Source organism: Terrapene carolina, unplaced genomic scaffold (genome assembly GCF_002925995.2).
Source record: "Terrapene carolina triunguis isolate 2854851 unplaced genomic scaffold, T_m_triunguis-2.0 Scaffold69, whole genome shotgun sequence".
In the NCBI taxonomy this organism is placed as follows: domain Eukaryota; kingdom Metazoa; phylum Chordata; order Testudines; family Emydidae; genus Terrapene; species Terrapene triunguis.
Genome location: NW_020664420.1, coordinates 63985457 through 64129635, shown reverse-complemented (window position 1 = coordinate 64129635; position 144179 = coordinate 63985457). Strand labels below are relative to the sequence as shown.

General features: G+C 42.3%; 2 protein-coding genes across 4 annotated transcripts; both read left to right on the top strand.

Annotated features, from left to right (window-relative positions):
- Positions 1 to 61408: 61408 nt before the first annotated feature.
- CCDC112 (coiled-coil domain containing 112) lies at positions 61409 to 73102 on the top strand. Of its 2 annotated transcripts, XM_029910934.1 has the most exons (8): positions 61409 to 62078; positions 63239 to 63328; positions 66740 to 66815; positions 67766 to 68156; positions 69090 to 69506; positions 70329 to 70424; positions 72565 to 72683; positions 72761 to 73102. In XM_029910934.1, exons 1-8 carry the CDS (start codon positions 62054 to 62056, stop codon positions 72789 to 72791), a joined length of 1245 nt encoding a protein of 414 aa, XP_029766794.1. In that variant the 5' UTR covers positions 61409 to 62053; the 3' UTR covers positions 72792 to 73102. The 2 variants fall into 2 exon arrangements, with proteins under 2 accessions (XP_029766794.1, XP_029766795.1); XM_029910935.1 differs by lacking the exons at positions 61409 to 62078; positions 66740 to 66815 and having other exon boundaries at positions 63249 to 63328.
- Positions 73103 to 75728: 2626 nt separating this feature from the next.
- Positions 75729 to 128050, top strand: PGGT1B (protein geranylgeranyltransferase type I subunit beta). Of its 2 annotated transcripts, none has more exons than XM_024205118.3 (9): positions 75729 to 75867; positions 84933 to 85051; positions 102494 to 102561; positions 108487 to 108638; positions 113935 to 114067; positions 120961 to 121006; positions 123506 to 123690; positions 123976 to 124084; positions 126980 to 128050. In XM_024205118.3, the coding sequence occupies exons 1-9, from the start codon at positions 75734 to 75736 to the stop codon at positions 127159 to 127161; spliced, it is 1128 nt and encodes a 375-aa protein (XP_024060886.1). In that variant the 5' UTR covers positions 75729 to 75733; the 3' UTR covers positions 127162 to 128050. The 2 variants fall into 2 exon arrangements, with proteins under 2 accessions (XP_024060886.1, XP_024060887.1); XM_024205119.3 differs by lacking the exon at positions 75729 to 75867 and adding an exon at positions 76228 to 76332.
- Positions 128051 to 144179: the final 16129 nt, after the last annotated feature.

Sequence of the window (144179 nt, the reverse complement as noted above, 5' to 3'; positions counted from 1 at the left end):
AGGAAGGAAATTTTCCATCAGGTTCTCTCTGCCCTGACTCTGGCTTATTAGACTGGCTTTTTGTCTGCAGGTGGCATTTGCTGTTCTCCGCAGACATTGTACACCCATTTATTTGTGGCAGTTTGTGTTTGTTTGCTTGTTCTGCCCCTAGGTGTAGAGTCTTCAGAAGGGAGCAGCTAAATCAAATGATCTGCACTCCCTTAGTGAATGTTTACTGGACAGGGCCTAAAGCTGCTAGCATACTGGGATAAGGCATTTACATTTACAAAGGATGACTATGCAAAGGTCCCATATACCAGTTTGACCCCCTTGGCTACGGGCACTGGCACCAAGCCCATGGGTGGGACTCACCGACAGTGCCAGCCCTGGTGCATCAGTATCTCTAACGTGTCTAACACCATGGTACATGCTGGCTACTAAAGAGCGACATTATATACTCATACACTCATTTTAAGCCAATATGTTACATTATCTACCTTTCATGCCAGTGCACACAGTTCTTCCAAGGGATTAGGCTTCCAGTACACACTGGCCTAGCTCAGCCTTCCTGCTGAAATTTAGGTTGCTGAGTTCAGTACAATTGGTTATCAACAAAAGCAGTGCCCAGTTTGCGTCCTGGCCTTATCTGGGGCCTGACACTAGATCATAACACATTGCTGTGCAAATAAATACTCCTGAGATTTAAAACCAAACCCCGTATTCTGCTTTCTCTAGTCATTAAAAGGAAAAGAGTGGAAGTATTGTAGCTTCCTAATACATTCCAGGACATTCATTCTCTCTCTCTCTTTTTTAAATGCTATTTTAACCTGCCTACATTTATGTCTGTTATTGCTTTACATAAAAGAAGTAAAATTAGCATATGAAAAAGAGGTTTACATGGTAAATTATTGCTTGATGGAATTTTGGTCTATCTATAAAAAAGAAAAGATAATACAGTAATTTATATCTAGTATTTTGCATAATAGTAATAACTTAATATAATCCTAGTAATGCTATTAATAGTACTGAGTGAGACTAATTGGATATGTAAAAAATAACTTTTCTCTTCTCTGGAATAGATTGAGACCCCTAAAATACCTCCTTTATTTAAGATATTGAATTTCAGTACTGAACACCTGAGGCAGAATGTTGCAGGTGAGAGGATCAGGTTGTCTGTGAGGCGTGGATAAGTTTTGTACAATTGAAGATATGAGAAGGAGGTATTTTACAACTTGTGTCTCTTCTTTTATTATTCTTATTGAACATTGTAATTTACTATTTGCCTGTACAGTGCCTAGGACAATGGGCCCCCACCTGCTTGTGACCTTTAAGTGCTACCATAATGTGAATGTTTAATACTACTTTATTTCGTACCTACAGCCCAACCTCTGTGGGGCCCTGTTGTGCTAGGTGCTGTACAAATATATTCAAAATGAAAATCCCTGTCACAAAGAACTTACAATCTACAAATTTGCTTTTACATCTCTCTATTTCCAGAGTCTTATAGAGCAGACATGAAAGGCTCTGGTCTGTTCCCACTTACATGCTGCATAGGAGGGCTTTTTGGACTAGTTAAATGAGAGAGTCAAGTTAGAGAGAGACTCAGTGGGTGTAAATTGAAATCACACCATTGATTTCAATGAAGCTGCCCCAATTTGCACCAGCTAAAGATCTGGTCCATTGTCTCATCTGGCATGGCAGTCGTCATTGTACAATGTTGTTGAGAGGTCTGACAATTGAAATGCAAAGTTTGTCTATTTTAGAGAGTGCTTGTGTGCTCCAGAAAGTGATATCAGAAAAAAGAAAAAATCATGTTTTGAAATTACTTTGCTTTTTTTTCAATGACTTTTACTGACAGCTTGTTTTTGGTGGGGGTTTTTTAACTGGCAATAAATTTACTGATAGATGGCAACCCAGCACCATAAAAGGTAATTGGTGTGCTCTGGAATACGTGAAAATGGTGACAAAATTATAGTACAGAGCATAATTGTAGAATGTAACAGAGCAAGTTTTCATGACACTTTAATAGCTGAGGGAACAGTTTGCTCCTTCCCCTGCAATCCCCTACTTATTGTGTCTCCTGTAATTTTTGGGGTGCTTCAGAATCCTTTCACACTCCTGTCAGAGATGTGCTCATTATGCTGCCTTCATCTCATTTCACTCAAAATAAAAAATTAAAAGCCTTGCTCAAATGTATGATAAGAGAGGTTGCTTTTCCAGTGGAACCTGTCGGTAATTATTAATGAATTAAACCAACTCAGCACTTTGGATAAGCTGAGTAGAGGGTATTGATTTCTCTGCCTAGCTGCAGTAGGTATGACCTCTTCTCTACTGACTGCAGAGAGTTGGCTAGTATACACAGCAGAGTACATCACATGCTGCAGAATAGTGAAAAATTAATGAGGTGGTCTTTCTCTATTGAAATTTTTTTTAACTGCAGGTTAAAGTAATCCCCTGCCCACCCACTTTGTGTTGCCATTGGCTGGGTTCCCTGAGACTGTTGGTAGGATCTACTGGAAGGTTTGCTAATATTTTAACTTGATTTGGGGGAGGGGTATCATGTCAAAGGCACTGAGAGTAATAAATAGAAGCCTTTTTTGTGTATATTCAAAGAAATTTAAATAAGTAGTTTTTCATCCCAACACAAAAGGATGTTTTACTGAAAGAATAAAGAATATCTAAATTACAACTTGATCTGCCAATCTGCGTAAGGTCTGTTCATGTTGGGAATCCGATTCACTTCAGTACGATTACTTGCATGACTAAAGATTGCTCAGTTCAGTAAGGTTCTGCAGAATTGAGTCTTGAGGTTGCGATTTCTTTAGCTATTAGTTGCTTTCCCCCCAAAGCACACAAAGCTTTTGAATGTTTGAATCACAAGTTGTAAAGCTAACAGCTAATCATTTAATCTCTCTGAGCACGTACACCGTCCTACCTTTCTTGTGTCTCTGTGCACCGTAGTGTGGGTTGCCGGTGGGGGTTTTTTCACTGGTGTGCTGTAGAAATGAAGAACAGCTGCACGGTTTGCGAAGGTGGACCTCTTCACATCTGATGTGGGGATCACCATGGAATAAATAGCTTTGGGTTTTATGTGATTCTTTTCTTTAATATTTTAAGGCACTTTACAATGTGATAATGGGTGAAGTAAGCTTAGTGCAAGGACTGCAAAGGCAAAACCCAAGAAGTCCATGACAATTGAATGTGTGCTGCCTAGGACAATGTGAACTGCTTTGCTGAGTGGTGGAATGGCAGGTGGGAGGCTATGTCCTGTTTTAGCAGAATCAGTAACTATTCCTCATCTTCAAGTTGGCCTCTGCATCTTCTCACTTGTGGGCTTGTTCCTCTAAGGCAACTGAGTTTTGGGAACCTTCTAGAAGAGCAGTGCGTGTTGGGACCACAAGGGTCAGCCCCATGTTTACAGACAAGTTTATAAAAGACTAGGTGGTCCCCAGCTCCTTCAGTTCCTTCCTTCTCACAGCTAATTGTGTGGACAGGGGCCTCCATTCCATGACCAAAGACGAGTGAGTTTGTTGTTGACACAAATCACCTGATATCTTGTAGCGGCATTGTATTTTTACACAGAATAGATTATTTACACAGGCTTTGGGTAATTTTAGGTCATTTCTGTGCCATTACAGTTTAAAGTCCTGGCTCTTCCTGTGATTCTGGGCTCCTCCTATCTGAACTGGACCCCAAAGATTAAGAGAAAAAGACCAGGTTTAAGCTGTGTTTTGTGCCCTTCTGTCCTCCTGAAGTTGGACACACATTCCCACTGATTGATGTGGCTTAGAGAGGGCCTTTTTCTGGATCATTGTTCTTTGTCCCACGCCTTTACACCTTGATCTTGAAAGGACAGGCACTCTTGCCTTATGGCTTCCCCAAAGACAGAGTCTTTATGTGCCAGACCCATCCTTGGGTCAGGGCCCCATTGCCCTGCTAGAAAAGAGTAGGTCTTTGTCTGGTTTCAAATCCCCTAAAAGTAGGGAAACAGAAAACTTTGGCAGGACTGGCATCCTCCTGCAGCTCTAAGCCAGCAGAACACAGTCTGTTTCTGGGGCTTCCCTCAAGGAAACTAAATCCATTGCCTGAATCTATTAGTGCTGGGGTATCCTCAGTGCCAAGGGCTCTGAAAATCCTTGGTTCTAAGGCTGGAACTGGCTAGTGCAATTCCCTCTGTGCCAGAGATCATCTCAGTGCTGGGGAAACCTCTGGCTTAGCATGCTTTTGTCAGTGCTGAGCCTCCCTCAGATCCAAGGTGTCAGTCAGACCTGCTTGCAGGAGACTCGGTTCTACTCTCCTCTGCCCACAAGAGCCTCAGCACCAGGGGATATGGTGCTGTCACATGGGAGAATGTAGAAACACCACCATCCAGGGGTGCATGGGTGGATTAGATATCTCAGTTCCAGCTTCCTGGATTCTGAAAATGTCTCTGGCTGTTCCAGTAAGGCCAATTCTTAGGGCATCCTCAACATCCCCTCCTTTAGGAGCAGTGCAGTCCTTCAGTGCCAATGCACTTTCCCGGGGTGTCCATTCTTAACTGGAGAAATTCACGAGTAGTACCTGAGTCTCCAGATGCAGGATCTTTCTGTTCTATAGTTTTTGAAGAATTCTATAGAATTCTATTGCAGGGATACTATGTCCTGCTCAATTCTACAGAATGGCTGAAAAGCCTAGAGAAATGGCTTTTATTGGATTCTATAGGACTCTCCTATAAGGGTAACTTTCAGAGCAACTGACATGTCTCCATTTGGTCCCCAAACTTGGTGAGCATTAGAATGATATATAATACAGTGGACTATGCCAGCAGCTTTATTTTTGGTGGTTGTGATCAATCACTGCTGCTCTAAATGTGTTGAGCAACCTATGCACTTAGGTCACGCTATAAACAAGTATTGGTCTCTTAGTGCTGGGATACTTTTACCTCATTACACACCCTCACTTGGTGTCTTCAATTACAGTGATGCTTCCCTGGCAAAGGTCAGCAAATAACTGCCCAGCTCAGGATGTTCACATGCTATAATTCTCCTTCAGATCCCTCCTTCCCTCCCTGTACCATAAACTGCTCAGCTCTGGATATGGGCACGTTCTAATTCTCCCCCATCTCCTCTTTTCTGCCCTTCCCAAACCAGGACTAAACATCCTCACTGTTCTTTAGTTGAGTCTGACTCCTTTGCTGCTCTATTTAAGTCCCTGCTGTAAAGGATCAGAGTGCTAGACCTTCTCAATGACATGGGTGTAATATTGTTTTAATATAGGGAAAGCAATGTGTTTTGCCCTAATCTCATCCTGAGAAATGGCAGGACTCTTTGTGCTGCAACTTTCAAAAAAAATATCAGCTTCCTTCGACCTAACTCTGTAGTGTAGACCAGGCCTTAGACATGGTGTGGGGACAGCATTGTGAAAAACAACAGAGAGGTGACAGCAGCAATGAGGTTCCACATGACCCCATGAAATCACTAAGCATTGGGCTAAGTGGTGAAACCTCAGAAAACAGCATTGTAGCTAAAGGCAATGGTTGTCAGAGGTGGCAGTACAGTGACTGGGGTGAGCGATGACAGAGGTGGAGGTATCACCCAGCTACCCCCTGGTTCATTTTCCAAATTTTCTGGATTGGGGCTCAAGCTGGTTCTGTTCTGTAATATTAAGAGGGACCCCTAGATATTAAACCTGGCCCTTGTTGCTGGTGCCCCACCTGGCAGGATTACAGAGCTTTTTCTTTTGGTCTTTCTTCCTTAGCTTCCTTCATCTACAATAGGTCATCTAGACTGACAGTCAGATCCTGAGCCCCCGTTTGGCCCCTTTTCATCATGCCCAAGGGCTTGTCTACACTTGGAAACTTACTGGAATAGCTATTCCAGAGTAATTACTCTAGAATAGTTATTTTAGTGTAAGCCTCCATGTGGACACTCCGATTCCAGAATAAGTGTGTTCACACAGGGGTTACACTGAAATAACGATTCTGGAGTAATTACTATTTCAAAGTGTAGACAAGCCCTAAATGAGTAGCTCAGGAATTCTCCACCATGGGGGGGGGGGATCCCTGGCTCTATGCCTCTCACTCCCGGAATAAGGGGACTTCGTAAGGGAAGAGAAATGGGCAGAATGCTGATGCACCACAGCAATCCCCAGCTGACATAATTGCTCCCTGGGGGTTACCACTAGCCAACGTAACATGTTCCAAGGGCCAAACAGGCCCCCAGCAGCCCTGGAGACTGGAAAAGCATAAGGTTTGTGTACAGCCACTATTCCCACCCTTTTACACTTTGTATGTGGAAGAACAGCAAGAAAATACATATTTGCATTTCCTTGCTTGTTTATATATAAAACAAGCAACAAAGCTAAGAGCATAACAAAGGTTTTACTCTGCTATGCAAAGCAGAGCAAAAGACAAAATTATCCTTGCTGCCTTCCTGAAAGGGAGTAAACAATTTCCTCTTCTCTCTCTCTCTCTCTCTCACACACACACACACACACACACACACACAAAATATTGGCATGAGAAATTCCAGATCTCAGCATCTTCTTTTGCCAACAGCTGGAAAGTCTCATAGATTTGTGTTTCTGCAATGCAAACAGGAATAGGCCTGAGTATAAGGGTTTCTTTTATTGTTTTTGAGGTTGTTGGATAGTGCTTTAATATTTTCCCTACAATATCATTCATCTCCTGACTAACAACCCAAATACAATTTCCTTCTGATTATTGATGGGCTTGAAGTAACCCTCCAGTTTAAAATACAGTAACTCCTCACTTAACGTTGCAGTTATGTTCCTGAAAAATGTGACTTTAAGCGAAACGATGTTAAGCGAATCCAATTTCCCCATAAGAGTTAATGTAAATGGGGGGGTTAAGTTCCAGGGAAATTGTTTTTTGCCAGACAAAAGGCATTGTATACATTTTAAACAAGCAATTTAATACAGGTATTAAACAGCCTGGCAGCCCCCTATCAGCTCCCCTACGCCCCCCCCATGCCTCCTGCCCGCTAGCGGACCCCACGGATCAGCACCTTCCCCCTGCTCCCCCCGCCTCCTGCCTGTGGCAATCAGCTGTCTTGCGGTGTTCAGGAGGCTGGGGGGAGGAGTGAGGACCCGGCACGAAGCCTCCCCCCTCCCTCCCCTGCCTCCTGCCTGCAGCAACCTGCTGTCTTGTGGCATTCAGGAGGCTGTGGGGAGGAGCAAGGACGCAGCGTGCAGCCTTCCCCCTCCCTCCCCAGCCTCCTTAATGCCGCAAACCAGCTGATTGCCATGGGCAGGAGGCAGGGGAGGGAGGGGGGAAGGCGTTGATCGGCGGGTTCTGCTGGTGGGCAGGAGGCGCTGGGGGAGGGGGGGGGCGTAGGGGAGCTGATAGGGGGGCTTCCAGCCATGGACAAAGCTGGCAGCCAAACGACATTATAGCGCAGCATTGCACAACTTTAAACGAGCATGTTCTGTAATGGAGCAGGGATGTAACATCGAAACAATGTTAAGCGAGAGGACGTTAAGTGGGGAGTTACTGTATAAGCAGACTTTTCAGGTGTTTGGAATCCAAATGTAGCTCTAGATGTGAGCCTGAGAGGAGATCAACTCTTGCTAGGATCATACTCAAGGTTTGCAAATTGTCTCAGTCTATAATGGACCAAACAACACCCCCAGGTCTAACACCCCTGTAAATTTTAGGGGGGGTTGAAATTGGGTTCTGAATTTTTCATCTTGGGTCCATCTTGACTTTTGATTTTGTGTGTGTGTGTGTTTGTATTTTTAGACCTGTTCACTGCAACAACAGAATAGGCACTTTGGATAGTAAAATGATACAGGATAATTGGTTTAGCTTTTTACAACCCAAGTTGTCTTTGTTCTCTGTTTCCTTGGATACTGGAGAGTCCATATCATAGTGTATTTATGGCTGAACTAACTATCTATTCCATTATAATTACTGGTACACGAATGAAAAATTTTCCAGCAATTGAATAGCATTTTGCTTTGTTAATAGTCTGATTTGAGGAAGGTTCAAGAATGCATTTGATGTAATCTCAAACTGAAATCTCCTAGGAAGGATCAGATCAGAGTTGAGGGACCAGCTGAAGGACTTAGCAGGATCATGACCTAAGTACACAAATGTATGCATGTTCTTCCTTTACTCCTGCAGAGTTCTGAAAAATCTGTCCCAGTGTTCCTAGACTCTCTTTAGTTAGTTATTATGAATATTCTCCCAAAATAGAGAGAGTACTGAAGAGTCACACATTTTTGGTAATGAGCTGAAGAGGACTGGTTTATCCACAGTCTCTCCAGAAACCATTGGATAAGCTTCAGATGGTTTTGTTTTCATCTGAGTAAAAGTGATAGGACTGGTCTAGAAAAATCTGGTAAGTACTTTTCATGCTTTCCAATAGAGTTCTTTAGTCTTTCAGAATTTTCCCACAGGTCTCTACATTTCATATCCTTTCCCTCCATCATAATCTCATGAGAATAAAGTAAGAGCAATTAATAACTTCTTACACTTATGTAACATCTGTCATCTGAAAGGATCACAAAGTGCTTTAGGAATTAAATATGGGCTTCACTTACTACCAAAAACAGGTATGAGGGGGACATAGGGGGAGGCAGCAGCTATTTAACAGTGCACCGCAAAATTTAGGATGAGAAATGAAAACTATCACGCTGAAAGCCACCAAAACACACATTCTGAAAAGTCAGTATCAGATCGCACCATTGTTAACTGAGAAGATGTTTGAGCTGGAGGAAAAACAACATAGGATGAATGAGAATGGCTTGGAGACTGAAGAACATAGGAGAGAGTATAAAGAACTGAGCAGACAGATCCAAAGGCAGACTAGATGAGACAAGAGTGAATACAGCGGGGCAAATTGTGCAGAACTTGAGAATTACAAAGAGAAAAATAATACAAAAGGTATGTTCACAGTGGCCAAACTTCTTACCAAAAAGTTTTCCCTGTGATCGAACATAATAAAAGATTATGATGGCAGAGTCCTCACTGAAAGTGATGATATCAAATGCTGGTGGAGAATTATTGTGCCAATCTGTATGCCTCATCTGAAGAGCCATTCACAATACACAAAAACAGAAAGGAGAGTATGGAGCTGGAGCTATCAAACCTGCCAGAGGAACTGATGCAGGCTATGATGAAAATGAAGCCTGGGAAAGCACCAGAGTAGATAATGTAACTGTAGAATTGCTAAAAGTGATTGTTGACTGTGGTATTGATCTCATGTGGAAAACATGCAACGATGTATGAATGACTAGAAATTGGCCAGACAACTGGCTGAAAGGAAACTTTCTACCCTTACCAAAGAAGGGAGACGTAACAGTGTAAACAACCATAAGATCTCCTTGATATCACATGTGAATGAAGTGCTGCACTACATAGTCCATGATCACATAAAGTGATTGATAGAAGTGGAACTACCACCACAACAAGCTGGTCTCAGAGAGGGATGAGGCACACATGGGGATTCCAAAACATCTTATTGAACACATTGCAAGTGTCTATTATCCACAACAGACAAGAGTGAGAACAAACCACTCACTGTCACCTGCTGGGAAGGGTGTGAGACAAGGCTGTATTCTGTCCCCAAATCTTTTCAACATGAACACAGAATTTATTATGAGACAAGCCCTGGAAGGTTTTGATAAAGTGGAAGGAGCTGGGATTTCCATTGGTGGACAACTCTTAACTGACCTCAGATATGCTGATGCCACCACACTCTTTACTACAATCTCTGATGCAATGAAGCCAATGCTAGTCTGTAAAAACCATTAGTGAGGAATATGGACAATCCCTGAATGTGGTGAAAACAAAATGCATGCTCACTGATGTGATTATCAAACAGGATGCAAGCAGACATCATTAACAACAGTCAATCTATAGAGGCAGTAGATGAGTTGAATTATCTGGGATCAATCATATCCAACCAAGGAGTCTGTGCCAAAGAAATTGGAAGAAGACTAGGGATGGCTTGCTCAGCCTTGGCCTCCTTTCTGAACGTTTGGAAAAACAGAGGCGTCTTGAATTGTACAACACTTCAGCTTGTGAAGCTTAATTTTTTCTATAGCGAACTATGGATGTGAATCGTAGGAAATTAATGCTGCGGTTAAGAAAATTTAAACCTTTGAGATGTGGTGCTGGTGAAGACTCTTGTGTATGTCCTGGATGGAAAAGAAGATGAATGCTTATGTTAGAAATATTGGAGAGAAGCAGACCCTGCTGTGGGAAATCAACAGGCACAGAGTTGGACATAACCTTGAGAAAGTTACCAGACAAAGAATGGTGATAGGTCATCGTAGTAGGGGATACCCAGTGAGGAGATGGATAGATGGTATGTAGCAGATCACTGGAAGGTCAACTGCTGAGTGCTCAGTCAGCAATGGATTGAGAAGGCTTCCAAAAATTCTGCTTTGATGTCCTCAATATTTCAGACATGAATAAATGGATTTTATTTACTTACTATTCAAATTCCAGCAGCCAGGAATAGGCAGAGAACAGTAGATTTGCATCCATGGCCCTTCTTCCCCCAAGAATGCACCAACATTGTCATTTTTGTCATGTGGGGATCCAGTTACACTAGGAAGAAGTTCCCTAGTGAATCAGTTATGATAACCTTATAGCCCCTTTACACTGGCAGAGTGTGAGTAAAGGGGCCATGGGAAACCCTCTGAGCACTGACTTCAAAGCTAACCAGCCAGATTTTCTGAAGCCCTCTTTATTGAAAGATGTCAAGTGTTTGTATGGGGTTGCACTGTCCTAGAATACAGATTACTGTAAAAAAGAGCATGGCCACTTCAGTGGAAAGAGTATTTTTTATTATCTTTTTTGCAGAATGCCCCAGAAGCTGTAACAACTATCAGGACCCTGTTGTGCTAGATGCTGTACAAATGTATAGTAAGAGACTGTCCCTGCACCCAGAAGTTTGCTTAAGGAGGATGATTACTAATCAGAGAATAGATCCAGTGTAATTCCTTTGAAGGGCTTATTTCATAACTAAATGTAGGCTATTTAAATGGCACATCTGATGTTTTCTGCAAAGCAATTCCATTTTTTTAGGAGTTAATTGGTGTTTGCTAGCATAAGTTTCCCACTGTGTGGACCTTTGTTCACTTCAGACCACTTCTTTGTTCTGTTTATTGTATTTAAACTAGTCAATTTTACTACATTTTAAAATGTTTTAATGCTTCATGCTATTTACTAATGAAACAGAAGTGACTATTTCCCCACACAGAGTATTCTATGAGTTCTTATAATTGGGCTGATCACTAAATTGGCATGCTTCTCGTTCCACTCTGGTGTTGCTAATCTGGCGATTCTGCACTGCTTATGAGCATTTTCAGTTCCAGACTGGAACAGGACTTTGCTACGCAGTGTATGCTTCACATGAGCTGTGGACTCTGTGCAAAACAACTGAAACCTTAACATTGTGCCAGAACTGAAACTCAATATGGTTTTCGACTGCTTGGCAATGTCACACTTGGAACAATGACATTTGTACAAGTAGCCTTTACATAAATATGCTTGGTCCAGAGGCATGTGTGCGCACACACACACACGTGCGCACGTGTACACACACACACCACCACACACACACAGATCAGCCATGCCTTGGAATATTTACAAGCTAGAGCATTGTATTTATTCATGAAAGCCCAACTCTCACTTTTCTGAAAAAGTCACAGAAATATTCCTGGCCAGAAACTAACAAATCCAGGTTGCAGAACAAACCTAAAGAAACCAGCATGGTTCTTTTGTGCAAAGACAGTGTTTAAGTTGACTCCTCAACAATGAAATAAAATATAGATAGGGATTCTATCCATGATTTCAGCATTAAAACTATATTGGAATGTAGCAGTAGCCTTTCAGGGAACTTCAAGAGAAGTCTGAGAAGGAGCAAATTACACTAATTTAGCCTGCTGACAGTGGAAATGATCCGTATGTGTTCACATCTAAGAGGAAATGCCAGACTTTCCAAATAACTCAGATGATCACCAGAGTGATAAAATGTGCTCCTCTGCTGAGAGCATAATCTGGCATGTGTGTGTGCCCCCAAAATGCCTGGTTTGCCTAGTCAGCAGCAGACTTGCCCCTGAATAATGTGGGTACAGTGTCCATTTTTGAGCTCCTCAAAGTTTTCGCTGACACTTGAGCTTAACATCAGTATTCTCTAGGCTGAGAACAGTCCATTACCCAGAGACTGTTCTCAGTGGTAGCAGATGACGGAACAAGGAGTAATGGTCTCAAGTAGCAGTGGGGGAGGTTTAGGTTGGATATTAGGAAAAACTTTTTTACTAGGAGGGTGGTGAAGCACTGAAATGGGTTACCTAGGGAGGTGGTGGAATCTCCTTCCTTAGAGGTTTTTAAGGTCAGGCTTGACAAAGCCCTGGCTGGGATGATTTAGTTGGGGATTGGTCCTGCTTTGAGCAGGGGGTTGGACTAGATGACCTCCTGAGGTCCCTTCCAACCCTGATATTCTATGATACTATGAAATTGGTCCAATGACAGCATAATCTTTGTCACTGGCCACGAGGGAGAGTAAGCTGTGTTAAGCAAACTCCTGATGTGCTCCACTTCCTTCTTCCTTCTGTCTTGTCTCTCCACACAGTTATGCAGTGTGCTGTGGACTCACTTTGTGTTTGGCTGCTACTCTGCATCCCAGAAGTGGCTTATTTCAGTGGAGCTCTGTGGATATAGTTATGGTGGAAGTTGCTGAGGGGATGAACTAAATCAGCACAAGCCCAGCTGTTCAGGCCATGCTTCTTGCCAAGACAGTGGCATCCACTTTTTGGGTTGTACCAGGTCCCATGAGTCCCTCCCACAGGGTAGGAGAGGTTGCAGCCATCTGCAGTATTCCCCTGCCCTGTAGACATTTCACCCCATGGGACCTTCACTTGTTTGTTCTAGTGTAAAGGTGAATTTAGATTACTTTGTTTCTTCTGCAGCATTAACATAGCTACATTGCTCCTCTTACATATCTTGTAAAGAAGTTAAATAATCTAAATACTTATTCATTAAGATTTACATTTTAAATGCAAACCCACTGATTCACAAAGAGTTTTTTTCAATAGAGGGAAGCAGCTGGGCTGTCAGGATGGGGGGGAGGGGAAGAAAAGGTATAGGCATTTATATGAGTAAGAATAGCTTGAAGTCACATAGGAACAATTATTAAACTTTCAAGGAAAATCTAATATGTATGCTTTAAATTTGAGAGCATGAACTGATCACTGTCTGGTGTCAGGAAGAAATTTCCGCATGACGTAGTAGTATTGCACATTCTGTGACTTACGTGGGTTTTTCACCCTCCTCTGGAGTATCCAGCAATAACCACTGTTGGAGATAGGATACTGGACAAAATTGACCATCCTTCTGTTCTGCTATTGCAGTTCTTACACTGTGTGTTCCTTTGAAACCCAAATAATACTACATCATTGACATTTGGGCTCAGAAACAGTTTCATATTCAGTACTTATGCAAATTTATGTATGTCCTTGCAAGGTAATAGCTGAAACTAGGAAGTATTATGGTCCTTTTAGTACAGTGGCTCTACTGTGTATGATCTGAAAAGTACACAGTGCTAAATACCCTTCTGCAGAGATCTTGGCATTGAACCCTTAGACACGTTATAAGACTCCAGTCCCAATGGAGTTACCCTCCTTATAATTGCAAATTACTTGACAGATATTTTTAGAATCATTATACAATATATCCCCTGTAGGAACAAAAGGGTAGAACAGTATGTTGTTTTGTGTTTAAGCTCAGATATCGACAGAAAAATTTCATTTTCTTTTATTTTTTCTTCTGGTTTCCTAATAAGTGGGATTTCTGCTGATTTTGTGAAAAAGAAAGTAAAGTCTTCTGAATGAATAGTAAAAATACAAAACCAGGAAAGAAATTACCATAACGATAATCATTTAACGTTATGAAGGGATCTTTCATTCTAAATTGCTTTACAAACACAGGACCCAATTCTGAGACCTTTACTCTTGTTGCGTAGTAATTAGATGCATATTCCCATTGAGGCAAATGGGACTACCCACATGAGAAAGTACTATCCAACTTGCACAGGGCAGCAGCATCATGCCCACAAGAACCTCTTCACCCACCACTAAAATACAGCCATTTCTGAGGTAGTTTAAAAATACCCAGCAAAATAATATTTCACAAAAATTTTCCAACCAACTATAGTGTTTAAAGGTCTGATCCAACTCACATTAGACTACCATTGAATCAGGCCCTAAAAGCATACAGCAACACTACCTAACAGTTTGAGACATGAAATGAATAATACTGGGCTTGATTTTGATCTCACTGACAAGTGTATAAATTAGGACAAACTCTTTTGCAGTCAATGGAGTTACACCAATGTAAAACTGGTCTAGGTTAGTTCAGAATTAGGCCCCTTGTGTATAGTTGATACCCCACAGGAGACTTAGGCAGAGAGAATGGAATGTGATAATTACAATACTGAAGTAAAAATATAAAATCTATTCAATGGAATTGTGCCTACATATGCCAGATAGTGAAATTGACCTGACCTGCATTATTTTACACCTGTTTATTCCCAGTTTTTAATAACAACTATCTGTGTTAATCTAACCTCTCCCTACTCTGAGCCACAGCAAGTCATAAATTTTACTTTAGTTAGAAACATTTTTTGGTTTGCCCTAAGGAAAGGTTCAAGGTGTCCTGCTCTATAACGATTCAGATACTCAGACTTGTAGAGACAGCTTGAGCTGCTCCCCTTTAAAAGTAAACTAGAACAAGCTTCTGGTAAAGTTCCCTTGGATATAGAAAAATACCTTTGCATGCCCTTTTTCTCTTGTAAATGGAATTGTTTCCTTGATTAAATACCTTCCTCTTCATTCTGAAAAACTAGGCAGGAAACTTGCCACCTCCCACCCCTTTTTTTCCAGCTGTTTGAAAGAGCTCAGAAGTTGTTACAGTTTCAGGCTTTTATGTTTCCTTTGGAAATACTGAACATTGTGTAGGAGCAAAAAAAATGAGGATTCTAGTTACTTCCATTAGAACTCTTTCTGAAATGCAGCAATTCTTTTGTTCTCAGAACAGATAAACACATCATTTGTTACAGAGGTGCTGACTTTCTAATTTCCCCAGGGGAACTCAATCCTCACTCCACCCCAGGCCCTGGCCCCACTCCATCCCTTCTCCCAAGGGCCCCACCCCCACCCCACCTCTTCCTGCCCCATTCTGCCCTCTCCTCCCAGCGCCTTCTGCATGCCGCTGAACAGCTGATCTGCAGCAGGCGGGAGGCTCTGGGAGGGTTGGGGAGGAGCTGATCAGCTGGGTCCACTGGTACGTGGGAGGCGCTGGGCGGGGGGGATGAGCTGGTCAGTGGGGTCACCACTATTTTTTCCCCCGTGTGTGCTCCAGCCCCATAGCACCCACGGAGTTGGCGCTTGTGATTTGTTAGCAAGCTAGTTAAGTCCTGACAAAAAACAAGGGTGAAAAATCTGTAGTGGTTCAGAACAGAGTTTAAAAAGAGGAACATTCACTTCAAAGTCTCCTCCCGCAGAAGTGCTTGTGAAAGCAATGTTCTTCAAAGAGTAAAGGTTTTACTTTTAGGAAGATTTGCTCTGCTTAGAATTTCAGAGCCCAAATGCCCCTTAGAGAAATAGTCATTTTTACACAGAAATTTGGGTTCTTTGACAGAGGGCCTATATTCTTTATCTGTGGGCCCGAGTCAGCTCCCGTTGAAGTCTAGGGTTTTGCTAGAGAGTTCGGTGTAAGCAGGATCAAGCCCCAGATCAGAATTTCCCATTGCTAGTCATGACTCATAGGGATTCCATCCAGTGCTTTTGATCAGATCTTTTGAATCTCAGTGCCCAGGGTGAAATCAAGTGATAATTGTATGTATTTGATTGTCTCCCTCTCCTTCACCCTCTAATGTTGATTTTCTGCCTTGGCCCCTGTAATTGTCTGCATGGGCAGACCTCCTGCTCCTTTACAGAGCCCTCTTGTCTGCATAGAAGCAGGGAGCTGCACATATGCAACAAGTTAGATTGTAAGTTCCTAAGGGCAGTGAGTGGGTCTTCCTTTGAATAGTGCAGAGGTGGGCAAACTACGGGCCACGGGCCACGATCCGGCCTGCGGGACCCTCCTGCCCGGCCCCTGAGCTCCTGCCCCGGAAGGCTAGCCCCCGGTCCCTCTCCTGCTGTCCCCCTCCCCCACAGCCTCAGCTCGCTCCGCCGCCGGCGCAATGCTCTGGGTGGCGGGGCTGTGAGCTCCTGGGGCAGCGCAGCTGCAGAGCCCAGCCTGACCCAGTGCTCTGTGTTGTGCAGTGGCATGGCTGGCTCCAGCCGGGCGGCGCGGCTCCCTGTCCTGGTGCTCTGGGCGGTGCGGCTGTAGCGCTGCCGGCCACCAGTGCTCCAGGCAGTTTGGTAAGGGGGCACAGAGCACGGGGGTTGGAGAGAGGGCAAAGGAGTTCGGGGTGGTGGTCAGGGGCCGGGGGTATGGATAGCGGTCGGGGCGGTCAGAGGGCGGGGACCACAGGGGTTGAATGGGGGCAGAGGTCCCGGGAGGGGGGCAGTCAGGAATGTGAGGTGGGTTGGATGGGGCAGCGGGGGGCAGTCAGGGGCAGGGGTTCTGGGGGCACTCAGGAGACAGGGAGCAGGGGGGTGGATGGGGCAGGGGTCCCGGGGGGGCCGTCAGGGGGTGAGAAGCAAGGGGGGGTCAGATAGGGGTCAGGGGCTGGGCCACACCTGGCTGTTTGGGGAGGCACAGCCCCCCTAACCGGCCCTCCATACAATTTCTGAAACCTGAGGCAGCCCTCAGGCTGAAAAGTTTGCCCACCCCTGGAATAGTGCCTAACATAATGGGGCCCTGATCCTGATTAGGGTCTGTAGTCACTATTGCAATGCAGATTATCACAATAATAAGAGTGCCAGTGAGTCCATTGCCTCATGAGTATGAAGGTCCAAGTGTTGACATTCACCTATGCCTTTATATTTTACAAATTATTCCACTCCAAGAAGTATTGAGACCACTTGATAAGGAAAAAGGCTCTGAATAGTCAAGGGTGATTTTAAATAAGGGCTAATTTAAAGAATATCTGTTAAAAGTATAAATTGGACCATACTGCTTTGTGCCGCAAAGTGAAAGCTGCTTAGAAGTATAATGAGGCAGCTGTTTATCAAGAAAGGAATAAACCTTACTGGGCTCCAGATGGTAAAATAGAAACTGAATCTCTTTCTGTTAAAGACATATATGTGTTAAATAACTAAATACCATTCACAACACACATTACAGGACAATGGAGCCCTCTTTTATGAACATCTGTTAAAAGAATAGACCTGTAAGAATATATCTGTCAAGTTTATGTTCTTAGCACATTTCCACTCTATTTTTCAGTTTTGACAACTATTTCAGGCCATTTGTTGGCCAGAGTCATGTGTCTCTGGGCAGTCATTGTACTAGTTACAGATTCCAACAGCAACCCAAAGGATTCTACTCTTGAATTGCTTAGCTTATACAATCCAATTTTTGATTCTTTTATTCCCTAGGCAGTTGAAAATAACAAGATGACTTTAACTGGATTTGTTCCTACCTTTAGGGCTAGTCTACACTTACCGGTTAGTTCGACGGCTGCGGATCGAAGTTCCGAGTTCGATTTATCGCGTCTGGTCTGGACGCGATAAATCGAACCAGGAAGTGATCCCCGTCGACTGCGGTACTCCAGCTCAGCGAGAGGAGTACCGCGAAGTCGACGGGGAGCCTGCCTGCCGCGTGTGGACCGCGTCTGAACCGCGGTAAGGTCGAAGTAAGGTATGTCGAATTCAGCTACGTTATTCACGTAGCTGAATTTGCGTACCTTACTTCGATTTGGGGGGTAAGTGTAGACCAGCCCTTAGTGTCTTTCTGATCAACATAAGAACCTGATCCTGAAAATCCTCCCTCCTATAAACTCTCCATTTGAAATCAATGGAACTACTCATGTGTGTGTTTGCAGGCTCTGGCCCTAGCACTTGCTGGCAACAATGCCTCTACATTGTGGTAGGTTATCATTTTTCATGGGGGCAGTTTCTTACCACTAGCCTTTGCCTTCCTTTTCTCCCTTTGGAAACCCTTCAGAAGTCTCATGCATTACCATTAATGGATTTTCCACACAGTATCCAGAAGTGCTTATATTTTCACTGTGGTGGGAGCCCTTACCTTGTCTGTCCCATAAACTGTCTCATATGACCTTAATACCAGGGATAAACTAGTTTTTTTGAGCCAGAAGTTAACATGTATTTTAAAGCTGTAACAGTATAAAAAATAAAATAGAAGTTAGAGCAATAGTTTCCGCTGCTTTCTGGTACCGCTATAGTTCATGGGTAGGAATCATTACATTGATTTTTGTTTTGAAATCATGGTTTAATGGGTAAGCTCTGATCTTATTATCCTTCCACGAAAGTTTCAAAAAGACTTTTAATATGTGGACTTGAAACAAAGCCAAGAAAATTAAAACATTCAGGCCTAACAAAACAGGCAAGGTGGACAACAACACTGAACTTGCCTAGTCATAATACATTGACTATTCATACAACTGTTATATACTTAGTCCCATATTCAGAGTGTATGATATCCTTGGAGAGGTGTGCACATAAACTGGAGAACATTGTCTCCTATACCATATTAGGATGTTATATAATAATTAATAATAAACCCCACCTTGCTATTGGAGATGTGTAACAGGATCCCCGGGGTACAATCTGGAACTCGGGTACTGCTGTGCCCCCTTAACTCTCCAGCCTGGGCTGTCTCTCTCAATGCTTTACTAGTGACAAGCAGCAAACCCCTCCAGGCACTGTCACTTAGCCCAACAGCCTGTAGAGCCCCACACTCATCTAAATTGCATGAATGCTCCCTGAGCCACTCACAAATCACACAGAGAAAAGCATCAGCAAATCTCCCTAGCCCCCTGCCTTGCACCCTAGAACTGTACCGTCTTGCCCTGGTCAGAAGCCTGACCAGTATACGTTTATTACCCAGTCATCCCTTCCCTCGATGTGGAGAGGACACACGCTAGCCTTTGTAGACTGAGATGAGATTTACCTAGCATTTCAACCAGAACACACTGTTTTAGATAAAATATAGAACAGATTTATTAACTACAGAAAAATAGATTTTAAGTGATTATAAGAGGTATGCACAAAAGTTCAGAGATAGTTACCAAAGAAAATAAAAGGTAAGCACACAGTCTAAATCTTAAACCTTATTAGACTGGACAGTATTTGGATCAAGCAGTTTTCTCACCTTAGTAGATGTTATAGTTCTTAATACATGAACTTCCCCGTTGACCTGAGGAGACTGGTCCCAGGCTTAAGTCTTTGTCTTCCCAGCATTCTTGTTGCTTCCAGCATAGGTGGGTAGGAGAAAGGAGACAGTGGCATCATGTTTTGACTATTTTATATCCTCCTATCCTATATTTGATATGACCTCCTTTTATATCCTGGAAAACACTAAGCCAGATATGTCCTGGTGGGCTTTGCTGAGTCACAGAGTTGAGCAATCCCTCACTGTGTGATGCTTGCACAACTCTCTTACAGAATTTTAGATCCCTAGTTTACAACTTCCCTTCTGATTAATGGTTGTTTAACACCTGCCTGGTTGTGGATCACCTCCTGTGTTGTTACTGGAGAAGGAGCAGTGGGAGACTCTCAAACTTACAACATATTTCAATAGCAACCATACCGCAAAATCTCATAACTTCATACACACAAATAATTATATGACGGGGTGGATATGGAGCTGCTTATGCAGAGTGTATGATATCCTCAGAGAGGTGAGCACATAAACTGGGGAACACTGTCTCCTATACCAGGAGTTCTCAACCTTTTTCCTTCTGAGCCTAGCCTCCGCCCAACATGCTATAAAAATTCCACGGCCCACCTGTGCCACAACAACTGTTTTTCAGTAGATTAAAAGCCGGGGCTGGCATTAGGGGGTATCAAGCGGAGCAGTTGCCCGGGGCCCCACACCACAGGGGCTAAGTTGCTCGGACTTTAGCTTCAGCCTGGGGAGGAAGGGCTTGAGCTTCGGCTTCAGGCCCAAGGAGCACGGCTTGGGATTTGGCTTTCGGCCCTGGGCCCCAGTGAGTCCAACGCTGACCCTGCTCGCTGGTTTATTTTGGTGGACCCTCTGAAACCTGCTTGCGGCCCCCAGATCCCTAGTTGAGAACCACTGCTCTATACAATATTAGGATGTTATTAATTAATAATATACCTTACCTGTTTGCTATTGAAGATCCAAGGACTTATTTTGCAACTTTAAATTGTTTATTTTGGTCTTTATAAAGACTTGCATTTTAAGAGACAAAATCTATTATGGATTTTATTTTGTTAATATGCCATGGGCAATTATGAAGGTAATGGGAGGTAAGCCTCCTAATTCAGTATGTACCAAAGTGCTTGCAGACTAGCTTAAATATACTTAGGGTAGCCTGCATATGGCATGAACATGTTTCTTGTCTGCATAATTTTTTGAGTAGTTCTGCTGAAAACGTATAAAAATCTGTAATACTGCTATTGCTGTGTCACTATCATTTGGACATTTCAGAGGAGATGCTTCAAAGGAAAATGCATGTTTAACTGCTTCACACTGACAGTTTTGGTGAGTCCACTACTAATTCTGGTCTTCATGCTAGTGGAATGTATTATTGTACAGGGACTAGTGCCCACTAGAGCTTGGCCTATGTAAGATATAAGCTCTACTACTACTGCTAATAGTCAAGGGGAAATCTTTTATAGTTCAAATGGTAGAGCCTTTGGTTTTGGAACAAAACAGCCTAAGTTGATTCTACCTTCCATGGTGCAGGCTTGTGCAATAGGTGACAACTATGATGCAGCCACAGATTTGTTGCAATGGGAAAATTGAGCAGCTGGTATGCAAGAATTAAAATATCCATTAAGGACTCTTTTGCTCATGATAATATCTATTAACATCTAAGTCCCACCCCCCAAAAAACCTGCCATTTCTGAGTCTGACTAAGATTTAAAATAGTAAAGAAAATGCCTTACTTTTATTCCAATATAATCCTCAATAACTCTTGGCACTGCATAGCTGACATTCAGTGGACAATATATCTGTTACACATGTATAACAGCTGCTTCTCTTTGAGGCAACATCCAAAATTTTATTCCTCACAAGATCAGAATCTATATAATAAAAGTTATCTGGATTTAATCATTTGGTATATCATAATCACTGTCTTTCTTTGAACTCCATGGCTGCTCTGTAAAATAATCTTTCTCCTCTGTACTTTAATCTTCATTTTTTGTCTCTTCTTGTATTCCCCTTTCCACTCCAGTAATGCACTGATATACAAGTGAAATAAATCATGTGCAGTTTTGTGAAGTTCCTTGTTATATCTATTATGCACTCAGGTGCTCAGCTACAACGATAGCGCCAAAACCTTGATAATGACTCAAATCTCAATCCAAACCTTATCCAAAAAGGACCATCTTAAGAGCCTGCATATTTTGTTCTTTGAATAGCTTACTCCTACTTTTTTAATATAGGAAGTGAAATATATTTGAAGAGTCACATGATCTGTCATTTAAGGGCCAAACTTTCAAGCTGCTGAGTTGGTGTTCCCCAAAGCCTGCCGAGTATTGACCTCCGCCCCCCAGAGACTATGTGTGTGTAATTTAGATGAGTTCAGCAAAATCTGATAGATGTGTAGGATCCAGCAATTGCCATAAAAACCAGGCAGCACACAGCAGAAAGGAACAATTAGACCTGCTGTGTGTTGCACTGGCTGTTAATAACACAAGCAGTTCCTACTTTTTCTACCTGTACCCCGTACACAGGTTGCAGGAAGAAGCAGGTGGTGTAGGAGCTAAGGATGGCCAGAAAACAAGAATTGTGTTTCGTTAAATGTTTTGAGTTTTCAAAATGTTTTTGTTCTGCGTTAGAACAAAACCAAGACCTTTTGAAAAATGTTGAGAGAGAGAGAGAGAGGTGGTGGGATGGTAGTCTCTCTTTATATATATCCTGGGCCTAAGAAACCATTCTATCCAATTTTTTTTTTACTAGCTCTAATAGGAGCTGCTATTCCAGCTCAACCACACTGAAAGAACCCCTATTGGAGTGATTGTCCCAGGTCCAGGTATGCACACTTTAGGGGTACTTTGTGTTAGCTGTGTTGTGGAAAGCAGGCACAGCACAGACCAGGATCTCACCCATTTAGTACAATTTCATTTCACCTTTATTGGGAAGACTACCCTCAATTATGCAAACATTTTTTCTGTCCGTTGGGTGGTTGCTTAAGGTGGATTTACTGTAGTGAGAAATATAGCCTGATTTGAAATCACTACAGAACACCTTCTGACCAAACCCTAGCTGTTACTAATCTGCCACAACATCAGCTAGGCAAGTGGAAAGGATGTGAAAAAGCTTGATGTTTGTGTATTTTGGTTGGCAATAATTCTTCTGTATTAATTCTCAGGAGCTGCACTGAGGAGACACAGACAATCAGCGTAGATTCCCTTGCTGCTGATTTCCCCTAATTGCCGATCATGACCCCAGCAGATGGCTTTGTTTTTCTTCAGAAATACCTCTGGGATATTTATAAAGATCTCAGTCATTCTTTCAGGGGACAGTAAAACTGAAGTTGAAATAAGATAAAATACCTTTCTTGAATTTTTATTCATTTTTCACATCTTCAAACGATAGCTGAATGCTACCCTCTGTAAAAATACAGATTAAAAATTTAAACTATCCCCTCCACAGGGCTTGTAAGGTACAGCAACAGACCAGATGGATTAGAACAAGAGGGTGGGCAGACAGTAATTGATTTGGATTTTAGTAAGGTACATTACTACAGAGGAAGCTCATAGGGACATAACCTTGTTGTATAACATCCAGGTAAGAAAATAAAGGGATGATAGATAAGCTTATTATCAATGGTATTAAATCAGAATGGTCAGATGTACCCAAGAGGGGTCCCTTAAGGATTTCTATTGGGACTGGTGTTATGCAACGTACTCATTAATAACTTGGGGCACAACCTTGCAAATATTTATTGCATGTGCATAACTTTACTTATGTTAGTGATGGGGACTACTCAAGTGAATAAAGTTACCTGCGTGTGTAAGTGGTTGCAGGATCCAGCCTTTGGTGTAGACTATAAATTTGACAAAGATTAAATTTGTAGATATAAAGCCTGGCAGCATAGGGAAAAAAAGATGGCTCTGCATAGTTTGAAAATTTGTCAGACTAATTTGTGAGAGGATATTTGGGGTGTGCTATTTGGGGACACACAATTCCATGCAGTTTTGCTCATGCAGTAATGTGTAAATGCAGCTGGTGGGGAAGAAACAGAGTGCACAGGAATAACCTGGTCGTTAGAAGTCTAAATTATAATGCATTGTGCTCACAAAGAGGATAGATTGAGACTAGGGTGGAAAGGAGTTCCCCAAACCCTGAGCTGCAGGTGAGCTGTGCTCTTCCTGGGGATGTCCAGCCGTCAGGCTGCTTCCCATCATATAGTAGATCAACTTCAGGACTGTTCTATTTTGCACCAGCTGCTTATATCCCTAACCCAACCCTTTGGCAGTCAGTGCATAGGGATGCCCCAGACAAGCTAGCTTTTCCCCAGCCACAGCCTCTGCATCATCAGCCAGGGAAGAAGGAACTCATAGGAGCCACTATGGTAGCTCTGGGCCACCTGAGGATCCCCCAACATAGGGTAAATCCTCCAGGGCCTGTTCAAGTGGCTTTAAGGCATGACACAAAGCAGCCTTACTTACAGGAAGATCTGACTCCAGGTCTTTAATGTAAAGATGTGTAAGATAATGGGACAGATTCACTACCACACTCTGTTCCTTTTGTGCCAGTTGGGTGATGCAAAAAGAGTGGAAACCACCCATATTCCCCCAGCTGGGGACTCTCCAAGCATAGGAGATCCTCAGTGGGTTCAGAGCCATCATAGTCTACAAGCACCTACATATTTAATAATGGGCTGTTCAGTCTAGTAGAGAAGTATATAACGCAATCCAATGGCTGGAAGGTGAAGCTAAAGAAATTTATACTGGAAATAATGCAAACATTTTTAACCAGTGGGGGATTCTCCATCACTGACCATTTTAAAATCAAGATTGGATGTTTTTCTAAAAGATCTGCACTAAGAATTATTTTAGGGAGTTCTGTGGCCAGACGAGATAATCACAATAGTCTCTTCTGGCCTTGGAATCCATGAATCTGAAGCCTGCAGGCGGCTCTAAACTAAACTGGGGATGGGGCAGAGAATCAGGATCCTCTAAGCGTAAAGAACAATACAGAGCATAAGTATAAATGAAGGATCCAATCATACAACCATTTGAGACGTCTCCAGGACCTAGCAAATGGCTGTTTCACGTGATAAACTTTTTAGAAATTCTCCATGTATTGGTGTTGCAGAACCAAAACAAACAATCTTACAATGCAAAAGGTAAAGTTCAAAGAAGGGCAACACAAATGCTAAATGGTCTTGAGACTCTGACTTACAGGGAGAGACTGAAGGATCTGTATTTGCTTCTCCTAGGAAAACTATATTTAATGGGACTGGACATGATAACTCTTCTTAACTAACTGAAAGGAGATGGTATAGAAGAGGGGAGAGCATTATTCATAGTGGAATGGATTGATAAAACAAGGAGCCAAGTTGGAAAAAAATAAGAATTTAGCTTGGATATTAGGAAAAGCTTTCTGTTGAGAAGATAAGGCAGATTAGAACAGTTTGCCTAATGGTGAGGATGTTGCAGCACAATCACTAAAGGTTTCTGAGGAAAATGTTGATAGGGTAGGTCCTTTTCTGCTTGAGTTAGATTATCTGAAAGATGCTTTCCAAATCTAGGATACATTACCAAATGAAATACTGCAGTCCTCTGCCATCAGTTTAATACCCTTTTTAACATAGGCTTTAATAATGCAAGTTGTCAGTCTGAATGGTGTTTTGTTTCAGTAAGTTGTTTTATTTATACAGCATCGAGAAGGGTCTAGGTGCTCTACAACTGTGTGCCTTTGGAAAGGAAAGCAGGCCTAGAAGTCTAGCAGCTGGTTCAGTAGTATGTGGATACCAAGAGCTGAAGTGAACAACTCAGATAACTATTTCGGGGTGGAAGGTAGGATTGGGGCAAAGGTAATTTTAATTTCTTTGTACTTCTCATGCCCCCAGGACTGCTCGGGGAGTAGTTTAGCCCTGGATGTAACTTGGAGCAGCCTGAAGGCGACTCCAAATGATGACAACTTGTGCTGGACCCCAAGGGCAGAGCACTGAAGCTATACCCCCTTTCACCACTGGCATGTCCTCACCACACCTATTATTCTAGGGAAAATGATATTGAGGGGGATAGTGCCAGCATGAGACAGTCCTCAGTTATCCACGTAGAAGAACATTAAAGCCCCTTTGTGCTGCCAAAACAGCACAAAGAGGTTCATAGTGTGAGCCTGGACCAAATCTGCAGGACCTGGTTCTTCTCTCACACAAGTGCAAAATAAAATCACTCCTGATTTGAAATTGATATAAGTGAGAGAAGAATCAGACCCATAATACCTGCCACTAGAAACATCCATAGTATTAATGGGGTGAGGACTTTAGTGTTTAATATGAATGGGAAATGTGAAAAACGGACACCTGTACACACCAACAAGCAGTTTCACAGACATCACCACAGACCGATTTAGCAGCTGGCTCCGTGAGTATATTGCTTTACCCTGCATTTAAACTACTAGCCTTCTGGTCTCAGTCTTTAGATTCCAGTCCACACTTGTATTCAGCTCACTACAATTAATTACTTTTATCCGCTGCAGTTCTGCTGACCCATTATCCTTGTGATTCCCTATTAACTGTCTCACCTGATTAACAGGTCCTAAAGCTGTACGGTATAGTGCTCAACACATTTTGGCTAAAGCTATCAGTGAGCTATGCAACAGATGGCATGGTTGCTCATACCCCCTCCCCACTCATTTCCCAAGATATGTTTCATAGCCAGATAGCATCTCCTCTTACTTATGCCAGTGTAACCAGGAGTTATTCCTGATCAGGCTTAGAGTCCCTCATCTTTCCCCACTATTTGAGCAATTTTGCAGAATACCTGGTGGCTGAAAATATAATTCAGTTTGCTACAACATTCTGTCAGTGCTGTGACGGGGGCAAATGAGCATACTTCACAGTCACTGCCATGTCCTACAATGGCTTTTCAGTCACAACAAGTTTCTGCAGGTTATATAACTAACTGCTGTTGTTTCACAGAGGGTTTATGATACATGCTACTTACAATGGAGAGGCTACTGTCCACAGACTGCATGTTTGTCTGGTCCAATGTATCTTCTGCACAATGTGTTTCAGATTTGTGGCTGACAAGTAATATAGAGATATTAATCAGATAATGCAATGTCACTAAAGTGAGAGGGAAACTGCCAGCGATATTCAAAATGATTTGGTGTATTTGTATTTCAATCCACATAATCAAATAAAGTTGAGTCTCTTATTTTAATGAGAACGACATAAATATGTAACAATAATAATGCTTGGTAATTACATAACATTTTCCATCCATAGCTTTCACAGTACTTCACAAAGAAAGGTATTTCCCTCATGGTAAAGATGGGGAGGGGTGCACACAAAGATTGTGATTTGTGCCAGATCACACAGCAATTCAATAGCAGAGTTGGAGTAGCAGTCATATTTCCTATTCACTGTATTATGCTGCCTCTGCTCTATTCTAGCTACCTACAGTTCCTTATGTATTGGATATCATATTATGCATATCAAGGAAAGATGCTCCTCCAATGTAGGCTGAGGTATTTGGTACATCTTGATGCTCTCTTCATTTCCACTGAAAACATCAGCTTGACACACAACTCTTTTTGCGACGTTCGGGGGCTAGCCAAAAGTGCTTTGTTGGCCTGTGTTCATTTTCTGCTTTGAAAGGGACACATCTCTGACATAAGAAAAAAATAGTGAGAACATAGTCTTGTTATTGGAGTTGATTTGGCTCAAGAATACTCGTTGAATGTGGCATTAATTCACCCAAACAATTCGTAAGATAGACCCTCAAGGACTATACATTGGCAAAGGTCCACTAAGGACAATGGAGTGACACAGATTGACACCCATAGAGAATCTGGCCCACTATTTTTCATCCCTGTCTACGCTGGAGAAAATTGGTGTTTCCAGTTCCGATTCAGATACCTGAAATGCTTGTCGGACACTTACAGGATGTCTACACTGCAATCAGAGATGTTATTGCATCTTTGGTAGGCATACCAGGGCTAGTTTTAATCTAGCTAGTGTGGCTATAAATAGCAGTGAAGACATGGTGGCACAGACCCCAGACCAAGCTAGCAATGCAAGTATGTACCTAGGATTCTGGGTGGGCTTGTACAGCCTGCACTGCTACACATTCATTGCTATTTTTAGCCTCTCTAGCTAGATTAAAGCTAGCATGTGTATGCTTACCTGAGCTGCAATCACACCTCTGATGGCAGTGTAGACATACCCTTAGTTTCCATATACAAAAGCGCTGCTAATGTTTTACGTGCTCTCAGTACCAACATGAGCCACTATCTCTGACCAAAATTTTGGGATACCTCTGTCCTCCTCCAGTTCAGCTCAGACCATTTTGGTGCTGTTGTGGGCAGGAATCAGGGGTGTGGCAGCAGTACTGGTCCAGTTGGTCCTCCCACTACAATCCCATAGTGCTATCGGCCACCTTGCAATGACTACAACTGACAAGAATCCCTTATCACTTTGTATGGTTTTGGGGGCACTTATATAGGTAAAGGACTTCCTGTAAATATTGTCAGCATACATTATTGCAAATAATATGCTGCCATCGTATTTTGCAAGTTCTCTCCCATGAGCCCCTGCTTCAGGAAGCTATACTGGGAACTGTGGAATAGGCACTGTGGATAACCAAAATGCATAGATACAGCAATGGTTAGAAAGAGTGCTGTTGAGGAGCACAATGGGAAACTGAAAAGCCTGTGCTGTTCCTCTTGCTTGACCTGTTTCTTCTCATAATATTCTCTCACCTGTTTTTTTCCCCCCTGCTCTATGTATTTTTAAATTAGGAGAATGGTGGAGCTCAAAAATTCTGCACCCTTCCTGCACTCTGTTTTCTCCTTGTTCGGTTAATCACTGGCTATGGAGTCTGCTCCGGTGACACTTCTTGCAGAGGTAGCACCAAAACTCCCGAGGTCTGGAGGCAGTGCTGAGGACCTGAAAAAATCTTCCCACAATCTAATTCTTTGGTCAAAAACTTGAGATTAGGCGCAGAGAGTGGGTATGCCAACAAGTTTACACAAACCAAGTTGTCAAACCTCCCATTGACTTCCTTGGGGCCATGATTTTACTCACAGAATCATTGCAGGAATTAAGTGTGTTAGGAGTGCTTAGCTGAAACATTTAACCTTGAGACAGTGTAGTCCTACAGTATAGATTTGATATCGATAAAACAATGGAGGAAGTGGATTATGTCCCCAGAGAAAACCTGTACAGTTGTATTAAGAACATATCTTGCACCACAAATTGACACTAGATTCTCTGACCAAACACTCAACCTATATTAGGGCTGATGTGGGTCTAACATACCAGGGGTACAATTCAGATTGGGGGGACTGGGCCAACCCTGCCCTGCAACCTTGGGTATTTTACAATGTCATGCTGTAATAGCTCCCAGCTGAATCACTCACAAACAGCCTGAGTGTCTGCAGCCTACCAGCTATACCCTGGCTCTCAGCAGCCTTGGTTTACTGTAGGGTGATCTCAATACACACAAGAGTCCCAGATCTTCCCCCCCAGAAATGTACTGCCCAGCCCTCTCCTGGATAGTACAAATATATTAAGCCCATTATTCCTTTAAGGGAATAAGATGCCAGTTTATTACCTTAAACAGTTACCCAAAAACTTCAACTTAAACATGGGGGGGAGATAGCTCAGTGGTTTGAGCATTGGCATGCTAAACCCAGGGTTGTGAGTTTAATCCTTAAGGGGGGCCATTTGGGGATTGGTCCTGCTTTGAGCAGGGGGTTGGACTAGATGACCTCCTGAGGTCCTCTCCAACCCAGATATTCTATACTGAATTAGATAAAAGAATAAAACAAGTTTATTAACTATAAAGAGAGAGATTTTAAGTGAGTACAAGTAATGAGGCATAAAAGTCAGAAATGGTAACAAGAAAAATAAAGATATAAAATGCTCACTGGTATCTACTTAAGAAATTAACTTAGTTGCAAAGCAAACTTTCTCACCACATGTTTCCAGCAAGGTTACTGACCAAACTCTTCAGGTCCAGACCCCAAAGGCAGTTTCCTTTTGCCATCTCAGGTGCAGAGAATGTGATGGGCGGGGGAGAAAAGGGGGCACCTTATGGATGTTTGTCCCTCCTTTCTATAGTTTCAGTCCCCCTGTTGAAAAACATTTCCAGCTGAGACCCAGGAAACAGTATCTATGTGGAAGGATGTTGCCTGATGGGTTTTTTTCCACCTGTTTGAACTTCCTTTGTTTTCTCTCTCTGCTTCATGACTCTGTTTACTGCTTAAATGAAATTAAGGCAAGCATACATTCTGTCCTTTCTTTGTTTAGGACAGACCTGACTTCTGCCTGGTCTGGCTGTAGGGTTTGAACATGTGTTAATAACATCATACAAGGAAATCTTATGACTTCACATGCAATGTTATCACACATATTTTATCAGGAGAGTACTGACCAGCAAATTATTAGTTTTCAAATGATACCTTACAAGGCATACCTTGTACAAATATTATTACAGTAGTGCATAGGGTATGCATACAGGGATGTATTCTGTCACAATGGGATGCTGGGAACTTTTTTGCACAGACACTGGTCATGTTTTAAGATGCATTGTTTCTGGGGCATGGTGTAATATTACAGGTAATATATCATTTGACCTAAAAGCTATTCTGTTTGATAAATGAATTATTGAACAAAATATTAGTGATAAGAAATTGCTAGCCAAACTGGGGAGTTGAGAGCTGTGGAACCTCAATATCAAAATGAATATAAATTAAATCTGGAAAATCTGTGAATTTATGATTGCCATTTACAGCCCTGATCATTAGTAATTGCTGTTGCTATTTAAAGGTCAATCTTGGACCTGGATTTGGATAGTATGAATATTTCCTTACTATTGCTAAAAGCAGACTTTTAATTTATAGTGTCTTCTTTTGAGTTGCAAAGATTTGTCTCGGTGAAGAATATTTTAAATGAAATTCACATGACTTGGGTCTTTTAGACATCTTCAGAATGCATGCACAAAAACAGTTTGCTCACAATTTGCGGGTGTGGTTGCTGTGATGGTTTGCAGTCACTAACTGTGCACATCACCGATCAGTACGTTGCCTAAGTGGTTATTTGCATGCAGATTTACTGTGACTGTAATGGAAATTATGGACACAGCAAATATGAAAAATTGGCTCCTCAGTTCCAGTCTCTACTAATTTAATCACTTTGTTATGCTCATTATGAAGCATTCTAGGAAATAGAGGAGAGAAAAATTAAAAGCATGTGATTAAAAACTTAGGACCTTATTCTGACCCCAGTGAAGTCAATGGCAAAACTCCCACTGACTTTACTGGGGGTAGGATCAGGTACTAAATCTGTGACAGAGCCAGATGAATCTTTCTTTGCAGTCTGTGATATAACATTCCTAAACAGCCACATTTTCTTTGCTCTTCTTGTTAAGGTCAGCTGTTGCCTGTAAGCCATTTTCTTCACAAATTTGGGAGTAATTCTTTCTGCAGAGCACACTTCTCTAATAAATCTTTATGATGTTGCTGAGGAATTATTTTATCTATCTCTGACTTCTTGTTTATTATGTTTAGAGTTTTGCTCACAGTGATTTGAGGTGGTGTGGTATCTTGCCCTTTAAATAAAAGAAAGAAGAAAGGATTCCAGACAGCCAAAACCTTTCAATTGAGAAGGCACCTCTCCTGTGAGGGTGCTTTAAAAGGAAGTCTTCTAAAGAGAAGGCACAAAGTGCACCAAGTTTGACTACTTTAGTCAGGAATGAAGACACACAGTTTTTAGAGAGTCATAGGAGCTGATAGGAGTGATGGTGAAGAAGACCTGAAGGAAACAACTGCTGAGGAAGGTGTTAAGGGTCCAACAGGACTGAGGGTCTAAGATGTGACCTATCAGATGTGCCAGTTTTAACTCCTGCAGCAGCTCAGGTTGCTGATTGAAAGAGTGTATACAAATGTGTGTGAGGGAGTGCCTCTGCTTTATTGCTTTGTTGAGACTTGGCTAAGCCTAAAGCTCTGTGTAGTTTTACTGCAGCACTGTTTTATCCTTGGTTGCCATGCTGTTGTTAGCTCTAACATGAATCACTGTTGTTATGCAGCTCTCCTTGTCCATTGGACTTTGAAGCATTGCATTGCTTTTGGCACATTGAAAACAATTTATTTACAACTTGGAGATTTAATTTATGCTAGTTACGAAGTACTTCTCATGTTTTATTGTATACATAATACTCCATTGTTTTTCTCCTTCAGATATATTTGTAATAACTTTCTTGTTCTTTTTCTGGAGGAAGAGGAGTGAGGGGAGAGAGAGGAGCTAGAATAGTCCTGGGATTGCTTGCAAGTGAGGAGATGTAAGGAAATCTTAGAGAATGGAAAAGGGCCAAAAAAAAAAAAAAAAAAGGGGGGGGGGGGAAGGGAAGGATCAGGATGAACGAATGAAAGGCCTGATTCTGGTGTCAGTTACATGGCTGTAAACCAGGAGTAAGTGAGGCTTCAATTCAGCATTCCTTTATTCATTTGAGATCCTAGAAAGAATTTATTTATTCTGTAATTCACTTCACTTTTGATCTTCCACTTCACTTTTACTGTGAAATCCAACTTTCACTTTGGGTAAGCATAAAGCAGTTTTTTCCTGATAGAAAGACACTTCCTTTTGTGTTTAAAAATAAATAATTTTAAAAAATGAGAATAGACAGGTTGACAAAGGTCTGAAAATGGTGGCCTAATTTAGTGGATATTCCTGAGGATAGTAGATGGCAGATTTATCTTATCTACCATCTAATTTCTCTAGGAATACTTGCTGAAACTAGGCCACTGTCTCCAGGCCCCTATTCGTTTTATCTGTTCTTATAATACTTGGGCTTTTTGCAGAATGACTTTTAAGCAAAACTGTACAAAAATGTTTCATACAAAAAGCCAACCCTGTGAAGTTTGCCATTACACAGGTAGCTGAACACATTCCCTTTTTACTAGTAGGAACCATTTCCCTAACTTGGCTTTATGTGAACATTTTCTGGAGCCAGTGGGATGGAGTGTGTTGATCTGGAGAAAGTCAAGGAGTGCGTGCAGTATAATCACTGACTAGTCTAGGGCTAATTGGAGTATGGGATTGTTTAGACACTGGCAGGACAGGACATACTCTGGGTTATGACACTGAGATGAAGGTGCAGCGCAGGGAAGGCCACCTTTGTGTCTCTAGTCATAGGGCGGTAGTTTGGTCTGCCTGAACTAATTGGAACATTAGAATGAGCAGACTAAGGCTCAGTCTCACAAGGTACTGAGTAACCACTGTAAAATGCTGAGCATCCTCAGCTCCCCTGGATTTCAATCACGCTGTGTTGCAGGATCTGTACTGTACATATATGCGGGACATGAAACAAATTGGTCTGTGATGGATAACACTGTTATCAGGGGTGGCAGGTTTGTATAATTTTTGGTGGTGCACACACCCGCACACACACACGTGCACACACCCGCACACACACCTGCCTTGTAAGCCGATATATATATTTTAAAATAATGTAAAATGTGAGGGCTCTGGGGTGGGGCTGGGGATGAGGGGCTCTGGGGTGTGGGAGGGGTTAGAATCATAGAATATCAGGGTTGGAAGGGACCTCAGGAGGTCGTCTAGTCCAACCCCCTGCTCAAAGCAGGACCAATTCCCAACTAAATCATCCCAGCTAGGGCTTTGTCAAGCCGGGCCTTAAAAACCTCCAAGGAAGGAGACTCCACCACCTCCCTAGGTAACGCATTCCAGTGCTTCACCACCCTCCTAGTGAAATAGTGTTTCCTAATATCCAACCTAGACCTCCCCCCACTGCAACTTGAGACCATTGCTCCTTGTTCTGTCATCTGCCACCACTGAGAACAGCTGAGCTCCATCCTCTCTGGAACCCCCCCCCTCAGGTAGTTGAAAGCAGCTATCAAATCCCCCCTCATTCTTCTCTTCTGGAGACTAAACAATCCCAGTTCCCTCAGCCTCTCCTCATAAGTCATGTGCTCCAGACCCCTAATCATTTTTGTTGCCCTCCGCTGGACTCTTTCCAATTTTTCCACATCCTTCTTGTAGTGTGGGGCCCAAAACTGGACACAGTACTCCAGATGAGGCCTCACCAATGTTGAATAAAGGGGAACGATCACGTTCCTCAATCTGCTGGCAATGCCCCTACTTATACAGCCCAAAATACCGTTAGCCTTCTTGGCAACAAGAGCACACTGTTGACTCATATCCAGCTTCTCGTCCACTGTGACCCCTAGGTCCTTTTCTGCAGAACTGCTACCTAGCCATTCGGTCCCTAGTCTGTAGCAGTGCATGGGATTCTTCCGTCCTAAGTGCAGGACTCTGAACCCCCCTTGTTGAACCTCATCAGGTTTTTTTTGGCCCAATCCTCTAATTTGTCTAGGTCCCTCTGTATCCGATCCCTACCCTTTAGTGTATCTACCACGCCTCCCAGTTTAGTGTCATCTGCAAACTTGCTGAGAGTGCAGTCCACACCATCCTCCAGATCATTAATAAAGATATTAAACAAAACCGGCCCCAGGACCGACCCTTGGGGCACTCCGCTTGAAACCGGCTGCCAACTAGACATGGAGCCATTGATCACTACCCGTTGAGCCCGACGATCTAGCCAGCTTTCTATCCACCTTACAGTCCATTCATCCAGCCCATACTTCTTTAACTTGGCGGCAAGAATACTGTGGGAGACCGTATCAAAAGCTTTGCTAAAGTCAAGGAATAACACATCCACTGCTTTCCCCTCATCCACAGAGCCAGTTATCTCATCATAGAAGGCAATTAGGTTAGTCAGGCACGACTTCCCCTTGGTGAATCCATGCTGACTGTTCCTGATGACTTTCCTCTCCTCTAAGTGTTTCATAATTGATTCCTTGAGGACCTGCTCCATGATTTTTCCAGGGACTGAGGTGAGGCTGACTGGCCTGTAGTTCCCTGGATCCTCCTTCTTCCCTTTTTTAAAGGTTCTGGCAAAGGGTTGGGGTGAGGGCTGTGGGGTGGGGCTGGAGATGAGGGGTTCACAGTGCAGGAGGGGGCTGGGGGAGAGGGTTGGGGTGTGGGCCCTGGGGTGGGGTGGGACCAGGGATGAGGAGTTTGGGGTGCAGGCAGGCTGCTCCTGGCTGGAGCCAGAGAGGAGGACTCCCCCCCACCCTACCCCCGATAGCAGCAGCGAGCTCTGGGGGAGGGGCCTCCTCTCCCCCCACCCCCCGGTAGCACACTCACCTCGCACCACTGTCACTGCACATGCTCCTAGGGCCCCTCTCAGGTCCAGGAAGCCCCCTTGCCTTCCCTGTGGTGGGGGGTGGGAGGCTGCCATCACATCTGCGCCTCTTCCCCCGCTGCTGCCCCTCACTGTAGCCTCACTGGGGGTGGGGGGTGGGGCTGCCTCTTGCCCAGCATGGGGCAGGAGCAGTGACTGTGGCAGGGGGGCCGCGTGTGCTGGTGGAGAATCCTGCTGGAAAAGGGAAGTGTCCGTCCGTCTTAGGCGGAAGGGCAGGGGCAGGATCAGGGTCAGCCTGCCCTGGCACTAGTGGTTGGGAGGCACTAGGACCCTGCGGCGGCAGTTGATGCTGGGAGCTGGCAGAGCGGAGTGCAGTGCAGAGCGGCAGGGCAGCCGCCCGCTGCCCAGGGCACAGGCAGGGATGCTCAGGGGAGGCGCATGGGAGCAGCAGGCAGGGCCGGGGGAGAGACTTGGCCCCAAACATTGGTGGAGCCGGGCCCCCATGCCCTGAATATTGCTGGAGCATGGGCATCACGGACCCATATAACTTGCTGCCCATGACTGTTATCCAGGTCTTAGGGCTATATGTATTGCATGATCTAGCTGTCTTAGGGAAGGATCTACAGCCTTTATTAGTACAAATAGTAATTTTAGACTGGCTCCAGTGTGGAAGTGTAGTGTGTTAATATGGCATGTGAGACAGCCTAACGAGTTTCAGGAATCCTGTATAAAAAACACTATTAGTGGACGAATGCCCTTTGTTATAGTGTCTGCTGCTGTACATTTGAAGGGGCTATTCTGGACAAAACAAGCAAACAATTAGTAATCAGTGTGACATTTCACGTCTTTCTCTTTCAACTATCATTTTGGAAATATGTCAAGGTCCTTCGTCATTTACAATCAACTGGCTATTTCTGTTACCATCAAAGCACCTCATGTTGATTTTCCTCTGGCATTATGCCTTGCAGTAATGTTCCAGTTCTTAGTTTGCTGTTTATTACAGAAAAGCAACTTGCAACTTTTTCCCCATAGTTTCCAGAAGACCCCACAAAACCATTGCTTTGATTCCTATGAAGAAGTACTGGGAAAATGGAGTTTCCTTTGAAATACCATGGGAACCAGTTGAAAGACTTCTGGGGTACACTGGAGTGGTTGCATGTGGTACCAAATTACCAAGGGTTAGTTGCACACTTATATTCAGACTCTTGTCCATTTTAAGTATTTATAAGGCATCTGATGGTGCTGGGGCATGTAGTGGTGAGGTGGGAGGGAGAAGAAAGGGAAGGAGGTTAGGGACAAGGTTTAGAACCTCTTTGTGTATTGCATATCAAGGAAACTTTAAACTCCCTCCTAGCAAACTTCCATTCAGAAATTTTCTATCCCATTTGGTTTTACATATCAGTATTTTATTATGTATATCGGAGACTGTAAAATATGTGCTGTTTGTTTCTATAAAGAAAAATTATCAGGAAATTCCATGCTGTTACAAGTGATTAGGTGTTTTTCAGATGACATCTGGTGGGCAAACCAGAGAGACAGTTGGAATAGTAACTCCAGGAGATGTAAATCTCTTCTTCCCTTAACTCAGTATGACAGTGACCAGCTCTTAAACCTCATCTACAGTAAAGAATTGTACCGTTATCAGTACTAGTTGTAACAGTGCAGTGCATCCACACTAGCAATCCTATTTTAGGTATACTTGGTGCTCAGCATACATGCACAGTCTTCCTTGCTAGTGTTACAGGGCCTGTGGATTGTTGCCATAATTCCTGGCACAGCTCCTTGGAGCAAATGCTTATCATCTATGAATCTATAATGTATATTTGCCCCTGTTCACATTTTTGTTATCCCAATGGATTCGTTGAATGGGTTTGTCCTGCCCAAGGGGCCATAAGGATTAGGGGTTATGCCCTGCTGTGACTTCACAATTGTAGATGGTAGAGGGTCACCAGACTCCCTGGATGCTTAGGCACTCTTACAGTGAGTGCTGCCATCTCTTGGAGGTAAGGAGCTTGACTTCATTCATTAATCATAGAAGATTAGGGTTGGAAGAGACCTCAGGAAGTCATCTAGTCCAATCCCCTGCTCAAAGCAGGACCAACACCAACTAAATCATCCCAGCCAGGGCTTTGTCAATCCGGGCCTTAAAAACCTCTAAGGAAGGAGATTCCACCACCTCCCTAGGTAACTCATTCCAGTGCTTCACAAACCTCCTAGTGAAATAGTGTTTCCTAATATCGAACTTAGACCTCTCCCACTGCAACTTGAGACCATTGCTTCTTGTTCTGTCATCTGCTACCACTGAGAACAGCCTAGCTCCAGCCTCTTTGGAACCCCCCTTCAGATAGTTGAAGGCTGCTATCAAATCCCCCCTTACTCTTTTCTTCTGCAGACTAAATAAGCCCCGTTCCCTCTTTTTTTTTTTTTTTTTTTTTTAGTAACTTTCTGTCTTTAATTTGGGTTGACTTTTCTGGTCCTTGTTTTGTAGCTACTCTAATGTCTCACTCTTTGATCCAGAGATAGGAGTGGGTCTGGGCACTAGGTCCCCTGAGGAAGGACACCCTCTCAGTCCTTTAAGCCAGCCCAGAGAGTTCCTTCCTCTCCTCCTCTCCTGCCTAATGCACTGGGGCTGCCAGGGGTTGTATCCCTCATTGGGTGCAGTGGGGCAGTGAGTGGGTGCTGGGGCAGCATGTTGAGATAAATTCATTTTCTTGGGGATATGGTGGATGGGTACATTGCTATATAATCCCTTTTCTTTGTTCTGGTTTTAGAATATCAGATGCTGCTGAAGCAATCTTGTGACAGCTCTGCCATCCCAACATAGTAAGTATATTGTGGGGTAGCTGCTACCAAATCTTTGATTTTTTTCCCCTTTGTGTTTCCAGCTTAATATTTTTTTCAAAATGCATCTTGTATTTTTATATGCTTGTAATGGGATCCCTAGGGTGCAGCCTGGGACCCTGGGACCGCTGTACCCCCTTAACTCTCTCCAGCCTGGGCTGTCTCTCACAATGCCTTGCTAGTGACCAGCAGCAAACCCCTCCAGGTGCTGTTATCACTCAGCACAATTGCATATGGAGCCCCACACCCAGCTAGATTGCATGAATGCTCCCAGAGCCACTCAAGAATCACACAGAGAAAGGCACCAGAGCCAAATCCCTCCAGCTCCCAGCACTGTACCTCAGGAATATATACCCTCTTGCACTGCTCAAGACGAGCAGTGCAAATTTATTAATTGGTTCACCACTTCATCAATGGAAAGTGGATATACACCATCCTTTGCAAACCTGAGCAGTTTTGCCACACACTTCATACAAACTCACTGGTAAAGATAAACAGTAAAACAAATTTATTGACTACAAAAGATAGATTTTAAGTGATTATAAGTGATAGGCAAAAAGTCAGAGTTAATTACCAAAATAAAATATAAGCACGCAGTCTAAACTCTCAACCCAATTAGACTGTGCAGTTTTTCTCACTCCACTGGATATTACAGTCCTTAATACACAGGATTTGTCCATTTAAACCTGGGCCAGTCTCCTCTGCTGGAGTGTTCAGTCTTCTCTGAGTGTTTTTGGCTTGTCTACACTGGAACTTTACAGCGCTGCAACTTTCTTGCTCAGGGGTGTGAAAAAACACCCCCCTGAGCACTGCAAGTTTCAGCGCTGTAACGTGCCAGTATAGACAGTGCACCGGCGCTGGGAGCCATGCCCTTCGTGGAGGTGGGTTTTTTTAGAGTGCTGTGCCCACGCTTTAACATTGCCAGTGTAGACAAGCCCTTTGTTGCTGGCAGCATAGGTGTGGCAGGAGAAAGGCCAAGCGTGGGGCCCCTATGTTCTGTTTTATACTCTCAGTCCTATGTGCTTGGGGAACACAAGTCCAGGAATGTCTAGGGGGCATTGCTGAGTCTCCCTGCAATGTTGAGCAATTCCCCTGGTGTGGCCTCATGCAGGTGAGTCATAGAATTGTAGTTCCCTTGCTGGACAGTGGCTGTTGATGGTTTATTTGACACCCTGCCTGGGCGTTGGTTACTTTCCTTGCTGTTGCATCTGGGAAGCTAATATCTGACTGATTCCCCAACTTCCAGCATGTTTTAGTGAAAACCATACAACACAATTCTCATAACTGCATATAGAGAAATGACTTTCAGCAGACCATAACCTTTCCCCTGATACCAGTAGCGTAGCTGGGAGGGGAGCAGGGACAGCGGCTGCTCCCCCACTGAGCACAAGTGGCACCTTTTTAATTTTTTGGTGCCTTTTTAATTTTTACTCTGAACGGGGGGACGGACATAAAAAAAGGCGCCACCCGCTGCGGCGCTTGTACTCACCAGGCAGCGCTCCGGGTGTTTGGCGGCACTTCAGCGTCGGGTCCTTCACTCGCTCCGGGTCTTCGGCGGCATTTTGGAGGCGGGTCCTTCAGTGCCAAAGTGCCGCCGAAGACCCGGAGCGAGTGAAGGACCCGCCACCGAAGTGCCACTGAACACCCGGAGCGCCGCCCACTGAGTACATTTTTTTATGTCCGCCCCCTTGTTCGCTCCACCTGGCTACGCCACTGCCTGATACTTTACAAGGCAAGCTTTATATGTAAGATCACGATTATATAAAAATGAAGAATATGGGGGTTACAGTATGCTCCCCCAAGGTACAGAATGTCACAACGTTAAAAAAATATTTTTTTCATTGTGTTTTTGTGTCCTCCTTTACTACACTGAGGTCTGTTCTTGAGGATGGGAGGGGCAAAGCTGCGACCAGTTGAACATCACCTCAGATGCTCGCAAGCCCACGTGCAGCCAATAGCTGAGTGGGTTGACAAGTGAGAGCTATTAATGTCAAATCTGTCACTGAAGGGAGGACTAATTGCACAATTGCAGCTGCAAAGTTTGCACTTCTTGCCCACACAGGCACTGTAACACAGGGACCCATTAACTGTGGGGTAGAATGGAGTTTGGACTTGCTCAGAGCAAGTGTCCCTATATTTATCTTAAGTACTTAAATGGCCTCCATCACCCTCGTGTCTGAGCATCTTACAGTCTCGTAATGTATATATCCTCACAACACCCCTTTGAGGGAGGGAACTACGTGATCCTCATTTTAGAGATGGGAAACTGAGTCGCAGAGCAACTACCTGACATTCCCCAGGAATCTTGGGTTTCCAAAGTCCTAGGCTAGCACCTTATCCACAACCATCCTTCTTCACCGCTTGTGCACCACAGTAAACATTTTAATATGTGGACAGAAGGTGTGTTACAGGCATTTGAAGGGAGGTCAAAATGGTACAAGCAATGCCAAAAAGCTTTATTATTGATGGGACATTGTAAAGCCAAATCCTGAAGTACTTACTTAGTTTTCCATAGGAGTTTGCCTCAGTAAGGACTGAGTAAATGAACCTCAGGATCTGGCCCATTCTTCAGAAATTTGAACTACTCTAAGGCTGTCTATACTGAATTTCTTGTTTTTTAACTTCCTGCTCAGAGAAGGTCCAAATGGCAATGTTAAAAATGCTGGCAGCTGAGGGAGCCTTGTCTCCTCGTCTGCACTAGCACTTCCCCATTGCTACCACTTCTGGACCTGCATCAATGCTAGCAATAGTGTGTATGTTTTGTCACAAAATGGCAAAGTACAAAGCCTCATCGAAGAGGATTAAAATTCCTTTTGTCTGTTTTCTAAGCTGAATATAATGCATGTCAGGGCAGAGTGCATATCGTGAGTCACAGAAAACAAAGCAAGCCTGTTTTGATTAGACTCTGCCTACGTTACAATAGAAATCATGCTAGCAACAACTAAATATGGTTGTTGCTAGCATGGTTTCCATGACTATTCTAAACAAGGGCCTTTTCCAGTTACCCACATAATAAAACAATGTTAATATTTGGGTCCCCAGCTAGGGAAACCTTTACCTCCTGATAAGAAGTCATTTTAAAACAGAGTTTTCGGTACTGGTTTCTGCTACTGTGGCTGTGCTGGGTGGTGTGCCTGGAGCACAGGTTTGTTTAAACTGCTTTAAAAAAAAAAAGTCTCTAGACTAGATCATTACTTCATTTACAAACCTACTTTTTTATTAAAATTCTGTTCCAGTCACACTGGCCAGCACAACTGAATTAGCAGAAGCCATTATTAACCCCGCCCCCGGACCAGATCCTGATGTCTGGCTGAATTGCGCACAGCACTGATTTGAAGGTGTGGGGGCGCAAACGTGGTGTAATGCTCACCTTTGGATTCCCCCAGGCCTGGAGCTGTGTGCCCTACCACAAGTAAGACCAGTCTTAGACCTGATTTTCAGAGGTGCTGAGCACCCACATCTCCTGTTGACTTGAACTGGAGTTACAAATACTCAGTGCTTCTGGAAGTCAGGCACAAGGTATCTCAGGCTGGGCATCCAAAAACAGAGGCACCCCAAATCAGTAGCCACTTCTGAAAAGTTTGGCCTAAATATCCTCTAACTGGCAAATCCCTTTCTTCCCCCCAAACTGCCCATTCTTAAAGAATGTAAACTAACTGCAGTAGCATCGTGTGTCATGAATGCAATGTCATGCACTATACATATAAAGTAAACAGAGGGGTAGCGAATAAGATATTATCACATTCTCAGCAAGTGCATATCTTTCCTTCGTTACCACTGAAGGCCAATTCAAGCAGTCAATGGGAGTTTGCCTGAGTAAGGTTTAACTAAGAGCTAAATCCTGACATCCTTACTCTTTTCTATGTGTTTAGCTGGTTAGTACTGGTTAACTAGAAGCAGTTACTGCACACAAAATAAATGGCACAAATTAGAACTGTATCCCACCTCCAATGACTATTCAACCTTGTGATCCCCATTGGAACTGGGTCAGTAGTTCTCAACCTGTGCATAGTGACCACCCAAGAGGAGCACCAGCAAATGTCTCAAGGACTATGGAGACGGGCTGAGATGCCAGAAATACCTATGAACCACTAAGTTTACCATGGCACCTCCAACTAAGTGCAGTGAGAAATAGTGCAAAGGATTCTGGGGCATATGGGGAATATATTGTGAATTGTTGTATATGGCTTTGCCATTTGGAAATGGGTGAGAAATCATAGTATGATTGAGAGACCCCCAATAAACTGGCTTGCTGAAGCCTGATGTGTTGCACAGCTCAAGGCCTGAACTGCTCTCAATTGTTAACTCCACTAAAGGAGACCTCAGAGTGGTTGATAAGCCAGTGGTGGATGAAGCAAAGAAATACAAACAAGTACTACAGGATACATCTTGTCTCTCTGATATCAGAGTAATGCAAGATACAGACAAAGAAAATTAGGAAACACTGTAATGGAAAGAATAAAGATATTTTTCAGACCACTGCAGGTAGCAGTCTGTAAGAACAATCCTCAATTTACACAGATGACTATGTTCAGGTTTTGAAACATTTCCAATTCCTTGCTAATTTCTATTCAGAAGTTGCTACATAAAAATCACCAACACAAAGAAATCAAATGTAATTGCAATCATAAAAAACAGAAAGGAAAAATACAGCAGGAAAATGCTCTTAAAAACATCAATTAGGCAATAAAATGTCTTCAGCATAGGCCATTTAGTTAGCATCTGTGAATGCTTTTGTGTTCTGCAGCTGGGAACAGCATCAGTTCCTGAAATCTCTTTAGCTAGCAAAGCCACAATTTGAACAGATTATTTCCAGTGTGCAGAAAAATTCAGTTGACAGCTATTTAAAAGTTTAACCGGAATAAAGGGTGTGAGCAAAAAAATAAGATCATGAGAGTTTCACAAAATTTACTGAGTACATTTAAAACATTTTCTTCATCTTTGCAGCATAATAAAGGACATGCTCTGGTCTTCCTGGATCAATAAATCAATATGAAAACTTTTAAATCCACAAATAAATAGAGCTTGAGCTAGTAACAAACAAACATCTCCCAGCTCCTTCGGTCATGAGATAATATGTATATATCAGCCATTTGTCTCTGGGTCCCCCTCAAAAATCTACCGGGTCTTACCCTGACTAACATCAGCCACAGACCAGTCATGAGGGGTTGAGGTTATGGGGGAGAAGAAAGTACAGGTAGTAGCATAACTTGCTGTTCTTACATTTCAGGGTTTTCTACTTATAGGGACCTCATTGCAGATTACATGGCTTTTGTACAAGTTACAAAGGAGATCTTGTACATGATGGCTGCAACAGTGCAAGTCCAATAAACTACTTGAGAACCAAGTTTTCTAAAGTTTAAGGGGTAAAAAATTGAGGCTTCCTTGTATTTTCCATTTAATGTTGCCTGGTTTAATTCCTGGTTGGAGAAATTTATCTCCCCTGGATTCTTTCAGAGACTTTCAATTAGGGTTTAAGCTGCTAGTGTTACTCTGAAAGTCATCTGAGTGCAGTCACCTGATCTGTCTCCTTCTTGATATTATCTGATTTTTTTCTTGTTTTAAGTTCCATGATTGTGAGGCTTTCAAGGCCCAATCCTACAAGGGAATGAGAAGAGGGCTCTCAACACCGTGCAGGATTGGGAAATCAGTGTCCAGGAGAAGGTTTTGTCCAAGAGAAATCTCTTTTAATCATTTGGAGAATCCTCTGTATCACTGCATTTATTTTGCCATTGAAATCTCCTACTTCTCAGGCTTGGCCATCTAGCTACTGTCCTCCCATTCAAGAAGTAGTGAAGTTTATCAATAAACTTCTATTCCGCAATGAGCTGGAGAGGATGTTGCTGTACCAGATAATCCTTTATTACACTGTGCTATATTTTCCCAGCTGCTGGAGAAACGCACTAGAAAGTTGACCATTCTGGAGAAGTACTGAAACTACACAAGGCAGACTGTCCAATTAAGTCAAGGGGAGTCTTCCCACAGATTTCAATAGGCATTGGATCAGGCCTCTAAAGTACTAATTGTAATGGAGTTGGCAGCAGGAATTAAGTGGTTTGACATCCTTGGAGCAATGGCAATTCAAGCAGCCTCAACTAGCCCTACCTGAACCAGCCACTGGTTTGACATTCCAAATAACTGGTATCAGAAATGAAAACATGTATAACGCAATCTCCATAGCCTTGTGTTAAACAAGTGCTGCAAAATATTCCTCCTTTGTATGATACAACACAATGATAGGTGACAGGAGAAATATAGGGCCTTAAGTATATGGGTATCCATTACCTACTGGGGTAAGTAGAGTAAGGTAGCATTCAATCAACAACACAACACCACTGCCCTTAGTCAGCAAGGGGCTGTAGTGCTGAATGTCCATGGCCACATTGCATACCTTTATTCCAAGGGTCTAAAAGCTCCACAGGGTTATTACTGATCTGGTGCAGCCAAGTTAATCACAGATGACGCTATGGCCACTGCCAATAGCCTTCAATCAATAGCAGTTGAATTACAGATGGAAAAATATAACAGGCATTGTAATCTGCAGAGAGGTTCATACAAAGATACATTTTTTCCTTCCACATCATGAGCACTAACAGCAACAGCATATTCTGACTGCAACTCTGACTCAGATGGTTCTGTAGTTCTGTAGGAACATTTCTCTATTGTTAATCATTGCAAAGGCACAAAAAAACTGTACAAACAACTAAGCTGTAGTTGAACTCAAAAATAGATTCAATCTTTTTTTGAACTACAGCTGACCTGTGAAATACGGAAGATGTGTCAACTGGAAAAATAGTATACTGCATATATTTTTTCAAAAAAACTAAATCGTTATTGCAAAATCCTTTCTGTAGAAACCCCTTGGCTAAAATTAGCTATACAACATTAATTTAAAGGATTACATTTTCCAAATTTGTAAATTTAACACACAATGTTAATGTAGTTTTTTGCCAGTAAAGATCTGATCGCTGGTTCTTACTCATGGGATGAAGGTACCTGGTGGTTAACACCAGATAAATAATCGGCTCAATTAGATTACACTCACGCTGAAGCTCTTGCATAAATTCTGCAAGACTAGTACTAAAAATGCGATCGCACCGATTGGATAAAAAGCATCTAAAAGCGCAGACAACCGGGTGGTATAATTTGACTCTTCTTAAGCAGTCCCCTAAACAGCCTGCGCTGTGCTTGTAACGGGTCAAAACGTGCCACACCCCAGACAACTGTCAACGCTGGCGTCGTGTGAGCACAGCACACGTTTGATGGGAGCCGCAGACCCCGGGCGCTGGCTATGTCCGAGTAAATGGGACTTGGGGGAGAACCAGACGCACCAGGAGGGCAATGGTTGGAAGGCTGCGCCCCGGCTTCCGGCTGGCTCCACATGTGAGACTCAGTCACTTGGCACGTGCCTGTCTCAGGTTATGGAACGCTGACTCCCCGTGTGGGATGGGCGGAGCTTAGCCGCTCACGCCACCCCCGCTAGGAGCGCGCCGCACGCGCACCAGAGCAAAGCCCCGCCCCCAGAACTGCGACCCTGCCCCCGCGCGTGGCCTCGCCCTGTGAAGCCCCGCCCCTAGCCCGTGTTCCTGCGACCCCGACGGCCCGCGCGTAACCCCCCATCCCCGAAGAAGGGAGTAGCGCTGGCCTCCAAGATGGCGGCCATAGCAACGGCGTCCGGGCAGCAGCAGGTAAAGGCCCGGCCGGCCGGCAGCGCCGTTCCCGCCGTGCGGTGATGAGAACGGGCCCCGGGGCAGTGACTCCGCTGCGGCTCATCCTTGTCGAGGGGATTCTGGGCTGTTCCCTCCTTCCCCCGGCGGGGAGAGAGCCCAGGCAGGGAGGCCGGCCCCGCTAACGGGGGAGGCTCCGGCCGGGTCCTGTGTCTGCCAGAGAAACAGAAAAGCTGCTGCGGCCCAAAGCGTGTCCCGCCGGCCCGGTGCCGCCGTAGCTGGGGCGCGTGCAGCCCTGGGGGTGAAGGGAGCCGCCGCGGTCACAGCAGTACCGGACGTTCTGTGACGTCAGGGAGCTCCTCGTGTCTTCTCGGCCACTGCCCAGCTCGCGGCCACCCCGCGGCGGGGGCCCCAGAGAGCGGCCGGCCCGTGGCAAAAATCGTGAGATGATTAAACATAATAATCCAGCCTGTCCCAGGTTTTGTCCTGGAACCGGGGCTGTGCCAGAGCCCCTCCCCCCATCAGTGCTGCACCCCAAATCACTCCGCGAGCACCTCTGCGCTTTCCCTACTAAGTGCCCGGGCCAGTTGAGGGCCTAACGAAGAGCTCTGTGGGGCACTCGAAAGCTTGTCTCTCTCCCCAACAAAAGTCGGTCTGATAAACGCTATTACCTCACCCACCCTGTCTCTCTAATATGCTGGGACCCACATGGCTACAGCAACACTGCATATAGCTAGTGCAGTCTGCTCGGGAACATTTCTGCCATGTTACCTGATTGTCCCGTTGTTCATCACACTGCTATTACATGCCCCAGTGATAGGCTGTTTAGAAGTACCTAAGTCAGTGGTCCCCAAACTTTTCACGGTTGTACCACCCCTTACTGCTGTTTCCCCCCCCCTCCCCGCCCGTTCCCAGGAGCTGAGGCCAGGCAGGAGCAGAGCTGCAGGGGAGGGGGGGCAGACAGGAGCAAGGGGACTAGCTGGGAGCGGGGCTGGGGCCAGGAAAGGAGCCACAGCAAGGGCAGAGGCTGGGGGTATGGTTGGGAGCTGAGTTGGGGGCAGGGAGGGGCTAAGGCGGGGGGGGGGGGGGGCGCGGAGGCTGGGAGCCAGGTCTGGAGCAGAGCTGGGGCTGGGTGGCCCTGCTACCCTGAATGTTCCTCAGTGCCCCCCTAGGGAGGCGGGATCCACACTGATCTAAGTTGTATTCAGTGTTGTAGCAGTATTACTCCCAGGATATTAGAAAGACAACGTGACAATATCTTTTATTGAACCAACTTCTGTATTTGGCCCAATAGAAGATATTACTTCACCCACCTCATCTCGAAGTACCTAAAATATTTGATTCAAGGTTAGTTCTTGGTTTCATCTTGCATTCTGCAGGGTTTTCCCATTATGATGTCCTGTTTTGTTGGCTTCCTATTGATAATCCTAACTCTGTATCTCCACTCCAGCATTTGGATAATATAATTCAGGGGTTCTTAAACTGTGGGTCGTGACCCCTCAGGGGGTCATGAAATTATTACATGGGGGGGTCACAAGCTCAGCCTCCACCCCAAACCCCGCTTCGCCTCCAGCATTTATAATGGTGTTAAATATATAAAAACGTGTTTTTAATTTATAAGGGGGGTCAAACTCAGAGGCTTTCTGTGTGAAAGCCAGTACAAAAGTTTGAGAACCCCTAGTATAGTGTAACTCACAGAACTGTAGGATTCCCACAGGTGTCACGTAGGTTTTTAACTCTACAGAGCCCAGAATCTCAGTGGTTGCTGATTATCAGAGGGGTAGCCGTGTTAGTCTGAATCTGTAAAAAGCAACAGAGGGTCCTGTGGCACCTTTAAGACTAACAGAAGTATTGGGAGCATAAGCTTTCGTGGGTAAGAACCTCACTTCTTCAGATGCAAGTAATGGAAATTTCCAGAGGCAGGTATGGAGATAACGTGGTTGCTGAGTGACTAAATGTGGCATGTTGAATAAAAGTCAAGCTGGGTTCTTCTAGTGCATTATAACAGTAATAAAGGTACTGCTGACTAAATTATGCTGTCTGTGACTCCCATACCATCTCATGGTCTTCCAAACTGAGCAAATTTGATATGCAATCATGGAGACATAATAAATATGATATTACATGATGTCATTTTTATAGTTTCTGAAGAGTGGCCTCTTTAAACATATCATGGACATGGCCAAACTACATTTTAAAGTGGTTAAAAAACAAAGCTGCAGTCTAAATAGACATAGAAAATGCTTTGCTTAAAAATCCTATTATGACATAGTTTGGCATAGTACGTGCTGGCTGGCCAAACCCTATTATAATCCACTTTGATTACAGAGTGTAAACTTTTTGCTTGAGCATGGATGCTTTAAATAAACATGGTTAGATAGTGGTCAAGGAGCTGAATTAATTTTAACTTTGTTTGTTTTCAGCTTATGATGATGCATTAGCATTCCATGCAGATGTTTCATATTAGCATGTCATGTTTGTTATTGATATTTATTTTTATAGTACCAACAATGCATTAAGCACTTTACAGATCGATATAAGGATAGCATTCCTGCTCCAAGGCACACTCTAAATAGAGAAAATACTGGTGAAGGAAATGGGGGTTGAAAGATTGCAAGCAGAACAAAGCCAGTAAGCAGTCTGTTTAGTACACATCTTATTATTTCCATTTTTCCACAGTTTGCATTTGTCCAATAGGAAAAAAAGTGGCAACCCTAATAGACAGAATGAGGGGCATTTCTACCAATGTGATGCTAGTTCAGATGCTCCAATAAATACTCTTTAGCTGGAGTAGTCAGATTAATTCGACTGTGCAGCAGAGGAGACATGTATTCTCTATATTGCTTAATAAGCCCCCAGCCAAATAATCTGTTTTCTTCCAGTTGCAGTGGTCATGGGGGTTTGAGTCTCCTCACCCTCCCATTGAGAAGTCATTGACTTTTAAGGATGATTTTTCCTATAGAGAACTCCTAATGCTTGTTAACCAGCTATCTTGTGCTGATTTTAGGTAGATTTAGTCTAAGGGGGCAAAATGCTTATTCAATCACTGATCTTGGAATACTACTGAACCTGCCTATGGTAAGAGCTAAGGGCCCTTATCTCTACAACCATTACTCTAATTTAGTATCACTTAGTCAAGTTGTCTATTAACTTAAATGGGATTACTCACATCAGTGTTTCTCAGTGTTCTTATTTATTAGTATTGCAATAGCACCTACGAGCCCCAGTCACAGACCAAGACCCTATTGTGCTAGGTGCTGTACAAACACAGAGCAAAGATAGTCCCCTCCCCAAAGTGTTTACAATCTAAGTGTAAAACAAGAGACAACAAGTGAAACAGATGGGAAGGGGACACCAAGAAACAATGAGACAATGCTGGCCAGCATGATAGACAGTGGTCTTAGCACATCAGCAGCCTAACTGTTGTCAACCTTATAGTAGGCTGAGAGTGAGGATTGCAAAACTGCACACTAAATTACTAGTAGTTATGATATCAAGAATATCCAGGGTTATAACAAAAAATTTGGATGGGCTGTTAAACCTCACGCTTCGGGGTTTAAACCAATCCCCAATGATTGGAGGGATAAAACCAGGAAGAGACCGGGGGAGTGTGGGTGGGTGTGCGGGGGGAGGGTATTATTCCACATTTGTGTACTGCGTGATTCTTGCATTTTCCTCTGAAGCATCTGGTACTGGTCGCTATCAGAGAGGATACTAGATGGACCCTGGGTCTGATCCAGAGTGGCAGTTCCTATGACAGGCAACTACTGTTTAATTGTAGTGATATAACGTTGTATTATTGTTCGTTTTAAGAGCATATTACAGATACAATTCCCAGTTCACCACTGCATAACTCCAGCTTTACCCTGGTGTAATTCCACTAAAGTCAGTTGAGTTACACAACTGAACAGTTGAGTTCAGTGTAAAATTGAAGTAACACGGTGGTAAATCACATCCACAGTATGTGTTTGTCTTTTAGCTACTATGTTACTGATAATGAATAACAATAATAATAAAGAATGCCTTCTTTTGTGTTCTCTACAGAGTAACTGCTGTTTCAGTACTCCAGATTCTGGTCAACACTTTCAGTTTCAGAACTGGACAGTTAAAGCTGATCAAGCTAAGAAAGCTGAATTCATAAGAACAGCAGAAAAACTAAAAAATCAGTAAGTTAAAGAATATCACCATAAACACATTCTGCATGGTATTGCTGTGGATGACAGGTTTTGAGGTGATTTAAGATTAGTAGTTGTGACTATCAGCAGGGGTTCCAGAACTGTGAACCTCTGTGTTACCCCTCTCAGCCTCAGCAAGTGAGAGCTTTGCTGCTGCTAAGCTGTGTCTCAGGTTCCGGACACACCAGCTTGTCTGCCTTTCCAGCAAACTGTTCAGGACTCTGCCAGTCCAAACTTTACATAGCAGGTAACAGTCAGTGAACTCCAGTTCCTCAGAGACATCTTTCTATAGTGTACAGCCTCTACATACTGTAACTCACAAAACCGTATCAGTTTTGCTGCTCCTTTAAAGAGACAGTACACAGAAGGTTATTAACTTAAATGGGGTTGGCAAACCCTTTACTCCTATCACAGCACTGAGTTGGAGTATAGTAAAAGTAAAGTAACTTTATTCACAATTAGGTTTAAGTGATACGAAGTATAAGGATAGACATGGTTACAGACAAACTAAAGTAAGGTTTTAGTTTTAGAAGCATATTCTAACTTAACTAACTAGAGTCTTGGTTTAAGTAGATTTCTCAACTATAGTCAGTTTCCAGAGACTTTCAAGCCCCTTTCAACTCCCCTCTTTTCTCATATGTACAAGAGCTCTAGCCTTTTGTATCTGCCCAGTAAAGGATACCAAAATGGCTCTCTGTCCTTGCTTATATCTTCCAAAGTTTTATCTTTGTTTTCAGAATCAGGAAGCCCTCCTCAGGGGCTCCAGGAGGCCTGCTGTGTCCACCACGCAGCTGATGCCATGTTAATTTTTGAATTAACAAGATAGTTAAGAGGATATCTCCCTGTGACACACCAGGATACAGTCCAGCTTAATGATTAGCTGTGTCACCCTGCCCTCTAACCTGGGGTGCCTTTTACAATGCTTTGCTGCTGTAGCCTCCAGCCTGGACTGCTCACAAACAGTCTCCAACATTCAAGTAACTCCCAGTTATGTCTGTGTGTGTGCTGTAGCCAGCCAGAAACCTTGGCTCTTACTAGTATTGGTTATATTGCTGGGTGACCCCAAGACACTTCCAGTCTTAGATTTTCGCTCAGAATGACCTCTATTGCCCACCCCTCTCCTGGACAATACCAGTTTATATGAAGTATATTACTTCTTTAGTAGAAATAATATGCACGCAACTTGCCACCCCAAATGGAGTTTCCCAGACACTTCAATTTAAACACACTGGATTAGATAAAACAATAAAATAGTTTATTAACTATAGAGAGATTTTAAGTGAGTACAAATAATGAGGAATAAAAGTTAGAAACCATTACAAGAAAAATAAAGATAAAACACAACTGCTGCCTAACTTAATAAACTATGATAAAGTCAAAGCAAAGTTTTCTCACCACATGCTTTTAGCAGTCTTACTGACCAAACTTCTTAGGTCAGGACCGCTTCTCCCAAAATCCAACGAATGCTTCCGGTGCCGTGAATGCGATTGGGGGGGGGAGATCTCGAGGTGTTTATCTTTCCTTTTTATAGTTTCAGTCCCCCTCTTGAAAAACATTTCCAGCTAAGATTCAGGAGACATCCTATGGGGAAGGATGTTCCTCATTGCTTTTCCTCACCTTTTTGAACTTCCTTTATCTCACCATCCTGCTGGATGACTGTTTACTGCATAAATGCAAATTAAGCAGAGCATACATTTCTTTGTCTGAGACAAACCTGTTTGCTAACCTAAGTTAGGAACATGTCTTAATAAAACCATACAGTGGAATCTTATACAGTAGAACCTCAGAGTTACGAACTTGAGTTACGAACTGACTGGTCAACCACACACCTCATTTGGAACTGTAAGTGTGCAGCCAGGCAGCAGCAGAGATAAAAGAAGAATGCAAATAGTACTGCTTTAAACATAAACTACTAAAAAAAATAAAGGGAAAGAAAAAAAACTGACAAGGTAAAGAAACTGTTTCTGTGCTTGTTTTATTTAAATTAAGATTGTTAAAAGCAGCATTTTTCTTCTGCATAATAAAGTTTCAAAGCTGTATTAAGTCAATGTTCAGTTGTAAACTTTTGAAAGAATAACCATAATGTTTTGTTCAGTGTTATGATTCCATTTCATAGTTACGAACAACTTCCATTCCTGAGATGTTTGTAACTCTGAGGTTCTACTGTAACTTCACGTACAATGTTGCCACACATAGTTTACCAGGATAGTAATGAGCAGAAAATTATGAGTTTTCAAATGATACCTCACCAGGCATACTTTGAGCAATTATTATTACAATAGTGTGTAGGGTGTGAACACAGAGGTACGTTCTGTCATACTCCTCCACTTGCTAGTTTATTGACTTTGCCTTTTATGTAAATGTACTTGCATTGCCTCTCCTTGCTCAATTTACACTGGAGACACTTTCAAGCAGGTGGGACCACATTCCTTTGTCTAGGGTGGAGTGACTTCAGCCTTACTTGCCAAACACATTTTAAAAACAAATTTCCAGCACATAGAATAGTAGGACTGGAAGGGACCTCGAGAGGTCTTCTAGTCCAGTTCCCTGCACTCAAGGCAGGACTAAGTATTATCTAGATCATCCCTGACAGGTGTTTCTCTAACCTGCTCTTAAAAATCTCCAATGATGGAGATTCCACAAACCTCCCTAGTCAATTTATTCCAGTGCTTAACCACCCTCACCGCAACTTTTTCCTAATGTCCAGTGTAAACTGCCCTTGCTGCAATTTAAGCCCATTGCTTCTTGTCCTATCCTCAGAGGTTAAAGAGAACAATTTATCTCCCTCTTCCTTGTAACAACCTTTTATGTACTTGAAAACTGTTATCATGTCCCCCCTCATCCTTCTCCAAATTAAAAAAAAAACCTATTTTTTCAATCTTCCCTCATAGGTCATTTTTTCTAGACCTTTACTCATTTTTGTTGTGCTACTCTGGACTTTCTCCAATTTGTCTACATCTTTCCTGAAATGTGGCACCCAGAACTGGACACAATACTTCAGTTGAGGTCTAATCAGTGTGGAGTGGAAGAATGACTTCTTGTGTTTTGCTTACAACACTCCTGCTAATACATCCCAGAGTGATGTTTGTTTTTTTTGCAAGAGTGTTACATTGTTGACTTGTATTTAGCTGGTGATCCACTATGATCCCTTTCCGCAGTATTCCTTCCTAGGCAGTCATTTCCCATTTTGTATGTGTACAACTGATTGTTCCTTCCTAAGTAGCGTACAGTAGAACTTCAGAGTTATGAACACCAGAGTTACGAACCAACCAGTCAACCACACACATCATTTGGAACCGGAAGTACACAATTAGGCAGCAGCAGAGACAGGGAAAAAAAGCAAATACAGTAGAGTACTGTATTAGACGTAAACTACTAAAAGATAAAGGGAAAGTAGAATTTTTCTTCTACACAGTAAAGCTTTAAAGCTGTATTAAGTCAGTGTTCAGTTGTAAACTTTTGAAAGAACAACCATAATGTTTTGTTCGGAATTACAAACATTTCAGAGTTAAAAACAACCTCCATTTCCAAGGTGTTCATAACTCTGAGGTTCCACTGTACTTTGCATTTGTCCTTATTAAATTTCATCCTGTTTACTTCGGACCATTTCTCCAGTTCGTCCAGATCATTTTGAATTTTAATCCTATCCTCCAAATCATTTGCAACCCCTCCCAGCTTGGCATTGTCTGCTAACTTTATCAGTGTATTCTCTATGCCATTATCTAAGTCATTGAGGAAGATATTGAACAGAACTGGACCCAAAACTGATCCCTGCAGGACCCCATTCGATATGCCCTTCCAGCTTGACTATGAACCACTGATAATTACTCTCTGGGAATGGTTTCCAACCAGTTCTGCACCCACCTTATAGTAGCTCCATCTAGGTTGTATTTTCCTAGTTTGTTTATGAGAAGTTCATGTGAGACAATATCAAAAGCCTTAGTAAAGTCAAGATATACCACATCTACCACTTCCCCTTTATCCATAAGGCTTGTTACCCTGTCAAAGAAAGCTATTAGGTTGGTTTGACAAGATTTGTTCTTGATAAATTCATGCTGACTGTTACTTATCACTTTATTATTTTCTAGGTGTTTGCAAATTGATTTCTTAATTATTTGCTGCATTATCTTTCCGGGTACAGAATTTAAACTGATCGGTCTGTAATTCCCTGGGTTGTCCTTATTTCCCTTTTTATAGATTGGCACTATATTTGCCCTTTTCCAGTCTTCTGCAATCTCACCCATCTTCCATGACTTTTCAAAGATAATCGCTAATGGCTCAGATATTTTCTCAGTAAGCTCCTTGAGTACTCTAGGATGTATTTCATCAGGCCCTGGTGACTAGGAAACATCTAATTTGTCTAAGTAATTTTTAACTTGTTCTTTCCATATTTTAGCCTCTGATCCTACTTGATTTTCACTGGCATTCATTAAGTTAATGTCCAATTTCTACTAAACTTTTTGGTGAAAACTGAAACAAAAAAGACATTTAGCACTTCTGCCATTTCCACATTTTCTGGTATTATTTTCCCCTCCTCATTGAGTAACGGGTCTAACCCTGTCTTTGGCTTCCTCTTGCTTCTACTGTATTTGTAGAATGTTTTCTTGCTATCCATATTTATAATTTTTCATATACTACTGTACATATACCATGCAATAATATTTATGACCAGCATGTTACCAGTTTACATATGATATTTTACCAGACACTTTTTTAATACAGATTACGACAACAGTAAGTTGGAATACAATCAGAATCAGCTGGTCACACCAGCTGAGGCTCATTGCTAGATACCCAGGAGCCCTTTGTCCTCTGGGCTTGGGGTGCTCTTAGGGTCAGAGTAGTCAAAAACAATAAGGGGATGCTGTTATTGTTGGAACCCTAAAAGTTGAACTACCTTAACAGAAGCTAATTAAGAAGGTTTAATACTTAGGAATGCTTGTTGATTAATGAGGCTACTAAACAGACATAAAAACCTTCATGAACTATGAGAGAGTTGCCCATTGTTCAAATCCACCAAGGGCCAAATTCTGATCATCTTAATTACACTGAGTAATCCATTACTCCCCAAGCAGTTCCACTGAAATCAAGGTACTAAGGTGCTACCCACTATGAGTAAGGGTTTCAGACTCTGGCTGTAAGTACATTTTGTTACACCACTGACCAACCACAGTAAAGAAACAAAAATTACTTATGGATCTGTAAGGCTAACAGATTTATTTGGGCATAAGCTTTTGTGGGTAAAAACCCACTTCTTCAGATGCATTTACCCACGAAAGCTTATGCCCAAATAAATCTGTTAGTCTTTAAGGTGCCACCGGACTCCTTGTTGTTTTTGTGGATACAAACTAACATGGCTACCCTCTGATAGTTATGGATCTGTGTATTTAAAAAAAAAAAAAAAAGCCACTATCAAAGTTAGCAATTCCGAGCACCTTTAATATCTCTAAAGCATTTCATTTTCACGTTCCAATCACACAGTTGTAGAGCAGGGGTCTCAAACACGCGGCCCGGGGGCTCCTCGCGGCCCCTCCCCCCCGCGTTTACCTAGAGCGGCTCCAGCCCGACGCGCACCGGGGGAAGGGCAGTTCCCCGTTCCCGGCCAATGGGAGCTGCTGGGGGCGGTGCCTGAAGCAACAGCAACACACAGACCCCTGTGCCCCTCCTCCCCCAGGTTCCAGCCACTTCCCAGAGCGGTGCGGGGACAGGCAGGCAGGCGGCCTGCCCTGCCCCCGGTGCGTGTCGGGCCGGAGCCCGCCCCCCGAACCCCTCCTGCACCCCACACCCCTCCTGCACCCCACACCCCAACTCCCTGCCCTGAGCCCCACACCCCTCCTACCCTCCCTGGGGGCAGGAAGGGGGCAGAGTTGGGGTGGGGATTTCAGGGAAGGGGTTGGAATGGGGGCAGGGCCTCATGGAAAGGGTGGAGTGAGGGCGGGGCCAAGGGTGGCGGGGGGAGGTGTCAGTAATGCGGCCCTCGGCCAATGTACTAGTCCTCATGTGGCCCTCGTGGTCATTTGATTTTGAGACCCCTGTTGTAGAGACATTGGGAGCACATTACTTTGGAGCAAATCTGTCCATCTACATTACAGCTCCACCTATATATGGAACTACGTTAGTGCAGTTCGTCCTCCCTGCTGTCTTCCAGCATGCTGTGCTCAGCCTTTCAGTGATAGCTCTTTGTAAGGGTTGCTGGCACTGCACTATGCACCTAGATCAGTTCTCATACATTTTTAAAGTGTGAACTGCAGTCTTAGGCCTGGTCTACACTAGGAGTTTATGTCGAATTTAGCGCCGTTACATCGAATTAAGTATGCACCCGTCCACACCACGAAGCTATTTAGTTCGACATAGAGGTCTCTTAAATTCGACTTCTGTACTCCTCCCCAACGAGGGGAGTAGCGCTAAATTCGACATGGCCATGTCAAATTAGGCTAGGTGTGGATGGAAATCGACGCTAATAGCTCCGGGAGCTATCCCACAGTGCACCACTCTGTTGACGCTCTGGACAGCAGTCTGAGCTCGGATGCTCTGACCAGCCACACAGGAAAAGCCCCGGGAAAATTTGAATTCCTTTTCCTGTCTGGGCAGTTTGAATCTCATTTCCTGTTTGGACATCGTGGCGAGCTCAGCAGCACTGGCAACGATGCAGAGCTCTCCAGCAGAGATGGCCGTGCAATCTCAGACTAGAAAGAGGGCCCCAGCATGGACTGATCGGGAAGTCTTGGATCTGATCGCTGTGTGGGGCGATTAGTCCGTGCTTTCCGAGCTGCGCTCCAAAAGACGGAATGCAAAGATCTATGAGAAGATCTCTAAAGCCATGGCAGAGAGAGGATACAGCCGGGATGCAACGCAGTACCGCGTGAAAATCAAGGAGCTGAGACAAGGCTACCAGAAGACCAAAGAGGCAAACGGACGCTCCGGATCCCAGCCCCAGACATCCCGTTTCTACGAGGCACTGCATTCCATCCTAGGTGCGGCCGCCACCACTACCCCACCACTGATCGTGGACTCTGAGGATGGGATATTGTCGACGGCCGGTTCCTCGGACATGGTAGCGGACGGGGAAGATGAGGAAGGAGATGAGGAGGACGAGGCAGTCGACAGCGCTTACAACGCTGATTTCCCCGACAGCCAGGATCTCTTCATCACCCTTACAGAGATCCCCTACCAACCGTCCCCAGCCGTTAACCCGGACACAGAATCAGGGGAAGGATCAGCCAGTAAGTGTTTTAAACATGTAAACATTTATTTTTCACAGAACAGGAATATTAAGAAGGGGTTTTTCATGATTACTTTGCCCTAGGCGCTTAACTGTTCACTCCCTGGCAGTGCAACTACTTTAAAAAATCAAACAATGTCCGGTGTAGCATGATTGTTCTGCCCAAGCCGCTCTACTGTTTAGTCCCTGCCAGTGCAGCTACAGTAAAATCCGGTCTATATGTCCGGGGATGGAGCTGAAATCCTCCATTGACATCTCCACGAAGCTCTCCTGGAGGTAATTGGAAAGCCTTTGCATCAGGTTCCTGGGGAGAGCGGCCTTATTGGGTCCTCCGTAGTAGGAAACATTTCCGCGCCAGGAGAGAAGCAAGTACTCTGGGATCATTGCCCTGCAGAGCATGGCGGCATACGGCCCTGGTCTTTGCAGGCTTTCCCGAAGCATCCTTTCTTTTTCCGTCTCGGAAATCCTCATCAGAGTGATGTCACTCATGATGACCTGCTTTGAATTAGGTAGGGGAATGTTAGTATTGGGACTGCTTGCCTGTTCCTTTACAGAACTGTAACCGGCGGTTTACAGCCACGCGGTGGAGGCGGGAGAGGGGCAGCATACAGTGATCTTTCCCTGGGACAGCCGCGAGGGGGTGGGACAGGGGCAGAGTTCATGGTTGCCGGATTGCTGGCAGCAGGGACTGGCATTGCTTTCAATGTGAAAGGAGGCCAGTGCAACTATCAGTTTTAAGCAGCCACAAGTCTACGGCTTACCATGTCGGCCTACTAGACAAATTCCGGTGTCCTGCCCCGCTTCTCTGATCTGCACTGCAAGACCCCAGGCACTGAATGCGAGGGCTGAAAATTCGACCTTGTCCTGAGTGCGCATGTGATAGGTGCTGTGCATGGTCTTGTTCACAGAGAAAGACTATGTTCTTTGTTCACAACGAAATTTATCTTTCTGAGGAATTCACTCCCTTTTTCCCATTCCCACAGCTGCGACTGTCTCACAACCTAGCCTGGCATCACACACCCAGAGGCTAGCGCAGATGAGGTGTAGGAAGAAGAGGACACGGGAGGACATGTTCTCGGAACTTATGGGCTGCTCCCAAGCCCAGGCAGCCCAGCAGACACAGTGGAGGGAAAACTTGTCCCAAATGCACTGAGCACACATGGAACGGGAGGAGAGGTGGCGGCAGGAAGACCAGCAGGCGACTCAAACGCTGCTTGGACTAATGAGGGAGCAAACGGACACGCTCCGGCGCCTTGTGGATGTTCTGCAGGACCGGAGGCAGGAGGACAGAGCCCCGCTGCAGTCTATCTGTAACCGCCCTCCCCCGCCACCAAGTCCCATACCCCCCTCACCCAAACTCCAAAGAAGGAGGGGCGGCAGACTCTGTGAAAACTCTCACTCCACCCCTGCAGACTGCTCAAGCACCAGAAGGCTATCATTCCCCAAAATTTGAAAAGTCCTTTCCTTCCCGCCTCACCCAAGCCCCCGTCCAAGTTTCACCCCCCAGTTTCATGTGTAGTTAATGAAAAATACGTTTCTGTTCATTACTGTTTCCATCATGTTCTTTAGAGGAGAGTCCGTCTGAAGGGGGGGAAGGGGGTTGGTAATTGGACAGGACAGCAGCAGGGCGCACACACATTGCAGTCACTAGTTACCCTGGTCAGTCTGGGAGGTGGTTTTAGTGTTCTGTGGGGGGTGCTCTGTGACTTTGTGGCGGGAGTTTAGAAGCGTCATTTTCATCACTACACCACACCCGCTCCCCACCACAGTCTGCGTCCCAGGTTCAAAACTTTCCCGCGAAAACAGTAATAAAGAAAACGGTGTTCATTAACAAAATTCAAGTCATTTTATTTTTAAACGTGTTTTGGAAGGGGGGGAACGGGGTATGTAAATGGAGAGGATACTGAAGATTTAGTGGGTAAAGAAACGGGGGCAGGTTCAGCTTCTCTGTAGACAAACTGAAAAGTCACAGGTTACCTTGCTCACTCAGGAACCTAGCTTTCAAAGCCTCCCGGATGCACAGCGCGTCCCGCTGGGCTCTTCTAATCGCCCGGCTGTCAGGCTGGGCGTAATCAGCAGCCAGGCTATTTGCCTCAACCTCCCACCCCGCCATAAAGGTCTCCCCCTTGCTCTCACAGAGATTGTGGAGCACACAGCAAGCTGCAATAACAATGAGGATATTGGTTTCGCTGAGATCACAGCGAGTCAGTAAGCTTCTCCATCTCCCCTTGAGACGGCCAAAAGCACAGTCCACCACCATTCTGCACTTGCTCAGCCGGTAGTTGAAGAGTTCTTTTTCAGTGTCCAGGGCGCCAGTATAGGGCTTCATGAGCCAGGGCATTAGCGGGTAGGCTGGGTCCCCGAGGATGACTGTAGGCATCTCCACATCCCCAAGAGTTATTTTGTGGTCCGGGAAGTAAATACCTTCCTGCAGCCGTCTAAACAGACCTGAGTTCCTGAAAACACGAGCGTCATGAACCTTGCCCGGCCATCCGACGTTGATGTTTGTAAAACGTCCCCTATGGTCCACCAGTGCTTGCAGCACCATTGAAAAGTAGCCCTTTCGGTTAATGTACTGGCTGGCCTGGTGGTCCGGTCCCAGGATAGGGATGTGAGTTCCATCTATAGCCCCACCGCAGTTTGGGAATCCCATCGCGGCGAAGCCATCTATGATGACCTGCGCGTTTCCCAGGGTCACTACCTTTGAGAGCAGTACCTCAACGATTGCGTTGGCTACTTGCATCACAACAACCCCCACGGTAGATTTGCCCATGCCAAAGTGGTTCGCGACTGACCGGTAGCTGTCTGGCGTTGCAAGCTTCCAGAGGGCTATGGCTACTCGCTTCTGGACAGTCAGGGCTGCTCGCATCCGGGTGTCATTGCGCTTCGGGGCAGGGGACAGCAACTCACAAAGTTCCATGAAAGTCCCCTTCCGCATGCGAAAGTTTCGCAGCCACTGGGATTCATCCCAGACCTGCAGCACTATGCGGTCCCACCAGTCCGTGCTTGTTTCCCGGGCCCAGAATCGCCGTTCCACAACATCCACATGACCCATTGCCACCGTGATGTCCTCGGCGCTGGGTCCCGTGCTTTCTGACAGGTCTGTGCTACTCTCAGACTTCAGGTCCTCACCGCGGTGCCGTAGCCTCCTTGCCTGATTTCTCTGCATCTGCCTCTGGGAAAGGTGGATGATAAGCTGCGAGGTGTTGACAACGGCCACAACTGCAGCGATGGTCGCAGATGGCTCCATGCTCGCAGTGCTGTGGCGTCCGCGCTGTCACTGACCAGAAAAGTGCGCAAACTGATTTCCCGCTGGCGCTTTCAGGGAGGGAGGGCAGTAGTGACGGACGGATGACGACAGTTACCCAAAAACACCCTCGACACATTTTTTTACCCAGAAGGCATTGGCGGCTCGACCCAGAATTCCAATGGGCAGTGGGGATTGCGGGAACTGTGGGATAGCTGCCCACAGTGCACCGCTTCCAATGTCGACGCTTTCCCCGTTAGTGTGGACTCACAAAGTCGAATTACTGTCCTTAGTGTGGACACACACGTTCGACTTTGCAATATCGATTCCACATATTCGATTTAAGTAAAATCGAACTACTCTCGTAGTGTAGACATACCCTTAGTCAACAAGATAATTTCTTTATTATCTCTGCCCTTGTTCAAGATTACTTGGAACATCTTCCCTACTGTTCATGATCAAATAACAACCTTGTGGCAACTACATCAATTTGTCACATAGACAAGTAATAATGGGGAGGTATTTAATGTATTTTTAGCTTCTTTTAATGTGATCCAGCAGGAGGAGAGTGAAAAGAACTGTCACTGTAAAACCAGACAGCTGACTCTGAAAGCATTCCAAGGACTTTATTTGTCTACAGAATTTGGGAACTGCTAGATGACAACCATGTTAATTTATTTTTAATCTAGTCTCCTGCAGACTAGAATTCATGCCCCAAAATGTATTTCAGTTTACCCCCGTGTTCTTCTTTCTTGGTTTAATCCGGGCATTTCCTCAGAAAACATCCATTCTCTCCTTTTCATTTGCCCAAGAACAGTATAAATGTTTTTTTAGCAGGTTTTAGCTTTGCTGGGGAAACATCAGGAAAACTAAATAGGTTGCTGAACACAAATAATATTCTGTTATTGTTTTTAAATGAAATGTTAAACACTAAACATAAAATATAAATGGAACCCTGCAGGAATAGATTCCTTTGGCTCTATTATTTACAAAAATAGAAAAACAAAGTTAGAAAATAATAACACTACAACTTAAAGATACCAACTGAAAAAAATAAAAACCTTGAAACAAACATACATTACTGTAGCCACTTATACTAATTAATCTGGCCTGGGATTTGCAGCATTATCTGGGAGCAGTTTTATCAACAGCTTCGAGGCAGTAGACTTCCCCACCTCTAACTAAACCTTAAATCCAAGCTTGCTATTTGCTTATGCTCAACCAACCACTGGTTTCCTTCCCTTCTATCCCCCCAGAGGACTGGTAAAATCCCTGACGTAGGTGAAGTTGTCTTACTTATCCATTATCTACCTCATAGGGGTGTGGCTAAGCATTTTGAGAACCAGATGAAATTATTGTATTTGTGCAACCCCCATCACTAGTAGCTCAGCACCTCACAAACTTTAATATATTTATCCTCACAACCCCCAAGTAAGGTAGGGAAATAATGGTATCCCCATTTTACAAATTGGGAACTGAGGAATAGAGAAGCTAAATGATTTGCCAGGGTCACACAGGGAATCCATGGTATAGCAGGAAATTGAACCCAGGTCTCCCAGTTCTTCGGCTAGTGCCCTAATCACTGGATCATCATGGCAGGGAATGTCAGAGGGGAGAGGTGGAAACTGGTTGGACTCCTACATATGTAATGAGTTTCATCTGGTTCTCAAAATGCTTAGCCACACCCCTATGAGGTAGATAATGGATAAGTAAGACAACTTCATCTACCACTGAAGTGTGGCCACTTCTGAGGAAGAAAGTGGCATCTAACAGTTCATCGTCTATAAGGCTCATCTGATGCAGAATCTTGAGTGTAAAGAAAGTACCGAAGTTATAAATTGAGGGAGAAAGTGAGACTTCTAAAGGATGTGAAGGACCCCAAGCCCATTAGAAATAAAATCATCATTTAGAATGATCTGTTGACGCGAAGAGCAGAATTGTACATCTGTCTGCCTTTGCTGAGTACCAGATTTCTGATTACTTCTGTCAGACTTACTGTGTGGCCTGCACTAAGCATAAATCTTGGAAAGGATGTTTCTGATTTTTTAAATTTATTGACATTTACCAACATTTACTGATAAAAATCTAATCCTTCCAAGTGATAATACATTAGTTACATGATAAATTAAAAGCAGCTATTCTGATTAATATTCCCTGTGTTAAAGCCCAGTTTTTAAATTCTGTAATGATGCACTTGTCCGCAGCACTTAATGAAACTAACTTATTCAATCAAAAATAATGACCACTAATTAGAGTTAGTCTAAGTAATTTCTAAATGGTAATGACTGTGAATTTATATTTTTAATTATTTTTCAAGTGATTTTAAAATGTGATTTCAAAGCCAAGCAACATTTTTTTCCCCAGACTTGTGAATATAGAAAAAGACAAAAATGGTCATCTCTACAGCAAGAAGAGTGATTTCAGGGTGGAATACAGCACACTGGAAGAACTGGAACATAAAATGACTAACAACAGGAAAGCTGACAGTAGGATATTTGTTCCTTTCCTTGTCCACACTCACTCACTTAACTGGTGTATAAGCTCATAGAACAAAGCAAATTCTGATACTCGCCCATGAAAGTATTTTTGCTACTGTATATGTACTGTTTATAAGAGAGAGTGCACTATAAAAAGAACAGTATTGTGGAAGAATTAAAAACATAACAAGAACCTAAACATAACAAGATTTAATGTAGCTTAGTTATTGTACAATAAACTTATGACAGCACCACAAAATAATCAAGGATTCTCAGTGTCTCCCACACTGATCACTTAAAAAAAGTAGATCTTCGAATATTTCAGTGTCTGGATTTGCAGAAGCATTGGAAGTGGGTCCTAGAGAATCCAGGCATTGAAATGTCCAGTTATGTATTCCAGGGCTGGTAAGGATAGATGACAGCATGAGAAGGTATGTTGGTTGCAGGGAGGACTGCAGAAGTTGGTTCACACTTTGAATGTGCCTGAAATAGAGGATAGTACACTCAATATTCAGAAAAGACCTGATGTGTCGTTCAGGGAAGGTGACACCATCATTGGAGATAGGCATTTTCAAAAAGTCCCCAAACACAATATCTTTAAATTATTTTTTGCACTCCCAAAGATATGCTAGGTACCTCACAAAATAAGTAGACACATTACATATTCTGAAGAGCATACAAAGTAACATGACCTAACATGTTAGCGTCCTACTAAACACACAAAGCAGGGAAAGGAAGGGCAAAGATAGCAATAAGATCATATTACTCAGTAAAGTTAGTACACATTTTGATGGTGCTGTTTTGTTTGTTAAGGATAGCTATTCTCTCCTCCACATTTTATAGGCCTTATGACAGAGGTGAGTAGGAGGGATTTGAATGGGGCAAGGGAAGTGGCTAGAGTCAGAATTGGTGTTCCCAGCACAAGGGGCAGCATGAAAGCATGGATGGAGCTGCTTCTATGAGATGATGATGAAGAGGGTATCAATACTGGCATTTTTGCTGGCATCATTGTTGGAATGGGAAGGTGTGTCAGAGAAGACGGGAAAGGTGACCAGACCAGAGATGTCGGGGCTGAATGACTTAGAGGTTTGAGGGTAAAGGCAAGAAATTTCAATTTGATGTACAATTAAACTTTTAACATGACTGACTAACTTATTTTTCTTCCACAGAAGCTAAAATCCAGCAACAACTAGCAAAAATACACAATAATGTTAAGAGACTTCAACGACAATTGAAAGATGTGAAGCCTACACCGGAATGTAAGTCTTGTTGATGGAGTTTGAAATACTTGCCTTTTATAGACAAAAGTTTAATTTTCTTGGATAATTGTCTTGCAGGGAAGGTCTCTGCTTGTGCCATCAGTGCAGGCTCTGGATGTCCTTTCTCCAGTCTGCCTATCCTTCTGTGAATCTAAGAAAGGAGGGGAGTGTCAGGAAAGGCTGGAGGCTCCCTGAGATCATCTTTAGAGTGGAACCCCTTATTTTCTGTTGGCACTGGCCTGGGACCCTGGAGCCTATTGGGGGTGTGGTACCTTCTGTGCTGAAGTCCATGTCCTTCTGCTTGAATTGTACTGTAATGCTAAGTGCAATGAATATATTTTTGGGATTTAGATACAGTCGTATGCCTCTCTTCCATCAGATGGCTGAGGACGTTGAGCAAGGGCCATAGGGAATTACATTTTCAGGCCATATGAACCAATATAAACTGGAATATTCTGTTGATAATGAATAAAGCACACTTCGGGGATTAGATGAGTTGAAACACTTGGGGCACTGGTAATCAGAGAGACATGCATTTGTAGCTTACTAGTTCAAAAGTAGCCCAGGTTAGAGACCGAGATCTGTCACCAGCTCAAGGTTATGTAGTGCTTACATTCATTATGTTGTTGATCTGACTCAATTTCTATCTGCAAATGTCTGCATCTACCTTGGCCTCTCTGCTAAACTGTCGCCAAGGATTGAAAAAACAAGAAGCTGAATGAAGGCCTTGTCTGATGAGAAATTGTACCAATTTAACTGACTGGGTTTTAAAAACAAAGCTAGTTAAATCGGTGAACTCCCTTGTGTCCACAGGGGATTGCACCATATTTAACTAACCACTTTTTAATTGTTTTACTATAGTTAAGAATATAAGAACAGCCATATTGGGTCAGACCAATGGTCTATCTAGTCCAGTATTCTGTCTTCTGACAGTGGCCAATGCCAGGTGCTTCACAGGGAATGAACAGAACCGGTAATCATCAAGTGATCTGTCCTCTGTTGCCCATTCCCAGCTTCTGGCAAACAAAGGCTAGAGACACTTCAGAGCATGGTTTTGTATCTCTGCCCATCCTGGCTAATAGCCATTGATGGATCTATCCTCCATGAACTTATAGTCTGGGCCTTCACAACATCTTCTAGCAAAGAGTTCCACAGGTTGACTGTGCGTTGTGTGAAAAAATACTATCATATAACTTTCTTATTAGACAAAGCCTAAGAGACTCACCCCTAGAGATTCTCTCTCCAAATCAAGACTGAGGGATATTGGCAGGGTGACATGAGATAACTGGTTCTTATGTTGGGAATCATTTAAAGATAATCCAGAATGGGCCCCTCTTACTCTGAAATAAGTGTATCCACACAAGGATTTCCACTGGGTTAACTAAATCAGTTACTCCTGATGGAATTATGCGCCAAAAATTAAAAATTATGCGCACAATATTTTAAAATTCTGCAAATTTTATTTGTCAATAAATAAATGTGGCTCCAGCATGGCAGTGGGGAGCACAGGCCATTGGCTGCATTGAGGTGGAAGATCACCCTGAAGCCCCCACCTTCCCCAGTACAGGGACTCGACAGTGAGGCTGCACCTGACCCTGACACAGTGCAAGGGCTGGGTCTGCCCCAGAAACACCCCAGGGCCCTGCCCCTCTGTGCCAGGCACATCAGGTGTGGGTGAGCAGGCTCAGCCCAGCAGGATCCAAGTGTGAAGGGGCTTAGTGTGGGGGGATCCAGGTTTGGGGTGAGAGGTTTCTGTGGGGCAATCTGGGTGTGGGCAGCTCAGTGGGAGATCTGGATGCACAGGGGCTCATTGTGGGGGTTATGGGTGCAGGGGCAATGGGACTCTGCAGGGGATCAAGGTAATGGTGGTTGGGCTCAGCGGGGGGGATCTGGGTGTGGGGAGATGGGGCTTGGTGGGGAGGTCTGGGTCTGGCGATTTTGGGGGGGGTCCGGGTGCTGGGGGAGTGGGGCTTGATGGGCTGTGGGTCCAGGTGCAGCTGGTTGGGGCTCAGTGGGGTGGGGCTCTGCGTGTGTGGGGCTTGTCAGAAGGGTCCAGGTGTAGGGGGGTATGGTATGTCAGGGTGAGGGTTCGATGGGCTTGCTTAATGGGGGAGCCCCAGTTGCTGCCAAGGGGACGCCGCATGCCAGGATCCTGCTTCCCCCCGTGATTCCCCTATCCCCTTTTCTTCTCCATCCCCTTCCCCTCACTCCCACATTCCCCTCCCCCTGCCCTATTTCACCTCCTTTCCTTCCCCACTGCCTCCTCCACTCAGCCCCCTTCCCTCATTTCCCCCACCCCCACTTACCCAGCCCCACTGTGGGAACTCACTATTCCACAGAAAATAGGAAGGCTCCCAGAACACAGAAGGGGAGCACAACTGGCACTAGGACCCAAGAGGCTGTGTTCAGCTGCAGAGTCAGTGGAGCCTGAGACCAGACCGGAGCTGGGCAGCTCTGCTTTTGCAGAAATGAGGAGGGCAGTGGCATGTAACCCCATGTGCCCCCCCATACCTCGCCTCTGTTTGGGGGGAAATCCCACCCCCACCCCCAAAAGCTGCACACATGGGAAGCATGCCGGCAGACTGTATACCTGCTAGGAGTCCCACTGACTTCACCTGATACTGACATATCTCCACTCTTCAAGACTCCATGAGATTGTAAGGGCCCATCCTTGCACATCCTGTTGCAGGACTGAAAACAAAGGCTCTCAGTCACATTCTTTTCACCAGCATTAAGTTTCCTGGTAGAGAAGGATGAAGAGGAATAAAAGCATTTCTACTCAGAATAGAATACTCTAACAATACAAATAAAGAATTCCCTTGTATCATCAGTTATTTATTAATTCATTATTGTAGCATATTTTATTTCAGGAAATCCAATTTTACCTATATCCATATTTGTCAACTAATTTAGTAAAAGCTTATTTTGCCTATTGGGGATGTGTATGAAGTAGAGGCTGTATGGGATGTATATGTTTTAAATAGAAACTGCCTGCTTTGCTATATATCTTTATTCTTCATGTTAGTTTATTAAGAAATGTCACATTTTCTTGTGTCTAGCACAGGGGTTGGCAACCTGCGGCTCCAGAGCCAGATGCAGCTCTTTGGCTGCCCCATTGCGGGCAGCTGTTTCTTGAGGGAGTGCAAGGTACAGTCTCTGTCCATTAGGCGCTTATCACAGGTGGCTCACAGCCCGGCGGCACAGCAGGGCTCTGGCCCCACACCGCTGCCAGAAGTGGCTGGCTGCTGGCATGTCTCTGCATGCCCCTTGGGGGGGAGGGGGACAGCGGGTCTCCATGCGATGCCCGCAAGCTGTTCTTCTTTGAAAGGTTGCCGACCCCTGGTCTAGCATATAAAAGCTATATTCAGCTATAGGGAAAGTTATATTTACTCCTCTTTCTGGTTTTTGTAGTCATTGAAAAGCTCAGGGAAATGATGGAAGAAGCTGAAAATGCAATAAATGGTTTTAAAGAAGAACAGCGACTAATGTATGTTTCTACATGCTTTTATAGTCTCGAGAGAACTGAAATCAGTCACACAAAATCAAAATAAAATATAACATAAATGTATGGTATAAATCACTCTTCTCGTCCTTTTTTCGATCCTGTTTCTTTTTCTGTAATGAATAATTTATGTAAACATATATTCAAAGCAAACTTTTACGACTAGATTACCTATAGTAGTATCATTCAATAACCATATGGTTATGGTGAAAGCATTGCAATAGTGGGGTCTGGATTAGATTAAACTGATTTTTAAAGGCACATTTTTTTTCTTTTCTCTCTCCCTGTCCTCCCAATGATAGCAATATAGGAAAGGAGTATGGTTGTTTGGGTGCCCTACCTGTGCATTTCCATCTAGTTCTCTTTTAAGAGTAACCTTAACTCTGACTTTCCTGGGTTTATAATGCTTAGTTTGGGGATAATTACAAAATTTCTGTACAGTAGAACATCAGAGTTATGAACACCAGAGTTACAAACTGACCAGTCAACCATACACCTCATTTGGAACCGGAAGTACACAATCAGGTAACAGCAGAGACACTCCCTTCCCCCTCCCCAAAAAAGCAAATACAGTACAGTACTGTGTTAAATGTAAACTACTAAAAAAAGGGGAAAGTAGCATTTTTCTTCTGCATACTAAAGTTTCAAAGCTGTATTAAATCAATGTTCAGTTGTAAACTTTTGAAAGAACAACCATAATGTTTTGTTCACTGTTACGAACAACCTCCATTCCCAAGGTGTTTGTAACTCAGAGGTTCTACTGTAATTTATTTTACCCTAAATTAGTGATACTTAATCTGAACTTTAGCCCCACTTTAACACAGTTTTTGTCTGGGAATTGAATAATCACAAAGTCTGTTTCAGGTGAACTCACGGGTATTGTCTGATCTTTTATTTAAAAGTCAATGTGTGTTTATGTTGTTTTTTTTACTTAGATATGAAGAGCTTATGAAGGAGGAGAAGACTGCTACTAATGAGCTCAGTGCCTTACAGAAAAAAATTGACACATGGGCACTGGGTAGTTCAGCCATAGAAAGAGTTTTCAGGTTACCATCAGGCAAGGTTCCAGTAGACAAAACACTGCAAAATCATCTACCTGAAGAAGTAGTAGAATTTGAAAGGTTCCTTCAGCAAACAGGAGGACGACAAGGAGGCTGGGATGATTATGATCATCAACACTTTTTGAAAGTATGGACAAAACATAAAGGAAAGCCATCCTATATAGAAGAAGCCCTTGAGTATCTCTCTGGAAGAACAAAAGAGGATATTCAACAGCATGAGACATGGTATCAAGAATTTCTGATTTTAGAGGAAAGAAAAAAAGAGGTAAGAGAGTTTTAAGATTCAAAGTATGTTTGTATTTTAAACAAGTGTATTTCTTAAAAGCCACACACACTTTTCACCCTCTTCCATCCACCTCAAGCTGTGATGGCAGACATAGCTTTTTTCCTACAGAAAACAAGTTCTCTTTAAAATTTTCACTTTACTGGTGTTCTAAGGAATGATCAGCAGATGATGCTCTAAGCACACGTTGGAGTGCCGTGTGCAGTAGCTGAGCATATTACAATTATTATTAATCATGTTTGTTGTAGTCGTACCTAAGAACCAACCAAGAATGGGGCCCCATTATGCTAGACCACTGTACAGAGTAGTAGACAGTCTCAGCCCCAAAGAGCTTTCAGTCTAAATAGACAAGACAGATATGTGGGGGGGAGGACGGGTAGAGAAGGACTAGAACAGTTGCAACACACCTTGGCTCCAATGGTTCTGAAAATAGAAATTTGGAGGAGGGTCCTGGACCTGGGTCACCTTCGTGGTAATAGGTTAGCTGGCATAAACATTGATATTTTTTAAGCAAAAAGTTTGGTTTTACTGTTCATATATATGTGTGTGATATAAAAAGAATTGAAAAATGTTTGCACAGTGAAAGCATCTGATTCGTTAATTAATGAGCCTAATAATCATTCTGCAGCAATGTGGATGCCATAAAACTTTATATATTCAAATTATTGTAGATATTAAACTTCATACACTGTGAGATAGGTAAATAAATAGTTGTTTCCATTTTACATGTGGGGAAACTAAGAGATAGTAAGCTACTTGCCAAGGTGAAAAAGCATCTATGTCTGGAGTTCCTACCTCCTAGTCTTGTTCTTAGATCACACCTTTCTGTCCACTGAGTCTCTCCTTTGGAAATAATTATCTTGGAAGAGTAAGATTTTATAAGAATAAGATTTTTTTCTTACTGTTCTCCTGCAGTCTATTGAAAAGTGGAAAATGAAGAAGCAACAAGAAAAACAAGAAATCTTAAAGCAAAAGCAGAAGTCAGAGAAAATGCTCAAAACCGAAAATCTTCAACAAGAAGCAGCTCAGAAGCAAAAAGCAGAGAAGGAAAGGAAAAAGCAACAAGCAGCTGTCGAAGCCTGGAAAAGACATAAAGAAATAGAATTTGCAATGAAACAAGCATCTCGACTGAAACAGGAAGAAGAGAGGGAGAAAAAGCAGCAGAAGGAACGCCAGCGCCAGTTCCAACTGAAGCTACTGCTAGAAAAGTACACTCGGCAGAAGGAGGAACAGGAGGCGCTCCAAAGACTTGAAAAGGAGAAGAGGGAGGAGGCTGAAAGGGAAGAGAGGAAGAGAATTGCTGCAGAAGAAATTTCTAAGTTTCAAGAGCGAGTGAGTAGTCACATCCCTCACTCGTGTTTCAAATCTTCTGGATGTGTGGTACAAAGTAGACATAGTATTAGAATGTGGAAGACTAGGGAGTTAATTATCAAGAACAATTATTTCAACTTTAAGAGCTATTTTTGATTCACAAACTACATCTGTATGAAGATAGCTCTGTCTGTGTCTTGGGAACAGCTCATCATTTTGTCTAAAATAATGTTCTGTTGCTTTTCCTCAGTGTTCCAATTCAGCAAGATACTTGAGCACATGTTAAAGTACAAGAGTACTCCTGTTGACTTCAGTGGGACTAGTTAACTGTTTAAAGTTAGGTATATGCTTGAGTATATTCCCGAATCGGGGCCTAGGTGGGGGACCAGTCCATTGCCAATATTTGTTTTAATTACCATTTGTTTACAAAAAATGGAAATTAAATCTTGCAAATATATAGCAGTACAATATCAAGGGTTTGTTTCCAAAAGGTAAATTTTAGAAACTGGCCCGTGTAATTTAATTGTGTGCTTTGGTTTTTTTCCCTGTACTCTACCTGTGGCACACAAAGTTCCGAGTCCTGAGGACTGAAATGCTTTAGTCTTAACTACAATAATTGGGTTCCCTAGAATGGTATCTGGGTGAAATGTAATAGCCTACGTTATACAGGTCTGATTGGATTTATCAAATGGTAACTTCTGTGCTTAAACAATATGAAATCTAGGACACATTTGGTTTCTAAAGCATTCAAAATAAATTCTGATTATATGAAAAGCCTATTGGTACTTTATTCTTTTTGATTCCCAAAAGTGCTCAATATTTCATCCATGGTATATTTTCCAGGATCTTCATAAACTTGAAGTAAAGATTCTAGAAAAGCAGGCAAAAGAGGAGGAAAAAATAGAAAAAGAAAAAAGACTGGCAAAGTTAAGAGAGAAGGTAACATATTTACAGAATTGATTGATTTTTCTCGTTATAATCTGATGAAACATATCTTCATGCTTGTAATTTATTTTTAACAGCTTTATTCTTTCTGCTGCCTTCTTCTAAGAGGCAATTATTTTTCCTATCCAAATGACCTCTTACAGCTGAAGATTACTTTTTGTCATGGCAAAATAACGAACAACCCACCTCAGAATGGGAAAGGTCTTGGCTTTTTACAGTGGAAAAAGGGCATAATTTTTGTTTAAAAGAACAACACACTTATTTTCCTTTTGAAATGTGTTTAAATAGCTATCCTTAGTGGTTTAAAAGCAGATAAAGATATCAAAACACACATGAACAAAGGCCAAACATTTTTAAATTATGGATGCCTAAAGTTAAGCACCTGAATCATTATTTAGGCACTTAAAATAAGTTGCCTGTTTTTCACAAATGTTGAGCATCCAGTAGCTGCTGCTCGTTCTGTGAATTTATAGTGGACGTCAGTCTTGGGTTCCAGTCCTGCACCTTTTTCCTGCACAAATTTTACTAAGAATTAAAAGAGGGGGAAAATATGTTTGACAGACTGTCCCTGCTCTTGTCCATAAGCACATGGAGCAAAAGCGTCAATCCTGCAATAAGCTCAATGTGGTCAAAGACTCTTGTCACAAATGAGATTTATTGCATTTCTTGGAAGGACTATCATACAGGTACACTCTTACTTTCCTTATGCTATTCATCTAGCCAATGTAATTATTTCTTGTGACAAATGGAAAGGCACTGTTTTTTCCTATTGTTAGCCAGTAATCGGGGTCTTACAAATTTTGTTGTGTTAGGAGAAATTGATAATGGGGTCCAGGTATTTCTTTGATGCAATCCTGTTTATTTACAAAGAATGTACACAAAGTCCAGTTTCCCTGAATGCACTAGGAATCAAACAGCAGGAGACAGTTTCTTTGGTCACAGTTCCAAGCCTTTTTCCAGCCAGCATTTTACCCAAAAGCTCTCTCAGCGTTTTTCTCATGGTCACTCTATAAGTCCTCCTCTGACTCAGTATGGGGCTGCCTCGCTGCTCTCCTGTTTCTTGCCGCATTACTCTCACACAGACATACAGCTGCAATCTAATCAATCCCCTGTCCCTGCATTGTTTATCAGAAACACCCCCTCCCCAAGCAAAGGGACAAGGTGGGTGAGATACCAGTAAAAAAAAAAAGTTTTGTTATCCGGCACTTTATCAACCAGAAAGCTCTATTAACTGGCATTTCTGATATCTCCCAATATAAATCTTCAATCTAGTAACCGGGACTAGTATACTGCCCAGGAGGTTATGCAGTTGCACATTCTGCACTCTACTTTTATGCAAAAGAGGTAGAAGACAAGTAAGCAAGTTATATCAGGGATTTATTCAAAAAAGCAGCTTCCAGGGTGTGTTATAAGGTCATTACAGATTCAGCCCAATCTCCTACACCTTCCCTACATCTACAATGATAATAGGGCCATTATTATCAACATCAGAGGCACTGCAAGGTCCTGAAGTGCCTTCTTAATCATCAAAGAAAGATTAAATTATATTCTGTATGGTTTTAGTGTTAAGTGTATTTTTAGTGATCTCGGTGTATGCCATGTGCTGGCCATAGTGATATGTAGTGTCATATGATAACCTACTGTATAGAAAACTTAACCTGTATACACCTAAGTGCTTCAAGAAACCAATCACTCTGCAGTGCAGTACTACTACTGGATTGGTGAGTACCTGTATACTATTTTATACCTTATTCATTTTATTGTGTTCTAATTCTTTGAAAATTGGTATTCCATTGGTAATTATAACTTTCAGTTAACTGGAATTTTTGACTAACCGGCACCCCTCCATTCCCCCAATACGCCGGATAACAAAGCTTTTACTGTAGTATCTTTTATTGGACAAACTTCTAAAGTTTGTCCAATAAAAGATACTATCTCACACACCTTGTCTCTCTAATATCCTGGGACAGACAGGACTACAACTACACTGCATGCACTAAGCAAAGGGGCATTTAATTGTTCCCTCATTTAGCCTGAATGGGAGGCAGCTGTCACACCCAACAGCTTCAAGAGTTGGTGTGACTGCCCAACCTCCCTTCCCCGCTCCCCCTGCATAACAATATATTATTGACAGGTTGAAGTTCACGTAACCAGGGACCCATCTAGACTGTACAAACCTACCAAGGGTTGGGAGGAACACACAAAAGAAATTGGACCAACAGATGTGCAGCCACTTCTACATATTCCACATAGGTAAGAAAAAGACTTAGATTTATATATTTTTAAAATACACTCAATGACCAGCTATTCATCCTTATTTTTTCCCATAGGGCTATCCCAACCTGGAGACAAGGGTTATAGCTGAACATCTGCATATATGAGAAGATGAATTACATACAAATAAAGTGACCAACTGGGTCCTTAGAAATTTTCATAAAACTTTTTTATGTAATGAAGAATATTGTGTATTATTACATGGGTTTCAAGTTCTGACCATTTAATTTTTTGTCATGTTAGCAGTGTATTCATTATGGTATGTATTTGATAACTGGCATATCATCCACAATTCCATAAATTTGAAAATGAAATAACAGAATATAAAAAGGTGACTGTAGATGTCATGGAACAACAATCAATTATATCAAAATTGCCACTCTTACATGTTATTCTAGACCATATATAATATAGTCACTTGGGGAAACAATGGAAGAAATAGTATTTTTAACTAACAAAAATGCTGGGTGTCAGTTCCTTCATGTTTTCTCCTACATATGCTGCATCCATAATTAGCAACTTTTAAAAGATTGTGGTTTTTTTTATATTTGAAGAAATAAAATGTCTCACAATTTAGATGAAGTGATAATAGAATGACTAATCTATGCTGCAAACTTAATATGACTTGGATAAGGAATACTATGCTATTTTGCAAAATAAATATTTATTTTGTTTAGTTCTTGTTTTAGTAATGCTATTTTCGTTATGTGTAGTGCCTTTCATATGGTAGGTGTTATCTCCATTTTATAGAAGGGGAAGTTGAAGAGCAGGGCAAGTGACTTGACCTGAGCCACAATGCTAGTTAATGTTGAAGCTGGGAATAGATCTTTGGTTTCCCATTGAAGTCAGTGGGAATTGTCCATTGCTTAGCACTTCTTTAAAAAAGAATCAGGCTGTTTAGGTGCCTACATATGAACTTAGATTCATAACTGTAGGAGCTCAGTTTTTTAAATCTTGCTCAAATCACTTTCTTACCTCTCTTTCCCTTCTGCTGCACTAGTCCCATCATGATCAATGTTTGGCTTTCCTTCTTCCATGGTAAATCATACCTTACACCTTTATAAGCTTCCTTTTAGTACCCTGGCCCTTTATTTAGTCTTCCTATTAGTCACTAGTCATCTACAATCTGAACCAGACTCTTTATTTGACTGGGAACATAGTAATTTATTTTCTGTATAAGATATGAGTAGCTGATATAGCCTTTTAAATCATAGGCTTTTACAGTGATTCAAATCCTATAAATAAGATAAGGCAATTAATATATATAATATGATATCCCACTTTGCAGTCTAAAAGAACTTCAGCTACTATTTTTCATCAATAAAATTTAAAAATTCCTTTTGTAAGATGGGAAACTTGTAGAAGATGTTTTCCTTGACACTGCCTGCATTCATTCCTTACTCGTACAAAAACTGGAAATCACCTCTGAAAACCTGTTTTTCATTTGATTTATACTGTACCATACCAAAATAGATTTTTTTTAAATGCCTTGTATTCTCCTATTTGAACAGTTTGATGACTCTTTCTCCCTTCCTAAAGACCAATTAGGTAAACAGTTGAATAAAACCAAGTTCACAATAGGAGGTCATTTTTTTAGGACCTGAATATAAAAAGAAAATTACACATGGTATGTACCCTTATATTCTATACCCAGCATCAATGCAGTTATAAGCATTGACTGAATACTCACAACTGGATCAGACCTGGGAGATACCTTCCCATTAAGCATCTCCAGAGGGGTAAGAAAAAGCTCTGACAAAGAACGTCTAGAAAACCTTACTTGCTCAGGATCGATCTTTAGATGTATTAATGTACTTGCACTATGCAAACAAATGATGTCACTGCTATTATTGGACCTTAGCTAAAATTAGCTCAAGCAATTTGGGGCTGTAGTCTGCTTTCTTCAAGCTTTTTCCCCTTATCTCACTTTGCCCTATTTTTCTGTAGCTACTGGACTGTGCATTTCTAACCAATTATTTACTGCACCTGGTGCCCAATTAACATTTTCTCTTTATTGCTATTGCTTAGCCCAAACCCTAAATAAGATAATACTGTTATTTCCAGGATCACTACCAGTTTGACACAAACAACCCTTCGTTCTCATGATCTCATTCTTTTTGGTCGCATGCTTTGGGCCTGACTCACATCAAAATCCACTCTGTTTAAAACCAGAGTTCACCCAGTTCTAACATGGACCTATATTCTTCCTACAGGATGAAACAAGTACCCTCCCTAGAGACTAGAGAGAAGCACATCCTAAATATTTCTGCTGGGCTTCCTGTGTGCCACTTTCAACCCCGAGTTCTCATTTGGTTTATTTCACTGGAGAGGGATAAATGATTATAGGCTTACCACTGATCCTACAGTATCTGTGCTCAGATGTAGCAGATAATATGTCATCAAATCAGATGCATCATCTACTGCAGGGGTTGGCAACCTATGGCATGCTGCTGCCTGCCGGGGTCCCAGTAGGCAGCAGCGTGCCATTAAAAATACTGCCTGGCCTGGCCTGCTCTTCTCCACCCCCTCCCACGGGGGCAGGGAGCAGAAGCTTGGTCCTGCTGGCTCCCCTGCCTCTTCCTGCAGTGTGCTGGGTTCCTGCCCCTCCTCCCTCCCTGCCGATCAGCTGATGGCCCTTGCAAGGGAGGGGGTGGGCGGCGGAGGCAGCGCAGAGAAGAAGCGGGGGAAAGGGGTGTGGAATAGAGGCATATCCCCTCCTGCCCCCTGCCGTGAGCACCCCATGACCCAAGCCCACACCCCCAGCCCTCTGCCCTGACCCTCCCTCACACACCCCGGCCCAGCCCTGCGGCCCCGCACACACCCCGGCCCTGAGCCCTGTACTCCCCTCCCACGCACCCAGGAGTTGCGGCGCGGGCCGGAAGTGTTGCATCCCCGAGTCACGTGATACCGAGACGCTTCTCGTCCCGAAGGAGACGCTAGCCTCGAGATCACGTGAGCGAGCGCCGGATGTGGCTGGTGACGCACATTGTGCGCGCCGGGTGGCTGCCAGGGTGGGGAGGGCGGATAAGATGGCGGCGGCGGAGGAGGATCCGGGCATTGGGGACGAGGAGCGGCTGGATTTCCTGAAGGAGCGGCACGTGCGCTTCTTCCAGCGCTGCCTGCAGATCCTGCCCGAGAGATACTCGTCCCTGGAGACTAGCAGGTACCGGCCCCGCCGGGGAGGCGCTGGGGAGAGGGAGCTGCTGCTGCTCCCGCATAGGCGCCGGGGGGGCGTTGGGGCTGTCCCGGGGCCCGTCACATCGAGGCGCCTCCAGGTCGGATTCCGCTCGTGTCCGGCTTCCAGCCTGGGGGTCCCGCCCGCTCGCGTCTCGGCCACTCTGATGTCCCAGCGCTGGGGTCTGGTCTGTGACACGGTCTCTGGATCTGGCTTCCGCGCGTCCAGCTTTAGGGCAGGTCTCAGCGCAGCCGCTCCCTGCGCGGGTGCCGGACAGGCGGTTCGCAGCTGCTGTTCGGGGACAGCTCGTGCCGGGGCTCTGGGTAGCGTGCGTTGAACTGCTCTTCCTGTCCTGCGGGTGGCTGCACCAGCCTGTGATGGGAAAACGGTCGCTATTGCACGATCGCCAACGCAGCTGCCCTGCTGGTAGTAACCGCGAGGAGGATGGTGTAGGTAGGGCATAGGTGTTCCTACCAAAATATTTTCTGATCGTGCAGGTCTGAATGTCACTGTGGTAAAATACCATTGATCTTTCTAAACGAGCATTCTTACGAGTAAAAAGAACAGGAGTACTTGTGGCACCTTAGAGTCTAACAAATTTATTTGAGCATAAGCTTTTGTGGGCTAAAACCACTTCATTGGATGCATGCAGTGGAAAATACAATAGGAAGATATAGATACACACAGAGAGAATGTGAAAAAATGGGTGTTACCATACCCACTGTAACAAGAGTGATCAGTTACAGTGAGCTATTATCAGCAGGAGGGGGGGGACCTTTTGTAGTGATAGTCAGGATGGCCCCTTTCCAACAGTTGACAAGAAGGTGTGAGCAACAGCGGGGTGGGGGGGAGGGGAATAAGTATGGGGAAATAGTTTTACTTTGTGTAATGACCCATCCACTCCCAGTCTTTATTCAAGCCTAATTTAATGGTGTCCAGTTTGCAAATTAATTCCAATTCAGCAGTTTCTCTTTGGAGTCTTGTTTTATATATATATAGTGTGTGTGTGTGTGTGTGTGTGTATATATATATATATCTATATCTTCCTACTGTATTTTCCACTGCACGCATCCGATGAAGTGGGTTTTAGCCCACGAAAGCTTATGCTCAAATAAATGTGTTAGTCTCTAAGGTGCCACAAGTACTCCTTGTTCTTTTTGCTGATACAAACTAACATGGCTACCACTCTGAAACCATTCTTACAAGTGTTAGAGGAGCGATGTGAGAGCACCTGTGAATACTAGTGTAGTTAGGGCTGCAGTTTTTACCCTCCCAAGACCATCCAGGACAAAAGTAGCCAAGAGAAAGTTGGGGTAAGCAGGTGATCCTTCCAGTCCTCGTGGCTGTCCTCCTCACACTGGAAGGAGCTCCTGCCTGCTGTGTGTACTTAAGGTCAGCAGGCATGCAGGCTAGATTAATTAAGTCACTTGTTTGAAAGCAATGATTTAAAACAGAAAGTAGAAAACCTTGATTTATAATCTTAGCTTTGTTTTCCATGTGTACTTTGAGGCTTTTCCTTGAGAAAATAAATTCTCATTGGTTGATATAGCCATTAATTTTATTATTTTATTATTTACAACTGAATATAGTCATTACACTAGTTTTGATAATTCCTTCTGCTACCCAGGAGAATGCACTATATTTGTACGTCTGTTAAAGTAACTGTAGAGCTCAACATACATTTATTCAGGTACCAAATGCAGAAATTAAATACTATGTTGAAAAATGGTGAATGATGTATTTCTTATTTACTAGATACCTAACTTTTTGATCATGCATTTGGATGGAAATTGGAATTCAGTTTAAAATGCCCAAAACCAAGATTTTTAAATTTTTTTATTAGCTGAGTAAAATTATTAGATTTTTTTTTCTACTTAGTTGTTTAAATCCACATTAGAAGCTATACTCTGAAAAATTCTAGATTACTTTGATGCATGGATTCAAGCATTTGGCTAACTTGATATCAAAAATAAAGAAGACAAAAATTGTTCTGTATGGCTGAAAGTACTGATATTTTGGGGGAAGGTAATTACTATCATTCACTCCATTATAAAGAATGGAAATTATTTAAATGTTTAATGTAGTAGGTGACACTGTGCCATTTATAAGGCTTGGTGTCAGAAGTTAAAGAAAGTGTTTTCTCCCTGACTCTGAATATAAAAAAGCAGCCATTAACTCATACAGGTTGAGGAGAACTTATTGTTTCAGCATATTCGTTTTATTTTATTTAAATTATGTCAACAGATTATAGCAATTTTAGACTGTAACATACATTATTGTAAATTTAAAACAGGTTTATTAAAAAAAAAAAAAGGTTTAAAGTTTACCCACTCTGGCAGCAAAGAAGATCCACAGAATGCTGCTCATAGGGAAAACCCAAAGTAAACAAATGGGGGAGGGGAGACAGGAAAGTAAAATGCCTGTTGGAGTTTGAGAGCAGATAAGAGTTTTTTTGTTTTTAATCTGAGACGCATACAGTGATCTATGGGTATGTGACAAAAGGGTGAAATATTCATGAAGTCCTAAATAGGTCACATCTATCACTTTGGGGCCAATATAGAGTTGTTTATTCCTTACATTATATTTCATAAGAACATACGAAAGACCATACTGGGTCAGACCAATGGTTCATGTAGCCCAGTATTCTGTCTTCCAACAGTGGTCCATGCCAGATGCTTCAGATGAAATGAACAGGATGAGGCAATTACCAAGTGATCCATCCCCCCTTTGTCCAGTCCCAGAATCTGGTAGTCAGATACTTAGGGACACCCAGAACATGGGGTTGCATCCCTGACTGTCTTGTCTAATGGCCTTTGATGGACCTATCCTCCATGAACTTGTCTGATTCTTTTTTTGACCACTTATACTTTTGGTCTTCACAACATTCCCTAGCAGTGAGTTCCGCAGATTGAACCATGCGTTGTGTGAAGTACCTCCTTTTGTTTGTTTTAAAACAGCTATTAATTTTTATTGGGTGATCTTGGGATTTTGTTATGTGAAAGGGGTAAATAACACTTCCTTATTCAATTTCTCCACACCATTCATGATTTTATAGACCTCTATCATATCCCCCCTTAGTCATCTCTTTTCCAAGCTGAATAGTCCCAGTCTTTTTAATCTTTCCTTATATAGAAACTGTTCCATACTGCTAATCTTTTTTGTTGCTTTTCTCTGTACCTTTTCCATTTCTAACATATCTTTTTTGAGATTAGGGACTGGAACTGTACGCAGTATTCAAGGTGTGGGCATATCATGGATTTATATAGTAGCATTATTATACTCACTATCTTAACCATGAGGAAAGGGATAGATATTCCTAACATTGTTAGCTTTTTTTTGACTGCTGCTGCACATTGAGTGGATGTTTTCCGAAAACTATCTATGATGACTCCAGAATCTTTTTTTTTTTTTTGAGTTGTAACAGCTAATTTAGACCCCATCATTTTGTGTGTAAAGTTGGTATTCTATTTTCCAATAAGAATTACTTTGCATTTATCAACATTGAGTTTCACTTGCCATTTGGTTGCCCCATTGCCCAGTTTTGTGAGATCCCTTTGTAGCTCTTCACAGACTGCTTCGTACTTAGCTATCTTGAGTAATTTTGTATAATGTGCAAACTTTGTCACCTCACTCTTTATCCCTTTTTCCAGATCATTTGAGTATGTTGAACAGCACTGGTTCCAGTACAGATTTCTGGGGGACACAGCTGTTTACCTCTCTCCATTCTGAAAACCTACCCTTTGTTTTTCCTGTCTTTTAACCAGTTACTGATCCATGAGAAGACCTTCCCTCTTATCCCGTGATTGCTTAGTTTGCTTAAGAGTCTTTGGTGAGGGATCTTCTCAAAGACTTGTACACTATATGCATTGGATCATCCTTGTCCACATGTTTGTTTGACCCTCTCAGAGAATTCTGGTGGTTTGAGTCGTGATTTCCCTTTACAAAAGCTGTGTTGATTCTTCCCCAACAAATCGTGTTTGTCTATGTATCTGATAATTCTGTTCTTTACTATAGTTTCAACCACTTTGCCTGCTACTGAAGTTAGGTTTACCGGCCTATAATTGCCAGGATTGCCTCGGGAGTCTTTTTTAAAAATTGGTGTTGCATTAGCTATCCTCCAGTCATCTGGAACAGAAGCGGATTTAAATGCTAGGTTACATACCATAGGTAGTACTGCTGCAATTTCATTTTTGAGTTCTTTCAGAACTCGTGGGTGAATACCATCTGGTCCTGGTGACTTATTACTATTTATCAGTTTGATCTAAAACCTCTTCTGTTGTCATCTCAATCTGGGATAGTTCCTCAGATTTGTTCACTAAAAAGATATCAGAGGGGTAGTCGTGTTAGTCTGGATCTGTAAAAAGCAACAAAGAGTCCTGTGGCACCTTAAAGTCTAACATTCACCCACGAAAGCTTATGCTCCAATACATCTGTTAGTCTTTAAGGTGCCACAGGACTCTTTGTTGCTTTACACTAAAAAGAATGGTTCAGGTGTGAGAATCTCCCTCACACATCCTCTGCAGTGAAGATAGATGCAAAGAATTCATTTAGCTTCTCCACAATGGCCTTATCTTCCTTTAATACTCTTTTAGCATCTCAGTCATCCAGTGGCCCCGCTAATTGGCAGGTTTCCTGCTTCTGATGTATTTAAAAAAAGTTGCTGCTAGTTGTCTTTTGTTAGTTGCTCTTCAGATTCTTTTTTGACCTGCCTAGTTATACTTTTACACTTGAATTTCCCAATATTTGCAACTATCTGGAAGACCGATTTAGACATTATCTTTTTTCTCCCTTCTTACCAGGCATTTCATTAATTATATAAATTGTGCAATAGATTAGTGAAGTAGTCTTTGATCTCTGCATTGAAGTATAAGTACAGGACAAAAGTGAAAATGGGTTTGAAGTTCTTAAAGCTAGTGCTCAGTAGATATTTATTGATGTCACCAAAACATTGCACATCTTAAAAATAGCAAGGTTTGAGGTGTATTAGCGGAGTTGTGTTGAAACTTGCATGGAGCCTGCCTGCAATATTTTTTTGATTAAGATTTTGATTTTTGATTTAAATCAGTTGAAGTTATCAGTTTGTAACATATTTTCAGGTATTCTAATAAACCCAAAAAGTTGGTAGCATTTTCAGGTTGAAGTTTTCAATTTAATTAAAAGCAGAGTTATCCTGAACAGAGCATGTAGAGCTTGAGACATCAAACTTCTATTTGCACACACAACCTTATGTTTCTAGTACACTAACATTTAGATTAATATTTTATGAACATAGTAATTTATGAATGTTACCTAATTCTCACAGTAATCTTGTTAGTGTGGACAAAATGTTATCCCCAGGTTAGCAATGGGGGTGATGAATCAAAGGCTGTGACTTGTTCAGAGACATTGAAGGAGTCAATGTGAGAACAAAGATGAGCACTCAGATGCTGGATTCCATATTCCATGCTGAAACCACTAGACCACAATCACTTATATTTATTTTAATCTCTAGTTATTCTGTGCTGCAATAGCAACTTTTCAGTGATAGTTTAGTAATGTAATTCTTACCATCACACCCAGTGCCAAATATGATTGCAGAGTTCTTTTACAAGGAGAAGAGCATAAGATCTTCTGACCCTAGAGTCAAGTCAACTTGAAGTTTGTGATACATCATGGTACTTTTCCTGTGTTGCTTGTTCAACATTTCAAATTGTCATTTTAAAAAGGTTTTTGAATTGTACTTGAAAAATATATTCTCTGTCAGTACCTGAGGACCAGGAGTTCTGAGTCTTTTGGTAATCAGTGTGGACCTTTTTCTCTAATTTCAGATTGAGGCTTGATTTAAAAAAAAATAAAAATGAAAGCACTCAAAATCAGTGTATCTGTTGGACCTGTAGGGATATTAAAGAAGGTACTAACAGTGATTCCCCCAAGTGACAGTGACCCCCTCATAATTTGTCCCCCACACTTTAAAATCCAACAGTTTCACCAAGTACAAAAATCTCTTGGGTCTTCTGTTAAAACTTGTAAGCTACTGTCTGTAGAAACCATTGATTATATCTATCCTGTGAAAGATACTTTACTACTATGTAAATTGTAAAACTTACAAACAAGTTAACTGACTTTTTGTTCTTGAAGTAATTGATACAATGCAGACAAACACTATAAGCCGTTAAGTGACTTTCACTTCATTCAGTGGCTCCTAGGACAGACACCCACCCTCTGTGATTAAAGGGCCGGAAGTCTCAAATGAATTAGCACACACCCTGAAAGTGGTGGAGACAGTAAATTAAAATATGGTTAAGATATGGAATGTATGCTGATGAATGCTTGATATACATGAATGGTTAGGGAGGTGCCAGCCTAGAAAGGGAGTATCCATCGGCCCAAGAATGTGTCAAGTGGATGACCAGAAAACCCCCGGAGGGTAAACTGGGATCCACCCCATCACCTGGAAGGATGAGAAACACAAACTTTGGACAGTGTGGAGCCACCAGGAATGTGCCACTTTGGACAGGAATGTGCCATCTGCTGATTGAGTCAGCAACAGCAGGATGAAACAGCTCCCATAGACTAACATAGGAATTAATTCCTATAAGAATGGACTCTAAAGACTGATGACTTTGAGTCTCTGGTTCTGCTGCCAACCTCCAGGAGCATCAGGTGCACCTGACACAGACTCGGCTCCATCTTCATGACCAAGATACCTGGCCAGTAACTTGGCATGAGCAACTTCTAGGCTGGTAACTATAACACCTATACAGAACGTAAATGAATGATTGTGTGAATGAATCTCTAAATATATATAAAAAGAACAGGAGTACTTGTGGCACCTTAGAGACTAACAAATTTATTAGAGCATAAGCTTTCGTGGGCTACAAATGTGTGTGTAAGGAATAAGTAGTGATAGGAATAAGTAGTCAAAACAACGTTGTTTACTTTTATCTTTTGCTTTATCATTATATTTACAATAAATGTGTCATCTTTGCCTTATCCCTCTTTATAAGATCCTGCTGGTTTTTATTCTATTGGTATAACAGACCCCTTGATTTGTATGAGCCTCCTGACTTCACAAATTTCAGTTTGGAGGCAAATGTGTCAAACATATGTTTGACACTTGACTATAAATTGAAATGTACGCAGTACCTGAAGTGGCAGGTGGAACAACCATCACACTCTTTCTCATAATATTGCCAATTTGATGGTTGTGTCAAAATGGGGATGCTATAAATGAAGTCTATAGATCAGCTTAAGTATTGGCAAAAGTTATTTGTATTAGCTTTAGTATGAATCCTTTGTTTTTCTGTAAATTCCAGCACTTAATCTGTAAATCTATTCTTGACTTCTTCCTGGAAGTTTTAAGGCAACTGTGTACTGCTAGCCTAATGCACCAGCTCCAAATTGTTCAGTTAGACCCCTTTTTGTGCTTATTTAATTGGTGTTTACACATTTCCACTACATTTCAGCTATGCACTCTCTCCTTCCATATGTACAATCTTTAGTGTGTTCAGGTCTAATTTACAGCAAGTTCCTAGTATTTGACTTGGTATGTTCTTTATGTGCTCATGTTCATTTAGCCATGCAGCATAATGTAAAAAAGGATCTTTCAGCATTTGCCTTGTGGACAAGCACACAGATTATCTACTGCAACATTTGTCAAGTCTGGAAAATATTGCGTGCATGCCTGCCAAAACTGGATGATCTTTTAATTTAGTTGAACTTAATTATTTTTGAATTTCCATTTTGTTGACTCTAAATGTTGTTTTTGCTGTGATGCTGTTCACAAAGACTAGTGTGGTGGCACAGATCTAATCATCTGAAGGTACCACTGTAAGAAGCCTTGAAGGATTAATCTTGTGCTGCTCAAATTTTGCAGCTCTCTAATTAAAATGACCATTTGGCTCCATGGAAGAGTTTTTGGTGGACAGCCTGCTGTGTTGTATCTCTATATTTTGATGTGTCTTCGTTAAATTGACACTACCATAGAATCATCATTGTTCCCAAATTAGCTTTCACTTGGTTTACCTTAGACATCTTATGTATTTGCACTAATGTGGATGTATGGTATTCTGTGCTTGATATTTCATGACAAGAACAAAGATGCAGTACTGTCACATGCAGCACTCTTTGAGAAAGGGAACATTGGGATAATGCTCATTTTAGCGGATATTACACGGAAGAAAGCCACAGCTCAAAAATATGAATGTGACACTGCTACACACTGTTAGCAAAACTCCTGTGGCTTTAGAAAGAATATATATGTGTGTTCACAGGGGCTGGCTTTGTACTTTGAGGTAGAAGAGTACCCGTTACATTCTTGTCTCATTTCTACCTCCCTTATTCCCAGGAATCTTTTTGAATAATGGTGGTGTTTGATATGTGTTCCTTCCATTCCTCTTGCCCTAATGTCCATTAGCTGTCCTTAACAATTCTCAGTCCATGTGCTTGTAGCAAGCCTCTAAGGGTGTATCTAAACTGCAGTTAAAAACCCCATGGCTGGCGCATGCCAGCGGGCTCAGGCTAAGGGGCTGTTTAATTGCTGTGTAGACATGTTTGGGCTCAGGCAAGAGCCTGAGCTCTAGGATGCTGGGAAGTGGGAGGGTCCCAGAGCTTGGGCTGCAGCCTGAGACCAAACACCTACACCGCAGTTAAACAGCTCCTTAACCTGAGCCCTGTAAGCCCGAGTCAGTTGGCCCCGGCCAGCTGTGGGTGTCATTGCAGTGGAGACACGTCCTCAGAGGCTTGGCTTACCACTAGCAGGCTAGGATGCTTGATTCACTTTTCTTTCCAATGCGAATACTTAAATATCTGGCACTTCATTAATCATACCAAAGGAAATGTGATTCATGTAATGAAGAGCATCATTCAAGAATATAGAAATAACTAAATGTAAAAACACTGTTGCATGCAGCAGGTAAAATTCCTTATGTATAATCTAGACTTCATGTGTCACACTCCTCTCAAGATCTGAAAGTTGAGGTTTGATTTATTTATTTCCATTTTTGCATTTAATTTTGTTAACCTCCAGTGTGAAATTTATGGTGGGAAGTGAAAGTCGTATCTTTTTCTTTTAGGTTGACAATTGCATTTTTCGCACTCTCTGGTCTGGATATGTTGGATTCCTTAGATGTGGTGAACAAAGATGATATAATAGAATGGATTTATTCCCTGCAGGTCCTCCCCACAGAAGACAGTGAGTGAGTTTTTAGCTTTTTTTTTATTGTTGACATTAACACCTTTATGTTGCGTCTAGATCTTGGGACTAGTGCAGAGTTTTTTTCCCCTGAAAACCCATGTAACTTTTCAGAGGTGCTGAGTACCTGCAACTCCCATTAACTTCAAATAAAAGTTGTGTGCGCTTATCAGTTCGTTTTTTTTTAAAGCCCCTTTCGCCTAATTTTTCAGAAGAATCCAGTAGTTTTTAACTTTTTTCACCTATTTCAGTTGAAGCCATGAAATGACTTTGAAGATATGAACAAGTAAAATTTTAGTAAACTCTACCACTAACAGTGGGGCAGAATGATTAGTTCTGTGTGGCTTGTAAGGTTTCCTAATCAATGAAGTGTGATAGCTTATCACATGCTCTTTTCATACTTGAACCAACTGCAGGTATCTCCTTTTAAAGAGTTTGCAGGCTACTTCTATGAGACAGATGTGTACATCACATGCAGGGGTGGTGCTTATCAATTATTGTACTGATTTAGCAGCTAACATAGTTTATAATTTAATGTAAGCAACTACAGGTCAGTCATGTAAGAAAGCAGTGGAGCAATAATGGGAAATGAAAGATAGCAGCTGTTGAAAATGGGGTACAAAATGGGATAAGCATATTACCTCCCATTTTTTAAAAAAAAAAAAGTCTAGTTCTTGGAGATAGGATGGCTAAGTTACCTGTTTTAATATTTTTAGAATGAACAGTACTGTTGCTGTATCCCAGGGAATAGCAGGCAACCCAATTACATTTCTGACCATGAGGACTGTTAACCTGTTGCTTTACAATGGTTAGCCATTTGTATATATGCAAAGTGGGTATGAAATGAACTGTAGTGTTATTCACCTCGTGCTTACTTTGCACATGTGTAAATAACTACACAGTTTGCAAGATCGTGGAGACCCAAGTGCCAGGGTTATTCCTGGGCTCCATTACTGCCCTCAGTTCATGCCTGTAACACACATTAACCTACTGGTCATTACGGCTATGTAACTGAGGGAGATTTGAACTCTTTGCAGGATCAACTTCCATATATGTATGAAAAGTGAAAATATTTAGAGACTGGATTGCAAGTTCCCAAAGGCACAATTACGGACACATGCCTGTGAGGCAATGTGGTTTAGTGACAAGAAAATGGGAGACAGCAGAGCTAGGTTCCTTTGCAGGCTCTAATACTGGCTCACATTGTAGTCTTGTGCAAGCCATTTAATGTCTCTGATCAGTGTTGCCATCCATAAAAAATGGGGATATCATCTACCTCTTTTGTTAAGCTCTTTGGGATGCCTGGATAGAAAGTGTATGGTTACAAGTATTACTCTGCCACTCTACCTTCTAAATTATTTGATAAATCTTTCCATGGTTTTATTTATCAATTCAGACTATCAGTAATATAAACTGTTTCTTGTGTTTTTAGGAATAGAATACGTACTACAAATAGAATAAAATATTTACCTCTAATGTATTGTCTAGGCTTTTCATATAGCCAAATCTAACTCTCTTCTCTAAAAACAATTTTAACAAAAGTACTGAAGGTGTGTTTGTGTGTTTGTTGTTGGTTTTTAACAAATTGACTTTCTCAACAAAGGCAAAATAACTGATTCCCAGTTTTCCACTGGAATAAAGCATTTGTTGCTCACTCTGGCAGTTCATGAACCGTTTGACCTATGGTTGCCATTTGGTCTAGCAGATGTTTTTGGCTCTGTTCCAGGACTGTTTAGTAGATTCAGGATTTTGGGCAAAGTAGTCTTTAGACTAGGGGCGGGCAAACTTTTTGGTCTGAGGGCCGCATCAGGTTTTGGAAATTGTATGGAGGGCTGGTTAGGGGAGGCAGTCTCTTCCTGGCCCCCCTGCTTCTCGCCCCCTGATGGCCCCCCGGGACTCCTGCCCCATCCACACACACACACCGCTCCCTGTCCCCAGAATCCCCACCCGACTGCCCCCCACTGTCCCATCCAACCCCCCTTCTCCTTCCTGATTGCCCCCTCTCCCCCCGGGACCCCTGCCCCATCCAACCACCCCTCTCCCTGTCTCTGGAACACCTGCCCCTGACTGCCCCCTGCCACCCCATCAAATCCCCCCTCCTTCCTGACTGCCCCCTGGAACCCCTGTCCCCATTCACCCCTCCCCCCAAACTCCCCTGCCCTCTATCCAACTCCCCTCTGCCCCCTTACCGTGCTGCCTGGAGCACCGGCAGCTGGCGGCGCTACAGCCCTGCTGCCCAGCTGGAGGCAGCCATGCCACCGCGCAGCACAGAGCACGAGCTCAGGCCGGGCTCTGCAGCTGTGCTGCCCCAGGAGCTCGCCGCCCAGAGCATTGCACCAGTGGTGGGGCGAGCTGAGGCTGCGGGGGAGGGGGAACAGCAGGAGAGGGGCTAGGAGCTCAGGGGCCGGGTGGGAGGGTCCTGCGGGCCGGATGTGGCCCACGGGCCATAGTTTGCCCACCTCTGCTTTAGACCCTTATCTAGTGTATCCTCCACCAGCTTATTTTATTTTTAAAATGATAAAAATGCTCCTATCACTTGTCACTAAGCAAACATACATCCTTTCAGTAAGCATACACCATACTGACAGTCTCTCGATCCCTAAAATTAGACCTAAAAACTCACAGGTGAAAAGTCAACCTTTTCATAACAGGCATGAGAATAGATAGACCTGTAGTGTGCTCTCCAGCTATGCAGATTCTGGCCCTGTCTAGTCAAAGGGGAGTGCCAGAGTCAGAGGCCTTCTAAGAATGGCCAGACACCAACTCCAGTTGTTCAGCAATTCAAGATTGCTAACCAGGCTGCCTTTGAAGCAGTAGCACAATATATAAAGCCTTTTCACCTTATAGCCCATAATGGTCTATGGGCATGAGCAGTTAGCAAAAAACACATCTGCGGCAATGCATTTCTATGCTGATGAGTCATGAATCTGTCTCCTCACTGTAACATTTCCATCCAGGCCCTCATCTTGATGTCTTGTCATCTTAACCCTGACAAAATAGAATTCCTTATCTTCCCTCTGACTGTCGAGAATACTGCTATCTTAACTTGTCACTCAATCCCAAATCTCAGGATTGTGTTTGACTCCTCCTTTTCCCTTGCCTCACATATCTAGGCCTTATCAAAATCCTGCCCCTCAACACCTCCAGCATCTGTCCTTTCCATTCCCACAATGAATCTCCCATACAGGCTCTTGTTCTTCACCTTGGCTACTGCGGTTCATTCTCTCTGGCATCTCAAATACACACATTTGTACAAAATACAACTGCTAAATTCCACTTCCTTGTCCATTAACTTGATCCTGTAACTTCCCTCTTTGGATTTCTCCACTGACTTCTCATCTGCTAGCACATCAAATTTAAGCTTCCTGTTGCCACCTTCAAAGCTTTACAGAACTCTTCCCCTCCCTAGTCAAGCTTCATGTTATCTGTTCCCTACACACTGCTCCTATTCTCAGCCTTGTCCACCGTTTGTAAACCTCTAGCACGGGTCACCTCTGTACCCTCTTCCATGAGGTCTCCCACTACTCTTGAGTACAACCTCTTGAGCTTTTCTGTGTGGGACCCTCATTGTAAATCCCACTTCAATTCACTGAAAGCAGGAATCTTTAACTGTGTATAGATCACCTATTTTTCTTTTCCTATGTCTGCTTTCCTTTGTCCTTTGATTGTGAGTTGCTTGGAGCTGGGACTGTCATTGAGCATTTGAAAAGTGTTTGGCATATAAAAGGCACAGCTATAAATAAAATAAATTGCTCATTTGGGAAACAAATTGTAAAAAGTCACTTATCTACAAGACTACTTTTCTGGATAATGAAGTAGGTGGATTAAAATTGTAAATAATACTAACAGAGTAACAGATTGGATATTGGTATGAGTGAGTGTCCAAAACGGAAAAAGTGGAGCCATTTAAAAATACAAGATAAATTGGCAGCTCTTCAAATTTTGAAATGACTCATAATATTCAGTACATTTCAGCTAGTCAAATTGGTTTGTTTATGAAATGCACAATAAATGAGTGGCTGAATAATGGGGCTAGAATTCTAATTATTTTATCTTCATTGATCTGTTCACTAGAATTCTGTGATGGAATTAATGTCCCTGCTGCTTAATAAATAAAAATAATTCCTAGTGCTTAGTCCCAGATGCCTACAGTGTAGCTCAGCTGTCATCTCTTCCTTTAGCAGAGTTCTGACCACTGTTTTGATGCCCATCCTTTTCCCCTTCGGTCCAGTCTTATAACTCAGATGTAATGTCACCCCTATGGACTAATATATTTTTCCTTATGAATTCTAAACTGCCTTTTTAATGAAGTAGCTACTTTTTGAATAAAACACAGAGCAGATTTGTTCTCAAAACAATCAAATACACTAGTCTAATTAGAGTGAAAACCCATCAAGTTGCTGCACCAAAATCCATTATATAAAAAAAATCTCTGACAATCGCTTGGTTTTGTAGAAATAATGTTCCATTGCAAGGACTGTCACTAAATAATTTGATGCCTCCCACTTTTTATGGGAAAGACAATTTTTTTTTAAACTTCTTTACATGCTAAATGAACATTACTATATTTGTTTTCTGGAATGGCAACATTACTGTAAGGTTGACTTAAGTCTTAGTCTTGACCTTGATGTTTGTATCTTCACTACTTTCAATTTCAGCTGTTATTTCCTGCTTACGCAGCATTTTCACCTTCCTGAATGAGGGCCTCTGAACAGCATTGAAAAAAGAAATAGATAAGTTCATGGAGGATAGGACCATCAATGGCTATTAGCCAGGATCGGGAGGAATGGTCTCCCTAGCCTCTGTTTGTCAGAAGCTGGGAATGTGTGATGGGATGGATCACTTCATTACCTGTTCTGTTCATTCCCTCTGAAGCACCTGGGATTGGCCGCTGTTGGAAGACCAGATACTGGGCTAGTTGGCCCTTTGGTCTGATCCAGTATGGCCGTTCTTATGTTGCACTCTGTTTTGTATTAAAGGGATTTGGGTTCTATAGATGAAGGATCTGTGAAAATAGATCATGGTATTATATTTTAATTTGGAATATGGCTTTTCACATTGGCTGTGTGTTTGGTTGCATCCATGCACCAGTTTCTAAAAATGTGCCACTAGAATTTTTTTATTGAAAAAACAGGTAGAAATCCTGTGCCCACTTACCCTTTCTGTACCAAGCTGCAATTTCAGCAGTACTTAATAATTATTCAGCTTTCTTGTGAAAATATTTATTCAATAATTACTTTTTATAAAAGTGAAATGAAATGGTCTTGGCTTACAAACTGCTGCTAAACTGGTAGCTGGGCTACTGATGGAATGGGAGAAGCATTTTGAATGGTCCACGAAACAGTTAAAAAAAATGAAAACAGTAGAGAATGTTTAAAACCCTATCTACTATAGCTTTTACTAGGAACTGTTTGTCATAGTGGAAGTACAAATCGCAATACTCCAATATTTTAAAATATATTTTAATGGTGTAATTGGCTATATTGCAGTAGCAATAAGCCATACCATGGTGTTCATTACAGACTAATGGTGCACTTCTTGTGTGATTCATGGCATTCACTCTGCCTTCTACCGTGTTGTTAAAGAAAAGGCCCTGTGTCTGTTTGGAGAGCCTCAACACCCAGGGCTACAACTCTTGAAAGTTGTGTAACACTTCAGTTCCTTAATAGAAATTAGTATAAGCAAGCAAATTTATAGTTTACAGTAGCCTTATGGAAATGCACTAACGGAAGTTGAAGTTCATAATGAGTCCAATTTCACATTCAGATGTTTATTTTAGAAATTGAATATGTATATCCTGTTGTAGGTTCATGTGTGTCCTGCCTCCTCTTCTCTTCTCTTCTTCTCTCCTCTTCCCCCCCCCCCCCCCCCCCCCCTCCCTCTCCCTCTTCCCTCCCCCCCCCCCCCCCCCCCCGCCTCCCCCAAACTCGGAATCTTTTGCATAGCAGTGTTCAGTGGGGCTGCAGCTCCTTCTGCTCCACTGTGAGAGTAGAGTGGCCTTGGCCTCCCTCAGTTCCCTCTTAGCCAGTGCAGTTAGACAGAACCTGGACTGTGTCCGACCTGCTTCTGAATTGCCTTGAATAAAGTCTCCATTTTATTAATATCTTCCTTGATTTTGTTGGGTGTTTCCAAAAGAAGAAGAAAGCAGTTAGGACAGATGCAGGGAGACCCGTACACATCCCTCTGTATAGTGGGATAAGGTGCTTAGCACCTGTTGCTAGCGACAGTGGACTCATAGCCCCCGATTTTTAAACCCACCCCTCCTGTGATGGGTTAATATCCATCATAGATGAACACCACAGATCCAATGGTAAGAACATTTGGTCTCTGCAAAACTCTGCTGGATTTGAAAGTGACCTAGACCAGGTGTACACTAGAAACTTTTGCTGGTATAATAATGTTGGTTGGGGTGTGATTACTTTGTTCGGGGAACTGGTATAAGCTATACTAGCATAGACTCTTGCTAGTATAGCTTATACCAAGAGGGTTTGCCAGTATAGCTATTCCGACAAACGTTTTCTAGTATAGACTAAACTAGAGAGGAGATGACTCTCCTTCCCTTCTTTCTTTCCTTCCCCATTGAAGGTGTGTGGTGGGGTTTTGTTTGTTGAGGAGGGAATAAAGATCCTACAATGTGAAGTAAAAGCTCAATTTCTGAACCTATACGCACTCATACTTTTAATTTAGATTCATTACAACGATCATTTCTCATCCATCCATTTTCTTAGCTCCAGCACTGAAGAAACAGAAAAATAAATATCATTGAATATGTTTGAAGTCATACTTACAACTGAGGATTCTGCTTTTATGCTTACGATTTAGTTGCCTAATCGGTAGTCACTTTGACTACTCACATCTAATCCTCTGTTGAGGTTTGGATCTAGCCCACTTGAAGTATATAGCTGGATACATGATTGACTAAAACAAATGATTGTTCTTCAGAATCTTAAACAGATTCTAGCCCTTGGGCTTGCAAAGATTAGTTCACAACCGGAAGACTGTGAAGGCCTCATTTATATCTAAAACTTAGTTTGACATAGCTACATAGCTCAGAAGTGTGAAAAATTTGCATGCCCTCAGTGACCCAGTTAGGTCAACCTAACCCCCACTATAAATGTAGTTGGGTGGATGAAAGAATTCTTCTGTCAACATAGCTACCACCTGTCAGAGAGGCAAATTACCTACATAAATGGGGGAAAAAACTCCTTCTGTCACTGTAGGCAGTGTCTACTCTGGAGTGGTAGAGTGGCACAGCTGCAGCGCCATAGTTGTATCGCAATAGTTGATGTAGTGTAGACGTTCCCTGAGTCTCAAACAGCTCAGTGAGAACTACTCTCTTCATTTCAGTGGGGTGTATTAAGTGTCAGATTTCCAGGTTGTGTGGATTTTCAGATAAGTTAGGCACTCAGTGTTTTTACTTAGCATGTGCAATTACCACAGTTATACATACATACAAAACAGGTAATTGCATGCACAAATGGCAATAAAAGGCAGAAATAGTGGTGAGAAAGTTGCCCTGCATCACTTTTTCCACTGCATGATGCTTAGTGCAACAGTCAAATAATGAACAGTTTAGTTACTACACGAGGGCTTTTTTCCTCAATCTTTGTGTAAAACTCCCGTTGTCACTGGTGAGAGTTCTGGTGTGGCTCAGGGTTATGATGTGGCCCTACGTTTGTAGACTTGGCCCATAATTTAAAACATAATCTGGCCTTTTCCAAGGCAAGAGTTTGACTCCCCTGGGGGGGGGGGGGGGGGTTTGGGGGGGGGGGGGGGTTGTTTTAGTCTTGTTTTTTTTTCAGGTGAAAGGGATCTTTTTCCAGCTGTCTCTTGTTATGATTGTTTATAATTGGAACAGTGAGTGGTTATGAACTTCATTTTGATGATTTGTTGCTGCTTTAAACTTTCAATAGGCATTCATACCATTAAAACCAAAAGCTAACACTAGATGGTGCTATTTCGTAACTACCTTTACATTAAATGTTTCAGCTGACAACATGCAGCTTGCTAGAGTCCTTTCATGTATTTAAACACTCAAGGTAATAGCATTTCCTTGAGCCACTGTCAACACTTTAATAAAAAATAAAAATAAAAAAAACTGACTTAAAAAATTGCAGAGACAAGGTGGATGAGGTAATATCTTTTATTGGACCAACTTCTGTTGTTGAGAGAGAAGCTTTCAAGGTACACAGAGCTCTTCTTCAGGTCTGGGAAAGGTACTCCGTGTCACAGCTAAATACAAAATTGAACAGATAGAATATGTGCTAACTTACGCTAAACTAAGAAACCATTGAAGGTCCTTTTAACATCCCTGTTCATAGGACAAAAAGGAGGGATTAGTGAGTTACAGACAGTTGTAATAAACTATAAATCTAGTGTTATTATTAAGACCATGATTTTTAGTGTCTATCAAAGTTATAAATTTAAGCTCCCAGAAATCCTGTTTCCGACAGATTGCTCTTAAATAGTGTGTCTGGATTTTTAATTTTTTTTTAATCCTTTTTTTAAAAAATGGAATATTTCTGTCTCCTTGTTGCAAACACCCTTATTAACATCAAGGGAGAGTGGGTGAGCCCTTGTGGAACACCACCAACCTACTGCATGAGAAGAAAGTACAACTCTACAGTAACAAAATAGCAAAAGTCTTTATACAGAAGTACAGTAACTCCTCACTTAGTCATCCCGGTTAACGTTGTTTCATTATGTTGCTGATCAGTTAGGGAACATGCTTGTTTAAAGTTGTGCAATGCTCCCTTCTAACCTTGTTTGGCAGCCGCCTGCTTTGTCCACTGCTTGCAGGAAGAGCAGCCCGTTGCAGTTAGCTGGTGGGGGCTTGGAACCAGGGTTGACCGGCAGCCCCCTTATCAGCTCCCCGCTCCCCTAAGTTCCCTGTGCTGCAGCCGCCCAGCAGGCTATCAATCAGCAGTTCAGCTGTCCCTCCCCCCACTGCCATGTGCTGCTCCTGCCCTCTGCCTTGGAACTGCTCCCAGAGACTCTGGCTTGCTGTGCAGAAGGGGAAAAGGGGGGCTAATGTCAGGGTGTCCCCCTCCCCCCTGCTCCTGTACCCTGCTTACCTCTTCTCCATATAGAGCAGGGAGGGGACACGGACGGAGAGAAACAGAGAGCTTGGGGCAGCAGCTGCTGTCTCAACTTCCTGATGCACTTAAAAAGACTACGCACTTAAGAGTGGGTCAGCTTAATTAAAGGGGCAGTGTGCATCTCGCTCGCTCGCTCTCTCTCTCTCTCACACACACAAGGTGTGTGTCTGTCTGCTATGCTGTCTCCCCTCCCTCCTGTTCGTGCTGCCTTGATGAGAGGCTACATTAACAACAATGTGTTAACCCTTGAGGGCTCAGCCAAGTGCTAGTTCATCATTTAGCAGTAAGGCATTCCCTGGGAAATATCCCTTCCTCTTCCACTCTCAACTTTACCACCTCAACCAAGCTTCACAATCCTCATAGCTGTGAACAGTATTAAATTGTTTAAAGCGTACACTGTGTGTATATCTATATAATATATAGCTTTTTGTCTGGTGAAAAAAATTTCCCTGGAGCCTAACCTCTCTCCCCCCCCCCGCCCCCCCATTTACATTAATTCTTATGGGGAAATTGGATTTGCTTAAAGTCGCATTTTTTAGGAACATAAATACAACGTTAAGCGAGAAGTTACTGTATTATATGCATAAACTGGAAAATACCAAAAAAAAATGTTGCTGTCTATTCCAGTTTAGCAATCTTCTTGTTACTTTTAGGCCTGGTCTGCACTACACACTTAGGTCGATGTAAGGCAGCTTACGTCGACCTAATTATGTCAGTGTACACATTATAGCAATGTCCTGCTAATGTCAGTGCCCTACTGCATCTACATAATAACTCCTCCACGAGAGGCGTAGGGCTTATATTGGGGTATGTCTTCACTAGCAATGTTAAAGCGCTGCCGTGTAGTCACGGTACCAGCGCTGGGAGAGCTCTCCCCCAGCACTATTTAAAAAAAAAAAAAAAAAAACACTTCCACGAGGGGAGTAGCTCCCAGCAGTGGGAGCGTGGCTCCCACCGCTGGTGCACTGTCTACACTGCCACTTTACAGCACTGAAACTTGCAGCGCTCAGGGGGGTGTTTTTTCACACCCTTGAGTGATAAAGTTGCAGCGCTGTAAAGTGGCAGTGTAGACAAGATCTTGATGTATTTAGGGTAACAGAGTACTGTTACTTACTTTGCCGGTTGGCTGTTTTGTCAATTTCATAGCTGCCATGTTGGAGCCGTGAAATTGACAAAGCCAGGCAGCTAGATCCTGGCTGCCCATGGCTCCCCGCTCCCAGCCAGGCTACTGCCCTGAGGCTCCGTGCTCAGGAAGGCGAGAAGTCCTGGGCACCTCCTCTTCCCCCTAGCCTTCTCCCCCTGGCTTGGAGCGGGGAGCCGAGAACCTGGACAGAACACTACAGAACAAAAACACTAACCCAGGAACCTATCCTTGCAACAAAGCCCGATGCCAACTCTGTCCACATATCTATTCAAGTAACACCATCAAAGGACCTAATCACATCAGCCACGCCATCAGGGGCTCGTTCACCTGCACATCTACCAATGTGATATATGCCATCATGTGCCAGCAATGCCCCTCTGCCATGTACATTGGCCAAACCGGACAGTCTCTACACAAAAGAATAAATGGATGCAAATCTGATATCAGGAATCCATAACAGTCAAATACAAGTAGGAGAGCACTTCAACCTCTCTGGTCGCTCAGTAACAGAGTAAAGGTGGCAATTTTGCAACAGAAAAGCTTCAAAAACAGACTCCAAGGAGAAACTGCTGAACTTGAATTAATATGCAAGCTAGATACCATCAATTTAGGCTTAAATAGAGACTGGGAATGGCTGAGCCATTACACACACTAAATCTATTTCCCCATGTTAAGTATCCTCACACCTAACCACCTTTTCATGTTCTCTGTATGTGTGTGTATATATATCCTCACTATATATTCCATTCTATACACACGAAAACTTATGCTCAAATACATTTGTTAGTCTCTAAGGTGCCACAAGTACTCCTGTTCCTTTTGCGGATACAGACTAACATGGCTGCTACTCTGAAACCTGTATTTCTCATGCTGCTTAATAAAGAGTAAATAGTGTTTAGAATCCAATGCAAAACCTGTCTGTTTTTTACTGTTACATGCCCCCAGGGGCTAGGCAGTTGGACCATGTCGTCTCAGTTCTCAGGAGGGGGTGCTAAACCAAGGCTGCACCCCAAGTGTGTGCCTAAACATCCCAAGTCAGAGGCAGTGCCTGGACTCTGTTCAGATTCAGGAAGCTTAAAGAGCACTCAGAGCCCTGTGAGATGGGCTTCAAACACAACAGCCTAGGGAGCATCCAGCCAGAAGGAAAGCTCTACCAGTGCTCTGTCTGTATGTAACAGACGTGTAAATATTTTGGTCTGACTTGTTCACACCAGAATTGCCCAGCTAAAAGTTAGTTGTTTTCACTTCCTTTTTGTCACTTCCTCTGTCAGCTTAAAACCTTCTATTTTTAAACTCTGGAACTGCTACTTGGAATATGACTATCTAATTGCAGTATAGCTATGCAACTCTTGGAAGCATCCACATATTGGCATGAAATACAAATAGCCCTTTTACTTGGGATGACAAGATGTCTCACTTTGGAGTTTCTTAGTCATGGGTGAGGATCACTAGAGTGCTGTCTCCCTTCCCCTGGAGTGAGGGCATTACCTCTAAGCTGGGTTCAGGATTCTGTTTCTGACATCAAACACCAAAATAGTGCAAGAAAGGAATCCGTGAACTGCATTCCCTGACAGGTAGAAGTACTGAAAGGAAGTTAGAAATTGTCATCTCTAAAAATGAATTTATTTTTAAAACCACATTTTCTTTGTTGTAGTTGTCTCAGGTCTCAGGCTAAGTGCATCACTGACCCCTCCAGGTCTCTAAGTGCAGCTCCATTCAGGTCTCAGACATCAAGCTGTCTCAGGATGGAATCTCTCGATCTTCCCACTCTCAGACTGGGACCTAGGCTGTGATCCCAAGTGCTAACTGATCACCTCAGCAGCCCTGAGTTAATCATAGAAGTGTAGCACTGGAAGGGACCTCGAGAGGTCATCTAGTAATGTTCATTACTTGCTCCTCTGGAAGCAAAGATCAGTAGTATCCAGTGACCAGACAGCCTTCTTAAAGCAAAGTATTTATTTAGAATCTCAGAGGAAAAAGGTCTTAAAACAATAAACAGACTATAGGCATGTCTAGCTAGCTTCTTCTGGAATTTTGGGAAGGGTTCAACTGCTTCAGACATTCACATAGGAACTTTCTCTCTTTCATCTTGATTGTTTTGTTCCTGGAAAAAACAGTTCACAATGCATCCCCCTTCTCTCCAAAAAGTCCTTTTAACTCTTTAGTGTCTCTTTGATCTCTAGGCTCCCAATTTTGGCAAAACAGCTGTGTAACTTTGGGCTGGAGGTAGGCTATTGCCCTGTAATTGCTCCTCCAAGTATGCATTTGGAGGGAGCTGTTGCATTGCATTCCTGTTCGTTTTTGCAACAGTCACCTATTAAGTTAGAGCCGCATATTCTTATGAGCGTCTAATAATGTGATACACAGTAATGTCACCTCACTGACCAGGTCACATACGATATTTATAAAATTACATGTTAGTATTTTTAGATGATTACATTGCCACTCCATGTTTGCCACAGTAGTGCATACAGAAGAAAAGGTAGATGCTGTGGTTGGATCCTCTCCTTTAACTATTGGAACTTGTATTCAGTTTAACTGCAAAACCGCCCTAGTCACAGCACATTCATAGATGCAACATTACTATATTTCTTTCTAAACTATAAAGGAAGAAAAGTGCCCTGTAATCATAAACCTAAGACTGTTCTTCAATGGGCAAGATGATTTTGAAATGTATTTGTAACTTAAGTCTAAACGTATTTGTTACTGTTTTAGTTTCAGTATTTTTTTCCTTAAAAATTGGCCAACCAGTGATTCTGGTTGTGTCAGTCAGAGACAGCTGATCCTATTTATTTTTAGAAAAAAATGACTTTAAGTACCAAGTTATGCTCTAGCTAATTTCTGTACATAAACTTACTCAATTTCTTTACATAAAATTACTCTAAATGTCATAGACTTTGAGAAGGCTTTTGATAGCATTCACAGGAGCAGCCTATGGTGCATTCTACGGGCATATGGAATCCCTCTCCCTATAATCAACATCATCAAAAGCTTTTATTTCAACTTTACATGCAGTGTTGATCACAGTGAGCTCAGTTTTAAAGTCAAAAGTGTCATGTCTGCAATCCTCTTCAACATTGCCATCCGCTGAGTAATGCAGCATACAACAGAAGACATGCCAAGAGGCCAGGGCCATCCTTAGGCATACCCAGCATATGTGGCTGCATAGGGTACCTGAAAATTTGGGGCACCCCTGGGCCTTAGTGTCCACCCTCCTGCCTCTTCCTATCCCTGTTCTGACTCTTCCTGCAGGCTCCCAGAGCTAGCTGCTGAAGTCTGGTGACTCTTACTCTGGAGGGGATCTAGTAATTTAAGTGAAAAAGCCTTCCAGCCTGCCAGACCTATTCGCACAACATTGAAACTGTTCAAGAACCATTCAAGTGGTAATGAAGCCATTTAACAGGCATTTGTCAACCCCCAGGTATATACTGTCAGTTTCTGAATTTACTGACAAAAACAGTTGTGCAATACTGTAAACGAGAAAGGGACCAAGAGACTTTCTCTGTTGGATCATATGAACTGGAACCATAAACTCCCGGAACATTAAATCTCACCAAATGAGGGTCAATCCATCCTCATCGTCATATCCACTCATTATACCCCACACCCAAACATAGCCACTTTCTGAACTTCATACCCTCATATCTCAATGCCTGTACTTTGACCCATAAACCTTTTACCCCCAATCGGGGATATTGCAGATTATGTATTCCTTATGCCACCCGATCTTAAACTAAACTTTGCACCCTCGATAATCTGTACGTTGTTCCCTAATAACCAGAAACTTCTATGCTTAAACTCTGTACCGTTCACTTTTTTTAACATCTTAATAAAAATTTTAAAATCTGTTTTTACTCAGAACATGTTAGTCTACAGGACCTTAGTTTAAAATTTGCTTTAAAAATATTTCATTAGTGTGTTGCTGAAGATGATAAAATCACATCCCTAAAAAACCCTTGAAGAGAGCCCTTAAAGGGACAACACCCCTTTCCTGCCAGATAGCTAGACAACCGAGTTTCCCTTTCTTTACTTCTATTTGATAAACTAGTTTTAAGAGAACCCTTTAGCAAAATCAGTACCTTTAGTAAGATATAAAATCCTTTATGCCTAAAATCTTTGGAAATATATTTTTTAAAGTTGGTGAAATTTCATAAATGTCTATTGTTATGGAGATCACACAAAGTAAATTAGTGTTCCCTTTTTTCTAAAAGCAATGAACATTGTTCTGAACACACTAAACCTCTGATTTTAATTTAAAATGTCTCCAGATTATTACATATTTAACTCACTGAAAATGATTATTTTATGAAGGCTTAAGAGTACATTTAAAATATAAAATCAGCTTAGAAATACGGATTAAGAAAATGTAAAACAGAGAAGAGCTGCATCATGTATTCCATAATATTTAATGTTGTATTCAGCAGGACAGCTGACTTCCCCTTACTATAAAGTTTTTGCAAATAAATCTGACAAACTTCAGCGTGTATCAAAAAACCTGTGACTGACGTTTTTTATTTCCAGGTTTAGTTCTTTTAATTAGGTACCTTCTGGCATGCAGTGGAAAACATGCTCCATTTTCTTTAGAAAGAAATTGCAGAAGAGTTGTTTTGTTTTTGTTTTTCAAATGTCATTTGCTTCTTTTGGGTTCAGGGATTTTGCTGGAAGGGGGGGATCAAGGAGGGAAGAGAGAAGGGAGACAGTGGGGAGAGGGTGGGGCCTGGGCAGAGCAGGGGTGGAGTATGGGCAGGGCCATAGGTGGGCTGGCGAGCTAGCCTCCCCAAGCGGCAGCTTCACCCCACTGTCCATGACGGCAGATAAGAGCAGGTCGGCTCCCGCACACCCAGTGCGCACTGCAGTCTCCTTAGGCAGGGGCCGTATTCATAGAGCCGAATGCATCGGTGCCGCGCATTCTGTGTGAGGGAGAGGGTACGGGGCTCTCTGCTGGGAACTGAGACTCTCCGCCACCATGAGGTGGGCCGAGCGGCTCAGTATCCTTTGCTGCCTCCCCCCTCCCCTCACCCCACTCCACTCCACTCCACCCATGGACTGCCATCAGGCATAGGGGCACCAGTTTAATAATGCGTAGGGCCCCATAAATCCTAAGGATGACCCCGCAAGAGGCATTAAATAGACACCCTTCTCATCCCTTGAAGACCTGGACTTCGCAGAGGATCTCGCTCTCCTATCACATACCCAACACCCTATACAAGAAAAAACAACTCGACTCAACACATTCAGCCAGCAAATTGGACTGAGAATCAACCGCAGTAGGATAGGTATCATGACCTTTACTATTGCCTCACCATCACCAGTACAGATAGAGGATTATGTTCTCACCAATGTAGAAACATTCGTATACTTAGGCAGCACCATCAGCCAGGACGGTGGAACAATCCAGGACATCTGGAACAAAATCAGTAAAGCCAGGAACACCTTCAGGAGCTTAAATACAGTCTGGAAATCATCAACATACAAAACCAAACTCAAGATTTATCAGAGCTGTGTACTTTCAACATTACTTTATAGTGCAGAATGCTAGGGAATGAGAGAGCATGACATGTCCAAACTGTGTTCATTCCATACAACTTGCCTTGGAAAAATCCTCTGTATCTTTTGGCCCAGAACAATCTCAAACCAAGAACTATTGACACAGTGCAGCTAAGAAGATCTGAGCACCATCGTTGCCAGGAGACGTTGGAGATGAATTGGCCATGTGCTTTGGATGGAAACTGATTCCATCACCAGAGTAGCAATAAGATGGACACCTGAAGACAAGCAAAAACGAAGCTGCCCGCAAACAACATGGCGAAGAGCTGTGGAAGCCAAGCTGAAAAACTTGTGGTACAGCTGGGGAACCATTGAAAGACTTGCCAGAAACAGTCAGGAGTGGAGGAGTTTTGTCACTGCCTTAAACGCCAGAGGCATAATGGGAACATGATGATGAATTTCTGTAGCCACATGATCTTGTGTCATAACCACGTCCTCATTCTCCTCTTCCCTCATTGTTTCACACTTGTTGCATCTGGTCTAAAATTGAATTCTAAAACTCTTTGGGCTGGGGACTCTCTTGCTACTTATACAGAGGCCCAGCACAATGGGGCCTTCACTGCAGTGCTGAGAAACTAGATCTAGGGACCTTTCTGTTAAGGAAACTTGTATCAGTGTAGTTACTGGTAAGTTTCTACTGTAGACATGACACACAGATATAAAGTGGGGCCTCGACTGGTAAATCACACCAGTGTAAGATGCCTCTGTAGCTGTGCACAGTTCATCTGTATTAGATTCTTATGGCTTGCTGTGTAACTACATTGTCTAGTTAGTTTCTCCAATCCAGATGGGCTAGGACTTTTAGATCAGAGCTAAGGGTATAACAGCAAAATTAAGGGGGCTTAAGAGCACCTAGTTGAGGGGAATTAGAACACTAACTAGCCTTTCATCTCTGGAAGCCCTTGAGTCAAGCCAGCTATGTTACTGCAGCTCAGAGAGGCATATTTGAGCTGTGTAGAGGACCTGTGCTGTGCTTGACTTTTGATTGTGTGTGGTATCCATTCATATGTCCTAAGTACTAAGATATCCTGAAGATCAACACAATATAAAACCTGTGAATAAGAGTTTCACATTTGAATGATTGCTAAGTGAGCAATTTTTCTCTCTTATAAAAGCTTCTCATGATTTTGGAGGAGAGAGATAAGCAATGCTGTTATTAAATCTTGTAACCTTTCAGGCTATTTTAATTTCTTAGATCATATCCTGTGTGGTTTAACATAATGAGCCTATCTACCATCATTATGAAATGGCTAAAAAATCAGTACCCACTTAAAACCGTAGTAGTTGACTCTGCTTTGTAGTTGATCTTAAACAGTCTTGGTGGATGGAAATCTAGAGGAAAACAACCTGTTTATACTATGTTTTTCCAACTAGGCAATTTCCTCTTTCAAAACAATGGAGGAAATTTGAACTAGCACAAAATATATTTCAGCCAGGTGAAGCATCTTTGGTCCTTGGCACGAAGATCATTCTGAAAGAACTTTCTATTCCCTGAAATAATATGCTGAGATTGCCAATGTACTGAAAAGATAAAAGCAAACTATGGTAATGTTTTGAATTATGTTGAATTAACATGTCTGGATCCTATCCAGAGAGTAATAATTTTAAATGGCTGTTTCAACAGAGTAAATGAGCTGTTTTTTCCCCTCCTAGGATCAAATTTAAATCGCTGTGGCTTCCGAGGATCTTCATATTTGGGGGTGCCATTCAATCCATCCAAGGTTAGTTGGCTGTGTGTGTGTGCGCGCATGAGAGAGAGAGAGAGAGAGAGAGAGACAATCCCTGTAATAACTAGTAAATGATCTTGTGGCTTCTTGAGCATAACTACATAACCATGAAGTGAATCTGAAGTGAATATAGAACCAGGAATCTTTTAAAGAAATTAATATTTAATTGTTTGCATTTGCATAGTTTAAAAAAAAAAAACCCACTACACCCCCACACAGTACTGTTTCTCTATTTACAAATGGCGATGAAGGAACGGGTATATAGGTTGTAGATTGCCCAAACTACACAACAAATTGTCAGTGCTTGGAAAATGGGAGTTCCTAATTGCAATCCACTAGACCTTACTGGGTAAAAATATTCTCTGGTCCAAGAACTACATGTGGTCCCTGTCCAGAAAAAGCAGAATTCCGCATGGCAGAGGAGATACTCAGTATTTCTGTGTTCAACCTCAGGACGCCGGAATCTTACTCAAATATGGGTGAGACCCTACTCACATCTGTTGTTGTGGGGGGGACATGAATGGGATTGAGGATCAAGGGGATGGGAAATGTGGGGAATAGCAGAGCCATTGCTTTTAATGATGGGAAACTGGAAGTGAACAGAGGCTGCTGAAGACGATTTGATAGGCTTCGAAGATACAAATAGAGTGGTAAGCTGAACAGGGAGAGGCAGCAGAAGGCAGGGGATTTATGCAGCATCTGGGAGGGTGGTGAAGACAAGTCAGTTGCTGCTAATATGTGGGAAATGGAATGTAGTTTCAGGTAGGGGACAGATTCCAGCCAAGAATCTGGATGGGGAGAGAAGGGTCAGAGGATTTTATGGGGGTTTGAACGTGGGAGGAGAGGGTGGGCATCTATGCACAGGAGTTGATTGACACTGGAGCAACAACTTACCTGCTCCTTTTGCATAGCAAATCAGCCCAGGCAGCAGAGCAGTTTCCTGCTTGGGTGCACAGAGTGGCACCCTTTGTTTTTTGTAATTTACATCCACAGTATCCATTCAGCAAAGCTAAAGAATTGTGAAGGGGAGTTAATGCATCTCTGCACTAGGCACTGCATTCGCAGCGCGTAATCTTCATTTCTTGGTTTGCTGTGGATCTGCCCCCTTTTTTACACCATAACTTGTGTCTGCATCATTTTACTCTAACATTGCAATAATCAGATGAATTTGTCACCTGTTATGATTGGCATTAGCCTCAGTCATAATCCACTACATACTGAACTGTTACGCAGCCTCATGGGGAAAAAAATTAGTCTCTGTAACACTCTTACAGAAATAAACATAGCCAAGGGTCTGTAATTTTTAAGAGTTCTTGTTAAAATCTTATTGACCTTTAAATATGTAAATAACCATCCAAAACCTGAATAAGGTTGTAAACACATCTTTGGTCTGATACTGTAAGTCAGTCCTCTTCTTCAAATCACCATATAATCAGAACTTGATGGCTATCCCACAGCACTAGTGCAACATTGAGTGAGTGGACTCATCCACCATAGGGGTGGCTACTAAATGACTGTATCATTCATAATATTGAAATAAAACTTTAAACAATTTAATGCAGTACATTAAATCAGGACATGCATCATTGGGCAACTCATTTATGCCCAAATCCTCTCTCCTGCACAAAGCTTGAGGAACTGGGCTTAGCAAAAAGGATATAAAGTGCTAAATATGGTTACAGGGTGTCACCATTTCACTGGTGCTTTTTCATTTTGATGCGTATGTTCAGACAGCACGCAATTTAAGACGTGAATCTTCTCTTGTCAGGAAATTTGTTGCTGCCCAATACACTGTCCTATGCTCTCATAATTTAGCCTGTAGAAAGAGGCCAGGGGGTAATCTGTAAAAGTCAGCTAATATACATTCTTTAGTTTAAAAACTATTCATATATCAGCACATTTTTACATTCATGCATCAATACATTCTCTACTGCCTTTGGTGAAAAGGAATTGGATCTGGCTTTGTGAGAATTGATATATATAAAAAAAGGCTTAAAATATTGCCAATGCTACCTTCTTTCCTTTTCAAATAAATTAAAGTGATTTATGAAAGAAACAAAAACTATGGAACCCTTGCCATGATGAAGCTGGCTTTAAATGATATAGAATCATAGAAATATAGAGTTGGGAGGGGCCCTCAAGAGGTTTAGTCCCATTCTGCTGTGCTGAGGCAGGACTGGGCACACAAAGTGGCAGCGCCAGGGTCTAGCGGGGCTCCTTCCTCACCTCTGGCACAGGGGCAATGGTAGCTCCTGCGTCCCATCGAACTAGACTGAGGCTCCTATTCTGGATGTTGTGACCTGGCATGTTGGGTTGCAGTGTAGCTCGGGTTTGGCCCCCCCACCCTGTGGTGATGGCTGAGAGGCAGCTGGATCAAACCTGAATGGTGCTGCGATCTCATGGGCCTGGCTGCAATGCCTGGAGAGGGGATCTGGGACAGGAGCTGCTGCTGCAGGGTCAGTTGTAGACACAAAGTCACAGACAAATGGGAGAATTACACTATCTGACTCTTTCAGTGTCGTATATAATTAGTGCTGGCATCTTTCCTCTTCTTCCTGGACTTGCAAAGTAAAACAATTTAAGCATTTTGGCTATTCCTGTTTTATATAATCCCATTGCATTAAAAGCTTTGGAAATTCAATGATGATTGACCTACTTGCATGTTATATAAGCAATTGTTGCAAAGTATCATGGAACTTTTCCAAACTCTTTTCACCTGTTAATGGCTTACTTTAATCTATTTGACCAAGTTAGACTGTAAAACACTTGGAAAGAAATCTGGTTACCCTCCTAGGTTACAAGGGACACTATCAGGGCAATGTCAGCTCCAAATGTAGGTTTTGTGGAAAAAAGACTTTATCTTTAACAGTCATTTATAAACTGAATATTTATTGTGATGGAGCTTGATTCTATGGTCCTAGACATTGGAATTTGTGATAACTCCCCTGGGTGCATATATTTGGGGTCAGAAGAGCATCATGGGCAGTGGACTACTGAGAATAAAAGTAATTGAGAGGGGAGATCTGTTGGATGGAAGGACGTAGTCTTGTAACCTTCAGAGTTGAAGTGCCTAGAATCCTTAAAACCATGTTCTAATCCCAGCAGGGACCACTCCCTCTCGAAGTTAGATAAATAAAGTACTATGCAGTTTGCTGATTGGTGGGTGTGTAAGAGGAGATGGCAAAAACAACATCCTGTCTACTCTGCCTGGGCTTTGGACCTCTCTTCCTTTACCAGTCATCTGAGCCGTGGGAGGAAGAGCAACATGGTCCTAGGTGTGGAGTTAATGCCAGGACTGGAGACTTTTTCCCTCCGCAGACATTCTCTGGGAGCAGCTGCGGCAGAAGGACAGTGAGTGAGGCCCACTATGACTTCCCATTCTGCACCTCTGTTCTACCTCAGTGGAGGGATAACCTGTAAGTTGACAGTAAGATTGAAAGTAGGTTTGCTGGGCTGCAGCCAGAGAAGGAAGCCCTGGGATGTGCTTGCTCTGACTACAGCCCCCCAAACTTGCCTACGGGGCTGCTATCAGGGAAGGAAGTGCTGGAATTTATTGAGCCCGGGTCCTGCATGCCAGGTCAGGAAGCAACCCAGAGAGCGCAAAGAGACATTGTGCAGCTCCATGGGTCCCCAGTGCCCCCACTCCATGTGGAAAACCCCAGCATCTGGGCTGCAGCCCCACTGCTGCCCTGCCTGCTGCCTCCTCTCGGAGCCCACAGCACTGGGATTCCGGTGTGTGTGTGGGGTGGGGGGTGTCTTCCATTGCGCAAGGAGGCAGGTGCCACAGCCTGTTACCTCCTGTATGGACTGTGGGTCCTTGACCACAAGCAGGTTTTCTGCAGCCAGGGAAGGAAGGAAGCACTGGGACAATGCCAAACCTGTACACCCAGCGCCAGGGTAGGACAGAGCACAGGGAGAGCTACTGTGCAGCCCCAGCACTTCTTTCCTTGATTGCAGCCCTGTAAACCTGCTTACAGCCAGGGCCTTTCTTCCCTCTTCTTCCTCTTCTCTCCCCCCACCCCCAACTATCCCCCCCATGTTAAATGGCATGCCTGTTGGCAAAGTTCGAATCCCTTTAACATTAAAGTAAATGGGGTGGCATTGATTCACAGTAAAATGTTGGTATAAAGCAAAAGTTGTTGATAGTAGGATTGCTATTAAGCAGCATCCACTGTAGTTTATTAAATGCTTGGGGGAAATCCATCTAAATGAAATGTATCATAATAATAATACCTAGCTCTTATATAGTGCTTTGTCATAGATCTCACAGCACCTTATAACTGAAGTTAGACCATTATCTCCATTTTACAGACAGAGGAACTATTTATGAACTTATCTAATTCTGTTTTGAACCCAGTTAAACTTTAGGCCTTCACATCATCCCCCTGGCAATGAGTTCCACAGGTTGACTATGCATTATGTGAAGTACATATTTACATTTGTTTTAAACCTGCTGCCTAATTGGGTGACCCTTAGTTCTTTTGTTAAGTGAAAGGCTAAATAACACTTCCCTGTTCACTTTTCCCATACCACTCGTGATTTTATAGGCCTCTATCATACCCCACCCCAACCACCCACCTGGACATGGCTTTTCTAAGATACACAATTCCAGTCTTTTTAATCTCTCCTTGTATGGAAGCTGTTCCATATCCCTAGTAATTTTCCTTGCCTGCTTTGTACTTTTTCCAATCCTAATACCTTTTTTCAGATGGGGTGACCAGACCCGCATGCTGTATTCAAGACATTGGCATACCATGGATTTATGTAGTGGGATTTTGATATTTTCTGTCTTATTATCTATCCGTTTCCTAGCGGTTACTAACATCGTTAGCTTTTTTGACTGACGATGTATACTGAGTGGATGTTTTCAGAGAACTATCCACAATGACTCCAAGATCTCTTTCTTGGGTGGTAACAGCTAATTTAGTCCCCATCATTTTGTGTGTATAGTTGAGATTGTTTTCCAGTGTGCGTTACTTCGCATTTACAAATTGAATTTCATCTGCCATTTGGTTACCCAATTTAGTGAAATCCCTTTGTAACTCTTCGCAGTCAGCTTTGGACTAAACTATCTTGAGTAATTTTGTATTATCTGCAAACTTTGCTATCTCACCCACTTTTCCAGGTCATTTATGAATATGTTGAACAGTATAGATCCTTGCGGGGACACCACTAATTACCTCTCTTTTGTGAAAACTGACCATTTCTTCCAACCCTTTGTTTCCTATCTTTTAACCAGTTACTGATCCATGAGAGGACCTTCCCTCTTATCCCATGACTGCTGAGTTTGCTTAAGTGCCTTAGGTGAGGGACCTTGTCAAAGGCTTTCTGAAAGTCCAATTCACTACATTGACTGCATCACTCTTGTCCACACGTTTGTTCATCCCCCTCAAAGAATTCTAATAGACTGGTGAGGAATGCTACAATAGCCATGCTGACTATTCCTCCAACATATCATGTTTGTCTGTGTCTGATGATTACTGTAGTTTCAACCAGCTGCCTGGTACTGAAGTTAGGCTTACCAGTCTGGAATTTCCAGGATTGCCTCTAGAGCCTTTTTTTAAATATGGGTGTTACATTAGCAATACTCCATTCATCTGATACAGTGGCTGATTTAAGCAATAAGTTCCATATCACAGTTGGTAGTTCTGCAATTTCATATTTAAGTTTTTCTTTAAAGTATTTGTAAGCTTCTTGCTCCTCAGCAAAAGTGTTAGATGGAGCTATGCAATTATATAGTTTTTTCAGGCATGTCTAGTCACATAAATTCCACTTCTGCAAAATGAATGCAGAGATTAACATTATCTTTAAAATATTGTCAACGCTTTGAATTTGTAAATGTAATTCATTGAATACTTAATTGTAATTCAAGAGCTTATGAAATCAAAATAAGTTAAATGTATTTTCTTTTAATTTTAGGGTCCTGGTATATCTCATCCCTATGACAGTGGGCACATAGCAATGACATACACTGGACTATCATGCTTGGTTATTCTTGGAGATGACTTGAGTCGAGTAAATAAAGATGCCTGCTTGGCAGGACTGAGAGCTCTCCAACTGGAAGATGGAAGGTACAGGACGTTCTTTATTACAGGAGACACTGGAAATTTTTGAGGAAAATCTAACCATGGAACAAAATATACACTTCACCCCCGTAAAATATCTGTGTTATGTCTTGTCCACCTTCCAGAATTTTGTTTGCTGTGGTTGGTGTGAAAACTTTAGAATATAGGCAAGTTACTCTATTGGGGTCATGATGCATTCCAGGACTGACTGATTTCTTGGCCCAGTGCACATTCGCTATTGGAAAGTTACTGGCTGGCCTGGTGACATGATGGTAGTGCTTTGTATGGTGCCTTTCAGGAGAGCTGAAGTGAACGTTGACACACCCTCACATTCTCTGGTTGTGTAACTCTGTGGAGCACTGTCAAGGCAGCTTTCTGTGCCTTCTGGGAAGAGAGATTTGCTTAGGTCTGATAACTACTTCTCACTGATTTAGGAGTGGCACTGAGAGGATGAAAGTTAGAAGTTGAGATTCAGGGGTATAATTGGGTGGAGAAAGAGGATACTAGGGATCCCTAACATATCTGGATTCTTTTTCTGCAGTCAGTAAAGATGAACTCCATTGCATAAATTAGCATTATTGTGTTCCTCAGATCCAATCATAGATACTGAGTGATTCTGCTTATAGTCAGTGAGAGGCAATTGGTCAGCCTGCCCACCCCCTCCCCCCCCAAAACAATCTTTTCTCCATGCTCATTTCCTCCAAGCAGTACACTAACCTTTTCAGTCTGCCTCCGACACAGTGAGCAAATGGCATGTGGAGCATGGGTATCTCTCTGTGGTGCTGGAAACACTAGGTCTTGCTAGAAGAAAGCTCGCAGAAGTGCAATATGTGCAGTACTATGCTACAACAAAGTTTGACTTTCTGCACAGTTTCCTCAGAATACCTTAGTCTCTAGAGATGGAATGCATCTTCTTCAATGGTAGCTAACTCTGAAGTCAAATGTCAAAAGGTTTAAATGTCATTAGGAAATATGCTTATCTGGGTGCTAATGCCAGTTATTCAGAGCTCTATCCATGCCAGGACCGCTGATCCAATTTGCAGCCTCTACTGCTGGCTCTATGTCCTGATGTCTTGTCCTATTTAGAAGGATACAGATGTCGTTGGGACCAAAATCTTTGTGCATGTCCATTTAAAAAAAAAACCCACAAGTAGTTTTTATTTTCTAACATGAGGAAGTTAGACACACATTCTGCTGCAGTATGTGTAACCCAAAGTTGCAGCTTAGTACATAATTGTGTGTAAACAGCTAGTTTGTCCAGTCTGAATGAGGAACATCAACATGAATATAGCAGAGTAAATCAGACTTTCGTTTTTAATGAAATCACAAACTTCCTTACCTAATAGCTTCCCCTCAAAATGACTAGTTATAAATCAGAATGCTTTAGCTTAGTTACTACATTAAGTGTGTATATAATATATAAAGGGTATGTATGCATTTAAAAAAAAAACTTTCAAATTTTTTTATTTTTTTAGCAATATTTGTTTCAGTACTAAAAATAGTGTTTCAACATCACCCAGCCAGTGAGGTTGTTGTCTCAAGACTGATCTGCAAACAGTTCTTGTACTGGTACAAAACCTGTTCAGTTAGTGTGATTTTTTTTTTTTTAACCCGAAATAGTTAACCAGCACAGCCCTAGAGTGGGCCATTATAGGTACAAGGCACCTTGACACTAATATTTGTCTTCTTTTCCCCTTCCTATACAGGAATCGCTACATTGATAAAACTCCTCTGTAGCAATATAACTTCATCTAAGATAAGGGGATTCTACTGCTTTAAATTACACTGATGTAATTAAAGCTGTGCAACTTTTGTGTGTAAACAAACCCTTAGTGGCTGCTGCTGTTTCAGTGATCTTTTCTAGCTGAGAACATGTTACATCCAACGCACTGTAGAACTGAAAATATTGGCTTTCCTGTTAGAAAGCACTGCATATCTGTGTAAAACTTATTTTAAAGTAAGCACTATTCTTAAACTGTTCATCTATTGTTGAGTTAAGAATAGTTCACGTTAAGAAGACTGTTTTGTTTTTATGTTCTATGTTTTGCGATTCCCAGTTGGTCTTTAGTGGGAATGTAGATTGATTCCTTATGGTAGCTCTTTGAGTGATTGATTTTAAAGACCGTGAAAAGCATAATTAACGTGTTTTGGTGATTCCTTTCCTTGTAATTAGAAGAGAGATGCAAGAGACCCAGTGTACAAACTCAAGTTTTTCTAATAAAACTCTTCAACAGACTGAGATTTTTGAACAGTATGTGGGGCTCTCAGGCTCTTAAATAATTTTTTAGGTTGTCTGGAGAACTAACCATACTTAGGCACTGTTAAGTCAACCAATCACTAGCTTTTTTTCTGCTTCCAGAAAAGGTGGAGCAGAAAAAATTAATCCTATTACAGAAAGCATAAATGTTAGATGATGTCAGCATAACCTTCAGTTGCTGTCTGGCACCCCCAAGCTGCTAAATTCTAAAAATGAATGCCAGGCATTAATTGAATTCCCTCTCTGTGGATCCAGTTGTGTTGATCCACAGTAATATATATCAGCCAAAAAGACTGTGACCCCCAGAAATACCATCTGTAAGATTGAATGAAGCCAACAATTTTGTTTATGAAAACAGAACAGTCTCTTCTGAGCCTTTTTTTCATGACAGGTATTTGGGAGTCCTACACCCAACTTTTAAAGATATAGCAAAAATCCAAGCATTGTGTACTACATTAGAACATGAAACTTAAGCTGTTTTCTTCTAGAAACCAGAGGTGCCCTTTAGAAATACCCAAGATTTTTTTTCTGAAGACCATCATAATGTTGGTAGGTCTTCATAAGCCTGAGTTTTGTTCCAGATTCAGTCAGGATAGCCTACTGAAAGCTCATATGTTGAAACAACTCTTGCTATCTATGCACTTTAAAATGTATTTGAAATTCAGTACAGTCTTAGTTAACTATGATGTTAATTGAAGAAATGTAAGAGGTAATAGGGCTTGCTCTGTCTTTAAAGTAGCCCACATTCTGCTATAAGACTGACTTAATAATCTGAATTTAATATGTTAAACTAAATGTGTATCTAAAGAGGTGTGTTTATTTTTTTAAATTAAGCCAGAATAGAAAGGCTTGGAGGGGTGCACAGGAAATGTTGGGTAGAAGACTGTATAGAAAAAACACCAGAGCTGGTTACATGTAGAGCTCTGATCTGTGAGTTTATTACTTTCTGTCTGTGAATCCATTGTTAGACCTTGTAGAAATGTGTGTGTGTAGCACTTCCCTAGAGGTCCTGCTGTCAATCTTTGAAAATAGTATGTTCCTTCATGGATGAACTGCCCTGGGATCTTGACTGTAAAAACATCCCTTCCATTTCTGAATCCTCGGTTTGTCCAGGGTATTTGCATTAGTACCCCAGCAAATCTGACCATAAGTGGAATCTGTTTTGACTGCAGTGCAAGGGAAGTTAGCAATTGACCTCTAAATCACTTGGTAACTAAGGGAGAATATTTCCTATCTGGTGTTCAGTTTTGGAGGAGAGAATTGCCCCAATTTGACAGTTGAATACTAGCCAAGGGAGCCCATCCATACTATTAAAATATAGTAAGAGGCAAATAAGATATTGCCTAACCGACACTCCCCATTCTTTGGAGTTGGAACCATTAAATATAGCAGCTTCTTAAGGAAGCAGAGCTGGTCTAATTCAGAGGGATTAAAACTTAAATAACATTCATCTCAACTCCCAAATTTCTCTGTAAAAATCAGCATTGGAAATGAAAACGTAACCTGAATGGTCTTTATAAAGTGTACAGTAGCAAGAGAAGTGCATGTAATTTGTTAGAAACTGGTAGGCTCTAACTGGTTGTGCTGTTATGATTCCCATTCATAGTATTAAAATCCAGGTTCTAAGTATTTAGTCTATTTGTAAAGCCATATCTATACTAAACTATTTGAATAATTGTTGCTTAGCAGTGAAAATTATACATGTACCCTCTCAAATTAACTGTTTTACACAATTCAGCTTTTGTGTGTGCATAACCTGGATAGATCAGGATTATCTAAATGCTTATTGTCCATTTTAATCGTCTAAGGATAAAATTCTAGTTCTTATCCCTCTCTGAGTAAGGAAATTGGATTGACAGACTAATGGGCTGTTAGTATAAAGAGATTAATTAGCCTACATTTTACTTATTAAAATAAATTGCACTCCTATTATAAATGTCTCAGATCCACACATCTGATAGACATTTGTAAAACGTGGATCCCTTTACTTAGTTTTTTCTAAGTTAAAAAATGTCTAGCAATTTAGGTTGGGTTTATAGCTAATGAAAAGACCTTGTTTTAGGTCACACATTCTATGTGGGTAGTTAAAAATTGAACAGATAGCTTTGAGAGAGCCTATAATTAAGAGTAGGGTGTAATGGTGTTATTTCGGAAGGGACTATGATCCATTTCATTATTAAACTGAGACAGCAGTGTTAATTAAAATAGAAGTGTTGGCTTAATTTATTTTTAACTTATGAATCAGGTGAGACTTACATGGATATCACATGATAGGGTTCTACAAAGTTAAACCATTTTCAAGAACTCAAAATTATTAAAATACAATGCTAAATTGCTTTCATAAACTGAAAATTCCAAATTCAAAGGGGTGTATACAACAGTGTGTGATATTTCCAGAATTGAGCCTACTGTCTCGAGCAACTGACTAACATTTAATGGACTAAATTCTCAGATGTTTGTGTCAAGAAATTGCAAGTGTGCATTTGTTTGTCCAACTTAGGCACGTGAATAGCCCAGTGTGCATGCAGACATTGATTTGCACCTCAACTGGACACAGACCTCTTGTAGTATGGCCCAATGCAAAGGTTTATGTAGAGCTTTTAAAGACAAAAGGATGACTTTAGTACTCCAGACTGGTGATCTAGTAAGAAGCCATTTAAAAATACTTCTGCACACTTAACCTGCTTCAAATGTTTTTAAAGCTGCTAAGTATTCAAACTGCTTATATTTGAGCCAAATGAAGTCTTGTCAGGAAGCTGTAAAGCGAAGCGTTGCAGTCTTGTTTTTGAGGTTGTGAAAGCACAAAATCCAAGGCCGGTGCCTGATCTGGGCAACCAAACTAAAATATATGGTTGGATTAGTTGCCCTTCCAAATAGGGACATAGTATTGTCCTTCTGAAGACTACAGTTTGAAATATTTAAGGAACTTCCTCTTGAGATGAGAAGTATATGATAAACTAGCCTGGGGTGGTGTTTTTGTGTGTGTGTGTTCATAATGTGATAGCCTTTGCAATGCATAATGAGAAAACTCTGTATTTCTTTTAGTTTCTGTGCTGTGCTTGAAGGTAGCGAGAATGACATGAGATTTGTATACTGTGCTTCCTGTATTTGCTACATGCTGAACAACTGGTCAGGCATGGATATGAAGAAAGCAATAGAATATATTAGAAGAAGTATGGTGAGTTTTCCTTAGTGGTGTGTCTTTTTTTGTTTGTTTGTTTGTTTTTTTAAATGATATTTTTCAAATCTTAAGACCGTAGGTTTTCTGCATGCTGCAGCATGTGGCTAAAACAATCACCAGCACTACTTGAATACAAGCCATAACCTTTCATATAGTCCTTTGTGTTTCCTGGTATACTGAGTTGAAAGAGGAGTAGTGGCACAGTAGTATTATAATGTAAAAAAACCACAGACCTTGGAGGATCCAGTGTAATCTCCCTGACGCAGTTAACATGTGGTTTGATCTTCCTGAATAGACTGGACAGAACAACATGTAACCGTTTCTAGACTGCAGCAGCCTTGTTCTAAAGAAGCAGGGCTGTTCCAAAGTCTAAGATCATAGTTAAAACAACATTCCATCTCTCCTATACTGTAAGACAGACTTCAGTTGTTCACTGAGATTGGATACTCTCTATTGCCATGTTGCAATCAGTAGGTCCCTCGGCATGGTAGGACTTGTAACATAGACACTGAAGATGGACATTCCCAGTTTGTAACTGGGAATCCCCCCCAGATGGGGATCCCATCACCCAGATGAAAAATGGGCAGTCCTCCATTTCCTATTTTCTTTTTATAAATAGTATAAAACTAGTAGCTGAAACCCCATGCTGTCACATAGGTCTGGCAGTTGGGCCAGGTAAGCCACTATCTGTGCATTCTATCGCATTCCACCAGGGACACTGTTGCACTCAAATTAGCTGTAGAGTAATGGTGATTGGTTGAGTTGCTTCTATCAGAATGGTCTAGGACTTTTGATATGGCACAGATATAAGCCTTACAGTAGCTGTACACTGCTCAGTGTAATTTGTAAATGACTGAGAACTTAGAACTGGTACTCCAGCTTCATCCTCCTGGACTTGTCAGTTGCCTTTGTCACAGTTGACCATACTCCTCTTGTAATCTTGTCTTCCCTGAGCTTCTGTGACTCTCTCCTCTCCTTTTCTTGTACTGCTGTCATTGCTTCTTCAGCATGACCTTTGGAGGATTCTCTTCATCCCTGTACCCCCACCCCCTGCTTTCTGAAGAGTTTCCACAGTGCTCTGTCCTTGGTCCCATTCCCTCTCTGCACCTTACCTCTGGATAATTTCATCTGCAAACACCAGTTCAACGATTGTCTGTATTTTCTCTCCCTCTCCCTCCAGACCTGTCTTCTTCCATCCAAACTGCAATCTTGGTCTGTCTGATATCTCCTTGTGGATGTCTGTCAACTCAAACTCAACATGGCTAAAACAGAGCTCTTAATCTTCTCACCACCACCACTTCCCTTCTCACCACCCCCCGCCCTCCCACTACTCCTTTGTCAATAACTGGACAACAGCACCAGCCTGCTTGTCACTTAGGCCCATAATCTGAGTGTCATCTTCAACTTGGACCTCTTTCTAGGTCCTCACATCTGGGCTATGTCTGAAGCATGCAGATTCTTTCTGCACAACATCTCTAAGATACAGCTTTTCCTATCCATCCTCACAGCTACCACTCTCATCCAGGTTCCCATCATCTCGATAACTGCAATATCCTTCTCACTGGTCTTAACTCTGCAATCTTACCTCACTTATCCATTCAGAACGGAGCTGCAAATATGATTTTCCTAGCCTGTCGCTTTAACCACGTCACTCCTCTTTACATCCCTCCACTGCTGTCACCTCCTCTATCACCTCAAACATAAGCTATTTGTCTTCATTTGAAGGTCCTTCATGTTCTATCCACACGTCCTGTCATTCTCTGTGAAGATGTTGACTCCTGCCTCTGATCAGCCTGTGATACAAGCCTCCATTGCCCACTTGTTAAATTTTCAAATGCACAACTTTGTGCTTTCTCCCAGGCTGCCCCACACACTTGGGAGGAGCTCCCAGTAAACATCTGCAAAATTAACGCATTCTCTTCCTTAAAACTCTCTCCTTTTCCCTCTATAAAAAGCTTGGCCGTAGTTAGGCCACTGGTGTGCTGAGCCCACTGCCTGTCAAACTGATCAATATTGTCTCATTGTTTCCTTGTACTTCCCCAATCTGTCTGCATACACATCTGTTGTCATTTGTCTTATACTTAGATTGTGAGCTCTTTTGGGGCAGGGACCATCTTTTTGTTCTGTTTGTACAGCACCTTGCACAATGGGATCCTACTTGATAACTAAGGCTCCTTGGCTTTATGGTAATACAAATAATATGGGAGCTGTAGGAACAGACTCTGCTAGCTCTGTACTTACTGGGGACTCTTTTCTGTCAGGGGAATCCCCAGCAGTGTCTGCTCCCTGGCCATCTATATTTAATTCTGGGCCAGTGTCAGAAAGTCGCTGCTATGTGGTGTGACCCCAGTGCAGGCCTGGTTATAGGTGAGTTCAAGTGTCGCTATTGGGGCTAGATACTTACACAATTAGGAACCTAGCCTTTTTAAGTGTGCTTTTCTAACCCTAACAGTTTGGAAAATATTGGACCCGAAGAGCACGTCTTCCTGATCACACTTTTGCTTCCCGCACGCTTGAATTATGATACCATTTTAGCAGCCAGTATTTCAAGAACCAGTAGAGCTAGAAACCAACGCTTTATATCATCAGAAATTAAAATAAAATTAACCAACGTTATTATACTAAGACTACTGTGTATGGTATTGTGTAGACTGCCAGGATGATCGATTTTCCCACCATATAAACAAGTCTTGCTGTATGTTTAGTAAACAAATATAATAACCACCGTTAAATCCGCCTATAATGGGTCCGTTGCATGAAGTGTAGAATCCCTGAAAGAACATCTGCAATGTTGCTATTAAATTGAGTTCTGCAAATAACCTAAAATAAAAATATTTTATATTCAGATGTAGCCATGAAATTTATTTTTGAAGTTAATTTTATTTCAGTGTAAGACTTTCCTATCTAATTATAATGCAAGCTAAACATATCCTTGCTTTGTGTTTTTTCTTGTGAATGCCTAGCTCTATTTTTCTACAATAGTATCTTGTTTTGATAGTCCACTAATTACAAGGCAAAATAGATGGCATCATTAGTGAACTGCTGTCATACAAAGATGTGGTTTTGTTTCACTATATCTTATGTCACCATTTGCAAGTACATGAGGCCTCTTTATATATCTGAGTGCAAGTCATAGTTTATGAACTTATTTTTTTAGTAATGCAAATTGTGACATGCAACTGAGGTACAAATAACTTGTTTAAGTAGCAGCGAGATTGATTAGCTGTAATAGATATTTGTAACTGAACTCCTAAATTCTAATTCTAAAATTTCCTGTTGTGTCAGAATTGAGTCATAAACTTTAAATCCAAAAATTGCTACTGCAACTTGAATTGTAGAATTAAGCACATCAGAAAAGGGCAAAGTTTTTTAAGATTGATCGTACTTTTCAGACTAGAACTACACTTTTAGACAGTTACAGCATTAACATTGCATCTTTATAGATAATAGCTCTCTGTGTGTATTCGTTGTTGTATCTACTGCCTTTACTGACTGCAATAAGTGGATTCTTTTTATTCCTGTTCAGAACCTGTTTCTGCAGTGATGTTTCAGCTTTCCCTCTTCAGTAGAACTATCAAGTTCGGACTGCAGAATTTTTATTGTTGATGTGTAAACCTTAAAGTCCATTTTGACTTTCATATTCAGGGGTGAGTTTGTGACACTGAGGGGAAAAAAATTTAGTGAACTGAACAGGGGTGATTTGGAATCACTGATGCAATAAATATAAATACACCTCTACCTCGATATAACGGTGTCCTCAGGAACCAAAAAATCTTATTGCGTTATAGGTGAAAACGCGTTATATCGAACTTGCTTTGATCCACTGGCGTGCGCAGCCTCCCTCCCCCACCCCCCACCAGAGCACTGCTTTACCGCATTATATCTGAATTCGTGTTCTGTCGGGTCGTGTTATATCGGAGTAGAGGTGTAATGCCATTTTTAATTACCCTTTAGAGTGGAGGGACAAATTAACTACTTTGATTATGATCATATCTCTACAGATTGACTGTGATGCAAATGGCAGGGGGTTGGAGTTAAGATTGTGTTTAATTGATTTACACATTTCCTGATTTGGATAGGATTTAATTATTCAACTTTTATACTGTAGCAATGAAGAATTCTTTTCATTATCCTTTTTAAAATAAAAAAGTAGAAAATTGGAGACAAAAATATCCCCATTTATTTAACAGGATCAAATCCTCAAAAAGCAACTGGTGCCTGTGTCTGTTAAAATTTCAGGCTAATTGTGCAGCTGAACATAGTGCACTATTTGGGTTGCACACTTAACTTTTCCCAGAGCTAATTACTTTGCAGTACATAAAGCACACCACCTCCTTTTACAATTACTCTGTTTATAGAGTTAACTCGCTTCGCCAGTGCTAATCAGCTTGCCATTGCTTAGCAGTTAATGGGGCTTTGTAGCTTGGTAGCACATAGGGACTCCATGCTCAAAATGCACAACTAACAGCTAATGGAACTTTGTGCTGCATATGCTCAGTCTTCAAATGTTCATAGTGGTTGCTTAGAATCAACTTTTCCAAAGTTAGCCGAGGCCATGCTCCTGCTTAAAGTTTATTTACGTCAGATGTGAACTTTCAGAATTCATCCTTTTTAGTCCTCACTCCAAAAAAAGGACAGTGGTCAGAATTTTTGTCCAGTGAGGAATATTACAGTTCTTAATATGAAAGCAGAAAACAGCTAATGTGTGTTCTGCGATAAAGAATATTCACCTTCAAGCAGTGACAGTCTTGTGATCTTGAGAAGTGCTGGGCACCTGCTGTTTTGCTAGAAGTAGGAACATGGAAATCAGACTAGTGGTCTGTCTTGTCAATATCCCATCTCTGATGGCGGCCCCTATTAGCTGTGTCAGAGGAAGATGTAAGAAACCCCTGGTCAACAATTACGGAATAACCTGTCTATAGTTGACGGTTATGGAATAACCTAGCCATAGGGTAGTTTGCTTCCTAATTCTGCTAGTGATTTAATTTATTCTCTGAAGTATGAGGATCTATATATAGCCTTTATTTGTGTGTGTGTGTGTGTGTGTGACGCGCGCACACAAACGGATATTCAGTATAAATATTGAATCCTTTTTTTCAATCCTATTTTAAGCACTTGGTGTCTAACAAGAGTTCCACAGGTGGTTTATGCATTTCTATGAACATTTTTCATGTTATCAATTGTAATAGTGTTGCCACTCAGTTTAATTGACTGTCTTTGTTCTTGTAGCATGGGAAGGCTTAATAAGGTTGTATCTAACTTCTGTATATTATTTATTGTTTTATTTATACATCAGTCATGTTTCCTCCAAACAGTCCCAGACTCTGCATTTTCTTGACATATGGTTGGTTTGTCAGGGTACTGCTTGTCTGCAGATCAATCCCTGCTTCTCCCCCAAGTACCTCTCACAACTCAAGTCTCTCATGTCCTACCCATATGTTGCTTCCCCCCCATATCATCTCTGTTACATACAGAATGAAGATGGAGATGTCTGGACTGTGGCTTGATGGGTGTGGGGGAGTTGAGGATAAGGGGAACTGATGAGTGGGAGTGTAGGCAGGGTGTTAAATGACTCATAGTATGTCTACACTGCAGTTAAAAACCTGTTGCTGGCCTGTGTCAGCTGACTCAGGCTCAGGTTAAGGGGATGTTTTATTGGGGTGTTAATGTGCAGATTCAGGCTCGAGCTGGGCTCTGGGACACTGTAAGGGGGGGAGAGTCCCACAGCTCGGGCTCAAGCCTGAGCCCAAATGTCTACACCACAGTTAAACAACCTCTTATCCTGAGCTCCGTGAGCCCGAGTCAGCTGGCACAGGACAGTTGCGGATGTTTAATTGCAGTGTAGACGTACCCTTAGCTGATTGTTTCCTAGGTTTCCGGTAATGGGTTACACTCTAGCAACCTTAACTTAATTAACTAAATGATTTGGGGGATGGGGGATTATACTGAAGTCTAACTGCTACTAAAATAAAACAAATTTGAGTTAAAAATCCCACAAACCAAAGTGCATTCCAGTATATACTATTGCCATTCTTTAACTTGCTTCAGTATTGTGGCACAATGGGCAAGTAACTCCCACTGCACAGACATCCGTTGATACAGGATCATGTGAATTGGAATTCCTAGGACAATGGAGTGAGCCCGGGATGGAACATCAGCCCTTTACGCTTTGCTTTAAAAGGTTTAAATCAGAATGACTAAACTATTTTTTTAAATAACTTCAGTTTGTCCAGCAGAATGCTGATGCTTTCCCATGCTTTCCTTTTCCCTTAAGTGTAGATTCTTGTTGCAGTTTAGCACATAAGGCCTTTGTCTTCACTGCAGAATGTATTGTATTATGGGAAGGCTGTGCTGTTTACATAAACTAGTGGCCTAACCGTTGCATTCTTGTACTGTAAATGACTCTTGATTTGGGAACAGACATAGACAAATAGGATAGTCTCTTGTCTTGTCTAGAGTTTTGCAGATGCTTTGGCTCCTTAAGGGGGACACCGCTCCTGCAGAATGTATTTTAAAACATCCACAGAATTGGCTTTTCCTTGCCACTTAACTTGGCACTGTAATGCTGCATAATTATAGAACCTTAACTTTAGCATTTTAGTATATAATATTTGAAACAGAAACTTTGGGTTTTTAATTTTTTAGAAAATACCTATTTAAAAACTGCATGTGTTCAAACTGTGCTGCTTTGCTGACAGGTCAATGTGATGCTGATAACTTTTGATCCACAGTGTATGCCTTTGAAAAGCTATTGGCCAGTTAAAACTAATTGAAATAGATGTTGTAGTTGGTGTGGTTTGTGATGCAGGTCTTGCTAATAAAATGAAGTTACATATAATCAAAATACATGTATGAACAATCTATTTCTAAAACTGCTTTTTCTTTTTCAGTCCTATGATAATGGGCTGGCACAGGGAGCTGGACTTGAATCTCATGGTAAGTGCCTTAAAATGTTTCTCAATTCTTAAAAACGGCAGCAGTTAAATGAAGCTTCTTTAAACAATGCTGGGATTCAGCATGCGGCATTTTCCTCCCTTGTTGGTATTTTGGGTTTTCAGGGAAGTGGGGTGAAGAGGAACAAATGAAAAGGTTCTCCCAGAGCATGTGGGCTTCTTTCCTTACCATGACTGTCTCCATCCCAAGACTAGACCAAATGAGGGTCCTAAGAATTTTCTTACTCCAGTATTCTTACCTCAACAACCCTCTGATCTCCTCCCTCTCTGATCTCTGTTCTCATTCCTCACTGTGGGTCAATTGTTGCAGCACTCCTTCCTGATGATACACCCCAGTTCCACCAGCTGTGGATGTATCCTATAATCATTTCCTGTGTTGAACCACAGAGTCTGCTTGGGGTTGAATTTTAAAACTACAGTTAATTTTTATTAAAAAAGCAAATTGCGACTCAAGTCAGGAATTCTTAACTTGGTGTTTTTCTGGAGCATAAACGTTCCATTTATCCCTTTGCAGCAACAGACAGTGCTGGGAAAGGTAGGCACACCCTGGAGCAGCTGGATCATCCCTGATTTTGAGACTTGATTGTGTTTATATGAAGCCTACTAAATGCTAGTCAGTCATAATCTTACCACTGGTTTTTACGTAATTGCATCCATGTTTTTCCATGGTGTGCTGAAGTTACTTTGGTGACTCTTCTACATGTTAATGGTTACCATGAAAGTCCATGGGCCTGATTCTCACTGCACCAACTTCAAAGCCCCTATACACTTCCAGTGGTGTAAAGGGATCTTAGTCTAAATGAGACTCAGGCCCCGTGTCTTATTATATCTTCAGCTTACTCAGGTTCTTCCTCGGGACTTTTTTTATCCTACTCAGAGGTGTGGCACAGATTCCATGTATAATTACAAGGAATAGCTGGAATTCTGGGAGGTAATTCACCATTGTTTTGTCTACAATCATGTTTCAGAAAATCTTGCCAGTTGAGTTAGCGTGGAAGTCATAAAGAAACTGTCTGGGCTTTCCCTTCTGGTTCCAGATTTCTCTTCAACCTCAGTTTAAAAAGTAAAAGAGTCACAATTTGAGTATTGTAGTGCTCTTTGCTGTTATAATACAGGGGTCCTCAAATGTTTTAATAGTGTAGACCACATCTTAACATAGATTTTTCTTATGGCCACCTCCCCTCCTGTTATCACAGAACGTCCCCATGGCACCGATAGTAACTGCTTATATAGAAAAGTGATTTTAGGGATGTATTTAGTGTGGGTATGTTTGCTCTCACTGCAGTTTAGCAAGTGAAACTTAAGTGGAGTGAGCAACCAGTTCCTACTGGACCACTGCAATTTAAGAACCTCTGTTATAGCGCATTTTGCTGGGGCTTCTATGAAGTGTAACAGTGTGGAGGCTGGGAAGAGTGCAGAACTGCCAGCAGCGTGTAACTGGCTCAATCTCTGAGCCAACTAAATACACGAAGTTATCTGTAGATTACATTATGTACTCATAGATAGTTTAGTAGCCTGATTGGGAGATGTCTAGTTTGTCCAATTGAGTGTCTCCATTAAAGGAAACATAGAACTAGTATCTGCTTAATAAGCAAGTGCTGAGAGCAGTTTATAATAGGCCTACCTTTGCTGCTATGTTTTTAGTCCACTATAATTGTGGGGTCACTGAACTGATTGGAAGACATTCTAATGAGGACATTTATGTAATTGTGTAACTGCAGCAACTCATCTGGGTGATGCATCAGCATTGATTAGCTTCAGAGGGAGTATGTCTAGCCTTGTTTGGTTAGGACTGGCAGCTGGGTTGTAGATGAAACGTAGGAATCTGGGATGAGGAAGGGGTGATTTGGAATGAGGTGGTTCAGCAGCCAGCTGTTTACAGGCCTGAAACCAGTAAATCTCCAAGTTGGAGCAGCAGCAGGAAGAAAACAGTTGTAAATGTTCTGTAAGAATGAGAGGTTGGGAGGGGATAGGGGACTTTTTCTTCCCCTCCCTCTTTGAAAGGGAGAGAAACTTCCACCGTGTGACTCCTAAAGTAAATCTAACTATGCATGCGAAAATTTGGTGTATTTTGACTGAAACCTTCTTTCTTGTACTGGAATGATGTGGCTCGCTCACTTGCTGAGCCTGCCTCTTTAAATTTGACACCACTGCTTCAGATAGATTCCTGCTTCCCATTAGCTTGCTTGTGTAATGTTACGTATGGAAATCAGTCTGCAGCAGTGAGTAGTGGTGGTTTACATAAATGGGGCAGCACTGAGGCCCTCCAATTTCCATTTGTAATAGTACGTGTAATACTTTGACCTCTGTGTTGGATTAAGGATCACCTTATTTGTATGGATTTTAGACTTCAGACCTTTCTGTACTCCTTTACACAACTCTGTTTGATATTTTTTACTACTACTTGGTAGCTTGTCTGATCTTAATCAGAAGTTTTAACTTCAATGAAAAAAGGTTGCAGAAACATAATTATTTCTTACAGGTGGCTCCACGTTCTGTGGTATCGCCTCACTGTGCTTGATGGGTAAATTGGAGGAAGTATTTTCAGAGAAAGAACTGAACAGAATAAAGAGATGGTGCATAATGAGACAACAGAATGGCTATCATGGACGGCCCAACAAACCTGTAGACACCTGCTACTCATTTTGGGTAGGAGCAACACTTAAGGTAATACAATTGCTACAATATATGTATTAACCTGTTTGACTCGGTTAACCAACCTTCATCTCCTCAAGTTAGTTATATAGTCAGTGCAAGTAGGCTTGATCTTTGAATTACTAAACTATTTTGATCTCTGTACATTTATGTATTGGGCTACATGTCTGCTGCTTTCTTGCAAGAAGACAAGATACTAAAACCATAACTATGCCCCAATGCGCCACTTATAGCTGTTAAAATGGTAACGCTTCTCTTTATGTAGGTATTTCTGTAACACTGTAACTTTTTTTCCAGCTCTTGAAAATATTCCAATATACAAATTTTGAGAAAAACAGAAATTACATCTTGTCAACTCAAGATCGTCTTGTTGGTGGATTTGCCAAGTGGCCAGATAGCCACCCAGGTAAATTTATTTCTCAGAATCCTGATGTGTTTTGTGTTGCAAAATGTATTCCAGTGGTCCAAGAGGTGGCTCATTTTTAACACAAATAAAGGAATATTTTTAATTCTTCCCCCTCAGAAATATGTGCAACAGTAAGCCATAACACATAATTGGAAAGCTATATTTGTTTAATGTAAAGTATACATCTCCCTCTGCCCCTTCTCCTTGTTTAAAATGTCATAAATGAACTGCCCCTTATTGAAAGAGAAAATGGCAAACAACCTGTTCATATTATTTAGTATCTGAATAGTATTTCTATGCATTTAAAATCATTTTAGCTAAAGAGCATAGACTGTGTAATGGGCCTTTATCCAGGGCCCATTTATAAATATTCCCGAGCCTGTTCTTTTTAATAAACATACTAAGAGCACATCAGACAATATCGCTAAAGTCTTATGAAAAAGCTAATGCAAAAAGCTTAAAGTACTAATGGTACCTAAAACTTTTCATCTATTCGTAGGCTTGCAGAGTTCAATTTTTACTTTTTATAACTGATGGATGATTTATTTTTAAACATTTTTATTATCCATTTAAATGTTCACAGTTGCAAGAAATTATGCAGTGAGTTTCAGACAGTGGGGAGCGTCAGACAATATTTAATGAGCGGGGTTGAGATTCCAAAAGTTAACTTTATAACCATTAGAACACAAATTGTCAACATCACATGTCAAAATATAAAAAGTCAATATCCTTGATCTTCATGCAGTGTCGAGGAAAAAAAATTACATTAACTGTGTCATAAGGGAAATTTGTATTCCAAATGCATTACGAATCTAAGAACAATTCCTTAACGTTTTAGGAGAAAAAACTTAATCTAACTCACAAATTGAAAAACTAGCAGGAGTCCTGTTCAGTGTGAGCCTATATGCAATTTTCGCACATCAGCATCAATGTGCAGTGATCAGCGCATACAAATTCACTACATTCTCCACATTGCTTGCTTAGTGAGGGAGACATAGTTACCACAGTTACAATACAAGATACTCACTAGCAGCAAACATGTACACAGAACTATTAAAAATACAGGATAATAGTGCAGCATGTTTGAGGTAATTTGTATCCCATATACATTTTTGCTATAAAATAAATCTTCATCGAATATCAGGATTGGAAGGGACCTCAAAAGGTCATCTAGTCCAACCTCCTGCTCAAAGCAGGACCAATCCCCAACTAAATCATCCCAGCCAGGGCTTTGTCAAGCCTGACCTTAAAAACCTCTAAGGAAGGAGATTCCACCACCTCCCTATGTAATCCATTCCAGTGCTTCGCCACCCTCCTAGTGAAAAAGTTTTTTCCTAATATCCAACCTAAACCTCCCCCACTGCAACTTGAGACCATTACTCCTTGTTCTGTCACCTGGTACCACTGAGGACAGTCTAGATCCATCCTCTTTGGAACCCCCTTTCAGGTAGTTGAAAGCAGCTATCAAATCCCCCCTCATTCTTCTCTTCTGCAGACTAAACAATCCCAATTCCCTCAGCCTCTCCTTATAAATCATGTGCTCCAGCCCCCTAATCATATTTGTTGCCCTCCGCTGGACTTAAATAAAATTCAACTTCTTAGTTAGCTTGATAAAACATGGAGAGTGAGAATAATCTGAAAACAAAACAGACATGCAGGAAAATGTAAAGCTATTTGAATACAACAGCCTAAATTAAGATTTGGCAAGGAAGCAATGCAAATGATACTTGTTTCATCTAGTTGCTATGTTCCATGGTTGTCTTCTGACTGTGTGCCTTATTCACAAAATATTTGTCTCCACAACTCCTGGCCTTCAAACGCCTTGAGATTTTTGTCATTGCTTCAAATAGAAAAAGCAGTGCACAGTTCAGGCTGTCTGTCAGTATGTTTTGGCTGGCATTAAATTCTGCATTAGTCTGCACTGTCCTGCACAACTTCAGAGCCTCTGGGTTAAATCTGCCATATATGGGCAGTTGGGTGGTAGTTAGTAAAGGGATTTCAGTGAGCGTGCTTGGGGAGTTTTCCCAGGGGTGAGCTGTCACTGGCAGACACATTTTCAGTGTGGTCACCCAGAAGGAGATGTGTGTAGTGAGCATGTTTCTGTCTGCACAACAATGATGCTTTATAAGGAGGCTTTCTTTTGGATATTTGGCTGGAGTATGTGCAAATACCTTTCTGAAAAAGATCAGTTTGGTAATTGTGAAATTACAATGAAACGAAAAAGGTTATGGAGCATTGATATGGCTGGAAGGGCCATATAAGAGGTATCTTTCTTCCCCAGCATTAGAGAAATCCCCCTGGATGGGCTGGTGGAGGTGTAATGGTGGTACTTGTACTTTCCAGATTCTGCCTTTTCGTAGCTGCTAGTACCAAAATACATCTTGCTGTTTTAATGAACAGTCAGCCATCACCTATGCCCTCATCTACAGAGGTTGCTGCTACTGTAACAGGAGTAATTTTTCTATTCTAAAAAAATCCTCCTCTGGTTTTAGAAGGAAATATTTTTAGAGTGTCTGGGAGGGAATGCTTTAAATAAGCTCCCGACTCTCTCAGGCTCTTCCACATCTCTCTGGCATGACCTCTCATATGTGATCAGCTAGCTGGGAGAGCTCTTTACTGAATAAAGTAGTTGTGCTTCCTAGAATCTAGTCTTAGGACAGAAATTCCAGACCATCGCCTCATACTCAGTGTGTGGTAGGGCTTGGTTAACTATTATATTTTATATTTAGAATTAGATAAAGCAAAATATAACTAGGAACTTCTATTTGCCATTTAACTTTCAGGGCTTGGCTTAAAATTGGTTGGTGTTTTGGAACACAAACAGTTCAATATTACTGCATGATACACCAGGAAGCATTTACATTTTAACTAACTCCTTTACTATTTTGTTTCCAGATGCTTTGCATGCATACTTTGGGATCTGTGGCCTGTCATTAATGGAGGAATCTGGCATTTGCAAAGTTCACCCGGCCCTGAATGTAAGCACAAGAACCTCTGAGCGCCTTCAGCACCTCCATCAGATCTGGAAAACTAAGGACTCTAAACAGTGTTCAGATGACGTGCACATCTCTACATGACTGATTTAGACTCAAGCTTAGTTTGGTAGCGTAACTGTAGCCCAGGGTTAAAAGCCATGTATAACCAATGTGCTCTTTTTAAGTGCTGGAGTCATACAATCAAATCCATGTTACTGGCATCACTTTGATAGTGAATGGCCTTTAGCCAGTTATTCTGGGATAAAAGGAAATTTCAGTTGTATAGAAGTTTGCCACTGCAGACTCCTGAAATGGCTTGTACTTCTAAGAAATCCCTTGAGGCAAATTTGTTTTCATTTGTATTTTATTTTTTAAAATTTGTGCATACTGTGTCAAAGTTTATAATGGGGAAAGTGTCTTCAAAATCTGTTTACATATTCTCATACAGTATAGCACTGAACCTCACAAAGTTCTTAATTACCTTAATATTTGACATGTTTAGGTAGAGAAACCCCTATGTTAAGTCTCAGTTGAAAGTAGATGTCAGCTTCCATAACCTTTGTAAACAAAAAATAAAATTATTTTATTCAATATAGACAGGCTTCCTAAAGTTGTGTGGTGGTGTTACATTAATTCCATAATCCTCTTGTATCGCTCAAATTAGGCAGATGTAATAGCTTAATATGAAGTATTATTCATTACCTTATCCAGAATTTAATTACATTTTTATGGCATACTACATTAACAATGGGAGGAGAAAGTAACCAGCAGAATCCTGGGGTAAAGGTACCATCTGGCAAGGTGCCATCACACAGGATTGTTGAAGCAGAGTGCCAGAAATGTTGGTAGTGTTATACCATTCAATTACATCTTGATTTTTTTTCAAAGATTTCTCTCCTTCGATGTCAAAGAAAAAAGTCCTGATTCTCTTTAAAATGTCTGAATATAAAGAGCAGAAAGTTGTATTTTAAAATTGTTTGATGCTTTTTTAAAATAGCTTTATTCCAAATAAAGTCCAATAAATTGAACATTTTCAGCCATTTGCCAATATAATCTCTAGTTGTGTCAGAATTGAGAGGTGCAGTTGAGGTGCTGTTCTGAGTTCAAGCAAATAATTTTCTAGCCATTGAGTTTGACACAAATCGCAATTGCTTAAATTTCACAAACATACAGCAGGAAAATGCATGATACACCTAACCTTGCTATAACCTCACTGACCTGTGTATCAAAAAGCCACAAATTCTCATTTAAAAACATATTTCCAGCTTCACTGTTCACGGAGGAGCCACTGCTGGAGGCCAAACAAGTGACATGCTCCTGATATCTGCCTAAAACTGATCCAAGAGGAGAAAATAAAGAAAACCTTGGACTCTTCATGCTGATGGAGGAGAGTGACCCTGGGGCTGGCCTTTTCAACTCATTAGAAGAGAATGAGAAGGGTAGTCCTCTTCCTTCCACATAGGGAACTGGCAATGGCCATCTTTAGTTCCTCATCGTATTGGGAAGTGCAGCAGTGGGGCATTCTAAGGTTACATCAAGCTGCTGATGAAAATGGGGGTGTGGGTGTTGGAACTAGCTTTTCTGAAAGGCATTTCTCCCTTGTTGGAGAACCAGCTGTCAGGTTTCTCATGGCAAGAGCCCACCACTTTTCCCAATGATTGGTAGGAGCAGCAGACTTGAGAAGAGCAGCACTCTTAACTTGTTCTGAGCCAGTATTCTTAGCGCTAGTGCTGGAAGTGGGTGCAAGTGATGAAATGGCACTCCTTTTATTGGCCTGTTTGGGGAGTGACATCTCCTGCATTGACTTTGTCCCACATGACCCTAGTGCATAACCCACAAAGGGTTCTCTGATGTATGGCTGACAAGAGTCACACCTTGTGCCTGTGATCTAGCCTTGCAGTCTTTAGGGAAAATCATGGTGAAAAACCGCAAGAAATGGGACTCCAGTGAAAACAGTGAGTCCTGGCCAAATCCATAACCATTTTTAAATTTTGGAAAACTGGCTCAATTCTCACAGCAAATATGCCATTTGCCTTTTTTTTTCTCCTTCAGAAACCAGCTGCAGATCTAGTGAACCAGCAGTAAATATTTTAAACTATGGTAGCATGCCAGTTAAACTATTTAACTCTTCCCTTCCCTCACTCTTCTCTTCTCCTTTTCCATCTAGACAACTTCAGCCAGATCTTTTCAGGCTGAATGTGGGCATGGTTGACAGCAGGCTTCAGTTTTTCTTCAGTTGGAATAATCAAAAAATTATTATAAAGTCACATTTGTTCCCCATTAACTCCTTTGGCTTTGTTCTTAAGTCCCTCAACTGTTCATGCCTTTGCCTCTCATTGAGACTAATTACTTTGATCAGTTTGAAACCTTAATCTTTTTAAATTGACAAAGATCTGTCTCTGTGCAAACAGCCAACTTGGCATGCATGACTTGTCATTCTTAATGTCCCAATCGTCATCAAAGTTGACAAACGATGGGCACCGAACAATCCAATACAGCAACTGCTTGGATTCTGATTTCCAATACTATTGAAGCTAGTAGACATAAATATAAATTTCATATTAGTGTGAATTGTTTCCTGCATTTTCTTCCTTGGTCAGCAAGTGTCTTGACTGAGAGAAAATGTTTGTCCATATGAAATTCTTGAGAATTAATAAATGGAGAAGAAGAACCTGGAAACTCTTCTAAGATCTAATTAAAACAGTTATGTAACCAGGAGAGCAGCTGAAGATGTAGCTTGAAAGCATGACAAACAACTCTGTCCAGCTATAATAACCCTCAACTTTTCACAGAATCTGTTTATAAACTCGTGAAGCTAAAATTCCTAAATAAGTTTATTGCATAGACACTTATGCAATAAATAGTAAGCAGACAGGTGCAATACAGGCTTGACAATGTAATAGCTTCTCCATTCTGATGGAAGCCTGCAATAATACTTGACACTTGCAGATGGTGCCTTTCAAGGGAGGAACTGAAACTGCTTTACAAGAATGTGTAGTTCTCCCCCATTTACAGACTGGGAAACTTTGGTGTGGAGAAGTTAATTTGCCCAAGATTACAAATGGCTGCCAGTTTATCAAGTACTGATAGAGAGTGTCTGCAGAACTGCCCAGTACTACTATGCCCAACTACCACAATTGAACCAGGACCCTTCATTGTTTTTGTGATGGTTGTATTCTGCACGTACGAAGGAACATTTTGATTACCTTCCTAAATACAGAATTACAGCAGCCCTGCTACTAACTCCTCCTCCTCGCCCTGATGCTGTGTGTGTGTGTGTGTGTGTGTTTTATTTACTAATCTTCAGTAGCTGAAAATTGCTGTTGCTGGAGCAGAGTGGTAACTTGGTAGCTGCAAGCTCTCATCTACCAGCAATTTCAGTTTACCTCTGAGCCATATGGAAGGCCAGAGGTACTGATTTCACAGCCTGCTACAGAAATTGGAATTGGCTTCCTTAGACCAAGGAAGTTAAAACCTTTTAAAGGAATGTGAAAAATTGAAAATCAAGGCTTCCCTAGCAACCTTAATCTTTGAATTTGTACATAGTTGGTGGAAGATGTCATGACATAACACTTTGGAATGTTACTGTTAAATATACATGTATCTATATAATAGGAGTCCAGGAATGTCACTCTGAAATGTCTTTGGGACCGTATGAAGTGGCAGAAGCAGCTACAAGCATAGTTGAGAGCTTTTTGTTCTGAATATCACCAGCTTCAGTCGTTACTGGGTTTCAGTCTGTTACCGTCGAGTTTTTAAGTGCTCAGCCATTTTGACTTTATGAAATTACATTCCTTAATGTAGCTGTACAGCACAAGGGTGTAGCTATGCCATGCCAAGTGACCTAGACCATTGGGATGTCAGAGGTTGCTCAACTAATTACCACTATTATTCTATAGCTAATTTGCATGCAACAACTTCATTGTTTGAATGAGAGACTGCACATATGATGGATTACTTGGCCCGAATGCCACCTGCACAAATCTACCACTATAATCTCCCCAGACACAAATCAACACAGCCAGCACACATCATAACCTCAAACAGCACTCTGGAGCCTAGAATGTCTGTTGAGTCAGTGTGGAGTTATAGAAACAACTACACGTTTGGTTCAGAGCTCTTGATTAGAATTTCTCCAGGTTCAGTCATCACTGGGATTTGCAGTCCATTACCAGCCAGGGCATTTTCAACTTTTTACATACATGGCTTAACAAATTACACCTGTGTGACAGCATGAGCTTTCAGCTAGTTTATAAATATGGGCTACCCAGCCTGAGGGTTATGAACAGGCCAATCAACAATTCTAATACATATGGCTAATAAGTAAATTTGAGAGCTATTTTTTCAGATCACTCTGGACATTTCTAACAGAGTTAGATTTCAATATAGATAACATAAAGAATACCTGTCCCATGCTCTCGGTAGCCTTGACAAACTAAAACGCAAGCCAAGAGAGAACAGAACCAAACCAGCCACACTTCTCTGCACAAATGAGGATTGTACCCAAAACTGAAATATCCCCACCTGAGATCCTATAAACCCTTTCTTCCCCTTCCTCCCTCCCCCCAAGCTGCAGACTTCCATTGCAGTGTGTCCTAAAGCTTCATTGCAGCACTTTGTATGTACTGGAAGAGACAGTGTAGGTTTTAATGAGTCCATGAATGGGGGGCAGGGTGGTGGCGGCTGTGTGTAAAAAATGTGAGCACTGGGGGAAAAAATTAGCTGGAAAGAAGGGTTTTTTGAGCTGTTGATGAAGTGGTGATGGTAGAACTTGGATTTGATTTGAATGACATAAATATGCCCCAATAACTCTGAGTGCCACGTGTTGAACTCTTTACGTTGTGGGGGGACCTTTTTATGGCATAAGTGTGCTGCATATGATGAATTTGGGCCAAGGAACATACTTACAGGGTCTCCTGCATGAGGAATGGCTAAAGGGGTATTTGAATGTGGTTTTTATTTATGGAGCATGATGATTTATTTTCAATGCAAACATCACTGTACAAGTCACACATTCTCAGCCTTTACCAGTGGGTAATACACAAACGTATTAAGGTTAGGGGAAAGAAGGGATAGGACAGGTTCTTCCTTCTTAATGCCTCCATGTTTAATGCCTTTAAAGCTGCAGTTCTTCTCCCTCCTCCTGTGTCCCATCCCTATGGTTTTGCTGACATAGTAGTGTGCTTTGGAGCTCTCCGTAATAAGATGGGGTAGCTAATTCTCCCTCCACCTGTGTAAGGAACTACACTACAGCTAATCTTTACACTAGTGCTCTTTACCTTCTATCTGTATTCTGAAGGGAATCAACTACCCAGGGACAGGTGAGTGGCCCACACTCCTGCATTCTTGCCAGGGCCGGTGCAAGGAAGTTTCGCGCCCCCCCACCAAGCCCTGCGGCAGCTCCCCGCAGCAGCTCCTCCCCCCCCGGGGAGCCGTGCGGCAGCTCCCCACCCCAGCTCACCTCTGCTCCGCCTCCTCCCCGAGCACGCCGCCCCCGCTCTAATTCTCCTCCCCTCCCAGGCTTGCGGCGCCAAACAGCTGATTGGCGCCACAAGCCTGGGAGGCGGAAGAAGTGGAGCGGCCGCTGCTCTGGGAGAGGGAGTCTGAGCCGCACGTGTCAGCACGCCGCTGGCAGCCCAGCCCAGAAACGCTGTTAAAAAAAAAATTGGGGGCACCGCTTTTTGGCGCCCCCAAATCTTGGCGCCCTAGGCAACCACCTAGTTTGCCTTAATGGTAGCACCGGCCCTGATTCTTGCCCTGCCTGAAGCAGCGAGGGGCTGTCTGCACACCCCCTGGCAGCCAGTCTCAGAGCCTCAGTTGACATCCCCATGCTCACACTAGTGTACTGAAAAAAGCTGTATAAACGTTGTGGCTTGGGCAGGAGCTGAAGCTCTGAAGCTCCTCCCATCCCTAGGCTGCCACTCACTATGGAGACATACCTTGAGAGGCCAGAAGGAAATCAGTTGGTGATAGAGAATGGGGTTTTCATTGCTAAGGCTGCTAGATAGGTTTGTTTAAATAAAAAAGAGATGGGGGCAGGGAACATGCCTATGGTGAAGGGAAGCCTGTGCTTGACAATAAATTGGGGTCTTTATCCATGAAGAGCTAATCCGTGTTGAACCCTGTAACACTGCCAAGATGAGTGAGACACAGACAGCGTGCAGGTGCTAGCCCCAGTAAATGGAAACTCCCCAGTGGCGGGGTTGGTGATCCTATGTCCTGATATTTTGATTTACAAACCTATGTTAAAACATTATTTTGACATAGCAGTGAGGCTATATTTAAGTTTTTCTTGTAGCCCAATCCTTTCCCTTCTGCATCCATGTCTCTGCCACACCACCCACTCCTTCCCCACAATCACAACATGCATAATATGCAGGTTTTGCAAAATGCAGCCTTTCTTCTAGGAAAGAGGATCCAGCATGTGGCTGTGTAATTTTATAGCAGATTCACAAAAGGGTACTCTGATATTAAAGTGACAAGGAAAACCAGGATCATCAGAATAAAGCCAGGATAGAACTTTAGAAGGATTTTATTTTTAATCACCTAGTCCTAAATTTAGCGAAAGCAAAAGTGAATGGTCTGACTGTGGTTCCGAGACAACTAAGTAAACTGGAAAAAATTTTAAATGACAGGCTTAGTTCAGCTAATTTAAAGGTGTTATGTTAGATACAGCCCTGCGTTTACATGCGTTTAAAATAACCTTTATTTTAGCAAAAACCTCCCTTAAATTGTGATTTTTGTCTTACAAAAATAAAGCAATTTAAAATAACTTCTTACTCTTGCCATGACACTCCCTGTTGACTGTTACAGTATTTTAAAAAACAATAATAAACCCCCTTTAAATGTAAACTCTCATTGTGGATGCTCATCAATGTTTAAAGGCCATATAATCTTATCTTTGTAATTTACTTTGGGTGCTTGGTCTGTCTATTCCTATACTCAGTATTTTTTAAGCTGGTCTAATTGCTGGTGGGGGTGTTCTTGTTTGGGTTTTTTTTTATGCACTACTGAACTAAATGGCATCTAGGAATGAATATGTGAGTAGTATTACAAATGGGAGGGAGATAGTTTAGAAAAAAGCAGCCATCTTGAAAGTACAGTGTACAGTCTGAGCGTACAGACTTGAGAGCAAGTTAATCTCCTGAGGATCAGAGGCATGCAGGCTGTGCAACATCCTCCCGAAATAGCCTCTCAAATATGCAGCTGCCCAGTGGGGCCAGAGACAGGCTGTGTCAAGAGCTGAATCTGTAGGAGGATTTTAAATATAGTCCCAAGGCTTTCCTTTATCCACAGAGCTACAACAGGGTGGTGGTAACATTTGGCCCAGGGTTGCCTTTCAGTTTGCTATATTGAGACAGTAATGGACCACGCAAACTATTAACACTACCAGGCTTGAAGTTCCTCTTTGCCTGCTGTTCCTCGCTGATGACTCCATGCCTTGAGGATTTGTTTTCATTGTAACTCCACTAGCAAACCACTTCTATTCATGGAGCAAGGGAGCTAAAGTACAAGCAAAACCTGTAGTGTGATTGTGGACTGACTTAAAAAAAAAGTACAGTTCTCTTACAACTATGGGACAATTTGCCAGTGTACCACACCCTCCCCCATCACACCATTTGTGAACCCCGCATTTGAGCTGGTTGGGAATTTTTGAATGCCAATTTTTCAAAAGCAAACCTTTGTGGGAACATGTCAGTGTTGATTGAACTGTCTCAGGTCCAGGATGGAATTCCTTGTGACAGAGTGCAGCCACCGCAGGTAGTCAGGAGCCCAGTGGTTAGGGACCTCCCCTAGATGTGGGAGACCTAGGTTCAAGTCACAAAATCAGGGTGTTGAACCTGCTTTTTCTACCGCCCATGTGAGGGCCCTAACCATCAGACTATCCTTGGGTGGCGGGCGCCTCACTGGAGCTCTCCTGAGCACACTCCCACAAACTGTGCTGGGTAGTTTGTTCCTACTAAAACACAGAATCCAAGGGCACATTAGGGCCAGCCATAAATCTGGCTAGGGGGTCCTGTATAAAATATTAGGTAGGGTCCTATCCACTTCACTCTTCTGCTATGCCTGTATGCCACTAATTGTCCATTGCCATGACAATTCCCTAGCAATCTCCTCCCTGCAACTCCTCTCCAGGTGGTAGCATGCCCTCGTGCCTACCTGTGACACCTGGTGACCCCGTGCATAGGCCAAGAAGCCACATTAGGGAGCATGCAGCTTTCCATAAAAGGAATCAGGAAGGGCAGTTAGGCAATTATTTCTTGTCTGTGGCCTGCTGGCTCTGGAGGCGGATGGGACTGTGGAGCAGAAACCTGGGCAGGCAGTTTGACCAGCATGTGAGAGGTGTGTAGTGTGGGTCCCCAGAAAGTGCTCTGTCTAAGGGCACCGGCAAGCTGTGGAATGCTGCTGGAGACCAACAGTTCCCACAGTTTCCCTTCTAAAAAAGGAAACAAAATTCTACAGCAGCTGTTGAGCAGATACCAAGTCTGGCCTGGATTCCCCTCTCGCTCATTCCATCTAGCCAGTCTGCTCTCGCTGCAGCTGGAACAGCTTTGCTAGGCGTCTGGGCTGATGCCATCCTGTGTGGCGACTTGAAGCAAATGGGCAGGTGAAGGAAGGGTTTTTTTTCCCATCAGAAACAAGTGTCCTGATCACACTGGCTGTACTAAAAAGCTTCTTTGTCACATGGCACTGGCAGAAAAAGTTTCAGACACTGCATAGGAAATTTTGCCTTAATGACAAGAGCCGCCATTTCTGCACTAGAAACTTTTGCTTTATGATTTTTTGCAACATTTCTATACTGGAAAAAAGCCTTAGTGTGGATGCAGTTATAACACCATAAAAGAGCTTTAGCCAGTATAGCTTATTTCAGTAACTGAACTGGTATAAGCTATACCAGCATAATCTTCTTTCTTCTTCTTTTGACATAAACTGTCTACACTAAGAGGCTTTGCCAACACAGCTACCCTGGAAAATCTTTTCTAGCATAGACTAGGCCTGCGTAGAACACACTGCTAACATTCTGGTCCTTTAATGTTCGTCTTAGTTTGCATTTGAAGCCCAGCACTTTGTCACTACTATTCAAAAACTGTACATTGTAAAAATGTCACTGACTATCAAGCAAGAGAAGCGTCGTTGCTGTTTTTTGTCCCATTCTTTAACCAATTTTAACTGCTTTGTTTTTGTGTGGTGCTATGAGTGCCCTGAAGGAACAAACCCATGCGGAGTAGTTAATGAGTCTGACCCGCACACAATCAGAAGTAACACCACTGAGCTTAGTGGAGTTACCCTAGAGTCAGCCTGAGGTAAGTCAGAGGAAAATCAGCCCCATTAAATCTGGCTCACTTGTCAGGCAAAGTTTTGTACAGGCGTTGGAAGGAAAGTTGATGGCAGAAGAACACGAGGAAGAAAAAAAAGATCTTGGATGGATAATGTGGTATCCTGGGTGGAGCAAAAGGACTGTTCAGCCACAAAGAGCGTAGCAGAAGATCGCACAGAATGGGCTACTATGGTTGCAAACCTCCAGTAATGGAGATGCCTCATAAGAATACAGTCTGCCCAGTTTTATTCAATTAATATTTTTTAAAAGCCCTGTATACCTGATTTTCCCTTTATACTGTCAGACTTTATAATCTAAAGCTGCCACATAAAATGGTTACATATTCATAGTATGCATGGTTACATGCTTCGGCTGGTTCCTTATAAATATATAATGGCATATTGAAAATAATGCATGAAATATTAATAGCAGTCTACATACTTAACCCATATTTCTGAAATGAACTTGTTCCCAGGGGCATGTGATACAGCACAGCAATGTCACGTGAGACAGTCTCAGAGGAAACCACAGACTATGCTTCAGTGAAGGAAAGGAGCAGCCTTTACAGTGAATTTCCTTTTCTTTTGCATCTCTAAGGTTGGCAGCCTAGAAATGGACCAAGATCAGAACAATGGATCCAGATGGTCGAAATGATCTGGATCCAAGGTTCATGGCTGACCTTTATCTAGAATAGGTTGAACCAAAATTCTGGATCCTGATGCTCCAAAACTTTATGCATTTGCAATCAAGCTGTTAGTTTTGCAGCACAAGTCCATCTTTGCTTTGAACATGTGTAAATCAGGATGGGGAGAGGAGGTGTCAGAGATTAGGTATAAGAATGTTCATGTCTAAACAGGAAACATTTATTTCTATAATGTGCCACCAGTAATATGAGGGGGTAGAAAGCACCACTGATGCATTATTTTATTAGCAGTACTTTAGTATTACATGAACTGGAGTCCTCATTTCCAATGTTTAATGTTCTTGCTCTTTTTGCCGGTTTCCATCAAGGTGAAATTATGGGTATGTCTACACTTATGCCGATGTGTAGAATACAGACACTGTACTTCCAGTTAGCCTGGGTGTAAATAACCGAGTAGACAGTGAGGTGTGGCTTAGTAGCGTGTCCTACACACATGAACCCCCACTCGCCTATCTACATGCCCAAGCAGTGCCTTCCACATCTACGTTGCTATTTTTAGCAGTGTAGTGTCCAGCTGCCTCACCCCAACACAACCTTTCCGCACTGCTGGAGCCTTTCACTGCAGCGTGTAGCTACACTTATAGTGCCTGTACTCTACATGTCATGGCAAGTGTAGACCTAGCCTACAAAAAATAAGCTCTTACTGCCTTCCATGGTAATTGATGTTGAAGGTTAGTTCGAGTTTGGTCCCAGGTATCCTTCTGATTGAAACTTGCTTAGTGTCCACACATGACATACCTTCAGAAGCTGTTTGAAGTGTGTTCAACAACTGATGGCAGGTCTTGCTCATGGTCTAGACTCAACTCTGGGTGGTGATGCGACAAGTGGCTCTACTTGGCTTTCTTCTCAATGTGGATGGGAAGTCCAACCCATGTCAACTGACTTGATTTAGCTGTATCCCCCATCTGTATAATATATACACATGGCATGTGACCTGCAGAAACAGGAAGTATCTACTGGTATTTATTAAGTAGACACTACATGTAACTTATTATCAGCATTCACTTTTCTTTGCAGCTGATCTGAACTGGACTGAACAGTGGAGCCAACTGACCCAAGATCAAAAGAAAGACCCTAACTGTGCTATGAAGCAATATGATATCCACAGTCAGTGAGCCTATAAGCAGATTTTAGATAAACTCCCCAAACCACGCATTGCAAGATGTGCCAAGCACTCCTGGGAGAAGATTAAAGCATTGTAGAGTTGGTGCAAAAGATTCCCTGACACACTAATCATGGCTCCACTATAGAAAGATCTTTCTTTATGTCATTAACTGAATGTAATTTGGGGACTTAAAATACCAGCTAAGCCTTCCTGCATACTCAAGAGCTCCCAGCTCCTGACCTATTGTGGGAGTGTAGCTGGGAACTGAGGGGATTCACATGTGAATCTACTGAGCTCCAGGACAGGTTGCTGGAGGCCCAAGTGGAACCATAACTGGAAGCAGAGGATGCAACAGTGAGGTTGACAGAGAGCACTTGAAGGATGTGAAGCCTGATATTGTGCAGTGTTGTATATTCTCTAAAAAATTATTGCACCATTTGTGTAGGAGGAGGTGGAGCCTATTATTGCTCTTGTGCTTTTCCCCAAGGGTAGGATGAAGGATTAGAGAGGAATGAGAATGGAAGAGGAGGGAGAGAGGAGGGCAAAGTGGAGTTCTGCATGATCACCTGCTGAAGATTTGAATTACTGTGGAAGTCCAGGAAGGAAGAGAGTGGGGAAATTATCTGCAGCTTCAAGGTGGATGAGAAAAGGGGTCCATTCAGGACCCCAGTCCTGCTGCCACGGCTGATGTGCCATGTGACTTTGAGTAAAAGTCTGTTTCCTCCTCTGTAAAATGAGGATCAGAGTATCTTACTCACAGACAAGATGCAACTTGTGAGGCTTAACTGATCTAACTATTTTAGGGTTGTATGCTGTCGCCCATCAACGTAGTGTCTGAGCGCTTTCCATGTAAAATCAAAGTGCCCAATGGACATCCTTTACTTCATTTTTGGGGTGAAATCTCTGCTTGGAGTTGGGTTCTTGCTTTGGATTTTTTTAGATTTTTAACTAATTTCCTTTTTTTGGAGGAGTGTGGCAGGAGGGGCTTGGGTAGAAGGAGGGTGCCAGTGTTGGGGGTGTGATGTTATTGACATAAACTGTGACCGTATAAATCATTGTTGCAACCACTGTTGCAGCAAATATTGTACAAAGGTTGTCATGTAAGGTGTCTATTAAAAGGTTATTATTTGCTGGTTATAATTATGCTATCTGTATGTGTGTATCATTTTTGTAGTTGAAGTTATGAATATTGGCTATGTACTTGTATCTCAGTGTGTTTGATTCTAAGTAGCATTAGTGAAGCATTTGGTCAGCTTCTTGAGAAAGGACTATTCTCAGTAAGTGCCCAATCAAAAAACACTTAACTGACAATGAACTTTGGGAGATGCCAGTCCACATCTGAGCTTTCCTGGGAATGTTCAAACTAACATGTAAACAATGGCGTCGGCCTGAAAACTGAGTCATGCATGAACATATGACTTGCCCATGTGACTCCAACCTCCATCTTGCTGCTGTGATTTTCCACAGTAAGAACAAACAGAGTAAAGAATATAAAAGGCCCTGAAAACCCCTCCACTTTGTCTTCAATCCTGCTTCTGACCTCTGTAGGAACCTTGCTACAAACTGAAGCTCTGAACAAAGGACTGAATGACCCATCCCAGCTGTGGATGTACTCCAGAGACTTGATTTGAACCTGCAGTTTATTCCATCACTGCTAAAAGCCTGAACCAAGAACTTTGCCATTACTGTATGTAATTGATTCAATTTAATCAGTTTTAACTCTCATCTATATTGCTTTCTTTCTATAAATAAACCTTTAGATTTTAGATTCTAAAGGATTGGAAACAGCGTGACTTGTGAGTAAGATCTGACTTGTATATTGACCTGGGTTTGGGGCTTGGTCCTTTGGGATCAGAAGAACCTTTTTTCTTTTACTGGGGCATTGGTTTTCATAACCATTCATCCTCATAACGAGTGGCACTGGTGGTGATACTGGGAAACTGGAGTGTCTAAGGGAATTGCTTGTATGACTTATGGTTAGCCAATGGGGTGAGACCGAAGTCCTCTCTGTTTGGCTGGATTAGTGTGCCTTAGAAGTGGAGAAACCTCAGCCTTGGGCTGTAACTGCCCTGCTCTAAGCAATTTGTCCTGAATTGATACTCTCAGTTGTGTCCCACCAGAGTCAGCAGCGTTACAGGGGGTGCCATTTTTATGGTGGAAAGGCCTTTTCGAAGAGATGAGTCTTTAGGAATTGATGTGTGAAAAGCACAGTAAGATCCTTACATGAAAGTCACAAGTGTTAAATATTGTACATATCCCCAACTGATCCCTGCTCCAGTAAGAAAGGAATTTGGGAGGAGGGAGAAAAAGTAGATGCTAAAGTAAGCAAATGGCTACTCTTAGCTTCCTGACAGAAGCTAATGTATGTGCATTGATTGTTTGCTGAGAGTCTCAAGTTAATTGTATTGCTACCCACCCCCCAAAGCATGGATGAGATAGAATAAAATAAAATCTGTCTGTGGCATTTAGAAGAGATCAGTATATAGCAACTGCAAAGGGACTGCACTGCCAGTGGAGTTTTAGTCTTGCCCACCTGAGCAGTGAGCTTTTGATGGAGAATTTGGGCAAATAGCATGTGCTGTATTTGTAAAACTTCTCTTGAGTGTAATGGGGGCTCTTTATGTATCATTGACTCTCATTTCAGCTGCTGGCAGTTTCCATCTACTCCATTCCCTGTGGAAGGGAACAGTTTATGCAAAATTCATAAACCATTTACACTCGTTCTCTTTAATTTTGCTTGATTTGGACACAGGCCCATAAAATCCTTCTTTGAATGTAGCTAGGAGAATAAAAGCAGGTCCTGTTTCTCACCAGAGGGTCTGCTCTTGGCTGTGTGCAGTTCTTTTTGATGGTTTCTAGTGTTTGTTGGTCTAACAGTACAGTGTAATGCTGAGGTTGCTCCCATTGTACATTAGAATATTTTTCTACTGTCCACAATCTGATCTTTCTTGTCGTATCTCTTTTCCTGGTGTTTGAACCATTAACAGCATTTTCTTGCTGTGAGATGAAGAGCTAGTACCTCAATGTCATGTCTGTAGCCATCTTTCAGTCTTATTCTCAATTCCTTCCGCCCCATTCAGAAACCATACAACTGGTTCCCATCTTTCCTTAAATTCCTTTCCATGACAGTGGATTGTGTATATTATGTTGCCGCTTGCATCACCGGTTCCAGCCATTCTCCTAAAGGCACCTCTTTCCCCCCACCCCCCTGTAAGGACTGCCAGCGACATTAAGCTCTTTGTGCAGATTTATATGGGAAGACCTGTAAACGAGAAATGAGACCTATATAATGGGTATGTGCACGGCTGGATTCACAATCTAATGAAAAAGGGCAAATACCTAAGAATCCTGGGAGACTAAAAAAGAAAATAGTATCAAGCTTCACTGTTTAGGTCAACAGGAGAAACTCAAGCAATGGAGAGACCAACCAGTGAATCCAGAGCCGTCCTTGGAAAGGAAACATATTTTACAGGTCAGGAAATATACATTCCCTTTATACGTTAACTTCCACACTGATGCACCAGGACACATTACTACTTTATGCAACACTCATAAGATTATGATAAGGAGGCAGAGCTTCAGATGAGGTAAATCGGTTTATAGCAGCTGAGGGTCCGGCCCATGGTATTTATTTGTATGCATGCCATTTCAAGGTCTAAATGACACCAAGCAAAGTGAAGCAGTTCACTGTTGATTTGTAACATACGTTTGTGTGTGTCAAGTGCTAATGAAAGGTGCTGGATTATCACCCACAAAGCTTTTGAAGAAAATTAGGACACCATTTCCACAGAGGGGAAGAGTTCCTAGGGACGAAGCAAAAGAACGAAAAAGCTGAAAGACAAATTCCTACTGGTCTCACAAGTCAGTTTCTATGGGATTAGGCTGGGTCCTCAACCATTTGTATAAGGTGGCCCTGGCCCACATCTGATCAGCTCATGGACACCTCCCCTCCCACTGAGGAATAAACAACAGCTAGAGCAAGTGATATTAGGAAACTACAGTATTTTTAGCAACTGGAAATGAGACGATCCAGCACTATGTGAGCAACATTGAAAAAGGCTCCAGAGACCTCCAGCCCCAGTAGAGAGCCACTGAGCTAAATCCTGCTGTTTGCTGGGCTGGATATATTGAGGATGAGGTTGTGCTAGAGGCCAGAAGGTGCTTTTTCCACCGCAGCAAGCAGCAGGTTCTAAACACCTGATCTGAGTGTTCTTAACAGGTAATAAGCATGATAGATTAACTGCAATATCTGAGTGATGTTTCCATTGTGCAGAAGCACGCAAGTGGGTATTTGACTGCACAGCTTTGCTTGCATCATCCTGGACTCACTTGCATATGAATAGGTGTACATGGGAGATTTTTGGTCTCTTTTTCAGTATTCTACTGTGTGAGTCTATTTGTGTCAATGTAGTGCTTGTGAAAGGGGTTGAACTGAAAACCTAAGACACTGACAGTCTCTGTTTAACCAGAAAACAGATATATCATTGCCATCTGGACAGGACCTACCCTGCAATATAACTCAGCCTGGACCTGGGTCTCCCACCTCCCAGGTGAGTGCTCTAACCTCTCTGGCCAATGATTTTTTTCATTATTTATTCACAGTGGAACAGCTTCAACAGAAGAGACTGAGGCAGCCCCACAGCAGAATATCCCATAGCTCAGTGGTTAGGGCACTCATTTGAGAGATAGTAGAGCCCTGTTCAAATTCCTTCTCCCCCTCAGGAAGAGGGGGGATTTGAACAGGAATCTTCCTCACCCCACATGAGTACTGTAACCACTGGGTGAAAAGTTATGAGGGAGAGCTGTCTCTTCCTCCCAACCTCCATTTCGTGTAAGCTCACGTACAAGGGCCCAATCAGTAGGCAACCTCTGAGCATGCTTAGAGGACAGGCTCTACAAGTGAGTTAGGCAGAGGAACACTATCTTCCCCAGGTTTGTGCATTGCTTTGGGCCTTAGGCATGTGAACACTTGGCATGGGGCTGCAGTGTGCACAGGCAGAAACATTGGCACCTAGGGAAATTTTACTGCAAATGTTTAGGTGTCGAGCAAGTTTAGGTACCCACAGAGATCGGGACATGTGAGTGGGAGTTTGGCAACTCCCAGCGGGGCCTGATTTGGGATCTAGGCATCTAAAGTGTCAGTTAGGTTCCTAAGTCCATTTGTGAATCCAGCCCTAGGAGACCGACTTACTGCAGACAGTCTTGACAGTGCACTCCCTTGAATCAGTGCTGAAAATTGTTTGTACTTGTGCCATTGCAGAGGGCTCTTGAATCTAGTCAATCTCCCAGTATAGATAGGACTCAGAGGCAATTTCCTATCATAGGTAAGGCTTTAATGACAGTTATGGTGGTAGTTTTTAAGGGGTGGATGCTTCTTGACTGGGAACGAAGTCTTTTCAGACAAGCCACCAGCTGATAGAAACTTTCAGTCATTATCAACCTGGGCCAGGTTTGAACCAGCAACTTAGAAATGAAAGCCTCTCTAGCCCATTAACGATCCTTTCATTTAGCAAGTTCCCTGATCCCTTTAACCAACCAGGCCTTTTGTTTTCATTGTACTGATATTTTGACTCATTTCCTGGGGCTTTTTTCAATGTCATTCCATTGTGGAAATCAAGTTGAATAAATATTGCAGCTCAACTGAAAAATGCTCAAGGTAAGAAGCAGGTATTTTGTTGTAGCAAACAGCTGTTAAGAGGAGATTGTAAACTATTGTCTTCAGTATTCTGAAGTGGAAACAGCTGTAAATTCTTTGGCTTTTCCCAGTGCTTATCATTACTAAATGGATCAAAGGTGCATTATCATTCTGGACACAGACAGCCATGACACATTATAATCTTCCACAGCACAGCATTTATTCAGTACTTGCTTCAGGACTAAATTAGTATCCTAAGGCTTGATCTACATGGAAAACTTAGGTCAACATAGCTACAGCCCTCAGGGGTGTGGAAAATCCACACCCCTGAGCACTATAGCTATACCAACTTAACCCC

Excerpts from the sequence above, each read along its gene's own strand:
- CCDC112 (XM_029910934.1), top strand. The coding sequence starts at position 62,054 with ATGACTAACAACAGGAAAGCTGACA. Across the intron at positions 62,079-63,238 it reads TAACAACAGGAAAGCTGACA|AAGCTAAAATCCAGCAACAA; the intron begins GTAGGATATTTG and ends TTTCTTCCACAG. Across the intron at positions 70,425-72,564 it reads TGGCAAAGTTAAGAGAGAAG|GTTGAAGTTCACGTAACCAG; the intron begins GTAACATATTTA and ends TATTATTGACAG.
- PGGT1B (XM_024205118.3), top strand. The coding sequence starts at position 75,734 with ATGGCGGCGGCGGAGGAGGATCCGGGCATTGGGGACGAGGAGCGGCTG. Across the intron at positions 108,639-113,934 it reads CTCCAACTGGAAGATGGAAG|TTTCTGTGCTGTGCTTGAAG; the intron begins GTACAGGACGTT and ends TATTTCTTTTAG. Across the intron at positions 121,007-123,505 it reads AGCTGGACTTGAATCTCATG|GTGGCTCCACGTTCTGTGGT; the intron begins GTAAGTGCCTTA and ends TATTTCTTACAG.